At 43.8% G+C, this 121896-nt stretch overlaps 2 protein-coding genes across 2 annotated transcripts; one reads left to right on the top strand and one right to left on the bottom strand.

Annotated features, from left to right (window-relative positions):
* The first annotated feature begins 14652 nt into the window (after nt 1-14652).
* EXOSC3 (exosome component 3) lies at nt 14653-23369 on the top strand. The gene is made up of 4 exons (XM_040417277.1): nt 14653-14927; nt 17315-17464; nt 18893-19044; nt 23081-23369. The coding sequence occupies exons 1-4, from the start codon at nt 14688-14690 to the stop codon at nt 23280-23282; spliced, it is 744 nt and encodes a 247-aa protein (XP_040273211.1). The 5' UTR covers nt 14653-14687; the 3' UTR covers nt 23283-23369.
* A 3543-nt stretch (nt 23370-26912) lies between these two features.
* TRMT10B (tRNA methyltransferase 10B) lies at nt 26913-54830 on the bottom strand. Its single transcript, XM_040417276.1, has 9 exons — nt 54728-54830; nt 52468-52692; nt 48384-48498; nt 44925-45052; nt 33344-33496; nt 32414-32492; nt 31600-31667; nt 30060-30183; nt 26913-27111 (listed from the first exon to the last, which is right to left on the bottom strand). The coding sequence occupies exons 1-9, from the start codon at nt 54776-54778 to the stop codon at nt 26981-26983; spliced, it is 1074 nt and encodes a 357-aa protein (XP_040273210.1). The 5' UTR covers nt 54779-54830; the 3' UTR covers nt 26913-26980.
* Nucleotides 54831-121896: the final 67066 nt, after the last annotated feature.

The raw sequence follows: 121896 nt of genomic DNA, 5'->3' as shown, positions 1-121896 counted from the left end.
AAGGGGAAGATATAATGTCAAAAGACATGAATTCGGTGTGGTTGTTTTCACACGTCACCATTACCGGTAGGGTTTGGGTTTGAACTGGGCCTGAGGCCGAAGTAGTGCCGTCAATAAAACTCACGGACATCGGGGAGTTCTTTTTAATCAATGGAATTTTATTTCGCTTAATCAACAGCGTATCGATAAAATTTCCGCAGGATCCTGTATCCACCATTGCGTCAACGGTAAGTCGACTTTGGTCCCACTGTAGAGTAAGAGAGGTGTATAAGTAACCCGGGGTTCTGAACTGGGGAACTACGATTTTACATAGAGAGTGTTGCTTACCTTCGGACTTCTTCCGTATTGCCGGGCAATCTTCTACCCCATGGCCTTCGGAAGAGCAATATAGGCAGAGATTCAAGTTGCGTCTTCTGGTTTTCTCTCTCTCTGTTAGAGGACCCCTAAGGGCACCTATCTCCATGTTTTCTTCAGGGGGGTGCATCTGGGTTGGTCTACTGGGAGGTACATATCCATAGCACCGCTCTACTCTACGTTCACGTAGACGCCTGTCGAGGATGGTGGCACGTTGCATTAAATCATCGAGAGTGAGGGGCATGTCTCCTCTTGCCAATTCGTCCTTCAGTGCTTCGGAAAGGCCGAGACGGAACTGGTTTCTGAGACTAATATCGTTCCACTCGGTCTCCCGAGCCCACCGCGTATATTCAGCAATAAAGTCCTCAACAGGCCGTCTGCCTTGTTTTATGCTCCTGATGGCACATTCCGCCGTCTGCTGCTTGCTGTGGTCTTCATACAAGAGGGCCATGATTGTGAAAAATTGGTGGTAGTTGTCTAAGATGGGGTCCTGTCTCTCCAAGTAGGTATTTGCCCACCCTCTGGCCTCCCCCCTAAGGAAGGAGATCATTGTGAGGACCTTTATCCGGTCTGTAGGGTAAGTCCTAGGACGAAGTTCAAACATTAATTTGGAAGCGTTTATGAAATCACGGAACTGTTTACGATCCCCTGAGAATAGTTCCGGCGGACTGACCATTGGTTCGGGCCCCTCCCTTGGGGGGTTTGTGTTCTGTGCGACAAGGTCTCGCAATGTCTGGTTCTCAAGTTGCAGGTTCAGAACATCCTCTGAGAGGTTCTCAACCCTCTGTGAGAGGGTGACCATGTGTCTTGCTAACTCCGCTGGATCCATTTTGGTTCCACTAATATGTAATGTACGGAACTGGTTGGCGAGGATCTCAACTGCGGAGGCGTTTTGCATTAACCAGTACACGGCCCAGAACGAGAGTGAGTATATTAGATCAGGTTCAGTGACGGATTCCCAGGCGGCTCTCTCAATCAGCTATACGGAGAGTTAGGGATCCAAACATCATACACCTGTTCCCTACGCTATATCAATTATTAACAGTGATATTCTATACCTTCTACAGGTGGATGCAGTGATACAATTGGTGTGGAGAGACAGTTATACCGTCCTTAACTCTTGTTTAGTATGACACCCCCCTCACTTGCAACAGCTGTAAGCAGACACAGGGTGCCGAAGTAATATTTACTCATATAAAGGAGATGATAGTCCAGCTACATTCAGTCATTGAGTTGACTGATACTTGCGGTTTGTTAAGAAGGTCCCGATTGCCGGCGAGGTAGTGCTGTAAGCAATATGTGTCCCAGCAGGTTGTGGTTCAGCTCTGGTCTATGGAGGAGAGGCTTCCTTAGAAGCATACACGGCGTACACTCCAAATTAGTGGAACGCCGTGTATAGCTCCCTTGGCGCTTATATCAGGTTGCTGTGTTTGTGAGGGAGGAGCCGATGACGTCATCGCGAACGTTGCGCGATGACGTCATCGCGCACGTTGCGTTCCAGCCTGGAACGCAAACGCCGCTGTGAAGTTCGGAGCTGGTGCTGCGCTCCAGATGAAACAAACCGTCGATCCCTTACAAGCGCAGAGAAGCAAGAGGTACTCAGGATAACAGAGGAGGTACTTTATAACGAGAGAACCAAGGATATACGCCAGAGTTAAGGTATTGGGCCTTGGAGAAGATTTTCTATGTCCCAGGATCAGTCAGAAATAGAGTGCAAGCTTCTGTACTGCAAGTCCTGTGTTTCACACTCTGAAGTCACCTTGCTTAATCTGTATTGCCTGCATCGACCGTATTGAAAAATCAACTGTATGCAAAGGAACTGTGCTTCCATCAATGTCTCTATATGGAAACTACTAAAGTTGGAGTTTTGTTTTAACATCACGTGGTTCCTCAGTTATTCCTGCTATCAGCAAACGGCGTGCCACCGTTTAATTGGCACTGGCGTCACGAACATTTTCTACCATCACCTGCCCTTGCAGAGAGTCAGCCGTCTCAGGTTAGTGTCTATTGCACTACTACACCCAGAAACTCTATTAAACACAACTTGAGTACGCTGCACCTCTCTTTTGGCGTCACGAACAGGATACGCACGCTTTCTAGTGCAAGAAGCGTGAACTTTGTGCCTTATACAGTTGCCCTGTGACCAAAGTGACAAATTACCTGTTTATTGAAAGTGGACTTTGTGGACTGAAAATCCTACCCAAAGTGTACCCAAAACCTCTAAAAAGCGCTGTGCAGTATTGCGCTACCAAGAGGAAGAAAATCGCCACATTGGAGTGTGGTTTTGTGGACTTTTTACAATCCTGCTTGCTGTCAGTGAATGGACAGCGTTTATACCCAAAGATGGCCGCTGAGGCTGCTGAAATAGCTGCTGCGTCATCTTCATCCCGAAAAGGCGGGAAAAATTGGCGCCTTTCTGAGGAAAAAGCGGGAAGGAGTTCAAGGTCAGGCGCCACTGCTTATCTGGACATTTGCATGTCTGCCAGCATGGACACCGCCTTCCATATACTGGAATACCTGGGGGGCGGCCTCCCAGTGCAATGGGAGGAGCTGGCTGCTTTAATTGACGCGACCTTATCGCTCTCCAGAGAAGGATCGAGCATGTTGGAAAGTGAACAGAGCGTTGCTGCAACGTCCGCACCTGAGATTACAAAGATGACTGATATTGGTGTAGAGCCAGAGGAGGCTCCACCGGCCTACTCTCCGGGACCGGAGAAACCCGCCTGCCGCCCAAGGGAGAAAGAACCAGAGCCCTGCTATGGCTCGTGGAGAGACTTCTTTCAGCCCTCTTTCAAATGGTCCTCACTAATGGCGGAGATCCGGGAGGCCGCTATAAAGCGGAAAACCAAGACCAAGATCTACTATGAAGAATTGACTAAGACTATCCATGAAAGACACACCGACACCCAACCCCGCCTGGAAAGGAGAAAGGGAGTGGTGGTGTCCTTTGACAAAACCCGTGGCTATGGGTTCATCCAAGATTACCTGACTGGTAGAGACCTATATGTGAATAGAAGGTCTGTCAAGAGAGACTACCTCCCTTCCTATCAGCACAGCCTCCGCGAGGGAGAGGAAGTGGAGTTCACCCCTGCCGAGAGCCTGAGAGGCCCTTATGCCACTGCCGTGACCCGTCCCAAGCGAGTACCTGAGGACTGGGAGGCAGAAGAAGAAGACTACTCTGGCTGCGAGCGGGAACCGGAACGCTCTCCAGAGCCGGCCCATCACGCCTTCCAGGAGCGGAGCTCCTTTTTTGGGCCCAACGTCTTCTGGCAGCCAACCGTGTTGGAAAAATGGGTGAGCCCCTATCCTTCCCCCGAGCTGCCTCGTCGGGAGAAGACCATGCAAGATATGGACAATTTAAAAGGACTTCAAAATACCTTTGAGAACATCCGGAGGGGTCGGAGACCCGATGCATCACCAGAACCTGCAGAGGCCGAGTCCGCACCATCGGTGACTGTACCTGCGCCGGCGGCGCCAGCAGATGACAGCGACTCTGACACAGGGAGCATCGGTGAACAGATTGTCCGGCTGGAGGAGAAGTTGCGGGAGCTGCGCAAGATCGCGACCGCCAGGATCCAGACCCGCCAAAGAAGGACGAGGTAAGGGTGCCTGTCACCACCCGTAGACTACCTTCTGCTGCCACCGCTCCGCCAGTGCCCCAAAGAAGACCCCCTGTTGCTGTGAATTGTTGCACAGAGCCCACCGGACCGCTTGCGGCGGCGGTAACCACTCCATTCCATCCCACCATTATCATGCCGGGACCGGTACGGTCCACCCAAGGGTTTACCCCTAGGCCCATGGGGCCAATACCTATTAGGGGCCCCTTTACTTTGCAGCTGCCCCCTAACACAGTTATGTAGGCCCATCCTCCTGTAGAGGACTACTACAGGCCGTATTTGCCAGCGGAACCAAGTGGTTATGATATGCCACTGTGAATCAGCCTGCTAGGCCTTTGATTTATATCACTGAAGAAATATGGTGTTAACCCTTCCAGGACAGGAGTCCTACGTTTCCTGGTCCTTTGTTGCGGCTGCCAGTTCATCCACGGCTCAGTGGTAGGTGTTGACCACTGAAGTAATAAAGCCAACAAAGCCAAGTTTGTTTCCAGGACCTCCTGCCTGCTTTTGCTACCCCCACGCCAAGTTGTGCCTGTTCCTTAGTTGCACCTTTTACCCTTCACCCCCTTTTCAGGTTGATCAGGGGTATTACCGCACTTGTCTTTGCTGTCATTTTATTGTGCAACTTTATACTAAGGAACCGTGCCCGGAGATAGACTCAAAAGGACCTGAGCCTCTGATATTTTTGCTCTTTTAAAAGGAAATGTGCCCAGAGATGGACTCCACCGCATGAGAGCCTCTGTGATTTATAGGAAAGTAACCTGGGTACGGACTCATGTTTGTTCTTTGAGCCTCCAAGAACTTTTATACTGTTTTATCTATTTTGCTGTTCTATTATGGACTTATTCATTGTCATGGACTATCCTGGTTATAATGTTACGCTGTGCCAGGTCAGCGCCCCAGTTCCATTCACTATCCTGAGGAGAAGAGAACGACGCCCCTTGTCACCACCCTTCATCTTTGCCAATTGGACCTGATATGAATGTAAATGCAGATGAATTACATGTATGTATGCCTGCATGTCTCTTTTTTCTGTTTCAGGTAGAGATTCCAGTTGGGCGAGCCCTGATGGAGTACGAGGTCGTACTCAGCTTAAAGCAGTGGGGTATGTAGTGTACGGGGACTGTAATGCCCGTCACTACAAAGGTGTCACTTGGTGTGCTGTCGTCCCTCCTTAATCATGGGAAGTTGGTATATGTCAGTTTTATAAAATGTCATGTAATGCAATGCTATGTATTTCCCTGTTACTATGAAACTTGCATGTACAGGCCTGCTAGGGGTGTCATTCCAACTCTTAGTCACTAGAGGGAGCTAGGGAGCCCTAGTTTATATAAGGCGCAGTCAGGGCAAGGAAGGTCAGTCTAAGAGAGTCTAGTTTAGAGCTCAGAAGTTTCTAGAGCCTGAGGAAGCTGAGAGGGAGACAGAGGCAAAGCGCAGAGAAGCAAGAGGTACTCAGGATAACAGAGGAGGTACTTTATAACGAGAGAACCAAGGATATACGCCAGAGTTAAGGTATTGGGCCTTGGAGAAGATTTTCTATGTCCCAGGATCAGTCAGAAATAGAGTGCAAGCTCCTGTACTGCAAGTCCTGTGTTTCACACTCTGAAGTCACCTTGCTTAATCTGTATTGCCTGCATCGACCGTATTGAAAAATCAACTGTATGCAAAGGAACTGTGCTTCCATCAATGTCTCTATATGGAAACTACTAAAGTTGGAGTTTTGTTTTAACATCACGTGGTTCCTCAGTTATTCCTGCTATCAGCAAACGGCGTGCCACCGTTTAATTGGCACTGGCGTCACGAACATTTTCTACCATCACCTGCCCTTGCAGAGAGTCAGCCGTCTCAGGTTAGTGTCTATTGCACTACTACACCCAGAAACTCTATTAAACACAACTTGAGTACGCTGCAATACAGCCATTTGAAATACAGCCATTTTGTGTAAAGATATATTTACTTCAGGCCTACAGAGGTTCAGGCCCTCTGAGATACTACCTCTACATACAGGGGTTTGAATTAGCCATTTGAAATACAGTCATTTGAAATACAACCATTTTTAGCAAATATATATTTACTTCAGGCCTACACAGGTTCAGACCGTGTGAGATACCCCCCTACATACAGGGGTTTGAATCAGGCATTTGAAATACAGCTATTTGAAATACAGCCATTTTGTGCAAAGATATATTTACTTCAGGCCTACACTGATTCAGGGCGTTTGTGATCCCCACTATACATACAGGGGTTTGATTTAGGCATTTGAAATACAGTCATTTGAAATACATCCTAAATAAATCCTCTGTTGTATTGCTGGGTGACATGAACCCCCTTTTGCCGTGAATGAACCCCTGCTGTGCCTGCGTGACAGGGGCCTAAATCTCTCAAAATGCTCTGTTCTATTGCTGGGTGACATGAACCCCCTTTTGCCGTGAATGAACCCCTGCTGTGCCTGGGTGACAGGGGCCTAAATCTCTCAAAATCCTCTGCTCTATTGCTGGGTGACATAAACCCCCTTTTGCCGTGAATTAACCCCTGCTGTGCCTTGGTGAAAGGGGCCTAAATCTCTCAAAATTCTCTGTTCTATTGCTGGGTAACATGAAACCCCTTTTGCTGTGAATGAACCCCTGCTCTGCATTGCTGACAGGGAACTAAATTTAGTGAAAACATCTGTTACTGATCGTAAGATGCGCGACTACAAGCGCAGGCTGATGATAGCATTCTCACCTGACAGCGGGGGCACAGTGGAAGCACAAGGCGAAGGCAGAGGAGGAAAAAGAGGTCGCCAACGCAGCTGGGGCACTGCCAGCACCTGAGAAGGCAGGGTTAGCATGGCCAAAATGTGGAAAAGCTTTATCAGCCTTGAAGGTGCTGACCTGCTCTGCAGCCAGTGTATAGTGTGAACGTGTGTTTAGCACGGCAAAGAGCATTATCACAGGCCACAGCCAATGTGGACAAGCTTACGTTTATTAAAATGAACCAGGCATGGATCCCACAGGACTTGTCCGTACCTTGTGCAGAATAGACATTTATACCAGCCTCAACCATCCATTCTTGTACTCAAGTGCACTTATTCTTTGTTTTATTTTGTTATATGTCCCAATATTTTATGGGATACCCCAATATAAAAATAAAAAATAACACAAATCAGTGTTGGCTACCTATTCCTCCTTCACCGCCGCTTCCACCTACACCGCCACGTCAACCTACACTGCCACATCCACCCATCCACCGCCTCCTCAACCTCCTAGATCCAGATTGTTATTTTAAATTTGTCTGTATTTTATGTTATTTTAAGTCATTTCCCTATCCACATTTGTTTACAGAACAGTTGTCATGCTCTTAAGCACATTTTGATGCTTTTTGCAGCCCTCTATCCCTTTCCAGGACTATTTTAGAGCCATTTTAGTGCCCAAAAGTTCGGGTCCCCATTGACTTTAATGGGGTTCGGGTTCGGGTCAAGTTCGGGTCCCAAACCCAAACTTTTTTTTCAAGTTCGGCCGAACTCGTCGAACCTGAACATCCAGGTGTCCGCTTAACTCTACCCACAATCACTGATGGAAATCACTGACCAAAACACTGACGTGTGAATGGGGCTTAAGAAAGGTGACAGGGGCATACAGAGTTCTCATAAGGCCCTAAAGAAAAAAATCTTAGTAAGGACCCCTCACATGCTTCACACACTATACTTAATACTTTCATTTCTATGACAGAAAAAGTTCCTTCATGATATCATGTCCATTCTGAACAGGATATTTCTCAATGCATTTAAATCAGGGAACTGGCATAAATACATTGCTAGCACTCCACCTTACAGCTCTAAATGTACTGCTTTCCCACACTATAGTTGATAAAACTGGCTACCTGCAGTCACCACTAGAGGGAGCTCAGTGAAAAGGAATTTACACAGTAAACATTAAGATTAATGGAAGGACTGCAAATCTGTTTGCACCAAGCTCCTCCTAAAATAGTTTAATTTTAAATTTAAGCCCATGTACAGTCGTGGCCAAAAGTTTTGAGAATATTAGTTTTCACAAAGTTTGCTGCTAAACTGCTTTTAGATCTTTGTTTCAGTTGTTTCTGTGATGTAGTGAAATATAATTACACGCACTTCATACGTTTCAAAGACTTTTATCGACAATTACATGACATTTATGCAAAGAGTCAGTATTTGCAGGGTTGGCCTTTCTTTTTCCGGACCTCTGCAATTCGACTGGGCATGCTCTCAATCAACTTCTGGGATAATTCCTGACTGATAGCAACCCATTCTTTCATAATCACTTCTTGGAGTTTGTCAGAATTAGTGGGTTTTTGTTTGTCCACCCGCCTCTTGAGGATTGACCACAAGTTCTCAATGGGATTAAGATCTGGGGAGTTTCCAGGCCATGGACCCAAAATGTCAAGGTTTTGGTCCCCGAGCCACTTAGTTATCACTTTTGCCTTATGGCACGGTGCTCCATCGTGCTGGAAAATGCATTGTTCTTCACCAAACTGTTGTTGGATTGTTGGAAGAAGTTGCTGTTGGAGGGTGTTTTGGTACCATTCTTTATTCATGGCTGTGTTTTTGTCCAAAATTGTGAGTGAGCCCACTCCCTTGGATGAGAAGCAACCCCACACATGAATGGTCTCAGGATGCTTTACTGTTGGCATGACACAGGACTGATGGTAGCGCTCACCTTTTCTTCTCCGGACAAGCCTTTTTCCAGATGCCCCAAACAATCGGAAAGAGGCTTCATCGGAGAATATGACTTTGCCCCAGTCCTCAGCAGTCCATTCACCATACTTTCTGCAGAAGATCAATCTGTCCCTGATGTGTTTTTTTGGAGAGAAGTGGCTTCTTTGCTGGCCTTCTTGACACCAGGCCATCTTCCAAAAGTCTTCGCCTTACTGTGCATGCAGATGTGCTCACACCTGCCTGCTGCCATTCCTGAGCAAGCTCTGTACTGGTGGCACTCCGATCCCGCAGCTGAATCCTCTTTAGGAGACGATCCTGGCGCTTGTTGGACTTTCTTGGACGCCCTGAAGCCTTCTTAACAAGAATTTAACCTCTTTCCTTGAAGTTCTTGATGATCCTATAAATTGTTGATTGAGGTGCAATCTTAGTAGCCACGTAGCCACAATATCCTTGCCTGTGAAGCCATTTTTATGCAACGCAATGATGGCTGCACGCGTTTCTTTGCAGGTCACCATGGTTAACAATGGAAGAAAAATGATTTCAAGCATCACCCTCCTTTTAACATGTCAAGTCTGCCATTTTAACCCAATCAGCCTGACATAATGATCTCCAGCCTTGTGCTCGTCAACATTCTCACCTGAGTTAACAAGACGATTACTGAAATGATCTCAGCAGGTCCTTTAATGACAGCAATGAAATGCAGTGGAAAGGTTTTTTGGGATTAAGTTAATTTTCATGGCAAAGAAGGACTATGCAATTCATCTGATCATTTTTCATAACATTCTGGAGTATATGCAAATTGCTATTATAAAAACTTAAGCAGCAACTTTTCCAATTTCTAATATTTATGTAATTCTCAAAACTTTTGGCCACGACTGTAGATATCAAAACTGTTGGATCTGAATCTTGAGAACAGGCCCCTTTATGTGGCCTATGTGACTAGAGGAGGTGGGCACACATGCATGGTTTATTCCATTCATTTCTATGGCAGTTCCAAAAAAATAGTCATGTTCTGTGAATATACCATAAATGTTCAAGATTGGTATACCCCTTTAAAGGAGCATTGAGTTTTACTGTTTTTACAGATGGCTTCATTGCATTTAATTGCATGTGACCCCTTCAAATTCAGTAGTATCAACTGCAATCTGCCTTAATACCTTAAAAGTGGAAACATTGATAGAAATGTGAGAAGAGAACTATCTAATGAGAAATGTAGCATTGTGGCGTCTCAGGAACTATCCATACTAGAAATAAGCACATCTGTGATGAATCTGGTGCATGATGCACTGGAGAGAGAATGGTGCGCCACAATGTAGTGTCACATGGTGTGCCAGTATTAATAAATCTCCCCCATTGAGCAATACTGTATATCAAGCTCTATGCCATTTTTCTGACAGCAAGTTTCATAGCTGTTCTAAAGAAGGTGGAGTGGCACCAGGGATCTATACAGATTTCATATGGCCCAATAGCAAAGCTTAGCATGGGACCACATGAATAGCGATGAGCAGCATAGGCAATATTAGTTTTCGCGAAATTTTGCGAATATTTGGCCTAATATTCACCATAAATTCGCAAATTCTAGAATTAGAGATCTACAGTCATTATTTTCTTGATTGCAAAAATCGGCAATGTAATATGCGCGTATTGCGCGCGCAATACAGGCGTGGCTCACTTTTTCTAGAGGAGAGGCCCTGTGCTGGCAGCGGTCCAGCACTGTAACCAACTCCCCTATTTACTGCCAGAAAAAAACTATACAAAGAAAATAAAGAAGGACTTTGGGATGACTTTATTGGATTTGGCACAATGGGGCAAAAATCAAATAAAATAGGGATTCAGAAAAAAACAGATAGCAAATGACATTTTTTTTTCAAAGACGAAAGACAAAGACACTAATCCCTATCACAGCACAGTAATTGCTATCATACTACCTAACACCCTGCACTGGAATCAGCTACACTATATCACTATCTAACCTACACTGACTATCTCCCACTAACTATCTGTATTATATACTGTATATGAGCTAACTAACTATCTGATGTAATTGGATAAGGAATAGGATCCAGATGAAAGCACAGAGCACAGCAATGTCACTGCTCTCTCTCTCAGAACTGCAAAAAAACTGCAGAAAATGGCTGCTGGGGAGGTTCTTATATAGTAAGGGGTAGGCAGCTTTCCTATTGGTTGCTAGGGATGTTACTAAGCTCTGACAAAGATATTGCAGCCTTCTCATTGGCCCACAAGCAAGAAGGGAGGTTACTGATGAGAAAAAAATCTAGAATATTCGCGATCTTGAAGACATAACACTATATTCTACATCTTTGTGAATTCTCAAAGTGCTGATATTCGCGATAAAAATTTGTGATTAGAATATTCACGATGAACACTACACATGAACTAACTGTCTGCATTTGAATCCTCAGTAAAGAATAGTTTGCTGTTAACTTGGACTCATTGGGGGTCATTTATTATAAGATATACGCCTATTTTGGCATATATCTGTCTCAGATTTGATCGCAAAAGGAATTTGCAGCCAAATCTGCAACTTTTCCCTGTTCACGCCGGGTCTAAAAAAAGGGGGCTGGGAAGGGGGTGGTTTGATTTTTGACACCATTTTCTACACCTGTTTTAGGTGTAGAAAATTATCTAAATCTACAGCAGCAAGGGAGCTGGTGTAGATTTAGACCGGTGGTGGATGGCGCCTCTACATAACTTAGGCACATCATGCACCAGCGCAAGGGGTATTAAGGCTGGCATCTAAAACGCCAGTCTTAATAACTGACCCCAGTTACTTCTACACTACATTTGCACCGCAAGGTGCTGGCGTCACAACAAAAGTGACCTTGCCTCGCACTGTAAAACCGCCAAAATCAAGGGCACCTCAAACTCGATCAGGCAGGAGGACCCAAAAACCGGAGTGTGCCCCGAAGGGAACTTCAGAAAACCATCTGCACTCATCTGGCCACCAACACTCACACACACTTCTGTGGCCCGGGCGCTGCATATCTATCCCAGTACCACTCAAAAGTTTGGACACACCTTTTCATTCCATTTTTTATTCTACATTGTAGATTCACATTGCAGACATGAAAACAAGGAAGAAACACGTATGGAATTAAGTTACAAACAATAAAAAGTCTTATACTTAGAGTTTTTTAAAGTAGTCCCCTTTTGCTTTGATGGCATCTTTGTACACTTTTGGCATTCTCTTAGTCAGCTTCATGAAGTAGTCACCTGGAATCGTTTTCCCGACAGTCTTGAAGGAGTTCCCAGAGGTGCTGAGCGCTGCGTTTCCTTCACTTTGTGGTCCAAGTCACACCAAACCATTTCAGTTGAGTTAAGGTCAGGTGATTGTAGAGGCCATGTCATCTGATATAGCATTACATCACTTTCTTTCTTGGTCATATAGCCCTTACATAGCCTGGAGGTGTTTGTGGACTCAGTGGGGCACATTTACTTAGGGACTTGGAACTATTTTAGGTGTAAAATAGTCACAAATCCCCATTTTTAACTGGCTGTGCGACAATATTTAGTCGCACGGTCGGGTTTTACACCGTCTTTGCCAGTTGGGTGGTGGGGCAGAGGGAGCGTGCTGGGGCAAGGACTCCAGCCCCAACAAATTTACGAACATTTACACCTGGAAACGGGTTTAAATGTTAGCGAAAAACTATGCCAGCCAGGTGCAAGGGCTGCCACAGATTAAATTTATGACGAGGCGCAAGACTGTTCATAAATGAGATGAAGCTTAGGGCAGCACAAGGGGGAAACTAAGACTGGCGTAAAAAGCCAGACTTAGTAAATGTGCCCCATTGTCTTGTCGAAAAGCCACATGAGATGGCATGATGGTGAAGAACGCTGTGATATCCAATGCTGTGTGCCTTAAATTTTGAATAAATCACCTGTAATGCATACTCACACCATATCCCACTTCCTCCTCCATGCTTCACAATGGCAATTACACATGTAGAAAGCATCTGCTGACTTTTTCTGCGTTTCACAAAGACATGGCAGTTGGAACAAAAAATCTTGCATTTTGATTCATGGGACCAAAGTACCGATTTCTACCGGTCTAATGCCCATTCCTTGTGTTTCTTGGCCCAGGCAATTCTCTTCTTCCTGTAGTTCCTCAGCAGTGGCTTCTTTACAGCAATTCGACCATAAAAGCCTGACTTGCAGTCTCCTCTGAACAGTGGACATTCAGACGTGTCGGGTACTTGATCTATGAAAAGCATTTATGAAGGTTCTAAATAATTTGCAGTTTCTTTTTTCTTTTTTATTGAGATCTACAGAGAAAGTGACATCAGAACTTCCAACAAAAATGTACTAGTACTAAGGCCTGTACTAAAGCTCACCAAGTGTGAAAATACGGTAAGTCACAGCAAAAACACCTCAAAACACTATCAATACCAAAAATATCATAACAAAAAATATGTAAAGTATGTATTATTAAAAAATACTGTTTCTTAAGGCCAGCAATTATGGATAAAAAAAATGATGTGTGAAAGAGGCTTAGGCCACCTGCACACTTTGCTGAATATGTTTTTTTTCCCGTGCGGATTCCTGCGCAGAAAAACCGCAGTGTAGTACAGTACCAGAAGGTTTTGTCTGTGCGGAAACTGACCTGCTGAGAATCTCCAAATCCACAGCATGTCAATTATGTTTGTGGTTTTAGCTGAAGATTTCACCCTTTTCCAATGAAGGGTAAGATCTGCGCCAAGACCACATCAAATCTGCACCAAAAACTGCTATTAGACATTGCGGATTTTGGTGTAGATATGGTGCAGAAATTCATGTGGATCCTCTGTAGGTTGACCTGCACCCGTGTGCAGGTGGCCTAAGGGATGCAGATTTGTGTACAGAAAATCCCAAAACGAACCATTATTACTTATTAAAAAGTAACTTTTATTAAATACATTAAAAGTATATTTGAAGACCCCTATCGATAAATTATAGATAATAATAGTCGATGCTAGATACGTCATAAATAGAGTCAAAGTATCGGGCAGGTTATCAAGAGGTGGGACAGTTTGTGTCCTTCTTACTCACAGTTTGATGACATGAAACATGTAGGTTTATGGGAACAACATTCCTATCCCTATTGTAACCCTGGATCTCACCCTGCCTACAGGCAGAGCACCCACCCCGAAAGGGGCGACCCCACCTCTTAGTGGCTAACCCTTTTCTGGCACCTGCCCTAGCCTTATAGATGGTTGTTGTCCCAAAAGCAGAATACTGATAAAGGTAAAAAGTCCCAACGCTGCGTTTCCCCAGTATTACCAGTGGTTCCTCAGGGGACACTTCCCGATATATGGTAGAACGACCGGCGGTAATTCAATGATCATGACCGCCAGCCAAGTATCTTCTCCAAAAAAAATTCTATGGTCAGGGGATATAACCTTATACTCTGATATGGGATGCTAAATCACCGTTTAGCTCTACGTTCTCCTGATTCGTCAGAAGAAAGAGAGAGAACAAAAATTAAAAGGATCCTATAAAAAAAAATGGATCATGTTGCATCAGTTATGCATAGGATCCGTTTTTTTTACAGGATCCTGTAAAATGACAGCATTTGCCAAGAAGGAATGCCTCCCCCGAGTTGAGATCAGGGAAGGTGTTCCATTGATCCTGTAGTAGGCTTCTAGGCTTATTACTGGTATATTCCAATTCAGGCCTGCAGGGGGCAGCACTGAATTGTAATATACAGATCTTTGTATATGGTAAAGGACAATATATCAATGTACTGTCGTTCTTCTAATTGACTATATTTAATTTCATTCAGTTTTAGATACAATCCATATTATTATTATTATTATTACGCTCTTTCATTTATTATAGTCATGTATATAATTAGTTCTTATTTATTCACATAATACAAAATACACTATCTAAAAATATATTTTAGTCAACCAGAAAATATCATCTCAGGACAGATTAGGTGTCGGACAGCATTACGCCTCCAGCGAGTCTGACTCCTCCCACCCACGTGACTGATCACATGCTCATGACATCACCAAAGGTCCTTTAGCTTCCTTGCTCCTAGCAGCATGTCGTCAGTGAAGGATGCGGTGGGTGAGGTTGTGTTACCGGGGGACGTGCTCTTCCTCCCGGCCCCGGTTACGGACGCCCCGCTCTCTCTGTCCGCTGCCTCCTCAGCTACTAAGCGGATGCGGGTGGTGTGTGGCCCGGGACTGACGCGCCATGGAGAGGACCTGCAAGTGACCAAGTGCGGGCTCCTGAGACACCGGGAGCCGGCCGTGTACTGGGTGGACTCTCACCAGAAGCGGGTAATGGTTTCCATGTCTTTTATTTACCTAACGTCTCCTACGGGGAGGCACGTGGCACACATCTCCCATTAGGACTTATCATTCCCATCTTATAAAGTGGCATCCCGCCTATGGGCCCCTGCGATCACAGTGTGATACTCTAGAACTGGCTTCCATGCATCAATCGCAAATGTGGACAATTTGTAGTGAATGGTTCCGCATACGGGATACGTTGGTGTGCATGAGCAAAACTGCTCCCATAATGGCCTCATGGGAAGCTGGACGAAGAGGTCTCTTTAGTAGAAGATTTTAACAGTTTGGGTGCCTGGTATATGGATGGCAAGCAAAAGGTGCGCTTCCCCTTTAATGGTAAAGTAGAGCTCCTCCTCTGTGCCTGGTATATGGATGGCAAGCAAAAGGTGCGCTTCCTCTTTAATGGTAAAGTAGAGCTCCTCCTCTGTGCCTGGTATATGGATGGCAAGCAAAAGGTGCGCTTCCCCTTTAATGGTCAAGTAGAGCTCCTCCTCTGTGCCTGGTATAATAGACTGTAAGAGAAAGGTGCGCTTCCCCTTTAATGGTCAAGTAGAGCTCCTCCTCTGTGCCTGGTATATGGATGGCAAGCAAAAGGTGCGCTTCCCCTTTAATGGTCAAGTAGAGCTCCTCCTCTGTGCCTGGTATAATAGACTGTAAGAGAAAGGTGCGCTTCCCCTTTAATGGTCAAGTAGAGCTCCTCCTCAGTGCCTGATATAATAGACTGTAAGAGAAAGGTGCGCTTCCCCTTTAATGGTCAAGTAGAGCTCCTCCTCAGTGCCTGGTATAATAGATTGTAAGAGAAAGGTGCGCTTCCCCTTTAATGGTCAAGTAGAGCTCCTCCTCTGTGCCTGGTATATGGATGGCAAGCAAAAGGTGCGCTTCCCCTTTAATGGTCAAGTAGAGCTCCTCCTCTGTGCCTGGTATAATAGACTGTAAGAGAAAGGTGCGCTTCCCCTTTAATGGTCAAGTAGAGCTCCTCCTCAGTGCCTCATATAATAGACTGTAAGAGAAAGGTGCGCTTCCCCTTTAATGGTCAAGTAGAGCTCCTCCTCAGTGCCTGGTATAATAGATTGTAAGAGAAAGGTGCGCTTCCCCTTTAATGGTCAAGTAGAGCTCCTCCTCTGTGCCTGGTATAATAGATTGTAAGAGAAAGGTGCGCTTCCCCTTTAATGGTCAAGTAGAGCTCCTCCTCTGTGCCTGGTATAATAGATTGTAAGAGAAAGGTGCGCTTCCCCTTTAATGGTCAAGTAGAGCTCCTCCTCAGTGCCTGATATAATAGACTGTAAGAGAAAAGTGCGCTTCCCCTTTAATGGTCAAGTAGAGCTCCTCAGTGCCTGGTGTAATGGATTGTAAGAGAAAGGTGCGCTTCCCCTTTAATGGTCAATTAGAGCTCCTCCTCTGTGCCTGGTATAATAGATTGTAAGAGAAAGGTGCGCTTCCCCTTTAATGGTCAAGTAGAGCTCCTCCTCAGTGCCTGGTGTAATGGATTGTAAGAGAAAGGTGCGCTTCCCCTTTAATGGTCAAGTAGAGCTCCTCCTCAGTGCCTGATATAATAGACTGTAAGAGAAAGGTGCGCTTCCCCTTTAATGGTCAAGTAGAGCCCCCTCCTCAGTGCCTGGTATAATAGATTGTAAGAGAAAGGTGCGCTTCCCCTTTAACGGTCAAGTATAGCCCCCTCCTCAGTGCCTGGTATAATAGATTGTAAGAGAAAGGTGCGCTTCCCCTTTAATGGTCAAGTAGAGCCCCCTCCTCAGTGCCTGGTATAATAGATTGTAAGAGAAAGGTGCGCTTCCCCTTTAATGGTCAAGTAGAGCCCCCTCCTCAGTGCCTGGTATAATAGATTGTAAGAGAAAGGTGCGCTTCCCCTTTAATGGTCAAGTAGAGCCCCCTCCTCAGTGCCTGATATAATGGATTGTAAGAGAAAGGTGCGCTTCCCCTTTAATGGTCAAGTAGAGCCCCCTCCTCAGTGCCTGATATAATGGATTGTAAGAGAAAGGTGCGCTTCCCCTTTAATGGTCAAGTAGAGCCCCCTCCTCAGTGCCTGGTATAATAGATTGTAAGAGAAAGGTGCGCTTCCCCTTTAATGGTCAAGTAGAGCCCCCTCCTCAGTGCCTGATATAATGGATTGTAAGAGAAAGGTGCGCTTCCCCTTTAATGGTCAAGTAGAGCCCCCTCCTCAGTGCCTGGTGTAATGGATTGTAAGAGAAAGGTTGGGTGCGTTTTTCTCCACTGTTTGATAGAATGAAGCTGCTGCAGCGCTTCTTGGAGCACATACAAGAGGCTCAGTCTGCGGTCCTAGTGAAGGGTGGGGAATCCCACCAGTGCATTTGTTATATTGGGGATGCTTCTCACCCAGTATTGTCTGCTGTCCACAGTATGTCCCAGTGAAAGGGGACCACATCATCGGGATTGTCACCATAAAGTCTGGCGATGTTTTCAAGGTCGATGTCGCCGGCAGCGATCAAGCGTCGTTATCCTTTCTGGCCTTTGAAGGTGCAACTAAAAAGAACAGACCGAATGTGAAGGTGAGTCTACGTCACGGAGCTGTGATCCTGTACTGATCATACAGACGGGGTCGGCAACCTTCAGCCCTCCAGCTGTTGTGAACTACAATTCCCAGCATGCCCCATTTACTGTGAGTGCAGCCGGCTCATCCTCTGGCACCACATACACAATTCATATGGAGTGCCTTACATTCTGACCTGTTGTCTCTCTTGGTAAGTACTTGCGTTCCCCCGATAGAAACTATTTTTGGGACATTTTGCTTGTAAGTGACCGACTGTGTCCTTGTACATTTTCACAATGTCGTTCAGTGTTGGCAGAGCCAAGGAGAATGGTAACAATCAGTCGTCAATTTATTCACACATTGCTCGGAGGAATAAGTGAGGAAAAACACAATACAGTGTTAAGAGGAAAGATGCCCCAGAATTATTACACAGGGACTATAAGCAATTATGAAAATAGACATATCGGGAGAAACGACAGGTCCTGGTTAGTTTTTACTTCAGTAAGAGGCATTTATCATGTAGAGAAAGTTAATACAAGGCACTTACTGATGTATTGTTATTATCCATATTGCTTCCCTTGATGGCTGGATTCGTTTTTCCATCATATTATACACTGCTCGCCTCCATGGTTACAATCCAGCAGTGGTGGCCGTGCTTGTACACTATAGGAAAAAGCACCAAACTATGTGTGCTCCCGCGGTCCCGGCCACCAGAATCGCTTGTGTCTTTTCCTATAGTGTGCAAGCACGACCACCGCCGATGGATTGTAGGGTGCCCAGAAGCCCCGGAAACGAGCAGTGTATAATGTGATGGGAAAATGAATCCAGCCAGTAAGGGAGGCAATATGGACAATAACACTACATTAGTAAGTGCCTTGTAGTAACTTTATCTATGCCATTTGCTGAAGTGAGACTTCGGTGAATAACTTCAGTATTTGATTTGAACTCGGCTTCGGTTCCAACTGGCACCTTGTTCGGATCCAAGTTTTAAAATGTTTTTTCAGTTTAAAAATCAAATACTGAAGTTATTCACCGAGGTCTCGCTAGACTTCAGGAATAACTGACTGTGCCCATACATTTTGATGCTGTACAGAGACGGATCTCCGTACAACATTAAAACAAATTTTGGAGCCAAGCGACTACTAATTGCATAGCTTTTCATATTGGCGTGTATGAGAGTTATACTATGTTCCTATGCCACAGGCAGGGGCTTCATAGGAATTAATGTTTGGCAGCCCTGTGGCACTCTACATCTGGCTTCTCTGATCCACGAGCGGGAACGCACGCTCCTGATTTTATTTATTTCTTCCCAGATGCCGTGGTCACATTTTACCATGGCATCTGAGGGGTTAAATGTACGCAGGCACCATTTTTAAATGTAAATTTTGGTCGGGAACACGATCGCTAACATTAAAAATGAGGTGGCACCTATTTTCTTGTCTTGCAGGTTGGCGATCTGGTCTATGGACAGTTCATTGTTGCCAATAAAGACATGGAGCCAGAGTTGGCGTGTATAGATGGCTCTGGCAAAGCAAACGGGATGGGAGTCATTGGACAGGATGGCTTCATGTTTAAAGTTTCCCTGGGACTTGTGAGAAAGTAAGAGACCTAGCACTTGTATTACACCTACCACTTTAGGGCACTGTACACACTGGCATCATGGCTCCTGTTTAGAACGGAAACCACGATGCCGTGATCTGTCTAAGGCTAGAATCACACGGCCGTGAACGTCACACTGCCGTCTTCAGAGCCAATTAGTGTCTATGGGACTTTTACATCGCCATTTCTTTAACGGCCAGTCCTATTTTTGGACGTTTTCATTGCCAGACAGACCCCACTAAAATTGAAGGGCCCGTTTTTAACCCTTTCATGACTGGGGGCAAAAAAAGGCCTGAATGTCCAGGCAACTGAAGGTAATTTTGTGCACATGGCGTTTTAGTGACCGTAGCTTTATTTGTTAGACTACCAAAAAAATTTTTTATTTCTATTGACTTTTTATTATTATTTATTTATATATTTTTAAAAAAAAAATTTGGTTTAATTTGGAGGAAAACCACCAATAATTATTATTAAAAAGTGTATTTTTTTTTTATTATAGCTTATTATTTCTTAGATATTAAAAATGACACATTTATTATTGCAATGGGTTAAACCAGGCATCCTCAAACTGCGGCCCTCCAGCTGTTGCAAAACTACAACTCCCAGCATGCCCGAACAGCCTACAGCAGGGCATTGTGGGATTTGTAGTTTTACAACAGCTGGAGGGCCGCAGGTTGAGGATGCCTGGGTTAAACTATGGTGACAGTATCTATTGGCGATTGCATTTAATATCCATTATTATTATTTTACTTATATTTTAATTTATTTTTGGCACATATGTCCCCCAGGAGGTAATTAAAAGACCTCTGGGGGACAACTGATCCACAGGAGCCCCAGTTACAGGGGAAAAAGTTCCCTGTGGGGGCATTACACACAGGCAGAGCTGATCAGGGTCTCCTTAGACCCTGCAGCTCTGCCCCTGCTCCAGACACCCCCGGGGTCACGACACCGCCGGGACTAACAGAGGAATCGGCCCTGCTGCTTCCTGCTCCCTCCACCATGCACTGGTTCAGGGCTCTCCTGCCGGCACAGGAGAAGGCAGAAGCGGTTATAAACCGATCCCATCTTCTCTTCAGGGTCCCCGCTGTGTCTGTCAGCCAGGACCCCACCTGCTAGATTGCAGAAGCAGGAGCTTTAATCCCAGCACTGATCAGCGCTGCCTGCACATGTATATGCGTGCTATCTGCACTGGGCATGTGCAGATAGGACGTATATACACAGGGGGCAGTCGGGAAGGGGTTAATGGCCATTTAGACAGGAGTGCTCCCATGCAAGTGGATGAGGTATTTTTTTTTTTTTTTGTATTTTTAATTTGGTTTGTTGGCACTAACTGGTGGTGTGGGGGGCATTATTATGGCCCCTAGGAGGACCTATATACAGGTGGCACTATTCTAGATACTGGGAGCTATTATATGTCCAGGGGACACTACAGAGAGGTATTGTACAGGGTGGGCCATTTATATGGATACACCTTAATAAAATGGGAATGGTTGGTGATATTAACTTCCTGTTTGTGGCACATTAGTATATGTGAGGGGGGAAACTTTTCAAGATGGGTGGTGACCATGGCGGCCATTTTGAAGTTGGCCATTTTGAATCCAACTTTTGTTTTTTCAATAGGAAGAGGGTCATGTGACACATCAAACTTATTGGGAATTTCACAAGAAAAACAATGGTGTGCTTGGTTTTAACGTAACTTTATTCTTTCATGAGTTATTTACAAGTTTCTGACCACTTATAAAATGTGTTCAATGTGCTGCCCATTGTGTTGGATTGTCAATGCAACCCTCTTCTCCCACTCTTCACACACTGATAGCAACACCGCAGGAGAAATGCTAGCACAGGCTTCCAGTACCCGTAGTTTCAGGTGCTGCACATCTCGTATCTTCACAGCATAGACGATTGCCTTCAGATGATACGAGATGTGCAGCACCTGAAACTACAGATACTGGAAGCCTGTGCTAGCATTTCTCCTGTGGTGTTGCTATCAGTGTGTGAAGAGTGGGAGAAGAGGGTTGCATTGACAATCCAACACAATGGGCAGCACATTGAACTAGAGTTGTTGCGATACCAAATTTTTGATTCGGTTTCGATACCATGAAAAAGTATTGCGATACTCGATACCACGCGAAAAAAATAAACAAAAAAAGCCACGTGCATTCCTCATTTTTAAAAATGGCGAATCGCGCAGTTTTTATTTTATTTTTTCTGTTCCGGCATTCACCACCTAGATTTTTTTTTTATATTTTAATAGTTTGGACTTTTCTGACGTGGTGATGTAATATGTTTATTTATATATTTTATATGTGAAATTGGGAAAAGGGGGGTGATTTATACTTCATATTTTAGTGTTTTTTTTTTTTTTTCACTTTTTATTTAATAACTATTTCCCCCCTTAGGGGCTAGAACCTGGGATCTTTCATCCCTTTTCCTATTCACCCTGATAGATCTCTATCAGGGTGAATAGGACTCCACACTGTCCCTGCTGCTCTGTGCTTTGTGCACACAGCATCAGGGATGTTACCATGGCAACCAGGGCTTCTGTAGCGTCCTGGCTGCCATGGTAACCGATCGGAGCCCCAGGCTTACACAGCTGGGGCTCCGATCAGAAGCTGCCACTGCACCACCAATGAGGGGGAGTGGAGAGGTCCCTGTGGCCACTGCCACCAATGATTTTAATACTGGAGGGTTGAGAGGGGCCGGCGCACTGTGCCACCAATGATTTTAATGGGATGGGGGGATTGAGGGGGGGGGGCACACTGCACCACCAATGATTTTAACCCTTTATACAGGAGGCGGGTACTAGCAGATCAGCGGCAGTTAACTGCCGCTGATCGCAGCTCCCTGTCAGGGGCAGGGTGCCGGCAATGCGATTCTGCTGCCGGCACCCGCCTCCTGTATGTGTTAAAGACTGACTACTGTATATGAGTCCAGACTTTCACTATTAGGCCACACAGAGCGGCGCCCAGCGATGTCTCAGCACTCACCATTTAGTCCTGGGCGCCGCTCCGTTCGCCCGCAGTGCCCCATTACTGTCTCCTCTCCTGCTCCACATGCTGCTGATTACTATCGGAGCGATGGGAGGAGACATCAGCTTCACTAGTGGGCGTTCCTTCTCCCTGGCTGTAGCGCTGTCCAATCGCAGCGCAGGAAGAAGGAACGCCCACTAGTGAAGCTGATGTCTCCTCCCATCGCTCCGATAGTAATCCTATCATTGGTGGCGCAGTGCGCCCGCCCCTCCTCCGCCCCTCTCTTCTCATTGCCGCCCCTCCTCCACCCCCTCTCTTCTCATTGCCGCCCCTCCTCCGCCCTCTCTTCTCATTGCCGTCCCTCCTCCGCCCCTCTCTTCTCATTGGTGGCAGCGGCAGCAGCACAGGGGGAGGGAGGACAGCTTCCTTCTCCCCGTGCTGCTGAGAGAGAACATGAGCGCGCCGATAGCAGCGCGCTCATGTTCAGAGATACTAGACTGCGCAGAAGCGCAGCCCAGTATCGAAAAAACGGAAATCCCGGTATCGTATCGATACCGGGACAAAAGTATCGATTGGGTATCGAAATTTCGATACCCGCAACAACCCTACATTGAACACATTTTTATAAGTGGTCAGAAACTTGTAAAAGTGGATGGACCACTTATAAAATAAGAAATGGATCCCGCAGGGCCGGATCCATTTCTTATCTGGTTAGATAAGCCACCAGAGGAGTCTGGCAACTGTTCAGTCCACTCTTCCCACTGTAAACACATGCATGTTCTGCAGAAGGCTGTGTTCGGGGGTTTCTAGTACTTCCGTCATGGTATATATTGGCATAACTGTGGCGATGGCATTGTGTGCAAAAGTACAGATAAGATGCCTTTATTGCCACTGTACAATACAATGAAATGTTGATCTGGGCACCAGAATTTAAATGATATTTTCACCATCTGAAGCCCTGACAAGGCCATCAGAGCAGGGAGGCAAATTAAAAAGATTATGGCACATGAATTGATCATGGATTTTCATTATATCTGTGGATGACTAACGCATGCTTTTCATTTCAGGCTTTTAACCCCTCAGAATGACATAATTCAGGAACTTATGAATGTTTTGCCAATGGAGTTGGTCATTGGTATGAATGGAAGAATATGGGTCAAGGCCAAAACCTTGCAACAGACTTTAATTGTAGCTAATATACTGGAAGCTTGTGAATACTTAACTGCTGCACAGAGGAAACAGGTCTTTGCAAAGTTCTCCAATGTATGAAAATGAATGCAACTGAAATGCTAAAATGGCTACTTGGATGTGTTCTAAATATATTAGTTTTTTTTAAATTAAAATATTTTTGTCACAGACAGTGTACCATTCATTGTGTTGCCTTCCTGCCAAATAATATTTATCATTAGTGTCACATTTAAAAGTATTCTAGACACAGAATTACAACTTCTCATGTCCCATGCTCAATCACTGCGTCTCTGTGTGATCCCACCCTTGTGATTGGAGGGGCTACCAGCAGTCGGACCATTACTGATGACAATTATCACCTATGCACAACCTCTTTAGGTCACATGTGGAGTGCAGATAATCCAGATATTTCAAGAAGGAACCAGCAGCAAATGGTGAACACAATGACCTATAGCTCAAAGCTCGTTCAAGTAAAAGAACATACTTAGTGTACCTGTCACTTGTTTATTTTTTATATTGTGTAGGGATAGGGTAAAACATTTTGTAATGTACTTTATTGGGGAAATTTTAATTTTTTTTTGTGTGTGTGTGCTAGAAAACAGGATATAGTCTTCTTATCAAACTTCTAACAGCGATGTAAAGGAGAATCTGTCTTCAGTTCTACTGAGTGCTGAAGACACCTGTGTAACATAGAGACTTCCAGCCTGCCACTTGTCACTACCCCATTCCCTGACTATGTACATGTGCCCTATTACTGCCCACCACCCTGCCTATCTTCAGTGCTCAGTAGAATGATGAAGACTGACTCTCCTTAGCAATGTGCAATTAGAGCTTTACAAGACTCTAAACTGAAATGACAGTTCTCATTCGGGTAATTGGCGGCAGTATTAGACTGCCAGATGATCGCTAACAATCTGCCAGTGTAATACAGGCTTTAGGCCTATTGCACACGGACGTTTTTTTTTCCCGTTTACTGGACGTTTTTTGCGTTCCGTATACGGAACCATTCATTTCAATGGGTCCGCAAAAAAAGGAATGTACTCCGTATGCATTCCGTTTCCGTATTTCTGTTTTTCCAGTCCGTTTTAACATAGAACATGTCCTATTATTGCCCACAAATCACAGTCCGTGGCTCCATTCAAGTCAATGGGTCCGCAAAAAAACGGAACACATACGGAAATGCATCCGTATGTCTTCCGTTCCGTTTTTTGCTGAACCATCTATTGAAAATGTTATGCCCAGCCCAATTTTATCTATGTAATTACTGTATATGCCATACGGAAAAACAAAACGGAAACACAACAGAAACAAAAAACGGAACAACAGATCCGTGAAAAACGGACCGCAAAACACTGAAAAAGCCATACGGTCGTGTGCAATAGGCCTTACTCTTAAATTGCACCAGATATATTACAGTGGCTGATAAATCTCATCAGTAGACTGTTTAGTCAAAAACTATGGGGGTCATTTACTATCAAATACACCTATACTAGGTGTATTTCTGACTTAGACTGCGGCACAAATAACCTAATCTGCGACTTTTCCATGCTCGCGCCAGGTCTAAAAAAAACCGGGCGGGTTGGCAGGCCCATCTCAGTCATCATTTTCTACCCGTTTTAGGTGTAGAATATGGTCTAAATTTAAGCCAGCAAGGAAGCTGCCTTACATTTAGACCGGCGATGGATACGCCAAAGTTATGTAGAGATCTGTGCCTCTAGCTAACTTCTATGGATCCACCGCAAGGGCTTATTAAGACCAGCATCTAAAACGCTGATCTTAATAAATGACCCCTATATGTTGGCTTAGTATTACTCAGAAAATGCACCAAAATCGTGTAGGTTAAATAACACGGAACAAATAAAAATCTTCCCATTATAGCTTATATCTGTGTAGCCTTTTAGGCTAGCCTTAGCTAGATCTTGGCTCGCAATCACTGATCAAACAAATGGCATAGCGATCGCTCCTCTGCTAGCTAGCAGACACTCACTTGCTAAATTGGTATGTGTAATACAGGCATTAGACATCCACAGGATACTCCATAAATGTTTGATAGATGTGGGTCCCATATCTATGTGAAGAACAGGAGTCACCAGATCCCTGTCCCAGCACATCCAGAAGGAGAATGAATCTCTACTCATTTCTATGGCACAAGGGAGTAGGACCACACCTGTGGTGTTTGGACTTGCACATGGAATGGTGATCCTCTAAAACAGAGATGCCCAATCTGCGGCCCTCCAGCTGTTGCAAAACTACAACTCTCAAAATGCCATGATAGCTGTAGGATGTACAGGCATGCTGGGAGTTGTAGTTTTGCAACAGCTGGAGAGCCACAGGTTGGCCATCCCTACTCTAAACCCTATTTGGTCTTTTATGCAAATCATTTTTGAACTGTGCTTGTGTGAAAGTGACCTACAGTAGCTTTCTCAGATTTTGCTGCTCTCCATTCACAGACTGAAATAAGGACTACTGTATTTTTCACTTTATAAGACGCACCTCGGGTTTAAGAGGAGGAAAATAAGAAAAAATATTTTTCATCAGACCCCCATAAATATCAGGACACCACATCAGCCCTTCATGTCAGAAACCCATCAGACCTTATATCAGCCCATAGTGAGACCCAACCCCCATCAGATTAAAATAAAAACCATCTCTTACCTGTCCTGCTCCTCTCCACCTCCGGCAGAAGTTGTGCTCCCCTGTCTTCCCAGCCGGTGCTGCTCTGTCACCTGACTGCATGCAGTGTCAGGTCATAGTGCGCCGGCAACATGAATGAAGACTGGGAGGGTGAGTATTACAAGCGCTTGCAGCGCTTCACTCCCTACTCCTAAAGCATACTAGTGAGCGCTGGCATAATGGAAGACGCATGGCCATTCTCTTTCCCCCCCCCCCACACACTTTTGGGGGGGAAGTGCGTCTTATAAAGCGAAAAATACGGTATATTTATTTTATTATTCTACACCAGGTAGTTGCTTAGATGAGATGAACCATGTTAGGCTAGTTTCACACTAAGTGGCAGCCTTCTCCGGCAGGTGAACAGCCTGCCGTATCCGTGCTGCCGCTAGAGCACGCGTGCCGAGAAGCGTCCGGAATAAAACTACAACACCCGCCCAAACAGCCTGCCTGAGAAGGCTGCCGCTAGTGTGAAACTAGCCTTAACACACAGCAAGAGAGGTGGTATTGAGAGCTGCGCCAGTGCTACGTAAATAGCAAACACTGCGGCACCTACTCCTGTTCTAAAAACGGCCATAAAAACTACAACATTTGAGGAGAAATAAAGGTGAAGACTGCAGTAAGATATAGTTAATCCAACATGGCCTCAATATGCTCCACCCTTCATCGTTAAGCTCATCCCTTTTGAAAAGGGTCGAGTAGCTCAAAGTCACAAATTATGGCGCAATTATGGTGTGCACCATAATTTGCAACTTTCTAATGCCAATATAGTGGCGTAAACAGGTTGATAGCTGCCCCTCAAAGTGTGTACTTACAAAATGGTTTACATAGCATAATGGAACAGGTTTTAAACCATGTTCGTAAAATCTAGACTACAATTCCCGATACTTGCCAGTATTACAAGTAGTAAGCTACAGTAAATGGTATTATTTGGAGGTTTCATATTATATCAGCCTTCTCTTTTGAATTCTGAAATGCTGAAAGTGATGTAAGTTTACAGTGTTTGCTTTCTGTTAAAGGAAAATTAAAACAATATTTAGTTTTTTGAAAATCCTTTTCCTGTTAATTTTTTTTCCCTTCACAATAATTTATAATAAGTAGATGTAAAACTAAGTAAAAGAGGATTCCTTTTTCGGTATGATTTCTCCTGGGAGGACAAAACCTTTTCCTGGTGACACTCCAGCTTTCAGCGCTTCCGGCCAGCTCTGTGTTTCACTGTAGGTGCGTAAAATATCGAACACTGTAAAACAGAATAACGTATTTTAAGGAACACTGGGACATAAAAACATCCTGCACAAAAACAATGAATATGTATTGGCAAAAATATTGTGCATTGATCAAGGCCATTTTCACACGAACACTAAGGAGTCCATATGAAGGGTGCAATACTCGGCCCTTGCATAGGAACCCTACAGAGATCCAAGTACAGTGCAGCTGAACAATAGAAGGGTACTCTGTTCATGTGAATGTGGCCTTATAGGAAATCTATGATGTCTAGTCCTGTGGGTTTCTGTTACTAAGGGCTCATGCACACCATAGGGCCACCGTATGTGGACGCAGGACCCATTCACTTGAATGGGGTCGGCATTCTAAAAAAAATGTAGTGCATGCACTACTTTTTTGCGGTGCGGAGGCACTGACAGAAAAACCCACGGAAGCGCTACTTAGGGCTTTCGATCCGTCCCTCCGTTCCGCACAGTATCTCCCGGATTGCAGACGTGTGATACGATGCACACACGGCCGATGCCCGTATATTGCGGACCCACTATTTGATCAAAAAGTCACACACACTCCAAAATGATATCAATAAAAACTACAGATTGTCCCGCAAAAAATGTGCCCCCCACACAGCTCAGTAGATTTAACTATAAAAAAAAGTTTACATTTATTTTTACACTATTTAGACATAAAAAACCTATACATATGTGGTATTGTTGTAGTCATACTAACCCAGAGAATGAGGGGCACAGGTCAGTTTTGCCACAAAGGGAACAAAACACGTAAAACGGTGGAGGATTTTTTTTTTTTTTTTTCCAATTCTGCCACATTTGGAATTTTTTTCCCTCGCTTTCCACTACATTGTATGCCATATTAAATGGTGGCATTAGAAAGTACAACTTGTCCCGCAAAAAAATACGACGTCATACAGCTATGTGAACGGAAATATAAAAAAGTTATGGCTTAAAGGGACACTGACAGGCCAAAACAGCATATATAGTTAGATATATCACATTACAGGTCTTATACAGTCTTTTAAAAGCATATAACTATCCCCCCTGTCCACCTTATAAAGAGCGAAATATAAAGTTTTATAACCTGCATCTGCGGTCAGCAATCTGCCCAAGGGGCGGCGTTTCATGTGAAAATGCGCCCAGCCAGCCTTCCCAACTGCCGTTCTTAAGCCCCGCCCAGCTCATCATTATTCACTTCGCTGGGCGGCGGCTAGAACTCTCCCCAGTCCCGATCCTGCGCCTGCGCAATTCAATCCTCCGGGCATCGTTCATGCCCAATCTTCTGCGCCTGCGCCCCGCCGTGCCGTTAGATTGCGCCTGCGTACACACACCAGCCTGCGTCTTCGAGGCAGCTGCAGCCTCAGCCATGCACTGTTCAGAGCAGCGCTTCAGAGCACTGCTCACTCACATCATATAAGGGGTTAAATTATAGTGCGTCCGACGGCACGGCCCGGAGGATTGAATTGCGCAGGATCGGGACTGGGGAGAGTTCTAGCCGCCGCCCAGCGAAGTGAATAATGATGAGCTGGGCGGGGCTTAAGAACGGCAGTTGGGAGCGGCTGGCTGGGCGCATTTTCACATGAAACGCCGCCCCTTGGGCAGATTGCTGACCGCAGATGCAGGTTATAAAACTTTATATTTCGCTCTTTATAAGGTGGACAGGGGGGATAGTTATATGCTTTTAAAAGACTGTATAAGACCTGTAATGTGATATATCTAACTATATATGCTGTTTTGGCCTGTCAGTGTCCCTTTAAGGAAGAGAGGGAAGAAAAATAAAAACGCAAAAATGAAAATAACCTCCAGTATCCTAAGGGTTAAAGAAGAAGTACTAAGTTTTAGCAAAATCAATATATATAGATATCATGGGGTTTATAGAATATATATCACTGTTCCAGCATAGAAAAGAACCCCTAAAAGGATCCCATGGGATCCACTATACATAACACAAAAAATACATACAGGATATGTGACCGATAATTACATCCAGCACTAGATAGTAACCTGGGGTACGGGAATAATTATCCCTATGTCTACCCCTATCCTATGACCTCAGCCCAGGGAAGGCTCCTGATGGTGGAGGCCCCCTGTCTGCGTACCTAGACTACTGTCCCTAGAGGGGAACTGCAGGGATTGTTCTAGAGTGCCCCAGGTATGAGGTGAGGATAATGAAGTACCGTTAGTACACTAATTAGCTGGATGAAAGAAAAACAAAACACATAGTACAGACATATACAAAACATATAGATAGTCAGGGTTGACTTTATAGTCATACGCCTGGTTTACCTCGATGCGTTTCCCCCTAGACAGTGCTATGGGATCATCAGGAGGTTCAGTAAAACACTGTTAGTCTATACAATGTTAGTGCAACAAGATAAGTACTGGCATATAGCCAGGTCACACAGACAAAATCAGATGGTCGCTCCGCACATAGTTGTATTTGGGCCAAAATACATGCTTTATAGCACCATTCCAGGCTAGTCAAAGACAGACATTGGTTATGGTGTCTGGATCAGAATCCCTTGAGACCAACAGGTGTGTTCCGCATCAGTTCAGATGATATGATACACCCCAGCAAGCTATCGTCCCTGTTGTCTCACTATGACAGAGTCTTAATAAGACCCACAATGATGAAGGCCTCCCCTCGGTCACCGTTCCCCCTGGTAGGCGAAGGAAGAAGTAGGATGAAATCTCTGAAAGGAATGAACAGATTTACTTTCTTCCAATCTGCAGAAGCTGTTGCCATTTTTTTTAAATGATGAATGGAAAAATACCTTGAAATACCTGTACATGGTACAACTACATTGTCGAGACATTTAGGTGAAAAAAAAGGTGCCTTTGGTGTTCAGCTCCTGCCGAAATCTTAGGATGATCTGCACCAGTACACATACAAGCGGAAAGCTACAAACGTCTTTACTTCACTTTCTGGGCGAATATAAAAACTTTTGTAACTCGCCTTGATTGATAGCCAGTATCTCGGAGTGGAAGTTCTTCACATTAACCTTCTTAACCATGTATTCCTGTATTGGCAGTCGTGCAGTTTGCAGGCCATTGTGTTTAGCTTTTTGATATGTTACTTTCTAAAAATAAAAAAAAAGTTATATTTTGTTATAAAATGCACTAAGAACACTGCTCATTTATGTTACTCCTTCTGTATTGCCATGGTCACTGCAGGCATCAGTGACCCCTAAGTACAATGTATAGACTGGATCCAATGATGTTCCACTGAAAATTGCAGAAAAGTCCTCAAGCAAACCATGTTTCTCTATGGAAGTTATTGCAGTCGCTTGGGGATGACTGCTGCATGTAAATGTACTAGGGATCGACCGATTATTGGTTTTACCGATATTATCGGCCGATATTCAGTATTTTGACCGGTATCGGTATCGGCATCTATTTTGCCGATATACCGATAACGTATGGGTAACCCGGATCGCGCTGCTGACAGCGCTCTCTGTGTTCCCTCAGCAGCACAGGGGAGAAGGAAGCAGTGTCTCCCTCCGCCTGTGATGCCGCTGCCGCCAATGGGAGGAAGGAGGGCAAGAGAAGGGGAGGGGCTATGACCACTGCGCCACCAATGAAGAGAAATCTCTCATTCATTCAAATTGAACAGGAGGCGGGAGCTGGCTGCAGAATCACATAGCCGACTCCCGACCTCTATGAGCAATAGCTGCGATCTGCGGTAGTTAACCCCTCAGGTGCCGCGGATCGCAGCTACCGCTCATAGAGGTCGGGAGCCGGCTATGTGATTCTGCAGCCAGCTCCCGCCTCCTGTATATGAATTAACTTGAGCCCCCCAGTATTAATCATTGGTGGCGCAGTGCGCCCCCCCAATATTAAACATTGGTGGCGCAGTGCGCCCCCCCCACCCCAGTATTAAAAACATTGGTGGCGCAGTGCTCCCCCACCCAAGCCCCCCCAGTATTAATCATTGGTGGCAGTGGCCACAGGATCCCCTCTCCCCTGCTCCTCCGATCGGAGCCCCAGCAGTGTAATCCTGGGGCTCCGATTGGTTACCATGGCAGCCAGGACGCTATTGAAGCCCTGGCTGCCATGTTCAGCTCCATGCTGCTGTGTGCACAGAGCACAGAGCAGCAGGGACCGTGTGAGCTCCTATTCACCCTGATAGAGATCTATCAGGGGGAATAGGACAAGGGTTCTAGACCCTAAGGGGGCTAAAAGTTAGTAAAAATAAAATAAAAATATTAAGTATAAATGAAAAAGAAAGATTTACGAAAAAAATTAAAAACTATACGTAACAATAAACATTAATTTTCAGCAGATTTGTGTAGGAATTTTTATTTTTCTTCAAAAATGAAAATTCCCAGAATATCGGTATAAATTATCGGCTATCGGCCTGAAAGTTCACAAATTATCGGTATCGGCCCTAAAAAATCAATATCGGTCGATCCCTAAAATGTACATTTCTCACCCGTTCTGATTCAGTTCACACAGTAACACCATAAACTGCTGAAATATTTCTTTAGTTAACACACCTTCTGGACACTTTCATCCACAAGTCCTCCAAGAATATACACTTTTGTAGGATCAATGTCTTCCAGGACTTAAAGAAAAAAATAGGATTAGACTTATTTTCAATTTTTTGGGGAATATTTGAAAATAAAACCATAAAGGAAATATAAATTAAGTGACCAGAAACATTACAAATTATAATAATTATAAGAAAAGAGAGACTTCTGTTACAAAAGTGCAGTTGTAGAATATTAATGACACGCGATAAATCTTTTCAAAGGTAATGCATTAACATGATGTCCACTGAGGCCAGAGACACCAAATACTGGAGTCTGCAGAGCTCATGCCTGTCCATTCCTGTGTGCACATCAGGGGCGTGGGAACCTAAAGTGGCCCTGGAAAAATAAAAAGTGGCCCCATGTCGTAGGCGGGTCCAAATTCATAGAAGGCAGGGCAAGCAATACCGTAGCACAGCACTAACTACTACCCCAGCAGAAGCAAATACCAAAATTGCAGCACAAAACACTGCCAACCCAATGCAGTATTCAACTGTATCACCACCTGAGGACGGGGATACAGTTGAATTAAGGAGGGCACCTGCGGCTGCCGGCCAGGTGCATAAGTACCTGTGGCTCCTAACAGTTATTAATGCTGAGAGCATCAGACCATTATGTACCTGGCCGTAAGGAGGGCACCGGTGGCCCCATGAGCATTGGCCCACCAGAAAAATTTCCATCTAGGGCCAATGGCCAGTCCACCCCTGGTTCACATTTACTATAGGAATCTGAAACCACAATAGCTGATCCTGCTACAATACATCAAAGTCAATCTACTTACCATGGTCAGAGTCTGGAGTGAGATAAACTATTGTCTCCAGTGGAAACAGATCAAGAAAGCTGGCTTCTGTAGTTTCAACCTGAAAACAGAAAAAAAGACAACATTTTACAGTTTTATAAAAGACCCTTAACCCCAAGTCTTTGAAAATCAACCAATAAAAACAGCAGATATTTTAGTGGTCAAGCCTGTAATATGCCCCCCTATTATTATATAGTAGGAGACCTTTAGATAGTAATAAGGACTATATATATAAAACATGAAGCAGAAAGTTATATAGCTCACAGAACTCCAAGGTGACTTCTAGTAAACTTAAAAGGGATTGTCCCAAGGTTTCACATTTTTCACCTATCCCCAGGATAGGGGATAAGTGTTTTATTGGTGGGGGTCCCGTGTCCCCTGTTTAAGTAAAGTTAAGCATGTGCACTGCTGCTCCATTCATTTCTTTGGGACTGATGGAGATAGCTGAATACGATACAGTGGTCTCTCAAGATACAATATTAATTGGTTCCAGGACGACCATTGTATGTCGAAACCATTGTAAGTTGAGTAATCCGTTCCAAAGCCCCAAAATGTCATCCAAGATAAGAGAAAATGAAGATTAAAGAAAAATAAGCAGATAACTAAGACAGGTAATATAAGTCCTTACATATAACAGTCAGGAATAGCTGCTAACTAGCAACTGATATACTGTAGCTATTTTACCAGAGAAATGGTCTTGATTGGTTGGATCTCAGTCTGAAACATTGTATGTTGAGTCTGGCTTGCACTTACGATGGGTCAGAAAAGACCATTGTATGTTGGAAATATTGTATCCTGAGGCCATTGTATCTTGAGGGACCACTGTACTCTGGATAGCGGATACACTTTAATCTTGGGACAAGCCCTTAAATGCTGATCTAAAACTGTTATAATTCAAGGAGAAGAACTTACCAGATAATGGACAAATCCATCATTCATTCTCACACATTCATCATATAACAGACTGTTTTCTACAAAACCTGTCAGGTACAGCCAAAATGGTTTTGCAGCTTTCTTGTTGGAACCATAAAGTCTTCTGATTTGAGCAGCAAGGCGGCACATCTCCTAGAACACCAACGAGCAACACATAAGCATTAAAAAAAAATACATTTCCCCCCAAAATGACACTAAATAGCAATAGGTCCATGCCTAATATAAAGGGAAGTGCTGGTGACACGTTAATAGTAAAGTCCACCAGCCTTGTGTAATGGAGAAGTGGATGACCTGGTGTGTAGAACACCTGGAGGTCTAGCAGGGTCATGTCTAGTTGGTGTGCATGTTGCTCAACAGTCTCCTGAATGCATTTGTGTGCTCACTATCAAGCTCAGTGCTTGCAGACATGATCTACATGTACAGGGCTAGATGCATACTGTAATTGAGGGAAATGTGTTGGCAGAGTAGGGGATTTAACCACCTCAGCCCCCAGTGCTTAAACACCCTGAAAGACCAGGCCACTTTTTACACTTCTGACCTACACTACTTTCACCGTTTATTGCTCGGTCATGCAACTTACCACCCAAATGAATTTTACCTCCTTTTCTTCTCACTAATAGAGCTTTCATTTGGTGGTATTTCATTGCTGCTGACATTTTTACTTTTTTTGTTATTAATCGAAATTTAACGATTTTTTTGCAAAAAAATGACATTTTTCACTTTCAGTTGTAAAATTTAGCAAAAAAAACGACATCCATATAGAAATTTTGCTCTAAATTTATAGTTCTACATGTCTTTGATAAAAAAAAAATGTTTGGGTAAAAAAAAAATGGTTTGGGTAAAAGTTATAGCGTTTACAAACTATGGTACAAAAATGTGAATTTCCGCTTTTTGAAGCAGCTCTGACTTTCTGAGCACCTGTCATGTTTCCTGAGGTTCTACAATGCCCAGACAGTACAAACACCCCACAAATGACCCCATTTCTGAAAGTACACACCCTAAGGTATTCGCTGATGGGCATAGTGAGTTCATAGAACTTTTTATTTTTTGTCACAAGTTAGCGGAAAATGATGATTTTTTTTTTTTTTTTTTTTTTTCTTACAAAGTCTCATATTCCACTAACTTGTGACAAAAAATAAAAAGTTCTAGGAACTCACTATGCCCATCAGCGAATACCTTGGGGTCTCTTCTTTCCAAAATGGGGTCACTTGTGGGGTAGTTATACTGCCCTGGCATTCTAGGGGCCCAAATGTGTGGTAAGGAGTTTGAAATCAAATTCTGTAAAAAATGACCTGTGAAATCCGAAAGGTGCTCTTTGGAATATGGGCCCCTTTGCCCACCTAGGCTGCAAAAAAGTGTCACACATCTGGTATCTCCGTACTCAGGAGAAGGTGGGGGAATGTGTTTTGGGGTGTCATTTTATATATACCCATGCTGGGTGAGAGAAATATCTTGGCAAAAGACAACTTTTCCCATTTTTTTATACAAAGTTGTCATTTGACCAAGATATTTATCTCACCCAGCATGGGTATATGTAAAAAGACACCCCAAAACACATTCCTCAACTTCTCCTGAGTACGGGGATACCAGATGTGTGACACTTTTTTGCAGCCTAGGTGGGCAAAGGGGCCCATATTCCAAAGAGCACCTTTCGGATTTCACTCCTCATTTTTTCCTGAATTTGATTTCAAACTCCTTACCACACATTTGGGCCCCTAGAATACCAGGGCAGTATAACTACCCCACAAGTGACCCCATTTTGGAAAGAAGACACCCCAAGGTATTCCGTGAGGGGCATGGCGAGTTCCTAGAATTTTTTATTTTTTGTCACAAGTTAGTGGAAAATGATGATTTTTTTTTTTTTTTTTTTTTTTCATACAAAGTCTCATATTCCACTAACTTGTGACAAAAAATAAAAACTTCCATGAACTCACTATGCCCATCAGCGAATACCTTGGGGTCTCTTCTTTCCAAAATGGGGTCACTTGTGGGGTAGTTATACTGCCCTGGCATTCTAGGGGCCCAAATGTGTGGTAAGTAGGTAAATGACCTGTGAAATCCGAAAGGTGCTCTTTGGAATGTGGGCCCCTTTGCCCACCTAGGCTGCAAAAAAGTGTCACACATCTGGTATCTCTGTATTCAGGAGAAGTTGAGGAATGTGTTTTGGGGTGTCTTTTTACATATACCCATGCTGGGTGAGATAAATATCTTGGTCAAATGCCAACTTTGTATAAAAAAATGGGAAAAGTTGTCTTTTGCCAAGATATTTCTCTCACCCAGCATGGGTATATGTAAAATGACACCCCAAAACACATTCCCCAACTTCTCCTGAGTACGGAGATACCAGATGTGTGACACTTTTTTGCAGCCTAGGTGGGCAAAGGGGCCCATATTCAAAAGAGCACCTTTCGGATTTCACAGGTCATTTTTTACAGAATTTGATTTCAAACTCCTTACCACACATTTGGGCCCCTAGAATGCCAGGGCAGTATAACTACCCCACAAGTGACCCCATTTTGGAAAGAAGAGACCCCAAGGTATTCGCTGATGGGCATAGTGAGTTCATGGAACTTTTTATTTTTTGTCACAAGTTAGTGGAATATGAGACTTTGTATGAAAAAAAAAAAAAAAAAAAAAATCATCATTTTCCACTAACTTGTGACAAAAAATAAAAAATTCTAGGAACTCGCCATGCCCCTCACGGAATACCTTGGGGTGTCTTCTTTCCAAAATGGGGTCACTTGTGGGGTAGTTATACTGCCCTGGCATTTTCCAGGGGCCCTAATGTGTGGTAAGTAGGTAAATGACCTGTGAAATCCTAAAGGTGCTCTTTGGAATATGGGCCCCTTTGCCCACCTAGGCTGCAAAAAAGTGTCACACATGTGGTATCGCCGTATTCAGGAGAAGTTGGGGAATGTGTTTTGGGGTGTCATTTTACATATACCCATGCTGGGTGAGAGAAATATCTTGGCAAAAGACAACTTTTCCCATTTTTTTTATACAAAGTTGGCATTTGACCAAGATATTTCTCTCACCCAGCATGGGTATATGTAAAATGACACCCCAAAACACATTCCCCAACTTCTCCTGAGTACGGCGATACCAGATGTGTGACACTTTTTTGCAGCCTAGATGCGCAAAGGTGCCCAAATTCCTTTTAGGAGGGCATTTTTAGACATTTGGATACCAGACTTCTTCTCACGCTTTGGGGCCCCTAGAATGCCAGGGCAGTATAAATACCCCACATGTGACCCCATTTTGGAAAGAAGACACCCCAAGGTATTCAATGAGGGGCATGGCGAGTTCATAGAAATTTTTTTTTTTTGGCACAAGTTAGCGGAAATTGATATTTTTAATTTTTTTCTCACAAAGTCTCCCGTTCCGCTAACTTGGGACAAAAATTTCAATCTTTCATGGACTCAATATGCCCCTCACGGAATACCTGGGGGTGTCTTCTTTCCGAAATGGGGTCACATGTGGGGTATTTATACTGCCCTGGCATTCTAGGGGCCCTAAAGCGTGAGAAGAAGTCTGGAATATAAATGTCTAAAAAATTTTACGCATTTGGATTCCGTGAGGGGTATGGTGAGTTCATGTGAGATTTTATTTTTTGACACAAGTTAGTGGAATATGAGACTTTGTAAGAAAAAAAAAAAAAATTCCGCTAACTTGGGCCAAAAAAATATCTGAATGGAGCCTTACAGAGGGGTGATCAATGACAGGGGGGTGATCAATGACAGGGGGGTGATCAATGACAGGGGGGTTGATCAATGACAGGGGGGTTGATCAATGACAGAGGGGTGATCAGGGAGTCTATATGGGGTGATAACCACAGTCATTGATCATGCCCCTGTAAGGCTTCATTCAGACGACCGGATGCGTTTTGCGGATCCGATCCATGTATCAGTGCATCCGTAAAAATCATGCGGACATCTGAATGGAGCTTTACAGGGGGGTGATCAGGGAGTCTATATGGGGTGATCACCACAGTCATTGATCACGCCCGTGTAAGGCTTCATTCAGACGTCCGGATGCGTTTTGCGGATCCGATCCATCTATCAGTGCATCCGTGAAAATCATGCGGACATCTGAATGGAGCTTTACAGGGGGTAATCAATGACAGGGGGGTAATCAATGACAGGGGGGTAATCAGGGAGTCTATATGGGGTGATCACCACAGTCATTGATCATGCCCCTGTAAGGCTTCATTCAGACGTCCGGATGCGTTTTGCGGATCCGATCCATCTATCAGTGCATCCGTAAAAATCATGCGGACGTCTGAATGGAGCTTTACAGGGGGGTAATCAATGACAGGGGGGTGATCACCACAGTCATTGATCATGCCCCTGTAAGGCTTCATTCAGACGACCGGATGCGTTTTGCGGATCCGATCCATGTATCAGTGCATCCGTAAAAATCATGCGGACATCTGAATGGAGCTTTACAGGGGGGTGATCAGGGAGTCTATATGGGGTGATCACCACAGTCATTGATCACGCCCCTGTAAGGCTTCATTCAGACGTCCGGATGCGTTTTGCGGATCCGATCCATCTATCAGTGGATCCGTAAAAATCATGCGGACGTCTGAATGGAGCTTTACAGGGGGTTGATCAATGACAGGGGGGTAATCAATGACAGGGGGTGATCAGGGAGTCTATATGGGGTGATCAGGGGTGATCAGGGGCTAATAAGGGGTTAATAAGTGACGGGGGGGGGGGGGTGTAGTGTAGTGTAGTGGTGCTTGGTGCTACTTTACTGAGCTACCTGTGTCCTCTGGTGGTCAATCCAAACAAAGGGGACCACCAGAGGACCAGGTAGCAGGTATATTAGACGCTGTTATCAAAACAGCGTCTAATATACCTGTTAGGGGTTAAAAAAAACCACATCTCCAGCCTGCCAGCGAACGATCGCCGCTGGCAGGCTGGAGATCAACTCTCTTACCTTCCGTTCCTGTGAGCGCGCGCGCCTGTGTGCGCGCGTTCACAGGAAGTCTCGCGTCTCGCGAGATGACGCGTATATGCGTGACTGTGCGCAGGGCTGCCACCTCCGGAACGCGATCCTGCGTTAGGCGGTCCGGAGGTGGTTAACAAAGTGCATTCTGGCAAGGTTCCTGTATGGGGTGTTCTAGGTTCACAGGGAGGGACGGCAATCCACTGCCCTTAGGTCTCTTGCCTCCAAGGCAGGTTATCAGTTAAATCCTATCTACTGGCTGCTTACCCCTATACATAACTGTATGTGATTTTGTACTTTGCACATGGGCCCCGTTTGTGTGATATTTATGGTCTTTGAATAGTGTTTTATTCTATAAATATTAGAGATTGTTTTGTTTAGAAGCAAAAAGACATGTAAAAAAAAAAAAAATGGCCAAAATTTACTAATGTGCGAGTGCCAAAAATCTGTCTAAATGGTGCAATTTGGCACATCTAGGGTTTCTACACTCTAGACCAGGCATGCTCAACCTGTGGCCCTCCAGCTGTTGGAAAACTACAACTCCCATAATTCCTGGACAGCCTACAGCTATCAGCCTACAGAAGTGCATGGTGGGAGTTGTAGTTTTACAACAGCTGGAGGGCCGTAGGTTGAGCATCTCTGCTCTAGACAGTCTGTCTAAGTTTACGCCATCTTCAGGGTTAGTAAATCTGGGCCACAGTGTCAGCCTTACAAATTAGTAATTTCTTGAAAACATACTGAGTGACATTTATTAAGACTGGTGCTCCCATACGCCAGTCTTGATCCCTCTGAATTGGAGTGAGATGCGCCAAATTTATTAAGAGGCAGACACCTCTTAACCCCTTAGTGACCACCCATACGTGTTTTTACGGCGGTCACTAATGGGACTTAGGCTGGGCTGCTGCTTTGTTATGGCGGCTCAGTCTAAGCGCTGCATGGGTCCACATGCAGCGGGGACCCGGCTCTCACATGAAAGTGGCAGCCTTGCTCTTACAGCCCAGACAGGCAGGAATGCTGATCCAGGCTGTTTAACACTTTACATGCCGCGGGCAATGGCGCCCGCCGCATGTAAAGTGCTGACAGAGGGAGCGGACTTCCTCTGTCTCCCATCGGCACCCCGCAAATGCGATCACGGGGTGCCGCTGTGTGTGAAGGCTGCCTGGGGTCTGATGTAGGCCCCAGACCAGCCTTCAGTTATTTCCCTCTCTGGCACAGCCTTCTGGTCAATGTTAGAATGGCATTGCCATTAAAATGCAATGCACTATAGGGATAGTGCATTGCATTTTAAAAGCAATCAAAAAGCTGTCTGTTATAGTCCCCTTGTGGGACTATTAAGTGTTTAAAAAAAAAAAAAAAAAAAAAGCATATATTCAATAAAAAAATCACATTAGAAAAAAAATTACGCTTTTTTTTCGATTGAAAATACGCTTTTCAATGAAAAAAATAGCAAAAAAAATAATCTTACCCATATGTTTGGTATTGCCGCGTCCGTAACAACTCGGACTACATAAATATCATGAAAATTATCCCCTATGGTGAACGCTGTAAAAAAAAAGCGATCAAAAAGACTTACATTACTCTTACCGGTAATCGTTTTTTCCCTTTAGCCTCCACAACGGCAGTAAACATGGAGATTATCCCGCCTTCTCAGGGACAGGAAACAGCTTTGTGGATCAGCCCATATAAGGCCCCCTCCCTCTTACCTCTCCAGTTAGTAACCTAGTACTCAGAGATAAATGCAAGGAAGGTTTAATAAAGATCAAAAGTAACAAATATCAGAGCCAGTCTGCTCTAACTTAGAAGAACATATATTTCATCAATAGAATATACACATAAGTATTTATACGTATTAAATAATGTATATCTATATATAGTAGTTTTTTTTTTTTTTTTTTGGGGGGGGAATTCCTCCTGCCGTTGTGGAGGCTAAAGGGAAAAAACGATTACCGGTAAGAGTAATGTAAGTCTTTTCCCTACGCTTTCACAACGGCAGTAAACATGGAGGAAGTAACATAGGATAACAGCCTAGGGTGGGACAACTGCAGATAGGACCCTCCGCCCAAAGGCTAAATCCCTATTTGCAGAAACATCTAATCTGTAATGTCTAAAAAAAGTACATGGATTGGACCATGTGGCTGCACGGCAAATGTCCTCTAAGGAAGCTGAAGCACCCTCGGCCCAGGATGTGGCTAGGGCCCTGGTAGAGTGAGCTTTGAGAAACGGTGGAGGAGGAACACCTTCTGTCTGGTAGGCTAGATAGATACAGGACTTGATCCATCTTGATATTGAAGTCTTGCTGGCCGCTTTTCCCTTCAACATGCCCAGGTATTGAATTAGAAGTTGATTAGTCTTCCTAATCTCCTTAGTGGCTTCCAGGTATTGGAGGACACATCTCCTGACGTCCAGGTTATGAAGAAGTCTCTCTTTTTCGTTCTTTGCTGCGAGGCCTTTATCCAACCCTGCTTGGAGAAAGTCCAGTATGAGGGACATCTGAGGTTCTCCTGACGGGTCGTATTTATCCTTCCCGAAGAGCAGAAAGGATTTCCAGGCCCTTAGATATATTTTCGAGGTGACCGGTTTCCTACTAAGAAGTAAGGTGGAGATCACTTTCCCGGAGAAACCTTTTTTCCTCAGGATGTTTCTTTCAGCCTCCAGGCCGTCAGACGGAGTTGGGTGACTTGAGGATGAGAAACCGGACCCTGAAGTAGAAGGTCTGGGCGAGGAGGGAGGATCCAGAATTCTTCTCCTGCTAGAATCTTCAGGATCGGAAACCATGATCTGCGGGGCCAAAATGGAGTGATCAGAATGATTCGTACTCTTTCTTCCAAAATCTTTGCTATGACCCGCTGTATGAGGGAGAATGGTGGGACTGTATATAACAGGACTGGTGGCCAGGGTACCGAGAGCGCATCCACCTTTAAGGGTTGATCTTCTACTGCCAGAGAGTAGAAATTCGGAACCTGTTTGTTTTTTCTTCTGGCGAACAGGTCGATCTTCGGCGTTCCCCACCTGGAACAGATCTGCTTGAATACCTGAGGGTTTAGCATCCACTCTCCTGCGTTTAGCTGGTCCCGGCTGAGGAAATCCGCCACCTGACTCTCTTTTCCTCTCACATGGGCTGCTGAAAGGGACTGAATATTCTTTTCTGCCCAACTGAAGATTTTTCTCACCACCAGGGCTAGCGATAGGCTTCTTGTGCCGCCCTGTTTTTTCAGGTACTCCACTGTTGTAGAGTTGCCCGACAAGATCTTTACATTCCTCTGCAGGAGGGAGGGTGTAAATGTTTTCAGGGCTTCCCAAACCGCGGACAATTCTCTCTTGTTGGAGGAGGCTTTTTTCAGAACAAGACTCCACTGGCCTTGAGCTAGTTTCCCTTCCATGTGGGCTCCCCATCCTTGTTGGCTTATCTCCCCCGGACGAGGGTTCTCCATATATCTGTCTGGTGGGCAGGTTTTTAACTCTAGACTGTACCCGTTTTTTATGACTGACAGAACCCATGGAGAGGCCTGGATATTTACCCAGGCAGGATAGAATTGGGACAGCCTTCCTCCCACTACGCTTTTGGCGTCATTGAGTAGAGGTGTGGGCCGATTTGTCAGGGTTAAACAGGAACCCTCTGCCTTTACCCCTATTGGACTGCCAGGCTGGTCTAGTGTCCCTTCTTTTTTGGTCCGGCCTACCCCGGTTCTGAGACCGAAAGGACCGCCTTTGTTGAAAAAATTTTGATTCTGTAGGAAAGCCCTTTTTTCTATCTGAAGCTTTCTCTAGAATGTCGTCCAAGGCCGTACCGAACACCCTATCTCCCTCACATGGCAGAGTGCACAGCTTGTTCTTGGAGGCTGTGTCACCGGACCAGGTGCGTAACCATACTGCTCTTCTAGCAGAGTTAGAGAGGGGAGCAGATCTGGCTGAAAGCTTCACTATGTCTGCTGACGCGTCTGCCATAAAATTAGCGGCCTGTTTTAGCATAGGTATAGAAGCTAGGATTTGATCTCGTGGAGTGCCTGACTCTAGATGTTCCTCCAACTGTCCCAACCAAAGGCCCAGGGTTCTCGCCGTATAAGTTGCAGAGATCCCTGGTCTTAGAGTGGCCGTAGAGGATTCCCACATCTTTTTAAGGAGGTTTTCACATCTTTTGTCCATCGGATCTTTAAGAAGGCCGAGGTCTTCAAATGGAAGGGCAGTTTTTTTGGAGATTCTTGCTACTGGGGCATCTACTTTAGGGGTCTTATCCCAGGCCACAGAATCTTCTTCCGCGAAAGGGTATTTTCTCTTTAACCACTTAGAGGCGGATTGTTTTTTCTCAGGGTCTCTCCATTCTGAGTGTATTAAAGCTCGGATGTTAGGGTGGACGGGAAAGACTCGTTTTTTCTTGTCCCCTAATCCAGCAAACAATTGGTCCTGAACTGAAAAGGGGTTCTCTGGGCTCTTCCAGGCTTATTGTAGCCCTAATGGTTTTCAGTAGGGAATTCGTTTCCTCAACTGAACAGAGAGGTTTACCGCCTGCTTGATCTGAAATATCAGAGTCAGACCCAGAGGAAATTTCACCTTCATCCAGGTCAGAGTCCTGCACATTAGGGACTATGGCTCCTGAGGTAGATGGTCTGGGAGACAATGTAGATAACTTAGCTTCTACAGCTGCACCCACTTCTTCTCTGATTATGGTTTTCAGACTCTCAATTAAAGATGGGGTCTCTTCTGACACAACCTTGTCACAACACTTTTGGCACAATGATTTCTTGTATGTACCAGACAGCGATTTCTTGCACATTACGCATTTTTTCTTCAAAGGTGGATCCTTTTTTGAGGATTCTTTACCCTGAGAGACACAAAATTGGAGAGGAAAGTTTTATCCTTAGTCTCTAAAGAGAAGGGTAAAGAACCACCACCAAGGAGACCCCCATACAGGATAAGGCACCCTGTTATTTAGTAATGGGAGGAGGCTTACCGGGCTAGAGGGCCTGGAGGAATCTGTGGGCCGCCTGGGCGAATCGTCAGCTTGCTGGGACATTCTCAGGAGAAGAGCGCAGGAGCTGCATGGAACGCCGGCAGCCGCGCTCCTTTACTTCCTGGTTCCCAACGATGACGACATTATGCTCCGCCCCCCCTCGCGTCACGCGCCGGCCTCCGACGTCACATAGAATTCAACTGCCGGCGCGCGCGCATAGGGGAAATGTGTGGGGAGCGCTCCCAGGCCCAGGAACGCTCCCCCGGCTCGCAGAAACAGGGCCGGTCCGCACTGGACGCGGGTCCAAAAGCCCGGGGTGGCCAGCAACGCTGGACTTAAACCACAGGGAAGGAGGAACTTCTTGCAGAGTTCCGCGACCCTATCCCCTGCCTCAGCCCTCCGGCCAGAGCCGGGATAACAAACCGAAAAGGCTGGGCGCGTGACTGATCCATCCGGCAAGTCCTGACCTTCTGAGGGACAGGAAAACAACTGGAGAGGTAAGAGGGAGGGGGCCTTATATGGGCTGATCCACAAAGCTGTTTCCTGTCCCTGAGAAGGCGGGATAATCTCCATGTTTACTGCCGTTGTGGAGGCGTAGGGAAAAGCGCCATTTACTCCAAAATGATACCAATGAAAAAGACAAGTCGTCCCACAAAAATTAAGCCCTCACACAACTCCATAGAAAGAAAAATAAAAAAGTAAAAAAAAGGGTTTTTATTGCAAAAAAGTAGTAAAATGTAAAAAAAAAATATATATGTATTTGGTATCACTGTAATCGTACTGACCCAGAGAATAAAGGTATTATGTTATTTATACCGGAAAATGAATGCTGTAAAATTTATAATGTAAAAATGCAGTGGCAGTATTGCTGTTTTTCCCATCTCCCTCCCAGAAAAAGTTAATCAGAAAGTTATGTATACCCCAAAATTGCGCCATTAAAAACTACTACTTGTCCCGCAAAAAACAAGCCCTCAAAAAGCTATATGGACGGAAAAATAAAAAAGTTATAGCTCTTGGAACGTAACGAAAAAAGGAAGAAAAACGCTTGGTCAGTAAGGCCCAAAACAGGCTGGTCACTAAGGGGTTAATAAATTGGGCGCTTCTCTGGCAGTTCATACTCCAGAACCTAAAGTCTACGCCATCCAGGGGCGGTCGTGTGAAATAGTTCAATGTCATGCATAAGGCATGAAGACAATTCATATTTCACAAAAACTGAAGAGCGATCATTGAGCTCACTGCACAGGCAAATAAAATCTGATCAAGGCTTATTAAATGGCTTCGGTCACCAGCTTCACAGCATTAGAACAGGCTCACCCGTGTGCTGGTCAGCAGAATTGACCTGTCTTGGTCCCATCGTGATATGTGGCTGCAATTTGGTGAATAAAGAACCTTAATATATGCAAATGAGCCTCTGGGGGCAACGGGGGCGTTGACGTTACTCCTCGAGGCTCCGCTCTCCCTGCTGCATTGTGAACCTCATCACGCCTGGCCCTGACTTCTCATAACGCCTCATGTCTGCAGGCGCAGCACAAAAGAGAACAGCCGGATATTAGGCTTAGTGGCCAGGGCGAATACTGCAGGACTTTAGGTTTTTCGTTTTCATATAGATATAGACATGGAAAATTTAAAATACAGGCATATAAGGAGATGAACTGGTGTTACCTTCTTGCTCATGTGGTCGGTCATACTCAAGTCAATGCAAAGCCTAGGGCCAGCATCTTTTGCTCCTAAGAGACGTTCTTTGGTTAAAGCTTTTAGAAACTTTTTGCTGTGCTGATGGCAGTCAGTACCTGGAACACAAAGGATCAGAAGACAGTTAACCCCTTAGGCTCCACCTACTTTAGTCCTTAACGACATGGTGATTACTTTGTTTCTGCAATATGAAGGCCACAATCCTCTGTATGGGGGATTCTTATTTTTTTTTGTGGGATGAGGTGTATTTTTTAACCATGCGGCATGAATTACACAATAACTTTATTGTGTGGGTCAGAAGAAGTAACATTGCAGTCTATGGGAGTTTCCTTATGTTCTAGTTAGGAGCTACTGCTGTGGTAGCCTCAGATCCTTCCGAGGGACCGAGGCCAGCACAAAGAATGAATGCCTTTTTTGGCCCCAGGAGCGCAGCACTTCATGGGAAAGACACCTCCGATATAAGCCCCGGATGTCTGTTGTGTGAAACAGCAGAAACCCAGCAACTATGCCGCTCGCTTGGCTCCGGAGCAGGCGCCATATTTAAAGTCCTGACATCTGCCGTACATGTACAGTAAATGTTGGGAAGGGGGTAAAAGGGGTATTCCAGTTCAAACACCTTTTCAGTGGGCTGCATATGGTGAAAAAAAATATGGTGGATGGTCTTAAGTTTTATACTTTTTGTAACCGTTTCTGCACCCGTTCCATTTTATCAATGTATTTTTGTAGGTGGGGTCTCCAGAACTGGACACAGTATTCCAGATGTTGTCTCACTAAGACTCTATACAGCAGGATATTGAAGATAAGGGTCGGCACTGCCTTGTGATGGCTGCGGTGCACGTGTCAAGAGGTCGGCGTCCCAGCAAACAATGTAAAGAAGAGGACCGGCACTCGCAAATGGAATTTTCACTGCTGTGGTTTATTCAGTCACTCTTAAAGACATAGTGACGCGTTTCAGCACATAGAAGGTGCTTTCATCAGACCATACAACACACTACTATCATTGTGTCTTATATACATTCAAAAGGTAAAGGGACTGACGTCATGAGATGTAAGGCTCCTCCCACATGGAGGCCGATACAGGTTCAGTTGTGTGCATACCATAGACCATGGGAATCAATGTAAAGCGGTGGAAAAATTCAAGTCCGCTGAAAATCAAACATAAATCAAAGTATAAGCATTATGCATATTATGCAAACATGATCAAGCATTAGATAAAGCCAGAAATATTGTAATCCCTGTTGAGGCCTCTTGGTTCCACCGTTTGAAGTCGGTGGATCCAGTACGCCTCTCTCTTTAGGAGCATTTTATTCCTATCGCCACCGCGGCGGGGTAATGGTACATTTTCGATCACTTGAAATCGCAGTTGGGATATTGCATGTCTTTTCTCATGAAAATGGTGCGGTAAAGGAAGCAGTAAATTCTCGGTGCGAATAGTGGACTTGTGTTTGCTTAATCTGTCTTTGATGCGCATAGAGGTTTCACCCACATAGAGCAAACCACAGGGACATTTGAGGATGTATATGACGTGTTTGCTGTCACATGTGAACATGCCCTTAATTGGGATCTGTTCACCGGAATGGGGATGTGTAAGATAGGCGCCTTTAATGACACTGGAGCAGTTGTTACAGTTCAGGCATGGGAATGTGCCCTGACGTGGAGTGGTCAGTGTGGTCTGTCGCAGACTGGGTTTAATGGTGCCTATGTCGGCTCGAATAATTTTATCCCGGATATTATCTGATCTTTTGAAGCACATCATGGGCGGAGTCTGGAATGCCTCTATCTGGGGGTATGACCTCGAGACTACGTGCCAGTGTTTATTAATAATGCCTCTGATCTTCTGTGTCCATGGGTGATATTTCACCACTAATGGGATGCGGGGTGGTTTATTTGTTTTCTCTTCCTGCGGTTGATCGAGTTTTTTCTTTTGGGTTTCTAGTAGATGTCTGGGATAGCCTCTATTGAGAAATTTATTGGTCATCTCTTTCATCCTTGTTTGACAGGTGTCAGGATCCGTGACGATCCTTTTTACACGTTGGTACTGTGAAAAGGGGATACTTTTTTTAATTGCTGGGGGATGACTACTTGCGAAGGTAAGCAAACTATTGCGATCCGTTTCTTTAGTGAATAGATCGGTACACACCGTGCCATCATCACTGCGTATTACCCACGTATCCAAAAAAGATATTTTCCGATGATCAAAGTGCATGGTGAACTGTAGTTCACTCCAAATGGAGTTAAGGTAGAAATTGAACTCCGTGAGGGATCGAACGTCGCCTCGCCACACGCAAAACACGTCATCAATAAATCTACGCCAAAATGTACAATGTTTCAAGAATAAAGGATTAGAATAGACAAATTCGCTTTCAAATGATGACATGTAGCTATTTGCATAGGGCGGCGCGACGTTCGATCCCATCGCGGTCCCGCGACACTGTTGGAAAAACGGCCTCAACAGGGATTACAATATTTCTGGCTTTATCTAATGCTTGATCATGTTTGCATAATATGCATAATGCTTATACTTTGATTTATGTTTGATTTTCAGCGGACTTGAATTTTTCCACCGCTTTACATTGATTCCCATGGTCTATGGTATGCACACAACTGAACCTGTATCGGCCTCCATGTGGGAGGAGCCTTACATCTCATGACGTCAGTCCCTTTACCTTTTGAATGTATATAAGACACAATGATAGTAGTGTGTTGTATGGTCTGATGAAAGCACCTTCTATGTGCTGAAACGCGTCACTATGTCTTTAAGAGTGACTGAATAAACCACAGCAGTGAAAATTCCATTTGCGAGTGCCGGTCCTCTTCTTTACATTCTATACAGCAGGATCATGAGCTCTCTCTTCCTACTGGTTATCTCTAGTTATTGAGTTAAGAATCCTTCTAGCTTTCCCAGCAGCCTGCCCACACTGGGCACTCATTTTGAAGCTGTCGGATATCAGGACCGCTAGATCCTTTTCTTCTGAAGTGCTAACGATAATTAGGTCTCATGCACACAACCGTATTTTTGGCCCATGTCAGATCCAAATTTTTTGAGGATTGCACACGGACCCATTCATTTCTATGGGGTCGCAAAAAATGTGGACAGCGTACGGATGGCATCCGAGTGCTATTCGCATCCATGTACATCAGGCCTTAGACAGAGGATTCCTTCTCTCCAAGTGCATTATTTCATGTCTGAAAACACTGATGTTCCATGGTTTTGACCATTTTTATATGCCTTTAGGACGATCAACCCTATTACACACTTTTAAGTCATCCGAAACAGGCAAACCTTGGCTACCAAACCTTCTCCTATGTCACCTAGAAACAAATAACAGGGCCCAGAACAGACCATTGGGGTACACCACTGATTGTAAGTAAAGGAATGATGAGCCTAAGATCTTCCATAAGATGAAGATCTCAGATGTGGCATATCACCTGCATTGGCATCCTCACACTGCCTGGCTTTTCTTCTCTCTTTTTCCTGTCTTCTTTTACTTTTTTTCGCTGCAATGATTTTTTCCCAGTGTTTCTGTTTTCTCATTACATTCCTCTGAGGAGAATTTGCAAAAAATGTACATTACTATGTGTAACTGCAGTATATACTACGTTTGTGGCCCTTGCAACCAATATTAGGACAGAACTATATATGGCAGCCACTCTTTTATTGACCCCTGTCCATGCTGGAAGCTTACCCGTAATGACCGAAGAACAGTGAAGACAACCGGAAGGGACCAAAGGAGCCAGAACCGGGCATCGGGCAGCAGGTGAGTATGCTTCCCTTCAAAGCTCCGGCGGGGAGGAAGTGGTATTTAAGAAAAAAAGGCAATCCTGGACAACACCTTTAAAAAGGCTATGGACATCTTTGGGGGTAATTCTTTTCACTGCATTCTACTGATGTTGGGCTAAAATTTGTTTTGTCTTTTTCAAATTTTTTTTTATTAAACAGTTTTTCCTCTACACTTTCAGTTTCAATGCATCTGCAGACTGCTGCTTTACTGTGGATCTGTCAGGGAGATGATAAGACAATTCTATCTATAGCCCTTCTCTCTGAACTCCTGACAGCTTATAAACTCTCATTTAAAGGGATATTCCAATTTCATTATATTGATTACCTATCCACGGGATAGTGATGACCAATGATCAGGATGACCAATGCCTGATTCACGGCATGCCCACCCATCAGATGTTTGAAGGGCTTGCACCACTCCTGTGAGCGTTGAATCCTCTTCAGTGTTTTTCAGCAGGCCATCTAGCCTGTAGCGGCAGTGTAATTGATGCTACCTCTCCTATTCAAGGGAACAGGATGAACAGCTGTAATTCATACTGCAGTGTCCCTACAATCGACATGTGGTGACAAGGATGCAGCACTCACACAAGTGCTGAGGTCCCTTCAAATAACTGATCAGTGGAGGTGCTGGGAATTGATGAGGACAGGTCATCAATATCATAAAACTGGACAGCCCCTTAAAGGGATTCGGTCACCAGTTTTTTACCCCCCCATTTAAAAATATGGTTATGTTCATGGAGCTCTAGCGATTCCTAATGTGGTCTTATAACCGAAATCTGTGGGCTGATTTTGTCTAAAAAACTTTATAACTAACCTGTCATTCATCTCACAAAGGTGCCCAAGGGGATGCTCATGTCTTCCAGATGCCGCCCGCACCCGCCGCCGTTCGTGCCCAGCTCCTCCTTTGCTGTCATCAGCGCTAAGAATCCTTTGCTACGCCTCCGGCTCTCCCTCACTCCCCCCTCCTTCTTCTCTAACATCCCGCGCGTGCGCACAGGCCTCTGACAGGCTGGCGCCAGTGTTCAGGTCATCGGGAGGTTGAGCGAAGTGCCGGCGCATGCGCACTTCGCTCCATGAAGCCGAACGGAGAAGTCCGCACGGGCGCATCAGGCACAGGCCTGTGCGCACGCGCGGGATGTTAGAGAAGAAGGAGGGGGGAGTGAGGGAGAGCCGGAGGCGTAGCAAAGGATTCTGAGGCGGCGCTGATGACAGCAAAGGAGGAGCTGGGCACGAACGGCAGCGGGTGCGGGCGGCATCTGGAAGACATGAGCATCCCCTTGGGCACCTTTGTGAGATGAATGACAGGTTAGTTATAACGTTTTTTAGACAAAATCAGCCCACAGATTTCGGTTATAAGACCACATTAGGAATCGCTAGAGCTCCATGAACATAACAATATTTTTAAATGGGGGGGTAAAAAACTGGTGACAGAATCCCTTTAAAGCTAAATTCCTATCAAACTGATGAGAATTAAGCTATAATGAATGTTTATGAGCTGTTAGGTAAGTATAGATAAGGACTACAGAGCAGCTCTCTGACATATTCACTTTGAAGCAGAAACCAACAGTCTGCAGACGCACTTAAAAAAAAGCTGAAGATAAAAAAAACTATTGAAAATGTTTTAATAATTTTTTTTTTAGCACAAATGGGTAAATGCCATGATAAAAAAAATTGCCCCCAAAAGTGCCCATAGTCTTACTTTATACTGTCGACTAGGGTTGCACTGCGTATCAAACATTCGATACCCAATCGATACGATACCAGGATTTGCGGTTTTCCGGTACTAGGCTGTACTACTGTGCAGCCTAGTATCTTTTAGAGAACATGGCGCACGCGGCCCTCGGCACGCACCATGTTCTCATCAGCTGGCACAGTGGAAAACGAAGGAGTCCCTCCCTCCCACTGTGACGTGACCGCCACTGCCACCAATGAAAAGATTAAGGGGAGGGTCTGTGAACCTGCTGCTGGCAATGAATATAATACTGAGGAGGGTGGGATCCCGCCGAACCCTGTCAATTAAGGCTACTTTCACACTTGCGGCAGAGTGATCCGGCAAGCAGTAAAAAAGCAGTCTTAAAAATGCCTGATCAGTCAAAAAAAATGCATTGAAATGCCGGATCCGTCTTTCCAGTGTCATCCGGCAATACGGATTCGGCATTGATTTTTTTTCACCTTTTTTTTCAGTCTGCGCATGCCGGCACTAATACATTCCTATGGGAAAAAATGCTGGATCCGGCATGCCTGGTTTTATCTTTTGCCTGATCAGTCAAAAAGACTGAACTGAAGACATCCTGTTGCATCCTGAACGGATTACTCTCCATTCAGAATGCATGGGGATATACCTGATCAGTTATTCTCCGGTATAGAGCCCTTTTGACGGAACTCAGTGCCGGACAAGAAAAACGCTAGTGTGAAAGTACCCTAGGGCTACTTTCACACTAGCGTTTTTTGCGATCAGTCATGGATCTGCAAAAACGCTTCCGTTACCATAATACAACCGCATGAACGGATCCGGTTGTATTACGTCTTCTATATCCATGACGTCTTGAACACCACTGAAAGTCAATGGGGGACGGATCCGTTTTCTATTGTGCCAGAGAAAACGGATCCGTCCCCATTGACTTACATTGTGTGCCAGGACGGATCCTTTTGACTCCACTTCATCAGGCGGACAGCAAAACGCTGCAGGTAGCGTTTTGGTGTCCGCCTCCAGAGCCGAATGGTGACTGAACAGAGGCAAACTGATGCATTCTGAGCGGATCCTTTTCCATTCAGAATGCATTAGGGCAAAACTGATCCGTTTTGGACCGCTTGTGACAGCCCTGAACGGATCTCAGAAACGGAAAGTCAAATCGCTAGTGTGAAAATAGCCTAGACCTGAGTGGTTAATTGACGTAGTTCTGCGGGATTGCCATTCCCTGTCATCGAGGCCGGCTGTCGGCTGTGTGATACAGCCGGCGCCCGCCACGTATGTTTGTATTTAGGGGTTAATTATATTCATTGGTGGCACAGTGGTCACAGGCCCCCCCATCCTCCTCAGTATTATATTCATTGGTGGTGCAGTGGCCACAGGGCCCCCCACCTAATCATTTTCATTGGTGGTAGTGGCAGCATCCAATCAGAGCCCCAGCAGTGAAATAGCAGAACTCTGATCGGTTACCATTGCAGCCAGGACACTACTAAAGCCATCCATGGCTGCCATGGTAAGCTCCCTGCTGCTGTGTGCACAAAGCCCAGGACAGCAGGGACAGTGTAAAATCCTATTCAACCTAATACAGCTCTATTAAGGTGAATAGGACAAGGGTTCTAGCCCATTGACTTGAATGGGTCCATGATCCATAAATAAACGGCAAAAGATAGCACATGTCCTATCTTTTGCGGTGCGGAGGCAAGGACCCGAGTGTTTCTGTGGGCTTCCAACAGTGCCTCTGCTCCGCAAAAGATAGGACATGTCCTATCTTTTGCCGTATTTTGCGATAGCAGACCCATTCCAGTCAATGGCTCTGCATCCGCAGCACGGAGTGCACACGGCCGGTGCCTGTGTATTGCAGACCCGCTGCTTGTAGTATGCAGCACGGGTATGGCGACCATACGGTCATGTGAATGAGCCCTTAATTTGATTAATCGCCCAGCCCTTTGTCAGAAAAATCTCCCAACGAGCAGCCCTGATCTATACAACTGTGCGCCATGCAGCTGGTGGAAACGGTCATAACCCAATGCCAGCACACTCACCGAACAAGAAGCTTGGTTCTCCTGAGAGTGTAACCCAGGATCATTACTTTCCACATCTATATGTATTAAAGTGAGGTGATCTATTAAAGAGCTGACTTCTCCAGGTGCCTCGGTTCTGCTGCCTGCTCCATCAGGAACCTCTCCAGCTTCTCCCATGTTAGTTACTGTCTCACAGCAGATCTTGTTTTCAGCAGACTTCATCATGTCGCCTTCTTCATGACTGGTCTAGAAACATGACAATGCATTAGTTATGTGTAACGCAAGATTATGTCCGTTATCAGAGGGGAACTTTGTGCAATTTTCTTAAAATATGGACACACAACAAGTTGCCTCATGAATGGAAGGCGGTCTCTATCTTCTCCATCCCCTGAAGAGCAGCTGTAAATGAATGGCCGTCCATGTAATGCAGGGATTGGACAGGTCTACAGGAGCGGGGGAGGTTCATAGAAGGGGTGCCCTAAGCAGGGAAGTGCCCTTTATGACTGCCGTATACCTAACAGGGCATATGGCCAGGGGTTGTCTAAGACAAACCCTTTAGCAGTGTGAATACTACTACTCCATCGCCATGAATGATCAGGGTGGTTGTCATTCTACAATACCAGAGTAAAGCTCAGCCCTGTGACCCCCATGTAAGGCTTTGTCAGGAACCTCCATCACAGTCAGATACAAAAGCAGAAGAAAAAAATCATGCCGCAGACTGGACTACTTTGTCCTGTAAAGTGCCAGGATTCCTTAGGGAAGCCTGACCATAATAGGGTCCATCAGGAGTCCTTCATTTCCGTCATATACCAGATCGCTTTTTCTGTACCTAGAACAGACTAGAAGAACTGCAACATCTAGGCAGATGTGAACACAGCCCTAATAAAGAAATCTCGGTCTTGCATCAGGCTCTACCACACATGACATCAATGGGTCAGTCAGAGAAATCTGTCCCCAATACGAGCTAAAGACATCTACGTCCTTATCAGAACTGAATGTGTAGGGTGGTCACCCAGCTCACATGACATACTGAGAGGTAGCAGTAATGTGTAAACGTTTCATCACCATTAGGCTCCATTCACACATCCGTGGTGTGTTGCAGACCCGCAAATTGCGGATCCGCAACACACCCGCCCGGCACCCCTATAGAAATGCCTATTCTTGTCCGCAAGCTGCGGACAATAATAGGACATGTTCTATTTTTTGCGGAGCTGCGGACCTGAAGATCGGGGCCGCGCTCCGCAAATGCGGATGAGGACAGCACACTGTGTGCTGTCCGCATCCATTCCGTCCCCATAGAAAATGAATGGGTCCGCACCCGTTCCGCAAAATTGCGAAACGGATGCGGACCCATTTGCGGACGTGTGAATGGAGCCTAAAAGGGGCTTTCCAGCATTCAGAAATGTTTGCCAACAGCTCTGGCGGTCCTCCATGCTTTCATTGCAGTACAGGCATGTGTCCGCTGCAGTCAGTCCCTGACCTCAGTGAAGATGTCGGCATGTACACCATGGGACCACTGAGCCCAGTGCCTGGCGGCAGCAGTCGTGTGGGTGTACGGCCTGTGACTGGCTGCCACTGGGACAAGAGACTACGGCATGTGACCGATGTAGTCAGTCCCTGACCTCAGTGATGATGTCAGCATGTAAACCATGAGACCACTGTGCCCAGTGCCTGGCGGCAGCAGTCGTGTGGATGTACAGCCTGTGACTGGCTGCCACTGGGACAAGAGACTACGGCATGTGACTGATGTAGTCAGTCCTTGACCTCAGTGATGATGTCGGCATGATAGATTGATAGATAGATAGATAGATAGATAGATAGATAGATAGATAGATATGAGATAGATAGATAAGAGATAGATAGATATATAGATAATAGACAGATAGATAGATAATAGATAGATAGTAGATAAGAGATAGATAGATATGAGATAGATAGGAGATATAGATAGATAGATAGATAGATAGATAGATAGATAGATAGATAGATAGATAGATAGATAGATATGAGATAGAGATAGTTCCTGGGATACATTCCGGGTGAATACAGACTACTTAGAGTTCACACCATTCATACTGGAGCGCTGCGGACATTCCATTCATATGCACCAAAAGCCCTAATCAAGGTCTACTGCGCATGCCCCGGGTCATTTTCCTTTTTATTGGCACGTATCTCGTCAGACTGTATTCAGATGTGCAGTTCAGGCCCACTGTAGAAAGCCGCAGCAGACCGCTCAGCTGTTCCTATGTGAGCGGAGCTTATGAAGGACGTCACTACTCACCATTGACTTCATCCTGCTGGGACACGCGCTGCTCGCTTTACGTGACGTCATCACTCAGCGCACATCAAGTGCCAGGCATCATTGAGTAGGCGGGATCACGGAGAAAGCCCAGAGAGACGTGACGTTACAGTCACGTGTGACAAGGCCGCCACTCGGCTATATATAGTCGGCGGAAGAGGCTTTACATCATGGGCACTTGTACCCTGAGCTCGCTGGATGAATGCGCTCTATGCCAGACGCACATTAGTAGGCCGGTTGTGTCCAGTCCTGAAGAATATTTCACTTTTTGCTACTCCAGCAACTATAGTTGCGATTTTTTTTTTTTTTGCAGAGACGTATATAGTGTTATTTTCACAGCTGTAGCTTCTGAATGTGCTTTTAGGCGTCTTCACAGGCAGCAGATTTTGCTGCAGAAATATCTGTGACTGAAAGCCGAATGGGGTTGTGTGACCAGCACCAATGAGGCCATGTGAGGCGATTACCTCAGGTAGGGGCGAGAGGGAGCTGAAGGGAAGGGGTTAGGCTACTTTCACACTTGCGTTGTTCTTTTCCGGCATAGAGTTCCGTCACAGGGGCTCTATACCGGAAAAGAACTGATCAGGTATGTCCCCATGCATTCTGAATGGAGAGTAATCCGTTCAGTTTGCATCAGTATGTCTTCAGTTCAGTCGTTTTGACTGATCAGGCAAAAGAGAAAACCGTAGCATGCTACGGTTTTATCTCCGGCTAAAAAAACTGAAGACTTGCCTGAATGCCGGATCAGGCATTTTTTCCCATAGGAATGTATTAGTGCCGGATCCGGCATTCAGAATACCGGAATGCCGGATCCGTCCTTCCGGTATGCGCATGCGCAGACTGAAAAAAAGGTGAAAAAATAAATGCCGGATCCGTTTTTGCCGGATGACACCGGAAAGACGGATCCGGCATTTCAATGCATTTTTTCGACTGATCAGGCATTTTTAAGACTGATCAGGATCCTGATCAGTCTTACTAATGCCATCAGTTAGCATACATTTTGCCTGATCCGGCAGGCAGTTCCGGCGACGGAACTGCTTGCCGGATCTCTCTGCCGCAAGTGTGAAAGTAGCCTTAGGTTAAAAAATTGGCTTTGGGGTGGGAGGGGCGCCATTTCAGTTTTCACCTCGGGCTTTGGAACACTTTTACTTATCCAAGCCAACTTGACACATTGTTCTTCATGATAGTCATAAATTTGAGTCAATATATTTTGCCTTTATTTATGAAAAAATCCCAAATTTACCAAAAATGTTGAAAAATTCACAATTTTCTCTGCTTTTAAAACAGAAAAAGTGATACCTCATAACATATTTATTACCTAACATTCCCCATATGTCTATTTTATCTTGGTATCATTTTGTAAATATCATTTTATTTTTTTAGGACGTTAGAAGGCTTAGAATTTTAAAAGCAAATCTTAAATTTTTAAGAAAATTTCCAAAACCCACTTTTTAACCCCTTAAGGACGCAGGGCGTATCGGTACGTACTAACTTTAAATGCAGATTCCGGCGCCGCGGGGATTAATGGGAACGGGATGCCGGCTGAAATCATTCAGCCGGCATCCTGTCACAACGCCAGGGGGGTCATGTGACCCCCCCCTATCGGCGATCCCCGCAAACCGCAGGTCAATTTAGACCTGCGGTTTGCTGCGCTTTTTGCAGTTTCTGATCCGCGGGCATCAGAAACTTTAGTGTCCCTCAAACATAGATTTTGCACCCCTGCATGATTTTTTGCCAGTGTGGGGGGGGGGGGTGTCGCAGGCGGTGGGGGCGTTGCGGGAGGCGGGCGGTGCGGCAGGCGGGATCGCCCGCCTCCCCTTGAAAATTAGTTGGTGTAGAGTGGGTATACCAGGGTGCCAGCACATTGCTGACACCCTGGTATAAACGGCTGACATCGGTGATGCGATGTCAGCCGTTTAACCCTTTCCATACAGCGGTCCATACGGACCGCTGTATGGAAAAAGTTAACAGTAAGAGGGAGCTCTCTCCCATCGGGGGGCTGCTGTGCCTTTGCAGCCCCCCGATGCAGAGGGAGACAACCCCCCGACAGCCCCGTCCTTACCCTTCCCCGTCTGCGAAGTTCTGACCAGTACTGAGCAGACGGGGAAGGTTCCCATGGCAACAGGACGCCGTCTCAGGCATCCTGCTGTCCATGGTGCTGAACAGATCTGTGCTAAAGGCAGAGATCTGTTCAGACAAAGTGTAAGTAAAATACAGTACAATACACTATATACTGTACTGTACTGTATTATACAGACATCAGACCCACTGGATCTTCAAGAACCAAGTGGGTCTGGGTCAAAAAAAAAAAGTAAAAATCAAAAAACACATTTATCACTGATTAAAAATGAAAAAAATAAAATTCCCTACACATGTTTGCTATCGCCGCGTCTGTAACGACCTGATCTATAAAACGGTCATGTTACTTTCCCCGCACGGTGAACGCCATAAAAATAAAAAAATAAAAACTATTAGGAAATTGAAATTTTGCCCACCTTACTTCCCAAAAAAGGTAACAAAAGTGATCAAAAAAGTGGCATGTACGCCAAAATAGTACCAATCAAACCGTCATCTCATCCCGCAAAAATCATACCCTACCCAAGATAATCGCCCAAAAACTGAAAAAACTATGGCTCTCAGACTATGGAAACACTAAAACATGATTTTTTTTTGTTTAAAAAATGAAATCATTGTGTAAAACTTAAATAAAAATAAAAAAGTATACATATTAGGTATCGCCGCGTCCGTATCGACCGGCTCTATAAAAATATCACATGACCTAACCCCTCAGGTGACCACCGTAAGAAAATAAAAATAAAAACGGTGTAAAAAAAGCAATTTTTTGTCATCTTACGTCACAAAAAGTGTAATAGCAAGCGATCAAAAAGTCATATGCACCCCAAAATAGTGCCAATCAAACCGTCATCTCATCCCGCAAAAAAAAAGACCCTTCTTAAAGGGAACCTGTCACCAGGATTTTGTGCATAGAGCTGAGGACATGGGTTGCTAGATGGCCGCTAGTACATCCGCAATACCCAGTCCCCATAGCTCTGTGTGCTTTTATTGTGTAAAAAAAAACGATTTGATACATATGCAAATGAACCTGAGATGTGTCCTGTATGTGAGATGAGTCAGGGACAGGACTCATCTCAGGTTAATTTGCATATGTATAAAATAGTTTTTTTTACACAATAAAAGCACACAGAGCTATGGGGACTGGGTATTGCGGATCTGCTAGCAGCCATCTAGCAACCCATGTCCTCAGCTCTATACACAAAATCCCGGTGACAGGTTCCCTTTAAGATAATCGCCCAAAAACTGAAAAAACTATGGCTCTTAGACTATGGAGACACTAAAACATTTTTTTTGTTTTAAAAATGAAATCATTGTGTAAAACTTGCACAAATAAAAAAAATTGTATACATATTAGGTATCGCCGCGTCCGTGACAACCTGCTCTATAAAATTACCACATGATCTAACCTGTCAGATGATAACAAAAAAAAAGTGCCAAAAAATCTATTTCTTGTTACCTTGCCGCACAAAAAAGTGTAATATAGAGCAACCAAAAATCATATGTACCCTAAACTAGTACCAACAAAACTGCCACCCTATCCCGTAGTTTCTAAAATGGGGTCACTTTTTTGGAGTTTCTACTCTAGGGGTGCATCAGGGGGGCTTCAAATGGGACATGGTGTCAAAAAAACCAGTCCAGCAAAATCTGCCTTCCAAAAACCGTATGGCATTCCTTTCCTTCTGCACCCTGCCGCGTGCCCATACAGCGGTTTACGGCCACATATGGGGTGTTTCTGTAAACTACAGAATCAGGGCCATAAATAATGAGTTTTGTTTGGCTGTTAACCCTTGCTTTGTAATTGGAAAAAAAATATTAAAATGGAAAATCTGCCAAAAAAGTGAAATTTTGAAATTACATAGTACATAAGTAACATAGTACATAAGGCCGAAAAAAGACATTTGTCCATCCAGTTCGGCCTGTCATCCTACAAGTTGATCCAGAGGAAGGCAAAAAAACCCTGTGAGGTAGAAGCCAATTTTCCTCACTTTAGGGGAATAAAAAATTCCTTCCCGACTCCAATCAGGCAATCAGAATAACTCCTTGGATCAACGACCCCTCTCTAGTAGCTATAGCCTGTAATATTATTACACTCCAGAAATACATCCAGGCCCCTCTTGAATTCCTTTATTGTACTCACCATCACCACCTCCTCAGGCAGAGAGTTCCACAGTCTCACTGCTCTTACCGTAAAGAATCCTCTTCTATGTTTGTGTACAAACCTTCTTTCCTCCAGACGCAGAGGATGTCCCCTCGTCACAGTTACAGTCCTGGGGATAAATAGATGATGGGATAGATCTCTGTACTGACCCCTGATATATTTATACATAGTAATTAGATCTCCCCTCAGTCGTCTTTTTTCTAACGTGAATAACCCTAATTTTGATAATCTTTCAGGGTACTGTAGTTGCCCCATTCCAGTTATTACTTTAGTTGCCCTCCTCTGGACCCTCTCCAGCTCTGCTATGTCTGCCTTGTTCACAGGAGCCCAGAACTGTACACAGTACTCCATGTGTGGTCTGACCAGTGATTTATAAAGTAGTAGGAATATGTTCTCATCACGGGCATCTATGCCCCTTTTGATGCAACCCATTATCTTATTGGCCTTGGCAGCAGCTGCCTGACACTGGTTTTTGCAGCTTAGTTTGCTGTTTATTAAAATTCCTAGATCCTTTTCCATGTCAGTGTTACCGAGTGTTTTACCATTTAGTATGTACGGGTGACTTGCATTTTTCCTTCCCATGTGCATAACTTTACATTTGTCAGTGTTAAACCTCATCTGCCACTTATCTGCCCAAGCCTCCAATCTATCCAGATCCCTCTGTAGTAGTATACTGTCCTCTTCAGTGTTAATTACTTTACACAGTTTAGTGTCATCTGCAAAAATTGATATTTTACTATGCAAGCCTTCTACAAGATCATTAATAAATATATTGAAGAGAATAGGGCCCAATACTGACCCCTGAGGTACTCCACTAGTGACAGTGACCCAATCTGAGTATGTACCGTTAATAACCACCCTCTGTTTTCTATCATTGATCCAGTTACTTACCCACTTACAGACGTTTTCTCCGAGTCCAAGCATTCTCATTTTATATACTAACCTTTTATGAGGTACAGTGTCAAATGCTTTGGAGAAGTCCAGATACACGACATCCATTGATTCGCCGCTGTCTAGTCTAGTACTTACCTCCGCATAGAAACTGATTAAATTAGTTTGACATGACCGATCCCTCACGAAGCCATGCTGATATGGCGTTATTTGCTTATTTCCGTTAAGATGCTCTAAGATAGCATCTCTCAGAAAACCTTCAAACAGTTTACCCACAACAGATGTTAAACTTACCGGCCTATAGTTTCCAGGCTCTGTTTTTGGACCCTTTTTGAATATTGGCACCACATTTGCCATGCGCCAATCCTGTGGGACATTCCCTGTCAGTAAAGAGTCCGCAAATATCAGAAATAAGGGTCTGGCTATGACATTACTTAATTCCCTTAGGATACGGGGGTGTATGTCATCCGGTCCTGGCGATTTGTCTATTTTGATTTTTTTAAGTCGCTGTTGTACTTCTTCCTGGGTCAGACAGGACACTTTTAATGGCGAATTTATTTCAGCATTCAGCATTTCATCTGACAGTTTATTTTCCTCAGTGAATACATTGGAGAAAAAAATATTTAACAGCTTTGCTTTCTCCTCGTCGCTCTCTGCGACTCCCCCCTCATTACTCTTTAAAGGGCCGACACCTTCAGATTTATACTTTTTAACATTTATATAATTGAAGAACATTTTAGGGTTAGTTTTACTCTCTTTGGCAATTAATCTCTCGGTCTCTAGTTTGGCCGCTTTTATTTGTTTTTTACATGTTCTGTTTTTTTCCTTATAGTTTTTCAGTGCTTCCGTGCTACCCTCCTGTTTTAGTGTTTTATATGCTTTCTTTTTGTCATTTATTGCTTTCTTTACAGTTCTGTTTATCCACATTGGTTTCTTTTTGTTCCTTAACCTTTTATTCCCATACGGTATGTACCTCTCACAATGAGATTTTAGGATGTTTTTAAAGATATCCCATTTTTTGGCTGTATTTTTATTTTTGAGGACTTTGTCCCAGTTAGTTAGGCCTATGGCCTCTCTTAGTGGACATGGTGTCAAAAAAACCAGTCCAGCAAAATCTGCCTTCCAAAAACCGTATGGCATTCCTTTCCTTCTGCACCCTGCCCATACAGCGGTTTACGGCCACATATGGGGTGTTTCTGTAAACTACAGAATCAGGGCCATAAATAATGAGTTTTGTTTGGCTGTTAACCCTTGCTTTGTAATTGGAAAAAAAATATTAAAATGGAAAATCTGCCAAAAAAGTGAAATTTTGAAATTGTATCTCTATTTTCCATTAAATCTTGTACAACACCTAAAGGGTTAACAAAGTTTGTAAAATCAGTTTTGAATACCTTGAGGGGTGTAGTTTCTTAGATGGGGTAACTTTTATGGAATTTCTACTCTAGGGGTGCATCAGGGGGGCTTCAAATGGGACATGGTGTCAAAAAAACAGTCCAGCAAAATCTGCCCTCCAAAAACCATACGGCGCACCTTTCCCTCTACGCCCTACTGTGTGCCCGTACAGTAGTTTACGGCCACATATGGGGTGTTTCTGTAAACGGCAGAGTCAGGGCAATAAAGATACAGTCTTGTTTGGCTGTTAACCCTTAATTTGTTAGTGAAAAAAATGGGTTAAAATTGAAAATTAGGCAAAAAAATGAAATTCTCAAATTTCATCCCCATTTGCCAATAACACTTGTGCAACACCTAAAGGGTTAACGAAGTTTGTAAAATCTGTTTTGAATACCTTGAGGGGTGTAGTTTATAGAATGGGGTCATTTTTGGGCGGTTTCTATTATGTAAGCCTCGCAAAGTGACTTCAGACCTGTAGTGGTCCCTAAAAATTGGGTTTTTGTAAATTTCTGAAAAATTTAAAGATTTGCTTCTAAACTTCTAAGCCTTGTAACATCCCCAAAAAATAAAATATCATTCCCAAAATGCTACAAACATGAAGTAGACATATGGGGAATGTAAAGTCATCACAATTTTTGGGGGTATTACTATGTATTACAGAACTAGAGAAACAAACTTTGAAATTTGCAAATTTTTCAAAAATTTTGGTAAATATGGTATTTTTTTATGGAATTTTTTTTTTCTTTTTTGACCCAATTTTAGCAGTGTCATGAAGTACAATATGTGACGAAAAAACAGTCTCAGAACGGCCTGGATAAGTCAAAGCGTTTTAAAGTTATCAGCACTTAAAGTGACACTGGTCAGATTTGCAAAAAATGGCCAAGTCCTTAAAGAGGACCTTTCACCGATTATTACACTATGAACTAACTATACAGACATGTAGAGCGGCGCCCGGGGATCTCACTGCACTTAGTATTATCCCTGGGCGCCGCTCCGTTCTCCCGTTTTGCCCTCCGGTATCTCCGCTCACTAAGTTATAGTAGGCGGAGATTCCAGTCACTAAGTTACGGTAGGCGGAGTCTGCCCTTGTTCTGCTCTAGCGCTGGCCAATCGCAGCGCAGAGCTCACAGCCTGGGAGGTTATTTTCTCCCAGGCTGTGAGCTCTGCAATGCGATTGGCCAGCGCTACAGAAGAACAAGGGCAGACTCCGCCTACCATAACTTAGTGAACGGAGATACCGGAGGACATAGCAGGAGAACGGAGCGGCGCCCGGGGATAATAGTAAGTGCAGTGAGATCCCCAGGCGCCGCTCTCCATGTCTGTATAGTTAGTTCATAGTGTAATAATCGGTGAAAGGTCCTCTTTAAAGGGACACTGACAGGGCCAAAAAGCATATTAAGGTATATACAGGGAGTGCAGAATTATTAGGCAAGTTGTATTTTTGAGGATTAATTTTATTATTGAACAACAACCATGTTCTCAATGAACCCAAAAAACTCATTAATATCAAAGCTGAATATTTTTGGAAGTAGTTTTTGGTTTGTTTTTAGTTTTAGCTATTTTAGGGGGATATCTGTGTGTGCAGGTGACTATTACTGTGCATAATTATTAGGCAACTTAACAAAAAACAAATATATACCCATTTCAATTATTTATTTTTACCAGTGAAACCAATATAACTGTCACGGCTGAGGATGGGGGAAATCCTCAGCCGTGCGATGCCAGTTGATGTTTTGGCTGCTCGGCCAGGACAACAGGATTAGGGAGCAGGTCACCTCCTAAAGCGTCCCTAACCTGACCCTAACTCCTAGCTGCATGGGCCGACCTTGAAGGTAGGAGGACCCATGCTCCGGAACCTCGGATCCCTAACTCACCCTCCGACCGGTCCCTGGACTAGGAGTCAAGGTAAGACGGCCTGTTCCTACTGGACACGGAGGAACAGGGGTCTCACTGGCCAAGCTGCAGGAAAAAGGGGAACACAAACAAACTTACGGATATGGCAGGTGAACTATCCGAGTTCCACCTACCTGCCACAGCCCTGCTGACTGGATCCCTGTGCAAACAGGAATCCAGATCCATAAGCTGCACTAACACAAGATAGAACAGGAAAACATCAAATAGACATCACACATAAACTTAACAAAACTAAAATGTGACATATGGTTTATGAACCACAAAGGTGGCTCTCACAGGCAGTTGGTGAACACAGGAGGTTGCTATCAGCAAGCATGCTGGAGCAACCTACTGAGCCCTGCCAAACACCAAGGCTATATAGGCCTAAGAGGCCACACCCAACAGTCAGACACACCCAGTGACATCACACACACTGGGAAGGGAGTTAACCCTTCCAGCACCAGGGAAGGGAAGACATCAACTTAAAGGAGACGTGCACACAATAACATAAAAAGCAAGTGCACACATACACACATCACACAAAACCGCATGCACAACGTAGCGAGCTGCAATGGCACAGCTCCGACTGCTACGCTGCCCATACACACTGTTGCCAGCGGCAACCACAGGTGAGGCAAATACCACAGCCCTCACCTGTGATTGAACACCAAAGAGAACCGCTGACAACCGCATGCGGTTCAGGAGTCACGGTCATAGCCATGGCCGTGACAATAACATCTCAACATTCACAAATATACATTTCTGACATTCAAAAACAAAACAAAAACAAATCAGTGACCAATATAGCCACCTTTCTTTGCAAGGACACTCAACATTGCGTGCAGCAGCAACCACAGCCTCCCAGACACTGTTCAGAGAGGTGTACTGTTTTCCCTCCTTGTAAATCTCACATTTGATGATGGACCACAGGTTCTCAATGGGGTTCAGATCAGGTGAACAAGGAGGCCATGTCATTAGATTTTCTTCTTTTATACCCTTTCTTGCCAGCCACGCTGTGGAGTACTTGGACGCGTGTGATGGAGCATTGTCCTGCATGAAAATCATGTTTTTCTTGAAGGATGCAGACTTCTTCCTGTACCACTGCTTGAAGAAGGTGTCTTCCAGAAACTGGCAGTAGGACTGGGAGTTGAGCTTGACTCCATCCTCAACCCGAAAAGGCCCCACAAGCTCATCTTTGATGATACCAGCCCAAACCAGTACTCCACCTCCACCTTGCTGGCGTCTGAGTCGGACTGGAGCTCTCTGCCCTTTACCAATCCAGCCACGGGCCCATCCATCTGGCCCATCAAGACTCACTCTCATTTCATCAGTCCATAAAACCTTAGAAAAATCAGTCTTGAGATATTTCTTGGCCCAGTCTTGACGTTTCAGCTTGTGTGTCTTGTTCAGTGGTGGTCGTCTTTCAGCCTTTCTTACCTTGGCCATGTCTCTGAGTATTGCACACCTTGTGCTTTTGGGCACTCCAGTGATGTTGCAGCTCTGAAATATGGCCAAACTGGTGGCAAGTGGCATCTTGGCAGCTGCACGCTTGACTTTTCTCAGTTCATGGGCAGTTATTTTGCGCCTTGGTTTTTCCACACGCTTCTTGCGACCCTGTTGACTATTTTGAATGAAACGCTTGATTGTTAGATGATCACGCTTCAGAAGCTTTGCAATTTTAAGAGTGCTGCATCCCTCTGCAAGATATCTCACTATTTTTGACTTTTCTGAGCCAGTCAAGTCCTTCTTTTGACCCATTTTGCCAAAGGAAAGGAAGTTGCCTAATAATTATGCACACCTAATATAGGGTGTTGATGTCATTAGACCACACCCCTTCTCATTACAGAGATGCACATCACCTAATATGCTTAATTGGTAGTAGGCTTTCGAGCCTATACAGCTTGGAGTAAGACAACATGCATAAAGAGGATGATGTGGTCAAAATACTCATTTGCCTAATAATTCTGCACGCAGTGTATATGACCGTACAGGTCTTATAAAGTGTATAAGAATCATGTAAGTATTCCCCCTGTCCACCTTATAACTACAGTAATGTGAAGTTTTATAACCTGCTGGAATCGGGTTCAATCTGCCCAAGGGGCGGTGTTTCACCTCAGCTTGCGCCCAGCCAGCCTCGCCACAACTGCCGTTTGAAGCGCCGCCATAGCTCATCAATATTCGCGGCGCTGGGCGGCTACTAGTGTCCCCGGCTATCTTTAGCGCATGCGCCCGGCACCCTCACTGGCCGGGATCGCATTGCGCCTGCGCACAGTCTCATTCTCAGAGGCAGCCTCTGTTTTTGTGTTTGCCGCAGAGCGTGGCGCTGGGGGGGCGCACTTAGCCTCGTCTCTGGGAGGCGATCTTGGAGGAGTTCTTAGTTTTCAAATTTAGGCGGGCACGGCACTTCAGAGGGGCGTTCCTGGGCACCGTGGACAAAGAATAACGCCCCTCTGGACTCCTTACAGCTTCATTTAAATACCATAAAAAGCGTTTTTTTTAAAGAAATGACAAGACACAGAATAAAAAGAACAAGACATATGGAAATAAGGTACTTTATTACACATGGATTCATTTAAAAAATTTTTTGCTAATATGCTAGTGACAGATTCCCTTTAAAGGGAACCTGTCACCGGGATTTTGTGTATAGAGCTGAGGACATGGGTTGCTAGATCGCCTCTAGCAAATCTGCAATACCCAGTCCCCATAGCTCTGTCTGCTTTTATTGTGTCAAAAAACCGTATTGATACATATGCAAATTAACCTGAGATGAGTCCTGTCCCTGACTCATCTCACGTACAGGACTCATCTCAGGTTAATTTGCATATGTATCAAATCGGTTTTTTTACACAATAAAAGCACACAGATCTATGGGGACTGGGTATTGCGGATGTGCTAGCGGCCATCTAGCAACCCATGTCCTCAGCTCTATACACAAAATCCCGGTGACAGGTTCCCTTTAAGGACCAGTTCAGGTCTGAAGTCACTTTGTGGGGCTTACATAGTGGTAACCCCCCCCCCCCCCCCCCCAAAAAAAAAAAAAAAAAGACCACATTGTAGAAACTACTAAGTTTATGTGGGCCGCATCAAAAAAAAATAATTTTTTTTTACAATATAATGCAGACGGATCCGCAAGTGTGAAAGTACCCTTAGGGGCGAGAACCTGGGATCTTTCATCCCTTGTCCTATTCAGCTCTATTAGGGTGAATAGGACTTCACACTGTCCCTGCTGCTCTGTGCCTTGTGCACACAGCATCAGGGATGTTACCATGGCAACCAGGGCTTCTGTAGCGTCCTGGCTGCCATGGTAACTGATCGGAGCCCCAGGCTTACACAGCTGGGGCTCCGATCAGAAGCTGCCACTGCACCACCAATAAAGGGGGAGGGGAGAGGTCCCTGTGGCCACTGCCACCAATGATTTTAATACTGGGGGGGTTGAGAGGGGCTGGCGCACTGTGCCACCAATGATTTTAATGGGATGGGGGGTTGAGGGGGGCACACTGCACCACCAATGATAAATTTCCCCTTCATACAGGAGGCTGGTACTAGCAGATCAGCAGTTAACCCCTCAGGTGCGGCACCTAAGGGGTTAACTGCCTCTGATCGCAGCTCCCTGTCAGCGGCAGGGTGCCGGCAATGCGATTCTGCTGCCGGCACCCGCCTCCTATATTGTGTTAAAGACTGACTCTTACTATCAGGCCACACAGAGCGGCGCCCAGCGATGTCAGCTTCACTAGTGGGCGTTCCTTCTTCCTGGCTGTAGCGCTGTCCATTCGCAGCGCAGGGAGAAGGAACGCCCACTAGTGAAGCTGATGTCTCCTCCCATCGCTCCGATAGTAATCAGCAGCATGTGGAGCAGGAGAGGAGACAGTAATGGGGCACTGCGGGCGAACGGAGCGGCGCCCAGGACTAATGGTGAGTGCTGAGACATCGCTGGGCGCCGCTCTGTGTGGGAAATGGGAATAGTCCTATCATTGGTGGCTCAGTGCGCCCGCCCCTCCTCCGCCCCTCTCTCCTCATTGGTGGCGCAGTGCGCCCGCCCCTCCTCCCCCACTCTCTTCTCATTGGTGGCAGCGGCAGCAGCACAGGGGGGAGGGAGGACAGCTTCCTTCTCCCCGTGCTGCTGAGAGAACATGAGCGCGCCGATAGCAGCGCTCATGTTCAGAGATACTAGACTGCCGGGCCGCAAAGATATTCATTGCGGCCCGCGGGCCGCATGTTTGACACCCATGCTGTAGGTGTTCCACAAGAATTAAAGGAAAATGGAGATGAAATTTCTAAATTTAACTTTTTGGACAGATTTTCCATTTTAATCCATTTTTTTCTTTTACACATCGAGGGTTAACAGCCAAACAAAACTCAATATTTATTTCCCTGATTCTGCGGTTTACATAAACACCCCACATGTGGACGTAAACTGCTGTACGGGCACACGGCAGGGCGCAGAAGGAAAGAAACGCCATATAGTTTTTGGAAGGCAGATTTTGCTGGACTGGTTTTTAGATGCCATGTCCCATTTGAAGCCCCCCTGATGCACCCCTACAATAGAAACTCCCAAAAGTGACCCCATTTTAGAAACTACAGTATAAGGAGACTAGGGGTGCACCGAAATTCCGGCGGCCGAAAATGGGCCTAATCCATTTCGGCCGATATTGGTACAAATTGGTACAAATTTGTCACCCGCGCCGGGCGGGCGGTTTACTTTAAGTCACTGCATCTTTATTTTACCTTACAATCGTGACGCTCCAGTAACAACTCTGCAGGCAGAGCGGAGGGCGGCGTAACGTCACTTACTCACGTGACGCGCCTGCTCCGCCTCCTTCATTCATAAAGTGGGCGGAGCAGGTGCGTCACGTGAGTAAGTGACGTTACGCCGCCCTCCGCTCTGCCTGCAGAGTTGTTACTGGAGCGTCACGATTGTAAGGTAAAATAAAGATGCAGTGAGTGATTAGTCTGCTGTGAGCAGCAGGGCCGGGGCTGTTATGGGTAGGGGGATCGGTCTATGGCACTGCTATGGGGAGGGGGGATCTGTGCACTGTTATGGGGAAGGGGATCTGTGCACTGTTATGCCCATAACAGTGCACATATCCCCTTCCCCATAACAGTGCACATATCCCCCTCTCCATAACAGCGCCACCCACAGATCCCCCCTCTCCATAACAGCGCCACCCACAGATCCCCCCTCTCCATAACAGCGCCACCCACAGATCCACCTCTCCATAACAGCGCCACCCACAGATCCCCCTCTCCATAACAGCGCCACCCACAGATCCACCTCTCCATAACAGCGCCACCCACAGATCCACCTCTCCATAACAGCGCCACCCACAGATCCCCCTCTCCATAACAGCGCCACCCACAGATGAATTTCATTCATGAAAAAGAATTATTAATAAAATCATTTAAAAAAAAGTATTTTAAAAGTATTTGGGCAAAAAGGCAGTTTAGGTTTTCGGTCAAGGGCATCCTGAATTTTCGGTTTCGGACCAGAATTTTCATTTCGGTGCACCCCTAAAGGAGACAGTTCTATGGGTACTATTTTGGGGTACATATAATTTTTAATTGCTCTATATAAAATTTTTTGGGAGGCAAGGTAACCCAAAAAATTGCTGTTTTGGCACAGTTTTTATTTTTTACAACATTCATCTGACAGGGTAGATTATTATAGAGCAGGTTGTTATGGACACAATGATACCAAATATGTCTACTTTCTTTGTTTCAGTTTTACATAATAAAGCATTTTTGGAAGAAAAAAATTATGTTTTTGTCTCCATTTTGTGAACGCCTTATTTAGAATTTATTTTTTCTGCCTATTGTCTTGTGCAGGGGCTTGTTTTTTGCAAGAAGATGCCGTTTTTATTGGTACCATATTTGGGTACATATGAGTTTTTGATCATTCATTATTACACTTTATGGGTCAAGGTGACCATAAAATTGGTAATTTTGGCAGTTTTTATTTATTTATTTTTACAGTGTTCACCCGAGGTCATGTGATTATTTTTATAGAGCAGGTCATTATGAAAGTGGCAATACCTAATATGTATACTTTTTCTTATTTAAGTTTTACACAATAATATAATTTTTTAAACAAAATTGATTGTGTCTCCATAGTCTGAGAGCCATAGCTTTTTTATTTTTTGACCAATTGTCTTAGGTGGGGTCTAATTTTTTGTGGGATGAGGTGACGGTTTAATTGGTACTATTTTGGGGGGCATACTCTTTTTTTTAATCGCTTGGTGTTGCAACTTTTGTGATATAAGGTTAAAAAATTGCTTATTTTTACATTATGTTTATTGGACGCGGTGGATCATGTGATATATTTATAGAGCCGGTCATTACGGACTCGGCGATACCTAATATGTGTGTCAGGGGAAAGGAACATTTTATTTAATTTTTTTACTTGAAACTTTTTTTTATTTTTATTAACCTCCTCAGGACCATCGCACGCAGGATTGCGTCCTGGCGGCGGCCCTGTTATTCCTCCTGGACGCGCCGGTGCGTCATCTCGCGAGAGGCGAGATTTCCTGTGAACGCGCGCACACAGGAGCGCTCGTTCACAGGAACCGGAGGTAAACGAGTATATCTACAGCCTGCCAGCGGCGATCATTCGCTGGCAGGCTGTAGATGCGATTTTTTTTTCAACCCCAAAAAGGTATATTAGACGCTGTTTTGATAACAGCGTCTAATATACCTGCTACCTGGTCCTTTGGTGGTCCCTTTTGCTTGGATCGACCACCAGAGGACACAAGCAGCTTTGTAAAGTAGCACCAAACACCACTACACCCCCCCCCCTGTCACTTATTAACCCCTGATCACCCCATATAGACTCCCTGATCACCCCCCTGTAAGGCTCCATTCAGACGTCCGTATGTGTTTTGCGGATCCGCAAAACACATACGGACGTCTGAATGGAGCCTTACAGGGCGGTGATCAATGACAGGGGGGTGATCACCCCATATAGACTCCCTGATCACCCCCCTGTAAGGCTCCATTCAGATGTCCATATGTGTTTTGCGGATCCACGGATCCGCAAAACACGGACACCGGCAATGTGCTTTTCGCATTTTGCGGATCCGCACATCGCCAGAACTATATATAAAATGCCTTTTCTTGTCCGCAATTGCGGACAAGAATAGGACATGTTCAATAGGCTCTACAAAAAACGCAGTGTTCACCCGCTCAGGCCTGATCTTGTGCGCACACTTGCGTTCAGTCCGCCCCACCGCAGTGACAGAATATTTTTTTTTCTGATCACTGCAAAAACACCGTAAAATCGCTGCGGCACTATAAAAAGATCACTTTTGAGGGGCATGGCGAGTTCTTAGAAGATTTATTTATTTTTTGGCACAAGTTAGCGGAAAATGATATATATATATTTTTTCTCTTACAAAGTCTCATATTCCACTAACTTGTGACAAAAAATAAAATCTCACATAAACTCACCATACCCCTCACGGAATCCAAATGCGTAAAAATTTAGACATTTATATTCCAGACTTCTTCTCACGCTTTAGGGCCCCTGAAAATGCCAGGGCAGTATAAATACCCCACATGTGACCCCATTTTGGAAAGAAGACACCCCAAGGTATTTCGTGAGGGGCATGGCGAGTTCATGTAAAAAAAAAATTTTGCTCACAAGTTAGTGGAATATGAGACTTTGTAAGAGAAAAAAATAAAATAAAATCATTTTCCGCTAACTTGTGCCAAAAAAAAAATGTTCTAGGAACTCGCCATGCCCCTCACGGAATACCTTGGGGTGTCTTCTTTCCAAAATGGGGTCACTTGTGGGGTATTTATACTGCCCTGGCATTTTAGGGGACCTAAAGCGTGAGAAGTAGTTTGTAATCCAAATGCGTAAAAAATGCACTGTGAAATTGTAAAGATTCTCATTGGAATTTGGTCCCCTTTGCGCACCTAGGCTGCAAAAAAGTGTCACACATGTGGTATCGCCGTACTCGTAGGGCAATGTGTTTTGGGGTGTATTTTTACATATACCCATACTGTGTATGAGAAATATCTCTGTAAATGACAACCTTTTAAATTTTTTAATACAAAGTTGTCAATTTACAGAGATATTCCTCTCACCCAGCATGGGTATATGTAAAAATACACTGCAAAACACATTGCCCTACTTCTCCTGAGTACTGCGATACCACATGTGTGACACTTTTTTGCAGCCTAGGTGCGTAAAGGGGCCGAAAGTCCAACGAGTACCTTTAGGCTTTACAGGGTTGCTCACAATTTAGCCCCTCCCAAAATGCCAGAACAGTAAACACACCCCACAAATGACCCCATTTCGGAAAGTAGACACCCCAAGGTATTCGCTGAGGGGCATATTGAGTCCATGAAAGATTGAACTTTTTGTCACAAGTTAGCGGAAAGGGAGACTTTGTGAGAAAAATAAAATAAAAAAATTTCCGCTAACTTGTGCCAAAAAAAAAAAAACTTCTATGAACTCGCCATGCCCCTCACAGAATACCTTGGGGTGTGTTCTTTCCAAAATGGGGTCACTTGTGGGGTATTTATACTGCCCTGGCATTTTAGTGGCCCTAAAGCGTGAGAAGAAGTCTGGAATCCAAATGCCTAAAAATGCCCTCCTAAAAAGGTACTCATTGGAATTTGGGCCCCTTTGCGCACCTAGGCTGCAAAAAAGTGTCACACATGTGGTATCGCCGTACTCAGGAGGAGTAAGGCAATGTGTTTTGGGGTGTCTTTTTACATATACCCATGCTGGTCAACCAATATTAACCGGACAGAATGATATAAAAAAAAACGGACCCCCAAGGAGTCATAATAATCACCAAAAAATGAAGCTGACTTTCGTGTATATGAAAATCCAAAAAGCTTTATTGTAAATATATATGAACAGTACATACATGTATTATAAAACAGGCAGCACAAATGAGGAGCAAGACCCAAGGAGAGGCCGGGAGATCAGTGCACGAAAATACAGGGAAAAAGAATACTAGCTGAAAGAGCATACCTCAGAGCCTCATGGCAGCAACGCCCCAAACACAATGCAAAAGAGGCGATTGTAGAGACTGAGGTTAAGATGGAAGGAACACAATTAAACATACCCTGAATGGTGCAAAGATCTCTCGGCCAACTCCTGACCCAACGCCGTTTCGCCAGTAGATCTGGCTTCTTCCGGGGATACGGAAACACATAAAAACATCTCCCCTATATAGTGCCCACACAGGTGTGTGGAAGATAATTAAGATTGCAGGACCTGAATGACGTCAGCACCAATGGAATTGGAGCCCCAGTACTTAAGAGCCAATCAATAGAACCAAAAGCACCTAATGGGGGCAGGACTAAGCTGACAGAGCGAGCATGTGAGCAAGCACATGACCGCAGTGTCAGAGGTGCATCATAAGACACGCCCTAACCATGCCAGGAAAGCCAATCAGTGGCCCATGTAGTCATATGGAGGAGGAACCGGGGACAGTGCAGTAGGTGCGGCCAAATACCTTGGGGTGTGTTCTTTCCAAAATGGGGTCACTTGTGGGGTATTTATACTGCCCTGGCATTTTAGGGGCCCTAAAGCGTGAGAAGTAATTTGAAATCCAAATGCGTAAAAAATGCCCTGTGAAATCCTAAAGGTGCTCTTTAGAATTTGGGCCCCTTTGCGCACCTAGGCTGCAAAAAAGTGTCACACATGTGGTATCGCCGTACTCAGGAGAAGTTACATAGAAACATAGAATGTGTCGGCAGATAAGAACCATTTGGCCCATCTAGTCTGCCCAATATACTGAATACTATGGATAGCCCCTGGCCCTATCTTATATGAAGGATGGCCTTATGCCTATCCCATGCATGCTTAACCTCCTCAGGACCGCCGTACGCAGGATTGCGTCTTTGCGGCGGTCCTGTTGTTCTGGGTGGACGAACCGGTGCGTCCTCTCGCGAGACGTGAGATTTCGTGCATTGCCGGCCCGCGCATGCGCATCGCGGGCCGGCAAAAGTTAAAGAAGTATTTCGTCACCAGCCTGCCAGCCACGATCATTGGCTGGCAGGCTGGCGATTTTCAAAAAATCAAATCAGAAGCCAGATAACAGATCATATTAGTAAATATGATCTGTTATATGGCTTCTCTGCTCCTCTACTGGTCCTTTTCGTCGGTTGGATCCAGCAGAGGAGCAGAGATCACTGTGAGTACCCACCAACACTACACCTTAGCCCCAGATCACCCTCCATCACCCCCATCATCCTAATTAACCCCTTGATCGCCCCCTGTCAATCACTTAGTGAAAGACAAAAAGTGATCTGTGTAAACTGTCACTTTTTTTTTCACTAGTATTGGCTGTTAGGTTTTAGGATTAGTTTAGGCCCCTTGATTAGGTAGTTTAGCGTCAGTTAGCGCCCAGCCCACCGCACCGCAGTCACTTATTCGCTGATTAGCGTATCGCTAATCAGCATTTGTACTTTTATAGTATCTGTAAGTGATCAAAACTGATCACGGTCAGATCTATAATAGTATTAGTGTCACCTTAGCTCGCCCTCCACCCAAAACGCAGTGTTTGCCCGATCAGGCCTGATCGGTCGCCCACACGTGCGTTCACCCACGCCCGTCCCACCGCAGTGACAAAAAAAAAATTGTTTTTTGATCACTGCACATTCACTTTACACGCACTGCGGCGATAAAAAAAATCAGTTTTGATATTTTTTATCAACCGCAGCGGCCTCCGGTACTTCGCTAGCCTCCCCTTTGTAAGACAGGCTTGCTTTTTTTCTTGGGTAGTCTCAGGGAATACCCCTAAATTTAGTAGTCCAAAATGTCAAACAGGGGGTATTCTTCTAAAGAGGCCTACAGGATTCTGACCCAGTCGGATGAGGAATGGGAACCCTCATCTGACGAATCTAGCGGGTCAGAATATGAACCTGTGGAAAGCAGTGGCTCTCTGACCCAAAGTTCGGACGAGGAGGTGGAGGTCCCTGGCAGCATCAGGCGTACCCGGCCCCGTGTCGCTAGACCACAGGTTGTGCAGGATCCGTTTCAAGAGCAGCAGAGTGGGGCTGTCGCTGCCGGATCACGTGGTGAGGCATACACCAGCAGCGCAGCCCTTCCTGGACCTAGTACCAGCACTGCCGTACAACATGGTAACGTGGCGAGCACCAGAAGGGCAGTTGAAGCTGGTACGGTGGCACGTGCAGTAGTTACCCCGTTCGCAGCCACTGCGCAGACAGGCCCGTAGAGCCCCTAGAATCCCTGAGGTGCTGGCAAACCCTGATTGGCAGTCACCAACTTCAGCCGCACCTGTAGTTCCCCCTTTCACCGCCCAGTCTGGAGTTCGGGTTGAGACGGCTCAAATCTGTTCGGCCCTGGGATTTTTTGAGCTGTTCTTGACTGCGGAGCTCTTGGACTTAGTCGTGGCAGAGACAAACCGGTATGCCACACAATTTATATCCGCTAACCCGGGAAGCTCTTATGCCCAGTCTTTCCGGTGGAAACCAGTCCAAGTTTCCGAACTTAAAATTTTTCTGGGCCTTCTCCTCAACATGGGTCTAACTAAAAAGCATGAATTGCGGTCATATTGGTCCACGAACCCAATTCATCACATGCCCATGTTCTCTGCTGCTATGTCCAGGACACGATTTGAGACCATCCTGCGTTTCCTTCATTTTAGCGACAACACCACCTCCCGTCCCAGAGGCCACCCAGCTTTTGACCGGCTCCACAAAATTCGGCCCCTCATAGACCATTTCAACCAGAAATCTGCAGATTTGTATACCCCCGAGCAAAACATCTGCGTAGACGAGTCCCTAATACATTTTACCGGGCGCCTTGGCTTCAAACAATACATCCCAAGCAAGCGTGCCCGGTATGGGGTCAAATTGTATAAGCTCTGTGAAAGGGCCACAGGCTATACCCACAAATTTCGGATCTATGAGGGAAAAGATCAGACCCTGGAGCCGGTCGGTTGCCCTGACTACCTGGGGAGCAGTGGGAAGACAGTCTGGGACTTGGTGTCACCCTTATTCGGCAAGGGGTACCATCTTTATGTGGACAATTTTTACACAAGTGTGGCCCTCTTTAGGCATTTGTTTCTAGAACGGATTTGCGCCTGTGGCACCGCACGAACTAGTCGCGTGGGCTTCCCCCAACGGCTTGTAACCACCCGTCTTGCAAGGGGGCAGAGAGCTGCCTTGTGTAATGAAGAACTGCTCGCGGTGAAATGGAGAGACAAGCGTGACGTTTACATGCTCTCCTCCATTCACACAGACACGACAATCCAAATTGAAAGGGCAACCCGTGTCATTGAAAAGCCCCTCTCAGTCCACGACTATAATGCGCTCATGGGAGGGGTGGACTTCAATGACCAGATGTTGGCTCCCTATTTAGTTTCCCGCAGAACCAGACGCTGGTATAAGAAGGTGTCTGTATATTTAATTCAATTAACTGCCTATAATAGTTTTGTTCTCTACAGTAAGGCTGGGAGAACAGGATCCTTCCTCAAATTCCAGGAAGAGATCATCGAGAACCTCATTTATCCAGGAGGTTCCGTGGCCCCATCCACCAGTGTAGTTAGCCGTCTACACGAGCGACATTTCCCCAGTGTCGTTGCTGGTACCTCAACCCAACCGCCACCCCGAAAAAAATGTCGTGTCTGTAGCAGGAGTGGAATAAGGCGTAACACCCGCTATTTCTGTCCTGACTGTCCTGACCACCCTGCCCTATGCTATGGAGAGTGTTTCCGGAAGTACCACACACAGGTACACCTAGCATAGGGATCACATCTCACCAGGACAGGCACACAGGGCTATTAGGGCCCATTCACTCACAGCTGCTGCAAACCTCTCCTTTCACCTGGGATAAAGTGCATAACGCACTTCGCCACATCTTTGGGCGATTTGCGCTTTGCACATTGTCCCATGGGGAAGGAGAGGTTTGTTCTATAAAGGTAAAAAAAAAAACCACCAGTAAGCAAAAAGGTTAATGTTCAGTTCAAAAAGTTAAAGTTTAGATGTTCTCTTCCAAAGTTAATAAAATTATTGTGTTGCGGCCTGTTTTTTTCTAGCTGCAGCACTGATGTGCATTCGGACAGAAGCATTGTGCTGCTGTCAGATTACATGCAAGTCGGTGTATGCGGCGCTGCAAGACGAGATTTCTCCTCTGCAGTAAAAGATATGTTTGCCGAGGCATATGAGCTGAGGAGGTGGCGGTGTTCATATACTTTGGCAAACACTTTGTATATGTAAAAAAAAAAATCCCGGCAATGATTTATTCATCCACATCGATTGATGTGAATGGAGAAATCTGGTTTGCCAGGGCATACGAGCTAAGTGGGTATGGATGTTGGGCGGAGCTCCTATGTCCTGGCAGACGCCTTTCCCCTCCTTTTTCTTTTTTTGGCAGAGATTTTTTCATCCACATTGATCGATGCGAATGAAGAAATCTGTGCCGTTCATTTTTTTCTTTCAGCCCAGAGGCTGAACGGAAAAAAAAAATCTCATTACCCGTATGCTCAATATAAGGAGAATAGCAGAAACTCCTAATGCTGGGCATACATGTAATGATTGCGGAGACCCTCAAATGCCAGGGCAGTACAAACACCCCACAAATAACACCATTTTGGAAAGAAGACACCCCAAGGTATTCGCTGAGGGGCATATTGAGTCCATGAAAGATTGAAATTTTTGTCCCAAGTTAGCGGAAAGAGAGACTTTGTGAGAAAAAAATATATAAATTTCCGCTAACTTGTGCCAAAATTTTTTTTTTTCTATGAACTCGCCATGCCTCTCATTGAATACCTTGGGGTGTCTTCTTTCCAAAATGGGGTCACATGTGGGGTATTTATACTGCCCTGGCATTTTAGGGGCCCTAAAGCGTGAGAAGAAGTCTGGTATCCAAATGTCTAAAAAAGCCCTCCTAAAAGGAATTTTGGCCCCTTTGCCCACCTAGCCTGCAAAAAAGTGTCACACATGTGGTATCTCCGTATTCAGGAGAAGTTGGGGAATGTGTTTTGGGGTGTCATTTTGCATATACCCATGCTGGGTGAGATAAATATCTTGGTAAAATGCCAACTTTGTATAAAAAAATGGGAAAAGTTGTCTTTTGCCAAGATATTTCTCTCACCCAGCATGGGTATATGTAAAATGACACCCCAAAACACATTCCCCAACTGCTCCTGAATACGGAGATACCACAGGTGTGACACTTTTTTGCAGCCTAGGTGGGCAAAGGGGCCCACATTCCAAAGAGCACCTTTCGGATTTGACAGGTCATTTACCTACTTACCACACATTTGGGCCCCTGGAAAATGCCAGGGCAGTATAACTACCCCACAAGTGACCCCATTTTGGAAAGAAGACACCCCAAGGTATTCGCTGATGGGCATAGCGAGTTCCTAGAATTTTTTTTTTTTTGACACAAGTTAGTGGAAAATGATGATTTTTTTTTTTTTCTTACAAAGTCTCATATTCCACTAACTTGTGACAAAAAATAAAAACTTCCATGAACTCACTATGCCCCTCAGCGAATACCTTGGGGTCTCTTCTTTCCAAAATGGGGTCACTTGTGGGGTAGTTATACTGCCCTGGCATTCTAGGGGCCCAAATGTGTGGTAAGGAGTTTGAAATCAAATTCTGTAAAAACTGACCAGTGAAATCCGAAAGGTGCTCTTTGGAATATGGGCCCCTTTGCCCACCTAGGCTGCAAAAAAGTGTCACACATCTGGTATCTCCGTACTCAGGAGAAGTTGGGGAATGTGTTTTGGGGTGTCATTTTACATATACCCATGCTGGGTGAGAGAAATATCTTGGCAAAAGACAACTTTTCCCATTTTTTTTATACAAAGTTGGCATTTGACCAAGATATTTATCTCACCCAGCATGGGTATATGTAAAAAGACACCCCAAAACACATTCCTCAACTTCTCCTGAAAGTGAAAAATGTCATTTTTTTGCAAAAAAATCGTTAAATTTCGATTAATAGCAAAAAAAGTAAAAATGTCAGCAGCAATGAAATACCACCAAATGAAAGCTCTATTAGTGAGAAGAAAAGGAGGTAAAATTCATTTGGGTGGTAAGTTGCATGACCGAGCAATAAACGGTCAAAGTAGTGTAGTGCAGAAGTGTAAAAAGTGGCCTGGTCTTTCAGGGTGTTTAAGCACTGGGGGCTGAGGTGGTTAAACTCATTCACTGTATTTGCAGCTACCACTTCTGCAGGAAGGCTATTCCATGCATCCACTACTCTCTCAGTAAAGTAATACTTCCTGATATTACTTTTAAACCTTTGCCCCTCTAATTTAAAACTATTTCCTCTTGTAGCAGTTTTTCTTCTTTTAAATATTCTCTCCTCTTTTACCTTGTTGATTCCCTTTATGTATTTAAAAGTTTCTATCATATCCCCTTCTGCAATTTCACTGATAAAGATATTAAACAATATGGGTCCCAGAACAGATCCCTGAGGTACCCCACTGGTAACAAGACCTTGGTCTGAATATACTCCATTGACTACAACCCACTGTTGCCTGTCCCTCAGCCACTGCCTAATCCATTCAACAATATGGGAGTCCAAGCCCAAAGACTGCAATTTATTGATAAGCCTTCTGTGTGGGACAGTATCGAAAGCCTTACTGAAGTCTAGATAAGCAATGTCTACTGCCCCTCCGCCATCTATTGTTTTAGTCACCCAATCAAAAAAAAAATCTATAAGATTAGTTTGACATGATCTCCCTGAAGTAAACTCATGCTGTTTTTCATCTTTCAATCCATGGGATTTTAGATGTTCCACAATCCTCTCCTTAAGTATGGTTTCCATTAATTTCCCCACTATTGATGTCAGGCTTACTGGCCTATAGTTGCCCGATTCCTCCCTACTACCTTTCTTGTGAATGGGCACAACATTTGCTAATTTCCAATCTTCTGGGACGACTCCTGTTGCCAGTGATTGGTTAAATAAATCTGTTAATGGTTTTGCTAGTTCACCGCTGAGCTCTTTTAATAGCTTTGGGTGTATCCCATCAGGCCCCTGTGACTTATTTGTATTGATTTTAGACAGCTGACTTAGAACCTCTTCCTCTGTAGAGACACATGCATCAAAAGATTCATTAGTCTTCTTTCCTAACTGAGGTCCTTTTCCTTCATTTTCCTTCGTAAAGACTGAACAGAAGTATTCATTGAGGCAGTCAGCTAGTTCTTTATCTTCTTCCATCTACCTTCTTTTGTTTTTAATTTTGTAATTCCTTGTTTTAGTTTCCTTTTTTCATTTATGTATCTTGGGCAATGTGTTTTGGGGTGTATTTTTACATATACCCATGCTGGGTGAGAGAAATATCTCTCTAAAATGACAACTTTGTATAAAAAAATGGGAAAAGTTGACTTTTAGAGAGATATTTCCCTCACCCAGCATGGGTATATGTAAAAATACAGCCCAAAACACATTGCCCTACTTCTTCTGAGTACGGCGATACCACATGTGTGACACTTTTTTGCAGCCTAGGTGCCCAAAGGGGCCCAAATTCTAAAGATCACCTTTAGGATTTCACAGGGCATTTTTTAGGCATTTGGATTCCAGACTTCTTCTCACACTTTAGGTCCTCTAAAATGCCAGGGCAGTATAAATACCCCACAAGTGACCTCATTTTGGAAAGAAGACACCCCAAGGTATTTCGTGATGGGCATAGTGAGTTCATGGAAGTTTTTATTTTTTTGTCACAAGTTAGTGGAATATGAGACTTTGTAAGAAAAAAAAAATCATCATATTCCGCTAACTTGCGACAAAAAATAAAAACTTCTATGAACTCACTATGCCCATCAGCGAATACCTTAGGGTGTCTACTTTCCGAAATGGGGTCATTTGTGGGGTGTTTCTACTGTCTGGGCATTGTAGAACCTCAGGAAACATGACAGGTGCTCAGAAAGTCAGAGCTGCTTCAAAATGCGGAAATTCACTTTTTTGTACCATAGTTTGTAAACGCTATAACTTTTGCGCAAACCAATAAATATACACTTATTGCATTTTTTTTATCAAACACATGTAGAACAATACATTTTGAGAAAAATTTATATAGAAATGTAGTTTTATTTGAAAAATTTTACAACTGAAATCGAAAAAAAATTTGCAAAAATTTCGGTCAATTTCGATTAATAACAAAAAAACTAAAAATGTCAGCAGCAATGAAATACCACCAAATGAAAGCTCTATTAGTGAGAAGAAAAGGAGGTAAAATTCATTTGGGTGGTAAGTTGTATGACCGAGCAATAAACCGTGAAAGTAGTGTAGTGCAGAATTGTAAAAAGTGGTCTGGTCATTAAGGGTGTTTAAGCTAGAGGAGCTGAGGTGGTTAATAACACTTTTTTCTACCTTTCTTTTTTATTAATTTTTTAATTTATTTCTGACTTTAACTTTTGGGGGTCTGATTCCCTCTGCAATACATTACAATACATCTGTATTGTAATGCATTGCCTGTTAGTGTATGACACAGAGTAATACACTATTAGGTTGCTTAGGAGACCAAGTCTGAGGCTGAATCTCCTGGGCACCCATAGAAGGCCTGTCCCGATGCCGTGCAAGGCATTGGGCAGCCTCTGCACGGCATTGGGCTGCCTTCTCACCCATCGGTTTCCCGCCACAGCAGCGCGGGGACCCGATGGGCTCCCTCACCTGCAGCAAACCCCTTCTATGTGGCGGTCAGCGCTGACCGCGGCATCGAAGGGGTCAATGCGCCGACATCTGTGTTTTCACCAATGCCAGCACATACAGCAGGGGTCCGGCTAACAGGAACAGCCGGTCCCCTGCAGCTGATCTGGCGGGCGCAGCTCCTGCACCCGCCCGATCAGCACGCCGTAATAGTACTGCGCTGAGCGGCAAGTCACGTCCCGCTGCGCAGTACTATTATGGCAATGGGCAGGAAGGGATTAAAACGATAGTTTTTCAGTCCGTTGCTGCATTCTTCGGAAAAGTAGTTTTTGCTGAATATGTAAATGAGTTGTCCAGTGGTGGGTCTTTGCCCTTGGTGAATCCTACCTCTTCCACTGTTCTTTGACAGAGCCAGGCTTCAGAATCCTTCTCTCATCGGGGTTTGTAATCTAGCAGAACAAGATGTAAATCCTTACTAGGAGAAAATAACTACTGCACATGCGCCAAAGTTGTACCCCATGGTATAGGGACAGATGAGAGAATTCAGATTCCCGGCCCTGTCGATTATCCAATAGAAGGAGAGGCTACCACTGAACAGCAGCAGGGATAGGGTGCATTGAGGGGCTAGGGCCCACCCCCATTGCGCAGTTCATTTACATAGTTCTTCAGAGGAATGCAGCAACGCTTTGAAAAACACAGGTCATGTTTTATTACACTCTGCAAGCCCTTCTAAGCAGTATGCTGGGTTGAAGGATTCATGCACATAACTGTATTTTCGGTCCGCATCCAATCTGCATTTTTTTTTGGATGCGGACCTATTCATTTCAGTGGGGTCACAAAAAATGCGAACAGCACACCGTGCGTCCGCATCCGTATGCCTTTTCTGCAGCCCCCAAAAAACATAGAACATGTCCTATTCTTGTCTGTTTTGTGGCCAAGAGTAGACATAGTTACAATGGGTCCGCAAAAAAAAGGCGGATGCTACATGCACATTATCCTGATTTTTAGAGGACGGTCGTGTGAATTGGTCCTTATGGTAAAAGGCTCTTTAAATCCCTGCCACTTTGCTACCACTGTATTCCTATCTGAATGTTTGGTCTTTGGATGCAGACAGAAAATACAATTTCCAGCATTTCCATCCCTTATCTGTAAAGTACACACAGTATTTTTAGTACTTTTGTGACTTGAAAATCGCTGGAAAAACTTGTTACAAAATGAAAAATGCCACCAAAAAAGGCTTGTAGCAAATGCTTGAAATTCTGTTTTTTTTTTTTTTTTTTTGGAAAAAGGTTGAAATGTTGTATGTGAAGGTTTTTAAAGGGGTTTTCTGGTAATAATGACTTTGTGTAATGCCCGCAGCTTGCCTCCTGAAACAGAAAATTCATACTTGCCGTACCTGCTCCCCACCGCCCAAGTCCTTTGTGCTGCCTCTGCTCCGTTGCAATACAGTGGTGGTAAAAATCACTGGCAGAGCATGGATGCCACGTGTTCTGGCAGTAGTTTTCATGAGCCCAACGACTTCCATGGTCTGGAAAAACAAGGACATATGAATATTCACGTTAAAATCAATGGTTACGTGTGCTGTCCAAGAACAAGGACAGCACACGTCTGCAATTTATTGACCTGTGATGGAGTCTCCTTTAGCAATATATGCTGCCCTCAAATAGGGACACTATAAAACTAGTGACAAATTCCTTTTCCCAATTTAAGAATGCCCAATGCCTTGGTTACGCCACCAGATGGCATTACAGGTCACAATGCATAAGGAATCTAAACTGCATTGTAAGCAGAAACAATGTTTCAAATGCCTATTCTAACACATTTCCAAGTGTAATTGTGTATGTAGTATATTATTTTTTATTCTATTTTTTTGTCAATGCATTTTAAAGCCATTTTGTGTTAGGGTTTATTCACATAGCAGTCATGTTGTGCTATTTGCCTTGATTTTAGCTTTTTGTTTTTCATGCTTTCTGAAAAGTGCATCAAATACAACATCATGTGCAGAAAACCCTTAAATATTTATTGGCCGTGTACAATCCAACACACTTTTGTTACAGGTAAAGCTACTGTAAGTCAGGTTTGTTGAAAACAAATCAGAACAGCCATCAAAGTTTTAAAAGGGTTTTCTGATCGTTGGCCATGGGTATCTGATCGGTGGGGGTCTGACGGTGCTCTTTGTCTAGGTAACTTAGGTCTGTCAGAGCCCCTATCCTTGCTTAGGCTGTGTTCACATCTCCGTTTCAGAGATCCGGCTGCCTGATCTGGCACAAATACTGGCTGGACAAAAAAACATTGCAAGCAACTATTTTTGTCTGACTAAAACCTGGGATTTACGCCGAAAAATGGCCGGATCACCGCAGGACCTCATTATAGTTAGCCGGAATCCAGCGGAGGTGTGCACAAAGCCTTAGGTAATTGGAGTGGTGGCGCAGGCAGGAAATTGTCCTGCCCTGTCAATCTAGTGGCAGGTGGGCGCTTCTTCCTCTGTGGGGACAGCCCCCCACAGCTGAAGAAGTCCTGCTAACAAGACAAATCACTTTGCCCATCTCTAATCCATTGCCTTCAACTTGTTTATGAAATCAACTCAATCCCTTCACAATGAAATCAAAGGGGGGGGGGATGGATTTATGTAACTACTAGAAAGGAAAACTGGCTTAGTTGCCCATATTAACCAATCAGATTCCTCCTTTCATTCTACAAAGGAGCTCTGAAAAATGAAAGGTGGAATCTGATTGGTTGCTATGGGCAACTAAGCCAGTTCTACTTTACACCAGTTTTGATAAATCTCCCCCAAGATGTTGAACATGTTGCGGGTTTTGCGCAGATTTTCGTGCAGAAAAACTGCAGTGTAATACAATACCAGCAAAGTGAATGAGATCTAATAAATTGACCTGCTGTGTGGATTTTAAAATCTGCGGTTATGTCGATTGTTTGTGCAATTCTGCACCTTCTGTAGAGTGGTTTTCCCCATAGACGTCAATGGAGTTGATAAAAGAGATGAGCGAGGTTCTTAAAAATTTGATTTGGCTGCTTCGTTGAATTTTACAAAAATTTGCTTACTTTATTACAAAGCTAATTTCTTTTAGTAGCAGGTGCAATGACTGAGAACAGCGATTGCGCCACCCCTCATTATTAAACCCCTCCGATGTCACGTTCATCGCTGATTGCGGCATCTGAGATGAATATTAAGGCCTTTCAGTGGTTGATCAATAAAAAAATAATAATAATTGTACTTACCTCATCCATTTGAGTACGAAAAGGCTGCCGCGGCCATCTTGCTTGAAGATCCAGCGCAAAATCTCGTGATGTGTGTGATGACGTCAAGCAAGATGGCCACGGAGGCCTCTTCTTACTCAAATGGATGAGGTGAGTATGATTTTTTATTTTTACCACCATTTCCAGGAAAATGTATTCCTTACCACAAAGCATGAGGAGATTTGGCTTTGCGGCAAATCAAATTTTCCCTGAAATTTGGAGCGAAGTCTACTTTGGATACTTCAATTCGCTCAACACTTATTGTCAACATAAATAGAAAATGCACACTAAAATCTTCACCAAAAACAGCAATAAATAGTGCAGATTTATGCGTTTTTGTGCGGTTTTGGGGCAGATTTCTTGAGGATTATCTGCGTACAAATCTGCAGCATGTGCAGATTTCAGAACAGAAAATCAGTTCGTTTTTTTGTGCAGATTTCTGTGCGTTTCAGCACCAGATCCGCACAATAAACCGTATGTGTTATTTTATGCAGTTTTGCCACAAATCTCACCATTCCATTGGAAAGGGTGAGATCCGCACAAAAAAAAAAAATCGCACAAAGAATTGCCACGCTGCGGAGGTCAATTTCCACATGGAAGAAAGAAGCAAAGTCTACATTAGACTTGTCTTCTCCTACACTTTGCTGGTACTGTATTTTTCTGCAGGTAAATCCGCATTGTGTGCAGGTACCCTTAGGCCTCTTTCACACGGGCGTTAATTGTGTGCAGGTACCCTTAGGCCTCTTTCACACGGGCGTTGCGGAAAAATGTGCGGGTGCGTTGCGGGAACACCCGCAATTTTTCTGCGCGAGTGCAAAACATTGTAATGCGTTTTGCACTCGCGTGAGAAAAATCGCGCGTGTTTGGTACCCAAACCCGAACTTCTTCACAGAAGTTCGGCCTTGGGATCGGTGTTCTGTAAATAGTATTATTTTCCCTTATAACATGGTTATAAGGGAAAATAATAGCATTCTGAATACAGAATACTAAGTAAAACAGGGCTGGAGGGGTTAAAAAAAAAAAAATCATTTAACTCACCTTAATCCACTTGCTCGCGATGCCCGGCATCTCCGTCTGACTCTTTTACTGTATAGGACCTGTGGAGAGCATTAACTATAGTTTAAGGACCTGGGATGACGTCACTCTGGTCATCACATGGTATGTCACATGATCTCCCGCAACGCACCCGCAATGATTTTTTTTTTTTTTAACCCCTCCAGCCCTGTTTTACTTAGCATTCTGTATTCAGAATGCTATTATTTTCCCTTATAACCATGTTATAAGGGAAAATAATAAGGTTCGGGTCTCCATCCCGATCGTCTCCTAGCAACCGTGCGTGAAAATCGCACCGCATCCGCACTTGCTTGCGGATGCTTGCGATTTTCACGCAACCCTATTCATTTCTATGGGGCCTGCGTTACGTGAAAAACGCACAAAGAGGAGCATGCTGCGATTTTCACGCAACGCAAAAGTGATGCGTGAAAATCACCGCTCGTGTGCACAGCCCTATAGAAATGAATGGGTCAGTATTCAGTGCGGGTGCAATGCGTTCACCTCCCGCATCGCATCCGCGCGGAATACTCGCTCGTGTGAAAGGGGCCTAAAGGTTAATTGTATTCAGGTCCTCCACGTCAAGTCGTTTAGAGAATGATTACCTACAGACTGGGAATGACTTTCATGTAGAGTCCTGGCTGCAGCGTTCATTCAGGAGAACAGAGTACAATGTTATTTGTTGTCAGTAAATCAATGGCCTGTAGAGCACTTTAGATTTGTTAGCGCCGTCATAAAGTGATGTGTAGGTGTGGTACGGTAGAAACACTAATCAGTGTAGGCAACTCCTGTCACTTGCATCTTTTCAGATCTCTTCACAGCTCTGTTATGCAGTCATCACAAGCAGAAAACATGGTTGGAAGCATTTTTCTTTCTCTCCAGATACATTGAGAAGGCTTTATCCACGCAGCCATATCATAGATCCATTTTGGCATCTGTAGAAACACAAGGGCCCATAATGTTACTATGTCTATGATTTTCATTTTACTGAGATAAAACCCCTTTAGCCTGTTTATTAACAAGCTGCATTATGGACATTACACTCCCTTGAAGTATTAACAGACACGTCTGGCGGTGATAAAGCAATGTAATTATAATGCGTCTTAAATTAGGCTCTATAGGAAAAGGTGTTATATGGCTGAAATCAATTTAGGCTACCTTCACACTCGCGTTTGGTGCAGATCCGTCATGGATCTGCACAAACACATCCGTTCAGATAATACAACCGCATGCATCCGTTCAGAACGGATCCATTTGTATTATCTTTAACATAGCCAAAACGGATCCGTCTGGAACATTATTGAAAATCAATGGGGGACGCATCCGTTTTCTTTTGTGCCATATTGTGTCAGTGAAAACGGATCCGTCCCCATTGACTTAGGACTCCTTCACACGACCATATGGCTTTTTTAGTATTTAGCAGTCCGCAAAAAAACGGATCCGCAAAATATACGGATGCCATCGGTGTTCATTCCGTTTTTTGTGGAACGGAACATCTGGCCCCTAATAGAACAGTACTATCCTTGTCCATTATGTGGACAATAATAGGACATGTTCTATCTTTGAACGGAATGGAAATACGGAAATGGAAGGCATACGGAATACTTCTGAAAAAACTATGGCTCTCAGAATATGGAGACACTAAAACATGATTTTTTTTTTGTTTCAAAAATGAAATTGTGTAAAACTTACATTAAAAAAAAGTATACATATTAGGTATCGCCACGTCCGTAATAACCTTATCTATAAAAATATCACATGACCTAACCCCTCAGGTGAATACTGTAAAATAAATTAAAAAAATGAATTTTTGTCACCTTACATCACAAAAAGTGTAATAGCAAGGGATCAAAAAGTCATAAGCACCCCAAAATAGTGCCAATCAAACCATTATCTCATCCCGCAAAAATCATACCCTACCGAAGATAATCGCCCAAAAACTGAAAAAACTATGGCTCTCAGACTGAGGAAACACTAAAACATGATTTTTTTTTGTTTCAAAAATGAAATCATTGTGTAAAACTTACATTAATAAAAAAATTGTATACATATTAGGAATGGCCGCATCCGTGACAACTTGCTCTATAAAAATACCACAAGATTTAACCTGTCAGATGAATGTTGTAAATAACAAAAAATATAAACGGTGCCAAAACAGCTATTTCTTGTTACCTTGCTTCACAAAAAGTATAATATAGAGCAACCAAAAATCATATGTACCCTAAACTAGTACCAACAAAACTGGCACCCTATCCCGTAGTTTCTAAAATGGGGTCACTTTTTTGGAGTTTCTACTCTAGAGGTGCATCAGGGGTGCTTCAAATGGGACATGGTGTCAAAAAACCAGTCCAGCAAAATCTGCCTTCCAAAAACCGTATGGCATTCCTTTCCTTCTGCGCCCTGCCGTGTGCCCGTACAGCAGTTTACGATCACATATGGGGTGTTTCTGTAAACTACAGAATCAGGGCCATAAATATTGAGTTTTGTTTGGCTGTTAACCTTTGCTTTGTAACTGGAAAAAAAAATATTAAAATGGAAAATCTGCCAAAAAAGTGAAATTTTGAAATTGTATCTCTATTTTCCATTAATTCTTGTGGAACACCTAAAGGGTTAACAAAGTTTGTAAAATCAGTTTTGAATACCTTGAAGGGTGTAGTTTCTATAATGGGGTCATTTTTGGGTGGTTTGTATTATGTAAGCCTCACAAAGTGACTTCAGACCTAAACTGGTCCTTAAAAAGTTGGTTTCTAAAAATTTCTGAGAAATTTGAATATTTGCTTCTAAACTTCTAAGCCTGGTAACATCCCCCAAAAATAAAATGTCATTCCCAAAATGATCCGAACATCAAGTAGACATATTGGGGATGTAAAGTAACTATTTTTGTAGGTATTGCTATTTATTATTGAAGTAGAGAAATTGAAACTTGGAAATCTGCAAATTGTTCCAAATTTTTGGGAAATTTGGTATTTTTTTTATAAATAAAAAAGATTTTTTTTTACTCCATTTTATCAGTGCCATGAAGTACAATATGTGACGATAAAACAATCTCAGAATGGCCTGGATAATTCAAAACGTTTTAAAGTTATCACCACATAAATTGACACTGGTCAGATTTGCAAAAAATGGCCTGGTCCTTAAGGTGAAAATGAGCCCGGTCCCTAAGGGGGTAAAGGGGTTCTCCACGAATTAAAAAATGAAAATACATAAATATTAGTTTATTATAATTATTTTCCCAAATACTTTTCATTAGTTATAATGGCTCGTTTTGTCTGGGGAGCAATCATTAGGAGAAATAAAATGGCTGCTGTCCTATTAGTACAGATAAAACCTGTCCTAATCACACAGGAGGACAAGTTACTTCACCACAGTGAACTAAATAGCTGCCTCATCCTCCTCTCTGCTCTGCTTGTCAGGAATCATGATCCTGAATATAGGTGAATCTCTGTGGGATTGGAGATAATTGAGGAGACATGAGAGGAGGGTGAGGTGTGGCTAATGAGCAGCAGCACTTGTTTACAGTCTCCATTACCACAGTCTGTACTTCATGTCTCTTCATGAACTAAATTCCCCAAAGATTCAGCTAAAGTTCTTATCATCTGTATTCAGGATCATAATCCATGACAAGTAGAGCAGAGAGGAGGATGAGGCAGCTCTTTACCTCATTGTTGTAAAGTAACTTGTCCTCATGTGTGATCAGGACAGGTTTTGTGTGAACTGATGGGACAGCGGCCATTTTGTTTCCCCTGATTGCTCCCCAGACAAAACGAGCCATTATAAATGATGAAAGGAATTTGAGAATATATTTATAATAAAGGAATATTTAAGTATTTTCATTTTTGTTCTTGGAATTTTTGTATCGTTTTTGGCACCGATGTCCAGGAAAGTTACGGAACAGCTATTCCACTTTTTATAGGAATTATAGGTCATGAATAAACAAACATTTGGCTTTTCAACCTGCTAATAAAAAAAAAAATCTTCATGCTTGAGGGGAAATATAATAGAATTTTACCTCTCACCGTTCCATCACTAGTTTAGCTGCCTGTAGAAATCTAAACAAAATTATGATCTTTTTTCTTTGAATTTTTGTATCGTTTTTGGCACCGATGACCAGGAAAGCTACGGAACAGCTATTCAACTTTTTATAGGAATTATAGATCATGAATAATCAAACATTTTGCTTTTCAACCTGCTAATTAAAAAAAATCCTCATGCTTGAGGGGAAATGTAATTGAATTTTACCTCTCACCGTTCCATCACTAGTTTATCTGCCTGCAGTCCTTAATGCCCTTAATGTTTCAAATGAAGAATAAACAGATTATTACGAAGAATGGGAAATAAGGAGGAAATTTTCCACTCTTATTGAAACTCTTTTTGATGTAGAAAAGTTGCAGTGCATTTGCAACTTTTCTAGTCGTAATCTGCATTTTATGCTGCCCTCGGCAAGTCCATGAAAAGGTGGCATTGCGAGAGCAGGGTCATCAATCCCGTGTAATACATCATTATTTATACTAGAAACTGGCGTAAATAATGACTGAAATGTATGGCAGCTCCAACTTCCGTAGATTTCATCCTGGCGCACAGAAACCTGAAGAGGTAGGTAATTTATGCCTCCTCCTGTAGTTCAGGCCCTATTAAGGCAGGTGTAGCACACGCCTGTCGTGATAAATCAGGACCTTAATCTTTATCTTGCTCCAAGGATGTCTGACACTAATTTACTATAGATATTTTACACTATATATTGTATAGATAAAACATCTATTGGCTGCATTATTTTACTATGCGATTCAGCTTTTGCTGATGTTTCATTTACACTTAGTAATAAAAGGTAAAACATAAAGGATATATATTACATCAAAGTTTTTTTAGCCCAAGGCAAGGTTCACACCACATTTTTGCATCCTGTTGAAAAGAATTGCTTCCTTTTCAAGAGTACCTTTAATATTGGGTTTTTTGCCATTTTCTTCTTTTGAAAAAAAGGGGATCTGTCTGGTTCTTGTTCTTTAACACAAAAGTAGCCCACATCATTTTTGTATTGTGTTGCATCCTGTTATATATTTGAAAAAAAACACCATTTATCAGGATACAAAAATGTATTGTGCCATATCTTTATACCTACAATCTTGCGGCCAATTTAAAGGGGTATTCCAGTATACAACACTTGACTGCTATTGAAACTATGTGGTACAAAGTAAAAATCTTCAATATGTAGTAATTGAATCTTGTCAGTGTTTCTCACATAATCACCACTCACTGTCCCAAACGCAAAGTTAATATCTCGCTGTCTAGTGTTACAATGTGCAGTTCAGCTTCAGCTTGCTGTTTGAGGGTGCAGAGTTCTAACACTACAAGGTATAGGAGATGTAACTGGGTGAGATGGGAGAGGCTCAGCAGTGAGGCATATCCTAGTATAGATGTCAGCAATGCAAAGTAGGAACCATAATCTGCTACCCACATGGGCTGCTGCTATGCCCACTCTTGCTTGAATCAAGGAGGGAGCAACAGTGTGACCAAAAAAAACTATTATATACAGTCAGGTCCATAAATATTGGGACATCGTCACAATTCTAACATTTTTGACTCTATACACTACCACAATGGATTTGAAATGAAACAAACAAGATGAGCTTTAACTGCTGACTGTCAGCTTTAATTTGAGGATATATACATCCAAATCAGGTGAACGGTGTAGGAATTACAACAGTTTGCATATGTGCCCCAGAGAGTGGTCAAAGGCAACTGAGGTCAATAATAGAAGAAAACCAAATGCACACAAAACTGAAACCAAGAGCACAGCCAGAGAGTCAATGACTATTGCTGGCACTGGTATAAGGCCAGGAAGGGGTTTAACCCCTTAGTGACCACCCATACGTGTTTTTACGGCGGTCACTAAGGGGCCTTAGGCTGGGCCGCCGCGTTTTTACGGCGGCCCAGTCTAAGCGCTGCACGGCTCCCCCGTGCATCAGGGAGCGCGGACCTGGCTCTCACATGAGAGCCGGGGCCCTGCTCTAACAGCCCGGACCGGCAGGAGTGCCCATCCGGGCTGTTTAACCCTTTACATGGCGGGCGCTATGGCGCCCACTGCATGTAAAGTGGTGACAAGGGAAGCGGACTCCCTCTGTCTCCCATCAGCACCCCGAAAATGCGATCGCGGGGTGCTGATGTGTTGGGAAGCTTACCTTGCTTCCGATCAGGGCCCCGAGCCTGTCTTCCGTTACCTCCAGCAGGCTGTGCCTCTCTGGTGCAGCCTGCTGGTCAATGTTTGAATAGCATTGCTATTGAAATGCAATGCATTATAGTAGGGATCGACCGATATTGATTTTTTAGGGCCGATACCGATACCGATAATTTGTGAACTTTCAGGCCGATAGCCGATAATTTATACCGATATTCTGGGAATTTTCATTTTTGAGAAAAAAAAAAAATTCCTACACAAATCTGCTGAAAATTAATATGTTTATTGTTAATGTGTATTTTTTTTGTTTATTGTTAATGTGTATTTTTTTTTTATAAATCTTTTTCATTTATACTTAATATTTTTGTGTTTTTTTTTTACTAACTTTTAACCCCCTTAGGGACTAGAACCTTTGTCCTATTCACCCTGATAGATCTCTATCAGGGTGAATAGGATCTCACACTGTCCCTGCTGCTCTGTGCATAGTGCACACAGCAGCATGGAGCTGAACATGGCAGCCAGGGCTTCAATAGCGTCCTGGCTGCCATGGTAACCGATCGGAGCCCCAGGCTTACACAGCTGGGGCTCCGATCGGAGGAGCAGGGGAGAGGGGATCCTGTGGCCACTGCCACCAATGATTAATACTGGGGGGGGAGGGGGCGCACTGCGCCACCAATGTTTTTACTATTGGCCGGGATGGGGGTGGGGGGCGCACTGCGCCACCAATGATTAATACTGGGGGGCTTGGGGGGGCGCACTGCGCCACCAATGAAGATAAGTCTATCGATCATTCATATACAGGAGGCGGGAGCTGGCTGCAGAATCACATAGCCGGCTCCCGACCTCTATCAGCGGTAGCTGCGATCCGCGGCACCTGAGGAGTTAACTACCGCGGACCGCAGCTATTGCTCATAGAGGTCGGGAGCCGGCTATGTGATTCTGCAGCCAGCTCCCGCCTCCTGTATATATGAATGAATGAAAGACTCATCTTCATTGGTGGCGCAGCGGCCACAGCCCCGCCCCTCCTCTTATGTTCTATCCCCTCATTGGCGGCAGCGGCAGCAGCAGCACAGGGGGAGGAGACACTGCTTCCTTCTCCCCTGTGCTGCGGAGGGAACACAGAACGCGCTGTCAGCAGCGCGTTCTGTGTTCCCCATACGTTATCGGTATATCGGCAAAATTGATGCCGATAACGTTCAAAATCCTCAATATCGGCCGATAATATCGGCCAAACCGATAATCGGTCGATCCCTACATTATAGAGATAATGCATTACATTTTAAAAGCAATCAAAATACTGTATATTATAGTCCCCTTGAGGCACTAATAAGTAGTAAAAAAAATACACATTTATTAAATAAAAAAAATTCCATAAAATAAAAAAATATGCTTTTTTTTTTCATTGAAAATACGCTTTTCAATGAAAAAAATTGCAAAAAGGAAATATCCCCCATATGTTTAGTATTGCCGCATCCGTAACGACCGGGACTACATAAATATTACATAAATTATGGTGAACGCCGTAAAAAATTAAATAAAAAAAAAGACAGAATTTCAAATTTATTCTTAGCTTCCACCGAAAAAAACGTAATAACAAGCGATCAAAAAGCGGCATTTACTCCAAAATGATACCAATGAAAAATACAAGTCGTCCCTCAAAAATCAAGCCCTCACACAACTCCATAGAAAAAAAATGGGTCTTGTGAAGTGGCAATGCAAAATTATTTTTTTGGATAATAAAAGGGGTTTTATTGCAAAAAAAAGTAGTAAAACGTAAAAAAAAGTATTTAGTATCACTGTAATCGTACTGACCCAGAGAATAGATATTATGTTATTTGTACCGAAAAATGGACGCCGTAAAATTTATAATGTAAAAACGCAGTGGCAGTATTGCTATTTTTCCACATTTCCCTCCCAGAAAGAGTTAATAAAAGTTAATCAGAAAGTTATGTGTACCCCAAAATGGCGCCATTAAAAACTACAACTTGTCCCGTAAAAAACAAGCCCTCATAAAGCTATATAGACGAAAAAATAAAAACGTTATAGCTCTTGGAACGAGACCATGAAAAAAGGAAGAAAAACGCTTGGTCATAAAGGCCCAAACAGTCTTGGTCACTAAGGGGTTAAATAGAGCACCGAGTCCCAGGATCAGAACCCGATAGGTCCATGACTTGGCGCTCCATTAGTCAGAACACAGTACACAAGAGAGATCAGCTGAACAATCAGCCCACTGCTAGTCTCCTCCAGCACATGCCCGCTGCAAGGAGAAAGAACATTGTATCCTGTTGCTAAGATACCAGGGGCATGGCTTAGCATTGTGTGTCTCCCAACGCCGTCGCGCAGAAGGCGGAGATTTTGCCGCTGGAGCCCGGACAGATTCGTTCGTGACAGGTTGTCTCAGTTTAATAAATGGCATTTATCGCATAGATAAAGTTAATACAAGGCACTTACTAATGTATTGTGATTGTCCATAGAGGCCGACACTTTTTCCTATAGTGTGCAAGCACGGCCATTGCTGCTGGATTGCAGGGTGATTGTAACCATGGAAACGAGCAGTGTATAATGTGATGCAAAAATTAATGAAGCCAGCAAAGGAAGCACTATGGACAATAACAATACATTAGTAAGTGCCTTTTATTAACTTTCTCTATAATAAATGCCATTTGCTGCAGTGAGACCACCCTTTTAAGGCCATTTGGGCAGCTACTATTTAAAACAAAAATCCGAAATGATCTTTGATTTTTCTCCTTATGTCACCCACCGCCTTTATGCAGTCTGAACACCTTCTTAATACTGCGATAGCATAGATATATTAACCATATCATTGTAGTGTCAGATAGCGGATTCTTCATACAAATTGTCAGTGAATTCATGGCGCATCCCACAAACTGTACTTTACAAATACCACAGGTTGCTGGATACCATATTTGATGAATTACAATTTATTTGGCTCCTAATTTTGTACTCTTTACCTGTGACCACCGATGGAAATGTTTTTTTAACCTTAGTGAATGAACACAATATGGCTACATTTATATGACCCTTGAGTTGTTATCCACATATAGCTCCTTTGTTTCGTTTCCAAAAACAAATACAGTTCCTTATATTCAGACTCTTCTACATGTTATTCTAATTCCAGCACTTAAAATGTCCCACAATTTATCGTCCTGATATAACATAGGAAGGTATGTATAAATGAAACCCTTCACTTGATTAAACTGATGGCTATATCTTATCTACACCCTGTTTCCTAATATGCAACTCTTTCCTAATACTAATCAGCTGCATGTGGTCCAATTGTTGTGTCCTATGGGCAGCATTTTTCTAAATGTTATGTGAATCCCTTCTATTTTTTTATCTATTGTACAACACATTAGGCCCTGTCACATTATACCTTCCAAACAATTGTGGTGCGTTCTGATCCACTCTCCATTCCCACATATCGAGGGTGACAGGATGAGGCCAGCAGTGTAGCAGTCCCTGCTACCTCTTTTCTGTATACCGCATAGGGTGGCCACTTGCAGAACCCCAAAAAGGAGGACATCAAACCCTGAAAAGGAGGACATCGTACCGGGGACAGTGGCAATAGTTCAATATTACACCATGCAAGATACTACATTATACAGATACTATTCTGAACAGAATGTAAACACAAACCTATATTACAGTATCAGCTAGATAAAACAAGAAATCAATAAGAAATGTTGTACTCACCAAACCGAGCTTCTACTTTCGATATTGCACTCCTTTCCTTGCTGCCTCCAAGAGTTTGCCTTGGCCAGGAATTTCTTATTTATTTCTGTACATTCTTCTACAAGGTTCACACAGATCTGAAGCTCTGCCTTTACGCTGTCCACCTCCAGACGGTTTCTCTCATTTCTCCATGCTGAAGACATCATAGAACAGAATGTAAACATTATTCATATTACAGTATCAGCTAAATAAAACAAGAAATCAGTAAGAAATGTTGTACACATCAAACAGAGTTTCTACTTTCGATATTTCTCTCCTTTCCTTGCTGCCTCCAAGAGTTTGCCATTGGCCAGGTATTTCTTATACATTTCGGTACATTCTTCTACAAGGTTCACACAGATCTTAAGCTCTGCCTTTACGCTGTCCACCTCCAGACAGTTTCTCTCATTTCTCCACGCTGAAGACATCATAGAAAACACACGCTCTGTGTGAGCATTACTGCATGGGATGGAGAATACATACAGTTGTGTTCAAAATTATTCAACCCCCAATGCTGTAAAGGGTTTTAGGGAATTTAGTGTACATTTGTAATTGTGTTCAGAATGAAATCTTACAAGGACTTTTTAAAGAACCAAATGCAACTAAAATGACATCAATTGTTTTTGTAATACAGTATTAAATGTTTTTTTGTGATTTCTTCCTTGACACAATTATTCAACCCCTTAAAGACTACCACTCTTAAGAACAGTTGTGTTCAAAATTATTCAACCCCCAATGCTGTAAAGGGTTTTAGGGAATTTAGTGTACATTTGTAATTGTGTTCAGAATGAAATCTTACAAGGACTTTTTAAAGAACCAAATGCAACTAAAATGACATCAATTGTTTTTGTAATACAGTATTAAATGTTTTTTTGTGATTTCTTCCTTGACACAATTATTCAACCCCTTAAAGACTACCACTCTTAAGAACAGAGGTTCATTCAAGTGTTTTCGATCAGGTATTGAAAACACCTGTGGATGTCAAGGAGCAGCAATCAAGCATAATAAGCACCAATTAGGCAGATTTAAAAGGACTGTGATACTCAGCTCCTTCTAGACATTTACTGGTGTGTTTACAAACATGGTGAAGTCAAGAGAATGGTCCAGGAAGACAAGAGAAGAGGTGATTTCTCTTCACAGGAAGGGCAATGGCTATAAGAAGATTGCAAAGATGTTAAACATACCAAGAGACACCATAAGAAGCACCATTCGCAAATTCAAGGCAAAGGGCACTGTTGAAACGCTACCTGGTCGTGGCAGAAAGAAGATGCTGACTTAGAATGCTGTGCGCTACCTGAAGCGCAAAGTGGAGAGTCCCCGTGTGACTGCTGAGGAACTGAAAAAAGATTTGTCAGATGTGGGTACTGAAGTTTCAGCTCAGACAATAAGGCGCACACTGCGTAATGAAGGCCTCCATGCCAGAACTCCCAGGCGCACTCCCTTGCTGTCTCCAAAGAATAAGAAGAATCGACTGCAGTATGCCAAAAGTCATGTGGAAAAACCACAAAAGTTTTCTGTGGACTGATGAAACAAAATTAGAACTGTTTGGGCCCATGGATCAACGCTATATTTGGAGGAGGAAGAACAAGGCCTATGAAGAAAAGAACACCTTGCCTACTGTGAAGCATGGCGGGGGGTCAATCATGCTTTGGGGCTGTTTTGCTTCTACAGGTACAGGGAAGCTTCAGCATGTGCAAGGTACCATGAATTCTCTTCAGTACCAGGAGATATTGGATGAAAATGTGATGCAGTCCGTCACAAACCTGAGGCTTGGGAGACGTTGGACCTTTCAACAGGACAATGATCCCAAGCATACCTCCAAGTCCACTAGAGCATGGTTGCAGATTAAAGGCTGGAACATTTTGAAGTGGCCATCGCAGTCACCAGACTTAAATCCGATTGAGAACCTCTGGTGGGACTTAAAGAAAGCAGTTGCAGCGCGCAAGCCTAAGAATGTGACTGAACTGGAGGCTTTTGCCCATGAAGAATGGGCGAAGATACCCGTAGATCGCTGCAAGACACTTGTGTCAAGCTATGCTTCACGTTTAAAAGCTGTTATAACTGGAAAAGGATGTTGTACTAAGTACTAAGATTTAATGTCACTTGGGGGTTGAATAAAACTGATAATGATGTGAGCACAGAAAAGACATTTGTGGTTATTTCATTATAAATGTTATGTTATATTTGTCTGACTTACAAGTGCCTCTTTGATTTAATTGTAAACAAGATGACTGAAATGATCAAAATCAATGTCAAACTGGCCAAAACACTCAATTTCAGTGGGGGTTGAATAATTTTGAACACAACTGTAGGTACTGACAACCTTCAGACTTTTGAGGGGCACCTCAGACTTGGCAAACAATTGTAGATATCTTTCCTGACTGCTGATGTTATTTGCCTCTGGAGAAGTAATAAAAGTCTCTACAATGGCATACTCTTCATAAAGGCTATCCATATCAATGCCTTGCAGAAGGCAGGCTTGGACTGCTTCAGAGAACTCTCCAAATGGCACCGGACTTCCAAGACTCAGTTTAGATATTTGGCTATGAAAGCTATTTTCAGAGAAATCATATCTGTCATTTAAGTATTTCTTTGCCCTTTCGTAGAAAAGAACAAAATCAGCTTCACATTTTCTAGCTAGATCTGGAGTAAGCTGTTTCAACCTGGAGTTCACAGCAAAGCCAAAAAAGTGATCTCTAAGTCTTCTCTCAAGTTTGCCATTCAGATCTGTCATGAGCTTGTACACTGAGGTGATGCAGAAGGATTTGGCCTCCCCAGCTTCAATGCAGTCAGAGAATAATTTCAGAGCATGGCTGAGAAATAGAAAATAAGCCTCTGACACATCACCGGTGTTTTCTCCAAAGCACTTCTGCAGAACTTTAGGGCATTCCTCCTCATCTAAACTCTGTAAATAACTTGTCAGGGGTTTCCAGTTTAGAAGAATCCGGTCAATAGATGGAAGTAGTGACAACCACCTTGTCACAACATGACGCAAAAGATTGCATTCATCAACTTCTAGAAATTCACAGAATTCCCTCAGTTGTGCTGTCCTACTAGCTGAGATACTGAAATGGCTATATACCTTGAGCACAACATTTTAAACATCAAAATCCAATTTTGCTGCAGCATACTTGGATGTAAACCAGAGGGAAAAAAAGACCAAAAAAAAAAAAAACAATGGTTCCAAGGGGACTACAAAAATATGGCTTTTTTCCCCCAGAAACAGAACCAACCCTGTCTATCAATTATGTCTGGTATTGTAGCTTGGCTTCACTTAACCGAATAGGGCTAAACTGCAAAGCCACACACAACTTATGGACTGGTGTGATACTTATTTTAGTGGAAAAAATGTTTACCTATTACTATGAGTCTTCATGTACTAAAGCGCACAAGTTACAAGATGTAAACTCACCAACAGTGTCCTCCAGGTCTTTAATATTCAAGGCGATATAGCTGGTGGTGACTAGATGGGTGGCGGCCAAAATCCAGTCTCTTCAGCAGTCAGGACAGGTCCTTCCAGAAAGCTTCTCCACTAATAGATTCTCCTAAGGAGAGAAACAGGTAAAGGTCAATACAATCCATGCACTGTACTAGTCATATATACCCTATACACGACATGCTATAATTTTATATATTCTATTGAGGCTCTGATTCTGCACAGATATCAGTAAAGTGCCTGTGCAGTTTCTACAACTATCTGAGGAATATTTCAATGCAACCTCCATCATCTACTTTCCATAACACATTATTAGTAAGGCTATACAGCTTGGACCTCTTAAAGGAACTTACCAACAGTGTCCTCCAGGTCCTCAATATTCAAGGCGCTATAGCTGGTGGTGACTAGATGGGTGGCGGGTGAAATCCAGTCTCTTCAGCAGTCAGTCAGGTCCTTCCAGAAAACGGCTCCACTAATAGATAATTAGTGAAATCTGCACTCAAAAAAACCCCCAAAAAACACCAGAAATTGATGAGGATTTCTTAATCCACATGGTGGATTAAACTCATGCTGTGGTTTTTCTAGATGGAAAGACCTATGTAATCATTTACAGATTACAAAGGGTTTTTCTGCCTGGAAAAACCACAGCATGAGTATATTACAGTACCAGCGGTGTAAGATACTTTCCATACGTTTTCTGCATTATATACCTACAGCTGCCTATGGAGTGTACTGCGTAGCCAGAGGATGATTGGAACTTCAAACTTGTTGTATACTTAGCAATGGCTGTCCTGTGATACACCAAGTAGTACTGCCCTGTCTGAGGAGCGGGGGAGATGTTTGGCAATTAAGAAAAGACAAACAGGATCTCGGCTGGCTCTGTGATTGGCCAACTAAAATGTAGGGCCTTCTGCAACGTCTCTGTGGCTGTATTGTGAGAGAGAGAGGAGCTGAGGCTGTATATAATTATATATGTACAGCTGGTATAAGTTATGCATCTTGTAGTGATATGGACCATGCTGGTATAACCTGTGTATTTCCTGTATATAATTATATATGTACAGCTGGTATAAGTTATGCATCTTCTTGTATATAGTGATATGGACCATGCTGGTATAACATGGGCATCTCCTGTATATAATTATATATGTACAGCTGGTATAAGTTATACATTTTCTTGTATATAGTGATATGGAGCATGCTGGTATAACCTGGGTATTTCCTGTATATAATTATATATGTACAGCTGGTATAAGTTATACATCTTCTTGTATATAGTGATATGGACCATGCCGGTATAACCTGGGCATCTCCTGTATATAATTATATATGTACAGCTGGTATAAGTTATACATCTTCTTTAATAATGCCCCCAATGTAGGTCCCCATCTTAAATTATGTCCCTCATAGTGTAGTAATTATTTTTTAATGCCCCATCTTAAATAATTTCCCTCATGGTTTAAATAATGCCCCCATAATGGCCCACCGCTGTTTTTTTTTGTTGCTTTTACAAAAAAATAATAATCAGCTCATCCACTTGCTCTTGCTGCAGCAGTCTCTTCTATCTTCACTAAACAGGACCTGCAAATGCGCGCAATGATGTCACTGCGCGCTCCCATGTGGTTACGTCACCATGCACATCGCAGGTCCTGCTCAATGAAGAAAGAGACTGCTGCACCGCGAGCAAGTGGATGAGGTGAGTTTTATTTTTTTTTGCTGCGGGACACTATGGGGGCATTATTTAAACAATGGGGGACAATTTTTTTAACCTCTAATTAAAGTGTACCCGTTTTTAACGGCTGTTAGACGGGTGCACTCCTGTCTATACAGGGAGTGCAGAATTATTAGGCAAGTTGTATTTTTGAGGATTAATTTTATTATTGAACAACAACCATGTTCTCAATGAACCCAAAAAACTCATTAATATCAAAGCTGAATATTTTTGGAAGTAGTTTTTAGTTTGTTTTTAGTTTTAGCTATATTAGGGGGATATCTGTGTGTGCAGGTGACTATTACTGTGCATAATTATTAGGCAACTTAACAAAAAACAAATATATACCCATTTCTTTCTTTTAAAATCTGTTTATTGATTGATTTTATAACACAGAAATGGTTACAAACAAGGGATACAATACCCCAATGGGACAGTGCAAAAAGTAAATACAATGTTGAGAAAAGGAGTCATCCAAGTATATGAATCATACACAAGAGCAATGCGAGTCACATCATAGGAGGAATACTACAAGAAGCATTAGATGTTAAAAGCATTAGATGTTAAAAGTGACACGATTGGACCAATCCTGTAGCAGCGCACAAATAGAGACTGAAGTCTCAGTTAGGCCCTATGAAAGAAGCAGCTCCTGCCATGAAGGAGTACCATGAGGTAACGAACCCATATACAAGGTGGGTAATAGTTAATATGAAATCTGCCTCATATTCCAATGGTGAGTATATTCCCATATAAAACTTATTAACAAGTAACGTCCAAAAACAATGACAAGTGGAGGGAGGAGGGGATGGAAGGGGGTAAGGAAAGTAAGGAAGAGAAGGGGTATATAGGGAAGGTTGTGTATAAGGTTCCCCTCCTTTGGACCGATGATATTAACATTGGATAGTTAGGATTCAAATAGGGGAGCGGAGGATTACATGACCAGTGATAGTGCCAGTTAGATCATAAGAATGTGAGAATGCAAATGCAAATTCCGTCTTTTGGAAGGGTAGTATGTAAATTAAGCTTGAGTCAATTCAAACTTGAATAATCAGGGAGTCGGGGGGGGGGGGGGGTCTAGGTCTCTAAGCTGGTGAGGGGATATGAGATCCTTCCTGGCTTTCCATGGGAGCCAAATTTTTGTATATTTGTGATGGGATCGGAGTTCCCAATGAGATAGTTCCTCCAATCTTGCTATAGCTTCTACTTTCCCTCTCCATTGAGAGATTGTTGGAGGGACTATTGATTTCCAATTGGAGGCAATCAGAATCCTCGCTGCTGCCAACAAAATTCTCAAGAGAGATAATTTCGAGGCCATAATAGTGTTGGGTAGTAAAGTCAACAAAGCTATTTCAGGAGCACCAGGAAGTATATCTTCTTTTAGTTCAAGAATATCCCTCACCAGACCAAAAATCCTATCCCAAAAGGTTTTTATCTTGGGGCAATGCCACCAGATATGTAGGAAAGAACCTTTTCCCGTGTGACATCTCCAACATCTGTTTGGTGTGTCTCCATACATCTGACTTAACCTTACTGGGGTTAAGTACCACCTTGTGAGAACTTTATATGCATTTTCTTTAACAATTACACATCTAGAAGTAAGTTTCGGTGCACTTAGAATGATCTGAGTTTCTTTTTCCGAGAACTTCTTTTCTAAGTCTCTCTCCCATTCCTTTAAAAAGTATAAGGAGGAGGGGGCTTCTAAAGACAGCAAATTACTACTCGCAATTGAAATGATCTTTGACGGATATTGAGTTTGAGAAACAAGTCTCTCAAACCAGTTAAGAGTCGAATTTGTTTGGATCTTTTTGAGAATGGAGCTGAAGGCAGACTTTAGACATGTATATTGTAACTGACTAAGATTAGTGAGACCAAATTTACCTCTTATGGAGGCGGGGTCTAGAAAGGTACCTTCGTCGTCCAGTAGCTCCTGTATTGGTAAGGTAGAGTTACGTACTTGGGAGGGTAAAATATTAAAACTATCAGAGTTGAGACTAATACAGTCACTGATGTTTGTGAGTAGCGATGGATATGTTAAGCAAGTTCCTCTTATATCTGGATTATTCCACAAGGACAATGTAACTGATGTCAATGGAACACCTGTGATTGAAAGAGGAGGTTTCCCAGATTCTGATAATAACAGGGGTCTAATAGAACAGCCCACCAATTTTTCTTCCAAAGGGATCCACATTTTATGGTCTGGTCTCCTTAACAAATCAATGATTCTGTTAAGATGAACGGCTCTGTGGTACCTTTTGATGGAAGGGAACCCAATTCCACCTTTTAAAAAAGGGAGGAGCAGAATCTTATTGGAAATTCTAGGTTTTATATTACCCCAGACATAAGAAGAACATAACTTTCTGAATGACTCAAAGAAACTGTTTGGTAATTTTACTGGTAGAACTTGTAGTAAGTAGGTAAACTTGGGGACTATTAGAGTGTTGAAGATGTTACGCCTACCTATCCACGAGATGAAAGAAGGGGACCAGGAATTCAGTATTGCAGGGATGGATTTTAGTAGAGGGAGGAAATTAGCCTCGTATAATTTATTTAAGTCTGGTGTTATATTAATTCCCAAAAATTTTATGAAGGTGTTCGTCCATACAAATGGGGAGTTTTCTTTAAGTTTCTGAAGGAGTCTGGGAGGGAGAGTTAAATTCATAGCCTCTGATTTAGCCAAATTTATTTTAAAGTTTGAAATGAAGCCAAAGGTAGTAAAGGTCTTGATTATAGCAGGGAATGCTATTGATGGGTTGGAGATCATTAAGAGTAGGTCATCGGCATACGCCGCTTGTTTAATCTCTAATGTCCCACAGGTCAAGCCTTTTATTTCGTTAGATTGTCTAATGTGTTGTAAAAGAGGTTCAATCGTTAGAATAAAAAGTATCGGTGACAGGGGGCATCCTTGTCTAGTTCCATTGTTAATTTGCACCGGTTGGGAGAGGATGTCATTGACTTTAATATTAGCGTTAGGAAATATATACATAGCGAAGATGGCATTTATAAAGGGGGTAGGGAAACCCAGCTTAGTCAAGGTACTTTTAATGAAGGACCAAGCCACTCTGTCAAATGCCTTCTCAGCATCCGTCCCCAATAACACAAAAGGAGACCCAGTCTTTTTAGCATAAGCAATCGCATTTATGACTTTACAGGTATTGTCTTTTCCTTCACGTCCAGGAATGAATCCCGTCTGGTCGGGATGAATAAGATCCTTTAGTAGAGGTTTAATTCTGTTGGCTAGTATTTTAGCGTATATTTTGATATCTAAGTTCAACAAAGATATAGGTCTGTAACTGGAGCATAAAGAAGGGTCCTTTTGTGCCTTAGGGATCAGAGTGATGTGGGCACCGACAGTTTGTGACGGAAAGGCTTTACCTGCAAGTGCTTCATTAAAGGAGTTAAGTAAGTGGGGCAATAGCGTTTCTTTGAAAGATAAGTAGTACAACATGGGTAGGCCATCGGGTCCAGGGGACTTCCCTTTTGCCATCTTTTTTAATGTGTCTGATAGTTCTGAAGGCTTAATTGGAGTACATAGGTTAATGGCTTGTTCAGAGGATAACTTTGGAAGATGAATATTACTAAGGAAATCTTCCATTATGGCTGCTTTATCCTCCTTAAGGGCTTCAGTGTCAGATTTATCTATATTGTACAACTCAGAATAGAACTTGTGCAAGGCCTTTGCTATTTCTAAGTCGCTTTTGACTAATATTTTGTCATCCGCACGAATGGCTGAAATCCTAGATTTCCTCTTCCGTTGTTTTAATAGCGCCAACATAAACTTAGTGGATTTATTACCATGTGCATAAAATTTATGATTAGTGGCTAGGTATAATTTTGCTGATTGTTTGTTTAGCAGTTCTTTAAGCTCTTCTCTAGCTGAGGAGAGTTCCAGAAGTTGCTGTTTGTTGTGGGAGCTTTTGTGTGAGGATTCCAGAGTGGAGATTTTTTTGTATAAATCAGCAACTTTGGCTCGTCTTTGTTTGTTCACATGGGATGCAATTGAAATCAATTCGCCTCTGATAACTGATTTATGCGCTTCCCATAATATATGCGGGGACACTGTATCTGAGTTATTAAGTACGAAAAATTCTTTGAGTTTATCCTCAACTTTGTCTTTAATCTGTGTATTGTCTAGCAACGTTTCATTAAGTCTCCAGACGTATGTCTTGGGAAGCGTATCAGGCATTTTAAAGGTGAGAAATACCGGAGCATGATCCGAATGTAGTATATTCCCAATATGAGTCTCTACACAGCAGTGTATCTGGGTTGTAGGAATTAAAATATAGTCTATTCTATGATACGTATCATGCGGGTGGGAGTAAAAGGAGAAATCTCTTCCACCTGGGTTATTCGCTCTCCAAGCATCAATAAGGCTGCTATTGTGTATTAACTTTTTAATTGCATTAAGCGTTTTTAAAGGGACTGAAGACTTACCCGATGAAGTATCTAGGCAAGGATTAAGTGCTACATTGAAGTCTCCCGCTACGACGGCAATTCCCTCTCTGAATTCTTCAAAAATCTGCCAAATATTTTTGAACCAGATTTTTTGACCTACATTAGGTGCATAAAAGTTAGCAAAGGTATATGTTTGGGCGTTTATGGTCCCTTTTACTAACAAATATCTACCGTTAGGGTCGGATTTTACTCCTAACATACTAAAGTCTGTTTGTTTGTGGAAGCCAATACTCACGCCGAGTTTGTTAGAGTGCTCTGAGGAACTGTGATACCAGAGATTAAAGTAGGATTTCGTCATATTAGGGATCTTGTTGTTTTTAAAATGAGTTTCCTGTAGAAAGATTACATTAGATTTCTCTTTGTGCAGGAAATGGAGGATCTGGCTCCTTTTTGCAGGGATTTTAAAGCCCCTGACATTATATGTGGTAATATGTATATCTGTCATGGTGTAACGTAATGGTGTAAAGCACTGTACTTACATAACCCTTGGCACAGGAGTAAGTTATAGAGATTACTTGTCACAGAACAAGACGGTTGAATCACTGGCACGTAGAGTTTTCGGGTTAGGAGGAGGGGTGGGTTAGGACTAAAAGGTAAGAAAAATAACATTAACATCAAAAAAGAAACAAACAAAAACATTCCTCTGAGGATATTAAAGACCAGGGATACATTTATCCCTACGAGGGACCTCATTCGGTCAGAACCTCTATCTGAGGTTAGAGGATGCAGAGGTGTCTAGCCTCGGAATCAATTCCGGGCTGACATAAGTATGGAATATCGTGGATCTTAAATAAAAGATCCAGGACTGTAAAAGTGAGTGATATATGTAGCGGACAAATATCATAGACCAGTCTCACCTACTAAACATTACTTCAAAATAGATTAAGGCGAAATGCATAAATCTATTCGGGCGTATGCTGTTAGCCACACGGTCCCTCCGACCCAAACTGATAAAATTGGGAATTACTCAATGGGGTTGACATACAGCATTAGGGGTAACTAGAGGGACCATATCACCAACAGCCACCATCTCTACCAGTTAAAACTGACATGTAGACAAGAAATGTAAATAGTTCAGGAGATTATAGATGTAGTCAGTCCTCTTCTGTAATAATGCGTCTGGGGGTGAGTTTACCCTGTTTTTTCTTAGATTTTTGCGACCTGCCACCTCCAACGATCTCCCAGGAGGTAGAAGGTGTGATGTCATGTGGGATCAGAATGTCATTGGTAGCCGACCAATCTGGAATGTTCACATCTTGTATATCCAAAGCAGCGAGGATATCTGGGAGATCTCAAGACGTATTTCTTCTCCTTGCATGTGATCAACATTCCAAATGGAAATAGCCACCTGAAAGCAATGTGTTTTTGTCTAAGGTGGTCTGTGAGAGGTTTTAGGGCACGTCTCTTTTTGAGGGTGGCAGGGGCCAGATCTTGGAACAAGAGGATTTGAGAACCTTCGTATTCAATGCCCCGACTTTCTCTAGCTCTCTTCATCACCAGGTCTTTTTGAGCGAAATTTAGGAGCTTGCATATAATGTCCCTTGGAGGGTCACCTGGTTTAGGTTTCGGACGTAGGGCACGATGAGCTCTTTCTATTATGATAGGATCAGAGTAGTCTTCTCCCAGCAGGGATAAGCATATTTCTTTTGTTGCGGAGGGAACAGCTTCTAAAGCGACAGTTTCCGGTACGCCTCTGATGCGGATATTGTTCCTCCTCCCTCTGTTGTCCTGATCTTCCATATAGTCGTACAAATAGTTGATGTGCTGTTGGTAGCCGGAAAGAGCAGTGGAATTCTTGCTTGTATATTCGGCAATAGCAGACTGATTGGACTCTAAAGCTTCAACCCTATGGCCTATATGCTTCACTTCTCTTTTTATTTCAGAGAGTTCTTCCAAAACAGGATTTGAAGCCTTAGATAAAGCTAGGGAGATGAAAGATCTGGATATTGGGAGATCTGAAGCCACATCCATTTGTTCCTCATCATCACTTTCTCTATCTTGATGTGAAGTAGTTTGTCTTTGAGAGCTTTTGGGGGTGTCCAGACTAGCCCCTTGGTTGTCCAGGTTTTTCTTCATCATGAACCTATCTAGGTCAGATTGTGCAAGAGAAGGTGCTTTAGGCTGTCTGTGAGAGTCCTGGTCAGCCCCCTTATATCTTCCGACCTTCACCATAGATGCGTGTGTTCTGGCCCCTGTAGCTAATTACTCACTTCTTCATCCAGCGAATAAGTAGATTATCACTTCATTTATATATATAGCTGTATTTTATTCCATCTCTGCAACCTCTTACGAATAAGGTTAGACATTTTCTGCCATTTTGCACTGATCGCCTAAATAGGGTACTGTCTCTTTAAATGTGCATATTCAATGAAGGCAATCTTTAAACAGCAGATGTTCATCCAGTTTTGGCACTGATCTTCTGGAGGATCTGTTGAGCTGTACGCTTAGCTTAGGTCCAACACTTAACAAAGATCTCTGGGCTTTGGGAAGCTGCTATATGTAGGAGAGACCGCAGCAGCTAGCGATCAAACAGCTATTTGACCAGCAGCGCTTATGACAGACAGGCTTCTACAGTAGTGATCTACACTGGCTGGCAGGTACGTTTTTTATGCAATACTGAGGAATATAGCTATCGCTGGCGACAGTTCATATAATCGCTATGGCCGGGTATCTAAGATGGCGCCCGCTCAGTGGGACCGCCTTCAGTGTGGTGTTATAACCTTTATGATGCCGGACTGGGGTAGTACTGTATGTCTTTATGTTACCTTGCCCCAGGCGTGTGTTGCTGGTTGTTCTTGTCGGTTGGCGCCGCTGATGAGCTCTGTAGGAGACCACGCTCCACTTCAAATCCAGGCCGAGGATTTCATTCCGCTAGGCCTCAATCCCTCTGGGTCGATGCGGTCTTTAGATCCCAGGCAGCTCTTAATGCGGGGTAGATGTTATCCGGCAACACCTGTGGGCATGCTCCAGGCTTGCGGCAGAGTTGTTCTAGCCAGCTGGAGTGGCGGAGAAGCTCTATGTGCGGCCTCACTCCACCTCAAATCTAGGTCGGGGATTCCTTCCCCGCTAGGCCTCTCACAAAGCCCCGGATCGGAGCGGTCTTTTGGCCCCAGAAAGGTCTCAAACTGGGGTAGATGTTAGGCCTTGTCTCCTGAGAACCAAAATAAGGTTCATAAACTTTATATAAATGACGGATGGGGTTAGATTAGTTCTGCTCTGACAGAGCTGATGAGATGGACGTCCTTCCCGGTCAGCAGCTAGCCACGCCCCCTATATACCCATTTCAATTATTTATTTTTACCAGTGAAACCAATATAACATCTCAACATTCACAAATATACATTTCTGACATTCAAAAACAAATCAGTGACCAATATTGCCACCTTTCTTTGCAAGGACACTCAAAAGCCTGCCATCCATGGATATTGTCAGTGTTTTGATCTGTTCACCATCAACATTGCGTGCAGCAGCAACCACAGCCTCCCAGACACTGTTCAGAGAGGTGTACTGTTTTCCCTCCTTGTAAATCTCACATTTGATGATGGACCACAGGTTCTCAATGGGGTTCAGATCAGGTGAACAAGGAGGCCATGTCATTAGATTTTCTTCTTTTATACCCTTTCTTGCCAGCCACGCTGTGGAGTACTTGGACGCGTGTGATGGAGCATTGTCCTGCATAAAAATCATGTTTTTCTTGAAGGATGCAGACTTCTTCCTGTACCACTGCTTGAAGAAGGTGTCTTCCAGAAACTGGCAGTAGGACTGGGAGTTGAGCTTGACTCCATCCTCAACCCGAAAAGGCCCCACAAGCTCATCTTTGATGATACCAGCCCAAACCAGTACTCCACCTCCACCTTGCTGGCGTCTGAGTCGGACTGGAGCTCTCTGCCCTTTACCAATCCAGCCACGGGCCCATCCATCTGGCCCATCAAGACTCACTCTCATTTCATCAGTCCATAAAACCTTAGAAAAATCAGTCTTGAGATATTTCTTGGCCCAGTCTTGACGTTTCAGCTTGTGTGTCTTGTTCAGTGGTGGTCGTCTTTCAGCCTTTCTTACCTTGGCCATGTCTCTGAGTATTGCACACCTTGTGCTTTTGGGCACTCCAGTGATGTTGCAGCTCTGAAATATGGCCAAACTGGTGGCAAGTGGCATCTTGGCAGCTGCACGCTTGACTTTTCTCAGTTCATGGGCAGTTATTTTGCGCCTTGGTTTTTCCACACGCTTCTTGCGACCCTGTTGACTATTTTGAATGAAACGCTTGATTGTTCGATGATCACGCTTCAGAAGCTTTGCAATTTTAAGAGTGCTGCATCCCTCTGCAAGATATCTCACTATTTTTGACTTTTCTGAGCCTGTCAAGTCCTTCTTTTGACCCATTTTGCCAAAGAAAAGGAAGTTGCCTAATAATTATGCACACCTAATATAGGGTGTTGATGTCATTAGACCACACCCCTTCTTATTACAGAGATGCACATCACCTAATATGCTTAATTGGTAGTAGGCTTTCGAGCCTATACAGCTTGGAGTAAGACAACAGGCATAAAGAGGATGATGTGGTCAAAATACTCATTTGCCTAATAATTCTGCACTCCCTGTAGTAAAAAAACGATCCCATTGACTTCAATGGGGTCCGCATTGCTGTGGAAACAGACAAAAATAGGACATGTCCTATTTTTGGACGGACGCTATTCACTGGCCGTTAAAAGGAGTGGCCATGTGAATAGCCCCATACACTTTCATTGGTGCTAAAAATGTCACGTGCATGCAGCCTTAGATAGACTCTCAATCAGCACCTGGTTGCTATGCAATAATGCATCATTTAGACCCTCAGCATCTTCCTGAGACAATTACCTGTGTTAAACGCAGCTACTTGTCTGAGGAAGATGCTGAGGGTCTAAACGATGCATTATTGCATAGCAACCAGGTGTTAACGCAGCAGCTACTTGTCTGAGGAAGATGCTGAGGGTCTAAACGAATCAGACGATGCATTATTGCATAGCAACCAGGCGAGCAACCAACCAGGTGCTGATTGAGAATTTGAGAGTCACCACCAGCAGCTCCTCCTGCATTTATATGAATGACCCAACCGCAGTACACAAGTGAAGAAGCTCCAACCTGAGGAGCTGTTTGACTGCAGGAGAAGGACAGGAAGGAGTTACTCACAGGACTATAATAAAATTCACCTCCGGGCGGCAGGCGGCTCAACACAAGACTAGTCTAGAGTTAGACAACATGAGAGGAGGTGGACAGAGACTGGAGTTCCGACAAGCTGCTCTAACCTGTTGTGTGCTGCTGCTGCGTGAGAGTGACTTAGTGGCGCGAAGCAGGCAGCGTGTGACGTCAGTGTGCACTGTCTGTGGGATGTGACAAATTGAAATGTGAGTGCAGGCCGATTTTTTTTTTTTAGGGTTACTTAAAGTGCCAGTACCTGCCGTCTGCCAATAACCTCAGAAAAGGAGGACTTCTGGCCGTCCGTCCTGGCCTGCGGCCGGACGGAGGACCAGGAGTCTAAAAACCGGACGGTTCTGCCTAAAACCGGACGTCTGGCCACCCTAATACCGCAGTGCTCATCCTATTCCCATTATCATAAATCCTAATATCAAAAATGAGACCTCTGCATGGACGGATTGTCTGATTAGAAGAATTGCACGTAGTGATCCATTCTGTACCGCAAGCAAAATTGGATGAGATATCCCAAGCCTAGGGCGGCAAACAGTGTCTACACAAACCATCAGATGGTGTTTGCATCACATTCTACATCTTCCTTCTGAAGAAGGTGCTGCGTCTCCGAAATGTGTTATGGTTTTAGAACTAATTAAGCTTGGATCATCTTTAACTGATTAAACGCTGGAGTCCCTGTTTTCTACTGGGTCCTCCAGAGCTTGATGTGCATTACTGCAGAAAGTGTAAGTGATGATGATATAAGGCAGATGACCCTCTGCTTGTCCTGCTGTCACCACAGCCCCTTTTTGGAAAGTGGCATAAAAATGCCTATTGCAACCAAATGTAGACACAATGACATTTATAAACCTTGCCAACCCAGGATTTGCAACTTTTTTTTACACCATTTTGGGTGAAGGGGGCATAAAATATGACCCCCTATGGATTTGATTAGTAAAAAAAAAATTGCTTTCATTTTCATACTTTAGTTTCTCCAAATGTTTTTGTTAGGGAAGGAAGATTGTGGCTATTTTGTGACACATTTATTTCATTATTCATAGTTTCTGGAGATGCTCATTACTGCAGAAATGCACATGGAAGCTGAACGGTTCTGGCAACACAAAATTCCTGTCACGTAACAGGTACAAGGGAAAAAAGGTATTCCATCCCTTACAGCAAAGAGGGTAAATATGTGCCACCTCCCTTTAATAACTTAGTAATGCCAGTATTAATATACTTGAGTCATCAGTACAACCTCAAGGCCCAGCGACTGACGCACCATCGTTTTCGTTATCTATCAAGTATTCTGTACAGCGTTCCTGATGTATTCCGAATACTGTACATGGGAATAAAGGTGCAGCTAATGCCTATTGTACTCACTAATTGCTCTCCAAGTGACAAAACAGCTGAGAAGCCTTAAAAGAGCTTGGCTAGAGAGGTAGCGCTGTCAGTAGAAACTGTTGTCATGGAAACTACAAAAGGAGCGACGACTGAAGGAATTGCTAATACAGGCGTATAAATGCGCTGACATTGACTAATGCACAAGGGTTTTCTTTCAATCCTTAACATTTCCTTAAAAAATGCAACAGCTAGGAAATGATCCAATCATCTCCAGCATATTATTATGTATGCAGTGGGAAGCTGAAATGATGTGTGTATGTAGGCTAAGTCACCGGGGATCTCACAAGTTTCCTCACCCTGACGGATCAATACCTCTTTACCATTAATAATAATAATAGTGCAGCTGTTTATGTCTCCGGAAGTCTGTAACCCTCATGAAGTCTATTATCTTCAGAACATACAGCCGTCCACCTCTGTCTTTGAAGAAACAGAGTCAGAAATCTGATGTATTTTTTTATAGTTTAAGAAGACCAGTTCAAAACTGGGCCACTTTACTGACATGGCACAATTTTTTTTTTTTTCTTCTGTTCACGTGTCTTTGAAAGTCATAACTTATTTTCCCGTTTGATTATGTAAATATTTTTTATGGTGATACATGGGGCTTTATACTTATGTCATTTTCTTTTTTTTTTCTTTTTTTTTAATATCCAGGAAAATGAAAAAAGCTAATAGTGTGTTTTTAACATTTAACTAGAGGTGGGACAAATCCAATTTTTTTCTGATCCGAATCTAAAAAGGTTCTCGAATATATCAAATCTTTCGAATCTCGAATCCTACGAATCCTGTACATAAGAATTGTGTGAACGGTGTAAGAAACAAAGTGATCTGTGGATGACACATTATTATGGGGGATCTGTGGATGACACACTATTATGGGGGATCTGTGGATGACATTCACTCACGTGACGCGCCTGCTCCGCCCACTTTATGAATGAAGCAGGAGGTGCAGGCGCGTCACGTGAGTAAGTGACGTTACGCCGCCCGCTCTGCCTGTTACTGGAGCTTCATTGTAAGTAGGGTTGTCCCGATACCACTTTTTTAGGACCGAGTACAAGTACCGATACTTTTTTTCAAGTAGTCACCGATACCGAATACCGATACTTTTTTTAAATGTCATGTGACCGTTTTGGGGGATCTGTGGATCTGTGGATGACGCACTGTCATGTGGGGGATCTGTGGATGGCACTGTTATGGGGGACCTGTGGATGGCACTGTTATGGGGGATCTGTGGATGGCACTGTTATGGGGATCTGTGGATGGCACTGTTATGGGGGATCTGTGGATGGCACTGTTATGGGGGATCTGTGGATGGCACTGTTATGGGGGATCTGTGGATGGCACTGTTATGGGGGATCTGTGGATGGCACTGTTATGGGGGATCTGTGGATGGCGCTGTTATGGGGATCTGTGGATGGTGCTGTTATGGGGGATCTGTGGATGGCACTGTTATGGGGATCTGTGGATGGCACTGTTATGGGGATCTGTGGATGGCACTGTTATGGGGGATCTGTGGATGGCACTGTTATGGGGGATCTGTGGATGGCACTGTTATGGGGATCTGTGGATGGTGCTGTTATGGGGGATCTGTGGATGGCACTGTTATGGGGATCTGTGGATGGCACTGTTATGGGGGATCTGTGGATGGCACTGTTATGGGGATCTGTGGATGGCACTGTTATGGGGGATCTGTGGATGGCACTGTTATGGGGGATCTGTGGATGGCACTGTTATGGGGATCTGTGGATGGTACTGCTATGGGGTGGGATATCTGTGGATGGCATTGTTATGGGGTGGGGGGATCTGAGGATGGCATTGTTATTTGGTGGGGGATCTGTGGATGGAACTGTTATGGGGAGGATCTGTGGATGACACTGCTATATGTCATCCACAGATCCCCCTCATAACAGTGTCCCCCAATACACCGGGCCCCGCCACTCACCGAAGTATTTATAAACGTGAATCCTTATCCTGTTGTTAAGTTGAACTAACGCTGCCCTCTCCCATGTTCCCCTGTATCCCCCTGTATCCCCACAGCACTTACTTAAGCTTCCATAGCAGGCAGAGCGGACGGCACCAGTAACGTCACTCACTGACGTCGCGCGTCTGCTCCGCCTGCTTCACTCATAAAGTGGGCGGAGCAGGCGCTCTACGTCAGTGAGTGACGTTACTGCTGCCGTCTGCTCTGCCTGCTATGGAAGCTTAAGTAAGTGCTGTGGGGATACAGGGGAACATGGGAGAGGGCAGCGTTAGTTCAACTTAATAACAGGATAAGGATTCACGTTTATAAATACTTTGGTGAGCGGCGGGGCCCGGTGTAAGAGTACAGTGACTGCACCGGGCCCCGCCCATAGTTACGCCCATAGTATTCTATTTATGTATCGGGGCGGGGTATCGGCGGCTGAGTACCGCCGAGAAAACTCGGAATCGGTCCCGATACCGATACTAGTATCGGTATCGGGACAACCCTAATTGTAAGGTAATAAAGATGCGCTGATTTAAAGTTAAAGTAAACTGCCTGCTCCCGTCCGCATAGCAACAAATCGGCCGATTATTCGATAACAGGATTCGTCGACAACGAATCCCGTTATCGAACGTTGGGATTTGAGTCCACAAATCCAGCAAGATTCAAGGGATTTGTGGATTCGATGGATTCGTCTTCCCAACTCTACATTTAACAGTACAACATACAACTATATTTTGATATATGGGCTATGTGTGTAATGGTCGCAGGCGGCAGAGCTAGAAGCTGTGGTTTGATTTTTTTTTTAATTGTAACTTTACATCTTTATTTTACATTTTGTGCCCTCCGTAAGGTCATACAAGACCTTGGGGCGACATTTTACATTGCATACTTTTTTATTGTTTATTTCTCTTGTAACTAGGGCTGAGATATTACTTCTAGTTGCATGGGGAATACAGTCCCCAGATTGTACAGGGATGTACAACCTCACTGCAAAGCTGATCTGGGTCTAGTAAGACCCAGCAGCTTGTGCAGATAATCAGCCCCCATCGATCACCTGACTTCTGGGACCAGATCAGGCACCTGTACTGTGTATGCAGCACTGTGGAAAGCAGGGACAGTGAAACACCTACTGTCACTGACAGCATGCCCCCTACTCCCACAGCTGCACGCTTAGTGGGAGATTTATCAGGCTTTCTGCACTGGTCTTTATATCCCCTGTGCTGCCTCATTTATTAGGAGCATCCCCTGCAGTCCACACGCCTAACCAGAAATCTATGTAAGCTCAGAGCTGCCGTAGATTTCTGGATTCATTTACGCCAGAAAACTGTACATGAAGATACATTTGTTGCAGAAGTTGGCCATGCCCACTTCCCTGCCCTTGCCACATTCCCTTTTAGAAAAGTGGCAAGTATGGCGAAAAGTGGCAGATGCAACAGTTCTTTAAAAAGTTGCACCTGTGACTTTTTAACGTCACTTATCAGGTGCACAGGGAATGATAAATCTCCCCCTTAAGGTACATTCACATGACTATGTATTTTGCAGTCCGTAAAAAGCAGATCCGCAAAAAATACGGATTACATTCATGTGACGTCCTTGATGCATCCCTTTTTTTTTTTTTTTTGGTGGATGCACTGAAACAGTGCGTATCCTTGTCCACAAAATGGACAACAATAGGACATCTATTTTTTTGCGGATGCCACGGAGAGCACATACGGACGCGGACCGCACACAATGTGTTGTTCGCATTTTTTGCTAACCCGTTGAAATGAATGAGTCTTCATTCTATCCACAAAAATTGCGGATCAGATGCGGACCAAAAAAAAGGTCTTGTGAATGGGCCTTGTGTGTAGCTGCAATCTATGCAAGTGCATTTAAAAACATCTGTGCAGAAATAAGTACTGACCACTTCATTTAAAAGCTGAATTTTCAGCTTGAGGTTTTTGAAGCAGATCTGTGCCAAAAAACATGCAGAACCGTACAAAAAACACATGGACTTATTTTGAAGCTTTTTCTGCTTCCTATTAATTTCAATGGGCGCTGCTTCTGCCCCAAGATAGGGCATGCTGCTTATTTTTACCACGTGTAAAAAAATAAAAAAAAATAAGTGCTGCTTCCCATTGAAATGAATAGGAGGCTGTTTTGAGGTGTTTTTGGAGCTAATTTTGAGGCAGAAATGTTCCAAAATCAGCGCCAAAAATACTCAGTGTGAACTGCCCCTAAAAAGTGGATTTCTGCATTTTTTTTCCAACATGCTCGATAAGGGGGTGGGACTTTGTGATGAAAGGGGCGGGGCCTTAGATGCACCATTTTGCACCAGAATTGCCCCACTGTTATGGCATAAAAATCTGTCTAAAACTAAGCCAACTAATAGCTGGTATAGATTCAGAGAAAAGTGTCTGTCCCTGCACCAGATGTATCATCCAGCCTGAGCCCCTGGTGCAGGTATAGACAAACTATCTAAGATTATACCATCTACAGAATTAGCAAATCTGAGTCACTATATGTCAACCACACTGCCATATAGAGCGTCAGCAGTTTATACAAATTTGCTAATTTCTTTGTAAAAACCCTAGAACGGACTGAATAATAGGAAAAACTGTATTTTCATATACTGTACAGCAGTGCTCCATTATAGTGTCAGTCATTGTACTAAATTTACCTCTTCCGTGCTGCTCTCTTCCACAACTACCAGCAGGCATAAACTATTATATTCTGAGAATTGTGCCTTGCACTCCGTAATTTCTCTCAGGTGCCAGTGGAGCATGTCTCTCTGTGCCAATACAGGTTAAATGAAACTCACAGTGCTCCAGTTTCTTGCAATTAATTGTGAAGTTTATTTAACTTCAGTCCAGGTTCCAAACATATAACTGATATGTAAGAGTATTAGAATAGCTGCTTGGTTAATACCAGATAGCTATCCATCCAGACTCCCCATACACATGCATGCTTGGTTTGGCCAAGCATGTATGTGTATTTAGTGGCAAGAGAGGAGAAAGTCTCTGCTTGCCACCCCTGGTGGAGGCTTCTCTCTTGCCAAAACAAAAGGATTGACCAGAGAGTGCTGTAGATTTCCTTTGAGTTAGGCCTCATGCACACGACAGTATTTTTTCTTGGTCCGCAAAATGGGGTTCCGTTGGTCCGTGATCCGTGACCGTTTTTTCGTCCGTGGGTCTTCCTTGATTTTTGGAGGATCCACGGACATGAAAAAAAAGTCGTTTTGGTGTCCGCCTGGCCGTGCGGAGCCAAACGGATCCATCCTGACTTACAATGCAAGTCAATGTGGACGGATCCGTTTGACGTTGACACAATATGGTACACTTGCAAACGGATCCGTCCCCCATTGACTTTCAATGTAAAGTCAAGAGTTAATATACCATAGGATCTGAGTTTTCTCCAATCCGATGGTATATTTTAACTTGAAGCGTCCCCATCATCATGGGAACGCCTCTATGTTAAAATATACCATCGGATTTGAGTTAGATCGTGAAACTCATATCCGACAGTATATTCTAACACAGAGGCGTTCCCATAGTGATGGGGACGCTTCAAGTTAGAATATCCTACGAACTGTGTACATGACTGCACCCGATCTTTTACAGGGGGCTGTGATCAGCACAATTAACCCCTCAGGTGCCGCACCTAAAGGGTTAATTGTGCATACCATAGCCCCCTGTAAGAGATCAGGTACTGCCAGGCAGGAGGGGGCAGACCCCCTCCCTCCCCAATATTATATTCATTGGTGGCCAGTGCGGCCTCCCCTCTCCCCCCCCAGTTAAAATCACTTTCCGAATCCCCCATCATTGGTGGCCAGTGCCGCCTCACATCTCCCCCCCTAGTTAAAATCACGTTCCGAATCCCCCATCATTGGTGGCCAGTGCGGCCTCACATCTCCCCCCCCCCCCTAGTTAAAATCACGTTCCGAATCCCCCATCATTGGTGGCCAGTGCGGCCTCACATCTCCCCCCCCCCCTAGTTAAAATCACGTTCCCCCATCATTGGTGGCAGTGGAGAGTTCCGATCGAAGTCCCAGTTTAATCGCTGGGGCTCCGATCGGTAACCATGGCAACCAGGACACTACTGCAGTCCTGGTTGCCATGGCTACTTAGCAATTTTTAGAAGCATTATACTTACCTGCGAGCTGCGATGTCTGTGACCGGCCGGGCGCTCCTCCTACTGGTAAGTGAAAGGTCTGTGCGGCGCATTGCCTATATATAGTTCTCAGTATATTCTAACTTAAAGCGTCCCCATCACTATGGGAACGCCTCTGTGTTAGAATATACTGTCGGATATGAGTTTTCACGAAGTGAAAACTCATATCTGAAAAAGCTTTTATGCAGACGGATCTGTGATCCGTCTGTGTGAAAGTTGCCAACGGACGCGGATGCCAATCTTGTGTGCATCCGTGTTTTTTCACGGACCCATTGACTTGAATGGGTCCGTGAACCGTTGTCCGTCAAAAAAATAGGACAGGTCCTATTTTTTCGACGGACAGGAAACACGGATCACGGCCGCAGATGAACAACGGTGCACTTTCCGAGTTTTTAACGGACCCATTGAAAGTCAATGGGTCCGCAGAAAATCACGGAAAACGGAACAACGGCCACGGATGCACACAACGGTCGTGTGCATGAGGCCTAATTCAGTTGAGCAGCCAATAAGCAGACACAGGGTTGGACTTGGCCACCAGAGTACCAGACAATCCTCTAGTAGGCCCAGGTTCTGACCATACCATAGTGGATACCAAAGCTCCAGGAGAAGATAAACTAATTTAGTTGCTTTTGGAACCACTAGGGTCTATTTATTAGACTTTATTGAGGATATAGGGTTTGGGCCTTAAGAACTATTTCCTTTGGTGGGCCCAAGGAACCCCAGTCTGACACTGAGCAGACATTACCTCACTTACCTCTACTAGTGCCACAGAATTCCATAGGAGGGAAGAATCTGCCCAACAGAAGTGATCTATGACTGCATATATTTCCTTAGATTGAGGGTCAGAAACAGTGTCCTACACAAAACGTTCAGTGACTAGGCAGAAGCAATATACTATGTGTGATTAAACTGTTGACCATTGTCCTCCTAAAGATATCTCATGTCATATTTTTCCTAATTCAAAGTGCTGCTCTCTTCCACAACTACCAGCAGGCATAAACTATTATATTCTGAGAATTGTGCCTTGCACTCCATATTTTCTCTCAGGTGGAAATGGAGCATGTCTCTCTGTGCCAATACAGGTTAAATGAAATTCACAGTGCTCCAGTTTCTTGTAATTAATTGTGAAGTTTATTTAACTTCAGTCCAGGTTCCAAACATATAACTGATATGTAAGAGTATTAGAATAGCTGCTTGGTTAATACCAGATAGCTATCCATCCAGACTCTCCATACACATGCATACTTGGTTTGGCGAAGCATGTATGTGTATTTAGTGGCAAGAGAGGAGAAAGTTTATGCTTGCCACCCCTGGTGGAGGCTTCTCTCTTGCCAAAACAAAAGTATTTACCAGAGAGTGCTGTGGATTTCCTTTGAGTAATTCAGTTGAGCAGCCAATAAGCAGACACAGGGTTGGACTGGGCCACCAGAATACCAGACAATCCTCTAGTAGGCCCAGGTTCTGACCATACCATAGTGGATACCAAAGGTCCAGGAGAAAATAAACTCATTTAGTTGCTTTTGGAACCACTAGGGTCTATTTCTTTAATTCAAAACCTATTAGACTTTATTGAGGCTATAGGGTTTGGGCCTTAAGAACAATTTCCTCTAGTGGGCCCAAGGAACCCCAGTCTGACACTGAGCAGACATTACCTCACTTACCTCTACTAGTGCCACAGAATTCCATAGGAGGGAAGAATCTGCCCAACAACAGTGATCTATGACTGCATATATTTCCTTAGATTGAGGGTCAGAAACAGTGTCCCACACAAGACGTTCAGTGACTAGGCAGAAGCAATATACTATGTGTGATTAAACTGTTGACCATTGTCCTCCTAAAAATATCTCAGGTCATATTTTTCCTAATTCAAATTGCTGGTGACAGAGGTACAATAAAGTTGGTTTGTAATGTTCTTTTTTTTATAAATATAGGGGGACATTTATTAAGACCAGCGAATTATACGCCGGTCTTAATCCCTCTCTGGTGCTGGTGGATGCGCCAAAGTTATGTAGAGGCCCAGGCCTCTAGATAACTTTGGCTCTTGCTGCTGCTGGCCGTGTGACATTCTTTAAACTATGCCAGATAGACAGGCCGGCCTGCGCTCTTCCCCACTCATGCCACCCCCACCCCCACCCCTTTCTGTTCCTGCCACTTCACAAAAGTGGTATGAACAGGGTATAGTCACAGATTTTGCCGGAAAACACCTTTCCAACAAAATATGCTACCAAAAATTGTCGTAAATCAGATAATAAATGACCGCCATACTTTTTAAATGTGAAAGGTCTATTTTTAAACATGTGAAACATTTCTGGTGCTGCTCTCCCTTTTGTAGTGCAAAATATTCTGAGGATGAAGGTCAACATTTCTGCTGTCAGATCTAGCGCTTTCAATATAAAGAATCCTAATAAAGGATATTGCCTAACATACTGTACCCCGCTAGGTAAACTCGATTTTAGAAGTTTGATGAAATGAAAGGTTCACTTTAAATAACCTCAAACGCTGTCAAAAGAGACAAATAGGATAAAAAAAAATCTGATTTAAAGCTGTGGAAATGAAAATGATTTATATACATTATTTGAGTTTGTGCTTTAATCCATTTAGAGATTTAAGAAGGGTAAGTGATATTGATTCTCGGCATACGGGCTGTATTACAGATTAAGCACTGTGCTTCAGAGTGGAATGAAGGATGGCTAGCATTGTGCTGTTGGCAAGAAGCGCTGATGAATGCCTGTGTCATCATGTGGTCTCAGCGCATTCACCACAGTCTCCTCAGCCAAAGTGGATGTGACATGAGTGTAGAGGTGCTGGGGGAGGAAGGGGAAATAGCTTCCTAATGGACTGTGCTGAAATTGTTAAGTGCGGGTGCAATAATTTTTTTTGACATCTTTATAAATTGGACATATCTCTTCTGACTTGTTATCACATACGTCGCAGAGTTCTAAAACTGCTTCGTCAGCAGAGATAGAGTGTAAAGAAATGAAGGAAAATCTGAAAAATTATTACTTTTTAGAATAGCAGGTGATTTTTTTTTTTACTGCAATTAAAAGGGGCTGTAGATGAGAATAACTCATGATAAGCTCTGGCCTAGGGATGCAGAGTTATGGAAACATCATAGCAGACCATGCTCTGCTATACTGTAGCAGTGAATGGGAGCAATGCAAGCAGTGTAGCACAGCAAGCTAAACTGTTTGTGTAACTCAGGAATCAGACACCCCAGGCCGGCGATTATTGCGGGATATTACCATCTTGATCATGAAAGGCGGAGATGGGACAACCCCTTTAAGTCATTGCAATTGTACAGCTACTGACACTTTACGTTCTCACTTTAAGTGAGGCTTTATTCATTCATCCACGTAAATTGCTTTTACCTTCCTAAGGGGGTTGACCTATGAAAAATATTCTATGTTTTTCAAAAAAGCACCTGGATCTGAATATATTAAAAATGTTTCATAGCTACTGAGTTATTCAGTAAAATGTATCTGTACAGCGCCACCTGCTGTTTGCTCTTTTCCTTATTTCTCTGTCCACCTCACTAAGGTGGTCTAATGCACTCAGTTTGAATCTTCAGCTGTCACTAGCTGTATCTTCAGAAAGAAGCAGAAAGGAAACATCCTCTGAGAAAGGACATGCCCCCTGAGCTCCCAGCCTGAAGTGAATCTAGCAGAGCAATTTGAGCAATGCATGTGGAGATCTCTGGATCCATGTGAGGTACAGGGCTGCTTCTAGCTTTGTTAGAAAGAGATTGTCATGTACTATGTGATGTCTGATTTTAATTTTTTACATCAATCATGGCATAACCCCTTCAAGGCCTCATGCACAGAGGACTGCACTCTGTGTGCTGGCATATGGTGCCACTGTACAGAATTAAAAATCTATATTTCTAGATGACTATGCATTTTGTACTAGGCATTGGGGTCGAGCACAGGCTGCTCAGCCACTGAGACAGTCCGTGAAGGCCTGTATGGTAGGAGGGAGATTGAGGGCTACAGCATGATGGGGAAGGGTTGAGAGGAGTTAGGAGTAGTAGGTGAGTCAGAAGGGTTAAAACACTCACAGCAGCCAGGTCCAGCCTGATGACACTGGCAGTGTGACAGAAGCATTTTTTGCGAATGGTGTGGTTTTGGTCTCTATTTTTTTTATTGCAGTGTGACATTTTCAATTGTCAGGGGAAGTTCTTGGAGCTAGTGGACATTAGGGTGGAGGACATTGGGGGATATATCCCCCATAATTGATTGGTGTTGCTTAAAGGGAATAGGTCCCCAGTTTTATGGTGTTTTAAAGGGGATATCCCATGGCCAATGTTAAAAATGAAAATCAGACATCATATAGTACATATAAATCTCTTTCTAACAAAGCTAGAACCAGCCCTGTACCTCACATGGATATAGAGATCTCCCCATTCATTGCTCTGCTAGACATATCAAGCTCAATGGGAGTGTCTTTTCTGCTGCAGCTAAGGGGGCGTGTCCATGCTCTCCCTATCACAGCTCAGGAGGCAGCTGAAAGATGAAACTGAGCATGTGTGGCCTTCTCAGTGAGCAGGATGAGGAAATAAGAAAAGAATAAACAGCAGGTGGCGCTATACAGATACATTCTATTGAATAACTCGGTGGTTATGCAACATTTTTAATTACATGTAATTACAAAAGTATTCAGATCCAGGTGCTGGTGTGAAAACT

Source organism: Bufo bufo, chromosome 2 (assembly GCF_905171765.1).
Source record: "Bufo bufo chromosome 2, aBufBuf1.1, whole genome shotgun sequence".
NCBI lineage: Eukaryota > Metazoa > Chordata > Amphibia > Anura > Bufonidae > Bufo > Bufo bufo.
This window is presented reverse-complemented; position numbering and strand designations above follow the sequence as displayed.

Bases quoted from the DNA above. Each gene is read 5' to 3' on its own strand.
- TRMT10B (XM_040417276.1), bottom strand. From the start codon at position 54,778: ATGACGTCACGTAAAGCGAGCAGCGCGTGTCCCAGCAGGATGAAGTCA. The intron at 32,493-33,343 runs GTAAGTTCTTCT...TTCTGTTTTCAG, and splicing joins ATGGATTTGTCCATTATCTG to GTTGAAACTACAGAAGCCAG. The intron at 27,112-30,059 runs GCGAGTTACAAA...TCTGTTTTACAG, and splicing joins GATACTGGCTATCAATCAAG to TGTTCGATATTTTACGCACC.
- EXOSC3 (XM_040417277.1), top strand. From the start codon at position 14,688: ATGTCGTCAGTGAAGGATGCGGTGGGTGAGGTTGTGTTACCGGGGGAC. The intron at 14,928-17,314 runs GTAATGGTTTCC...TGCTGTCCACAG, and splicing joins TGGACTCTCACCAGAAGCGG to TATGTCCCAGTGAAAGGGGA. The intron at 19,045-23,080 runs GTAAGAGACCTA...TTTTCATTTCAG, and splicing joins TCCCTGGGACTTGTGAGAAA to GCTTTTAACCCCTCAGAATG.